Source organism: Bos indicus, chromosome 16 (assembly GCF_029378745.1).
Source record: "Bos indicus isolate NIAB-ARS_2022 breed Sahiwal x Tharparkar chromosome 16, NIAB-ARS_B.indTharparkar_mat_pri_1.0, whole genome shotgun sequence".
In the NCBI taxonomy this organism is placed as follows: domain Eukaryota; kingdom Metazoa; phylum Chordata; class Mammalia; order Artiodactyla; family Bovidae; genus Bos; species Bos indicus.
The window spans coordinates 38,217,227-38,337,533 of NC_091775.1; the positions used below are offsets into that span (position 1 = coordinate 38,217,227).

General features: G+C 40.9%; 3 protein-coding genes across 3 annotated transcripts; all 3 read right to left on the reverse strand.

Moving 5' to 3' along the window:
- Positions 1-24,812: 24,812 nt before the first annotated feature.
- On the reverse strand, positions 24,813-50,456 carry SELL (selectin L). The gene is made up of 9 exons (XM_019976884.2): positions 50,299-50,456; positions 49,219-49,300; positions 47,583-47,969; positions 46,056-46,163; positions 39,949-40,134; positions 37,897-38,082; positions 35,945-36,076; positions 31,515-31,533; positions 24,813-26,239 (listed from the first exon to the last, which is right to left on the reverse strand). The coding sequence occupies exons 1-9, from the start codon at positions 50,299-50,301 to the stop codon at positions 26,221-26,223; spliced, it is 1,122 nt and encodes a 373-aa protein (XP_019832443.2). The 5' UTR covers positions 50,302-50,456; the 3' UTR covers positions 24,813-26,220.
- A 6,488-nt stretch (positions 50,457-56,944) lies between these two features.
- On the reverse strand, positions 56,945-70,269 carry SELE (selectin E). The gene is made up of 12 exons (XM_019976032.2): positions 69,531-70,269; positions 69,098-69,182; positions 67,884-68,270; positions 66,768-66,875; positions 65,940-66,122; positions 64,642-64,827; positions 64,355-64,543; positions 62,556-62,732; positions 61,902-62,012; positions 61,017-61,038; positions 59,142-59,214; positions 56,945-58,206 (listed from the first exon to the last, which is right to left on the reverse strand). Exons 2-11 carry the CDS (start codon positions 69,132-69,134, stop codon positions 59,157-59,159), a joined length of 1,458 nt encoding a protein of 485 aa, XP_019831591.1. The 5' UTR covers positions 69,135-69,182; positions 69,531-70,269; the 3' UTR covers positions 56,945-58,206; positions 59,142-59,156.
- A 15,609-nt stretch (positions 70,270-85,878) lies between these two features.
- LOC139176365 (uncharacterized) lies at positions 85,879-118,949 on the reverse strand. The gene is made up of 2 exons (XM_070768123.1): positions 118,746-118,949; positions 85,879-88,395 (listed from the first exon to the last, which is right to left on the reverse strand). Exon 2 carries the CDS (start codon positions 88,214-88,216, stop codon positions 87,185-87,187), a length of 1,032 nt encoding a protein of 343 aa, XP_070624224.1. The 5' UTR covers positions 88,217-88,395; positions 118,746-118,949; the 3' UTR covers positions 85,879-87,184.
- Between the last annotated feature and the right edge of the window lie 1,358 nt (positions 118,950-120,307).

Here is a 120,307-nt window from a genome sequence, read left to right on the forward strand (position 1 = left end):
TGTTGAGCATCTGCTTTGTACAAGGCAAGTTTATCAAATAACTAACTAAAAAAGAGGAAGAAACACCAGTATTTTGAAGACCTGTACCAGGCAGCCTGGGACTCCCACCAGGTGAGCTGCAGGGTTTCATTAGCCTGGAGTAGGGGTACCAGGGTAAGGTGTGTTTCCCTGATGTGACCATGGTAACATCAGGTCAAGGGAGATACAGGAAGAACACCAGTTTTCTGGCTCTTCCCATGACCATGCACGTGACTGACCTCACCATTGTGGAAGAATGCTGATGGTATTAGCAGACCACACTATTTCGTGTGGAATTACAAATTTTTTTCCCATCGCCTATAGAAGATTCATAGTCTCACTAGGGTTTCCCTTATATTACTAGGTTTGCCAACTCATATTCCCCTCCTTGGTGCTGGTGGTTTAGTCACTTAGTCGTGTCTGACTCTTGTGACTCCATGGACTGTAGCCTGCCGGGCTCCTCTGTCCATGAGATTCTCCAGGCAAGAATACTGGAGTGGGTTGCCATTTCCTTCTCCAATCCTTCTCCTTAGGAGGTACTTAACCTCCAAGTATCTCTGACAGAAAGACACAATTTCCCAGGAAAGGTCATAGCATGGTCTGGGAAAATTGCCTTATTCATACTAGCTCTAAGATCCCAACTGGGTTGATAAGTGATGGAGAAATAGTGGGAAATGACTGAGTTAAGTCATTTTTAGGTGGTGTGTATCTACTGATAAAGAAGAGGGTCATGATCCCAGGCATCTCAGTGAGCAATAGGAGACTGCAGATGATGATAAGGAGACTGGGGCAGGACTAGAAGCCAATTTAAACCACGTCACACCTGGGCCTGGTTCCAACTTTCTTTGGAGCAGCGAGATGGCAGCATCTTTTCCTGTCTTCAAGTACCTAGGGACTTAAACAGGAAGTTAGTTACACTGGCCTGGCAATCTTGGATGACAAAGAGTGGATTTGCTGTGTTTCCCACACAATGTTGTATTTCCCCTGCTAACATCTCCCATTGTGGAAAACTCCAAACAAATGAAAATTAACGGGAATCCAACATTTTCCTTCCTATAGTGAAAAGTTTCCTTAATAAACTCCTTTAGGAAACTCTATGTCAAGGGGTTAGGGAATTGGAGAAAGACAGCCTGAACACCACTGCAAAATTATTTTTAGCTCTATGTGTTGAAAATGAATATATAATGAAAAACTGTTGTGCATACAACAGGTTGCCTATAAAGCAATGATGATAAGCAATCTGTACACCACAATATGGATGAGTCTCATAGATGAAATGCTGAATGAAAGAAACCAACTGAAAAAGAGAACATAGTGAAAGATCCTATAGATAGAAATAAAAATCATGTTGGACCAATATGTGCTGTTAGAAGTTGGGAGAGGGCTTACCTTGAGGAGGTTACCTTTGACTCTTAAGAGGTAATGAAGGGAAGATGCTCGGGTCTGGTAATGATGTTTCTTGATCTGGGTGCTAACTATACGGATGTGTTCAGTTGGTGAAAATTCACCAAGCGGTATATTCTTGGGTGTGCGTGTGTGCTAAGTTGCTTCAGTGGTGTCCTGAAGCAACCCTATGGGCTGGGGCCTGCCAGGCTCCTCTGTCCATGGGATTCTCCAGGAGGGTTGCTGTGCCCTCCTTGGTACATTCTTGACATGTATCCATTGTCATGTGTATTTTATACTTTGAAAAAGTTCAAACAGTAATTAGCAGTCAAAACTACCTACGTTAGCCTCAGCATTCTGGCTTGATCATGGTTTCATCTTTCTAAAAGAGAAGCCATCAATCACTTTAAGAATGGGCAAATTTAGGGGGATATCAGAAGAGGAAATTTTCAGAATTTAGGTTTATTGGATCATTTATTGAGTCATTAGGTTTATAGGTTTATTTTCCACAGATTATAGCAACATAGGCGTATTCCTCTATGCCAGCCCTTAAGGAATCAGAGCACTTTGTCTTTTTCTTCTGAAAAACAACCTCTGTTTCTATTACCTGAAAAAGCATTTAACCACAATTGGTAGACAGGTAAGGGCTTCCCTGGTAGCTCAGCTAGTAAAGAATCCTGGTAACTCAGCTGGTAAAGAATCCACCTGCAATGTGGGAGACCTGGGTTCAATCCCTGGGTTGGGAAGAAACCCTGGAGAAGGGAAAGGCTACCCACTTCAGTGTTCTGGCCTGAAGAATTCCATGTATAGTTCATGGGTTCACAGATTCAGACATGACTGAGCAATTTTCACTTCTGAATGGTTACAAGGCTTTGGCTTTTCCTTGTAACAAACCTCCCATGAAGATAGGTGTTTACTGCTGTTTATCTTATTCAATCTAAATCAAACTTTTTGAATTAAAAAATTTGAGTGTAATGTGAGATCTTCTGAAGCCAGAGGACTCATTCAATATTTAGTTGAAAAATTTAGTGGTTTTTATGTATTTTCACACAGAGGTGAATCATGGAAAAGTTTTTTCATTGTGAATTTTTTTCCCCCTTGGACATCAGGTTCTCCCCACTACTGCCCCCCAAAGCCCCACTGAAGGATAATTTCTTAATCAAAACCCAGTTTTTATAGTATTTTCCCAAGATTAAAAGGGTACTAGCATTTTTTATAATGATAAAATTAATAGATGATTCTTTTTTTTTAATTATATATTACAAAAAATCACAAAAATAAAAATTTTAAAGTTGCTTGAACTCCTAGAAAATAGTGGTTAAGAATTTGATATAAAATAAATATGCATACATATTCCTAAAATTCTTTCCCTTAAAAATGCATGTATGGATTTTAATAAAAAGTGAGGGTCTAATGCCATTTGAATAAAAATAAATACATTACGTGCTTTCACACCATGCCTTTCTTTTATACCCTTTATTATAGCAGTCATAAAATAGTGATTTACATCATCATTAGTGTTGCTGGTAGTTAAGTGCCCCTTAGAGCTAGACTCCCTGGTTGTTACTCCCACATCTGTCATTGACCAGAAATGTCATCGTGGACAAATTATTCTTGCGCCTCAGCTTCTTCATCTGTAAAACAGAAAAATAATATATACCTCACAGAATTAGTGTGAGTGTACCAAGGGAATATTTCATGCAAAGATGGGCTTAATAAAGGACAGAAATGGTATGGGCCTAAAAGAAGCAGAAGATATTAAAAAGAGATGGCAAGAATACACAGAAGAACTGTACAAAAAAGATCTTCATGACCCAGGGAATCGCAGTGGTGTGATCACTCTCCTAGAGTCAGACATCCTGGAATGTGAAGTCAAGTGGGCCTTAGAAAGCATCACTACAAACAAAGCTAGTGGAGGTGATGCAATTCCTGTTGAGCTATTTCAAATCCTGAAAGATGATGCTGTGAAAGTGCTGCACTCAATATGCCAGCAAATTTGGAAAACTCAGCAGTGGCCACAGGACTGGAAAAGGTCAGTTTTCATTCCAATCCCAAAGAAAGGCAATGTCAAAGAATGCTCAAACTACTGCACAGTTGCACTCATCTCACACGCTAGTAAAGTGATGCTCAAAATTCTCCAAGCCAGGCTTCAACAGTATGTGAACCATGAACTTCCAGATGTTCAAGCTGGTTTTAGAGAAGGCAGAGGAACCAGAGATCACATTGTCAACATCCAGTTGATCATCAAAAAAAAAAAAAAACAAAAACAAGAGAGTTCCAGAAAAACATCTATTTCTGCTTTATTGACTCTGCCAAAGCCTTTGACTGTGTGGATCACAATAAACTGTGGAAAATTCTGAAAGAGATGGGAATACCAGACCACCTGACCTGCCTCTTGAGAAATCTGTATGCAGGTCAGGAAGCAACAGTTAGAACTGGATATGGAACAATAAATTGGTTCCAAATAGGAAAAGGAGTGCATCAAGGCTGTATACTGTCACCCTGTTTATTTAACTTATATGCAGAGTACATCATGAGAAACGCTGGGCTGGAAGAAGCACAAGCTGGAATCAAGACTGCCAGGAGAAATATCAATAACCTCAGATATGCAGATGCCACCACCCTTATGGCAGAAAGTGAAGAGGAACTAAAAAGCCTCTTGATGAAAGTGAAAGAGGAGAGTGAAAAAGTTGGCTTAAAGCTCAACATTCAGAAAACGAAGATCATGGCATCCGGTCCCATCACTTCATGGCAAATAGATGGGGAAACAGTGGAAACAGTGTCAGACTTTATTTTCTTGGGCTCCAAAATCACTGCAGATGGTGAATGCAGCCATGAAATTAAAAGACGCTTACTCCTTGGAAGGAAAGTTACGACGAACCTAGACAGCATATTCAAAATCAGAGACATTACTTTGCCAACAAAAGTCCATCTAGTCCAGGCTATGGTTTTCCCAGTGGTCATGTATGGATGTGAGAGTTGGTCTATAAAGAAAGCTGAGCGCTGAAGAATTGATGCTTTTGGACTGTGGTGTTGGAGAAGACTCTTGAGAGTCCCTTGGACTGCAAGGAGATCCAACCAGCCCATCCTAAAGGAAATCAGTCCTGAATGTTCATTGGAAGGACTGATGTTGAAGCTGAAACTCCAATACTTTGGCCACCTGATGCGAAGAGCTGACTCATTTGAAAAGACCCTGATGCTCAGAAAGATTGAAGGCGGGAGGAGAAGGGGATGACAGAGGATGAGATGGCTGGATGGCATCACCGACTCAGTGGGCATGAGTTTGAGTAAACTCTGGGAGTTGGTGATGGACAGGGAGGCCTGGCGTCCTGTGGTCAATGGGGTCGCAAAGAGTGGGACATGACTGAGCAACTGAACTTAACTGAACTGAAAACACATAGAACAAGGTATGTCACATATGAAACCCAAATGTATTAGCTGTTGACTTCTTTGCCTAATGTTTCCTTTTCAAAAAGCTCCATGCATGCATGGACAACGTTGGTCTTGTTTCCCATTTTATCCTTAGCCTGGTACACCTAATGTGTGTCAATAATTCTTTACTGATATTTTTAATAGCATTCAATAAGCATCTGCTGAATGGATGAAGGATTACCCATTTACTGCCAAGATATTCAATATTCATAGAGTAGTGGGGAAAGCCCACATTTTAGAATCAAACAGATTTCAAAACCTTATTTCTGCATCCTTAACTATTGACTTTCTTACAGGGAGAGAGGGGTCGACATAATAAGCTTTACTAAAATCACTGCAGATGATGATTGCAGCTATGAAATTAAAAGACGCTTACTCTTTGGAAGGAAAGTTATGACCAACCTAGACAGCATATTAAAAATCAGAGACATTACTTTGCCAACAAAGGTCCATCTAGTTGAGGCTATGGTTTTTCCAGTGGTCATATATGGATGTGAGAATTGGACTGTGAAGAAAGCTGAGTGCCAAAGAATTGATGCTTTTGAAATCTTGAGAGTCCCTTGGACTGCAAGGAGATCCAACCAGTCCATTCTAAAGGAGATCAGTCCTGGGTGTTCATTTGAAGGACTGATGCTGAAGCTGAAACTCCAATACTTTGGGCACCTGATGCAAAGAGCTGACTCATTTGAAAAGACCCTGATGCGAGGAAAGATTGAGGGCAGGAGGAGAAGGGGAAGACAGAGTATGAGATGGTTGGATGGCATCACCGACTCGATGGACATGGGTTTGGGTGGACTCTGGGAGTTGGTGATGGACAGGGAAGCCTGATATGCTGCAGTTCATGGGGTCTCAAAGAGTCAGACACAACGGAGTGACTGAACTGAACAGAACTGAACCCTGACTTCCCACTTGTAAAATGGAGATGGTAATTTCTTCTTGCAACATTGCTACGTGGATTTGAGACAATTGTGTTAACTTATCAACAAAGAATAACTATTTCTTGTACAAATATCACATTTTAGTGTCCAAAGTATTACACTGCCTATAACCCAAAGGGGCACAATTCATGTTGAATATGTCGGAAATGGTGTTCTCTGGAATATGCACTGCAGGAGGTATCATAATATACTTTACAGTTGATAAGAATAACAAAATGGCCCTGTATTAGAGTTTCTCAGGGTAAGATATTTTGGGTGTCCAACAGCAATCCCACTGCTGGGCATATACCCCCAGGAAACCAGAACTGAAAAAGACCTATGTAGCCCAATGTTCATTGTAGCACTATTTACATTAGCTAGGACATGGAAACAACCTTGATGTCAAATCTGCAGATAAATGGATAAGGAAGTTGTGGTACATATACATGTGAAATATTACTGAGCTACAAAAAGGAACCCATTTAAGTCAGTTCTAATGAGGTAGATGAAACTGGAGACTATTATACAGAGTGAAGTAAGTCAGAAAGAGAAAGACAAATACTGCATATTAATGTGTATACATGGAATTTAGAAAGATGGTACCAACGATCCTACTTGTAGGGCAGCAAAGGAGACGTAGATATAAAGAACAGACTTTTGGACTCAGTGGGAGAAGGCAAGCGTGGGATGATTTGAGAGAATAGCATTGAAACATATACATTACCATATGTAAAACAGACGACTAGTGAAAGTTTGACGCATGAAGCAAGGCACTCAAAGCTGGTGCTCTGGGACAACCCAAGGGGTGAGGTGGAAAGAGAGGTGTGGGGGGTAGGGGTTCAGACTAGGAGAGACACATGTATACCTGTGGCCGATTCATGTTGATGTAAGGCAAAAGCTATTACAGTATTATAAAATAATTATCTTCCAATTAAATTTAAAAAATTTAAAAACCCACAATTTACGGTTAACATTAGCTTCAGAGACCTTCTCTGACTATATATGCCCGCAATGCGGGAGACCCGGGTTCAATTCCTGGATCAGGAAGATCCCCTGGAGAAGGAAATGGCAATCCATTCTAGCACTCTTGCCTGGAAAATCCCATGGACGGAGGAGCCTGATAGGCTACAGTCCATGGGGTCGCAAAGAGTCGGACATGACTGAGCCACTTCACTTCACTTCAGAGACCATCTGAAGGTGATATTTTCATTTCCATGGAAAATAAAGACATAGCTATAAATTCAGGTATACATGCATGCTCATTCGTGTCCAACTCTTTGCAACCCATGAACCAAAGCCCACCAGACTCCTCTGTCCTTGGTATTTTCCCAGCAAGAATATTGGGGCAGGTTGCCATTTCCTCCTCCTCAAGGGGATCTTCCTGACCCAGGGATAGAACCTGCCTCTCCTGCTCTGGCAGGTGCGTTCTTTACCACTGAGCCACAAGGGAAGCCCAGGACCTGGGGTTAAGTTCAAACCCTTTAAATTCCAAGTTCACTATTTTCTAAAACCCAATAAATACAGAGACATTTAACACTCTGTAACAGAGAACAAAGGGGGAAAAAAAAAAAAAAAAAAACTGAATAGGGGTTTCCCTGATGGCTCAGTGGTAAAGAATCCACCTAATAATGCAGGATTCAGGAGTTCGATCCCTGATCTGGAAAGATCCCCCATGCAGTGGAGCAACTAAGCTGGCAAGCAGCAACTACTCAAGCCTGCATGCCCAGAGCCCATGCTCTACAAGAGAAGCCACCACAGTGAGAAGCAACTGGAGTTCAGTTCAGTTCAGTCGCTCAGTCGTGTCCGACTCTTTGCGACCCCATGAATCACAGCACACCAGGCCTCCCTGTCCATCACCAACCCCCAGAGTTCACTCAAACTCATGTCCATTGAGTCGGTAATGCCATCCAGCCATCTCATTCTTTGTCGTCCCCTTCTCCTCCTGCCCCCAATCCCTCCCAGCATTAGACTCTTTTCCAATGAGTCAACTCTTCGCATGAGGTGGCCAAAGTATTGGAGTTTCAGCTTTAGCATCAGTCCTTCCAAAGAACACCCAGGACTGATCTCCTTTAGAATGGACTGGTTGGATCTTCTGGCAGTCCAAGGGACTCTCATGAGTCTTCTCCAAAACCACAGTTCAAAAGCAGTTCAAAATTTTTCGGTGCTCAGCTTTCTCCATAGTCCAACTCTCACATCCATACATGACCACTGGGAAAACCATAGCATTGACTAGACGGATCTTTGTTGACAAAGTAATGTCTCTGATTTTTAATATGCTATCTAGGTTGGTCATAACTTTCCTTCCAAGGAGTAAGCGTCTTTTAATTTCATGGCTGCAGTCACCATCTGCAGTGATTTTGGAGCCCAGAAAAATAAAGTCTGACACTGTTTCCACTATTTCCCCATCTATTTCCAATGAAGTGATGGGACCGGATGCCATGATCTTAGTTTTCTGAATGTTGAGCTTTAGGCCAACTTTTTCACTCTCCCCTTTCACTTTCATCAAGAGGCTTTTTAGTTCCTCTTCACTTTCTGCCATAAGGGTGGTGGCATCTGCATATCTGAGGTTATTGATAATTCTCCAGGCAATCTTGATTCCAGCTTGTGCTTCTTCCAGCCCAGCGTTTCTCATGATGTACTCTGCATATAAGTTAAATAAGCAGGGTGACAATATACAGCCTTGATGTACTCCTTTTCCTATTTGGAACCAGTCTGTCGTTCCATGTCCAGTTCTAACTGTTGCTTCCTGACCTGCATACAGGTTTCTCAAAAGGCAGGTCAGGTGGTCTGGTATTCCCATCTCTTTCAGAATTTTCCACAGTTTATTGTGATCCACACAGGCAAAGGCTTTGGCATGTCAATAAAGCAGAAATAGATGTTTTTCTGGAACTCTCTTGCTTTTTCCATGATCCAGCAGATGTTGGCAATTTAATCTCTGGTTCCTCTGCCTTTTCTAAAACCAGCTTGAACATCTGGAAGTTCACAGTTCACGTATTGTTGAAGCCTGGCTTGGAGAATTTTGAGCATTATTTTAGTAGCGTGTGAGATGAGTGCAATCGTGTTGTAGTTTGAGCATTCTTTGGCATTGCCTTTCTTTGGGATTGGAATGAAAACTGACCTTTTCCAGTCCTGTGGCCACTGCTGAGTTTTCCAAATTTGCTGGCATATTGAGTGCAGCACTTTCACAGCATCATCTTTCAGGATTTGGAACAGCTCAACTGGAATTCCATCACCTCCACTAGCTTTGTTCATAGTGATGCTTTCTAAGGCCCACTTGGCTTCACATTCCAGAATATCTGGCTCTAGATGAGTGATCACACCATCGTGATTATCTGGGTCCTGAAGATCTTTTTTGTACAGTTCTTCTGTGTATTCTTGCCATCTCTTCTTAATATCTTCTGCTTCTTTTAGGTCCATACCATTTCTGTCCTTTATCGAGCCCATCTTTGCATGAAATGTTCACTTGATATCTCTAATTTTCTCGAAGAGATCTCTAATCTTCCCCATTCTGTTGTTTTCCTCTATTTCTTTGCATTGGTCGCTGAGGAAGGCTTTCTTATCTCTTCTCGGTATTCTTTGGAACTCTGCATTCACATGCTTATATCTTTCCTTTTCTCCTTTGCTTTTCACTTCTCTTCCTTCCACAGCTATTTGTAAGGCCTCCCCAGACAGCCATTTTGCTTTTTTGCATTTCTTTTCCATGGGGATGGTCTTGATCCCTGTCTCCTGAAAATGTCATGAACCTCCGTCCATAGTTCATCATGCACTCTATCTATCAGATCTAGTCCCTTAAATCTCTTTCTCACTTCCACTGTGTAATCATAAGGGATTTGACTAGGTCCTACCTGAATGGTCTAGTGGTTTTCCCTACTTTCTTCAATTTCAGTCTGAATTTGGCAATAAGGAGTTCATGATCTAAGCCACAGTCAGCTCCTGGTCTTGTTTTTGCTGATTGTATAGAGCTTCTCCATCTTTGGCTGCAAAGAATATAATCAGTCTGATTTTGGTGTTGACCATCTGGTGATGTCCATGTGTAGAGTCTTCTCTTGTGTTGTTGGAAGAAGGTGTTTGCTATGACCAGTGCGTTCTCTTGGCAAAACTCTATTAGCCTTTGCCTTGTTTCATTCGGTACTCCAAGGCCAAATTTGCCTGTTACCCCAGGTGTTTCTTGACTTCCTACTTTTGCATTCCAGTCCCCTATAATGAAAAGGACATCTTTTTTGGGTGTTAGTTCTAAAAGGTCTTGTAGGTCTTCAGAGAACCGTTCAACTCCAGCTTCTTCAGTGTTACTGGTTGGGGTATAGACTTGGATTACTGTAATATTGAATGGTTTGCCTTGGAAATGAACAGAGATCATCCTGTCGTTTTTGAGATTGCATCCAAGTACTGCATTTTGGACTCTTATTGATCATGATGGCTACTCCATTTCGTCTAAGGGATTCCTGCCCACAGTAGTAGATATAATGGTCATCTGAGTTAAATGCACCCACTCCAGTCCATTTTAGTTCGCTGATTCACAGAATGTCAACATTCACTCTTGACATCTCCTGTTTGACCACTTCCAATTTCCCTTGATTCATGGAGCTAAAATTCCAGGTTCCTATGCAATATTGCTCTTTACAGCATTGGACCTTGCTTCTATCACCAGTCACATCCACAACTGGATACTGTTTTTGCTTTGGCTCCATCCCTTCATTCTTTCTGGAGTATTTCTCCACTGATCTCCAGTAGCATATTGGGCACCTACCGACCTGGGGTACCAACCTCTTTCAGTATCCTATCATTTTGCCTTTTCATACTGTTCATGGGGTTCTCAAGGCAAGAATACTGAAGTGGTTTGCCATTCCCTTCTCCAGTGGACCACATTCTTTCAGACCTCTCCACCATGACCCACCTGTCTTGGGTGGCCCCACATGGCATGGCTTAGTTGCATTGAGTTAGACAAGGCTGTGGTACATGTGAGTAGATTGACTAGTTTTCTGTAATTATGGTTTAAGTGTGTCTGCCCTCTGATGCCCTCTCACAACACCTACCATCTTACTTGGGTTTCTCTTACCTTGGACGAGGGGTATGTCTTCACTGCCACCCCTCCTGACCTTGAACGTGGAGCAGCTCCCCTCGGCCCTCCTGCGCCAGAGAGTAGCCCCCATTTGCCACAAGTAGAGAAAAGCCTGTGCAGCAATGAATAGGTTGTCCAGCACAGCCAAAAATAAATTAATTTTTAAAATTATTTTAAATCCCACATTTGTCTTTTTAAAAATCAAAATGAATAAAGTAGTGTCAATGTTTGTGCTAACTGCTGGTTTATCATTTAACATCGATCAGATGCTCCAGAGCAAAAGAACATCAACTCAATTCTACACCCCCATCTCTGTCCTGCATCCTGGGGTAGATTCTGTTCAACTGATATCCGCAGTCAGGACAGAGTCTCAGAATACAAAGAGAATCTCCTCTTTAATCAGATGAATAGGATATTTGGCAATAACAAGCTGCTTCTGAGGAAAAGTGAGTTTCTTGGCATGTTCCTTGTCAGTATTACAAAGCTGAAAGTTAAATTTCTCTTCACTTATAGCAGCACACCCTGTTGCCTCAACATCTTGGTCATTTGCCTCTGCTATTGTTGCTGGGGGGGGTGGGGGGCATGAATCAGGACTTCAGCCCCCAGGTTTTCCCAGGACTTTCTTACAGGCAAAATCTAAAACTGAGGAGTAGTCACAGGCTGACACACAAAAGGGCCAGCCTGGGGGCTGGAGAGCACTTGCTCAGGGAGTCCTCAGCAGAGCCCCAGGAATTCCATTTCAATAGAGCAGGAAGGGGAAGTGGTGGCCTATAACCTCAGGGAATATTTCCAGATGACCCACCCATAGTTTCTCCTGCTTTGAGGAAGTGGCTTAGCCCAGAACAGCACCACCCATGAGAGAAATGCAAATCCTAACTAGGAGAAGCAGACCCTTACTAGGGTGGGAATAATTCAGGGTCATCACCAGATGCTGTTACAATTTTTAAAAGCATTCAAGTGTTGGCAAGAATAAATGATCTTGGGTTAACTGTAACTACAATATTGGCTTCCTCTGTGTCGAAGTTTCAGTTCCCCCAAAGAACAGAAATATACTGAGGTTACAACAAGAGGAATTTAAGCAAGATATAAAGGAGAGCTTCCTGAATACTAGTTTAATTACATTTGGAACTTTTTTTTTCCAGAGAAGAACTGTTCAGAGTCCTTCCTGAAGAAGGAATGTTAGAATGATCTTGTAGTTAACCAGACCTCTGCAAGGATTGGATCTGTTAGATAGTTAGAATAGGAAACAAGAGTCCAAAATGGCGTAGGCTAAAAGACAAGGAAGAGAAAAGCCTGCAAAAATAGAACAAACGAAGATCAAAGAAAGGTCCGAGGACCAGAGTGAGGACTTCAGGTAGAACAAACAGCACTCCTGGCTGGCCCAATTTGCATAGGGCAGGCCCAGGGGGAGGAAAAAAACATATAAAAGGAGGAGCCAAAGCGCTCTCTCTTTCTCTCTTCCCCGCATGTGTGCGCTCTTTCTCTCCACCCACCCCCCACGTGCCTGCGCTGTTTCTCTTTCTCTCTCTCTCTCTCTCCCCCACGTGCTGGGGCACTCTTCCTGTCTTTGGGTCAACATGCCCTCACACCTGGAGGATGGATTCTCTTGCCATTTTCTAAATAAAATAGAGCTGTAACACTGACTTGTCTAAGAGCTATAATACGGTTTGTCCAAGACCCGAGAGCTGTGATGTGCTGATAGCTTTAATGTCCGTCGCTCCAAATCTTTGTTGTGATGAGACAGAACCAAGGAGCATACACTCGCCTGACAGATCCATGCTGATATGTACTCTGTTATTCCTGTAATCAGGACTTTTCTTACGGCTCAGTGGTAAAAAATTTGAATGTGATGCAGGAGACCACCTGCAGTTCAGGAGCTGTGGGTTCCTTCTCCAGGGATCTTCCCCACACAGGGACTTTCAATGAATATCCAGGACTGATTTTCTTTAGGATTGACTGCTTTGATCTCCTTGCTGTCCGAGGAGAATCTCCAAGGGATTCTCAAGAGTCTTCTCCAGCATCACAGTTCAAAAGCATCAATTCTTCAGCACTCAGCCTTCTTTATAGTCCAACTCTCATATCCATACATGACTACTGGAAAAACCATAGCTTTGACTGGCCAGACCTTTGTCAGCAAAGTGATGTCTCTACTTTTTAATACACTGTCTAGGTTTGTCATGGAGAAGGCAATGGCACCCCACTCCAGTACTCTTACTTGGAAAATCCCATGGACAGAGGAGCCTGTTAGGTTGCAGTCCATGGGGTCACTAAGAGTCGGACACGACTGAGCGACTTCACTTGCACTTTTCACTTTCCTGCATTGGAGAAGGAAATGGCAACCCACTCCAGTGTTCTTGCCTGGAGAATCCCAGGGACGGAGGAGCCTAGTGGGCTGCCGTCTATGGGGTCGCACAGAGTCGGACACGACTGAAGTGACTTAGCATAGGTTTGTCATAGCTTTTCTTCCGAGGAAGAAAAGCTTTTCTTCCATCTTTTAATTTCATGGCTGCAGTCACCATCTGCAGTGATTTTGGAACCCAAGAAAATGAAATCTGACAATGTTTCCACTTTTTCCCCATCTATTTGCCATGAAGTGATGGGACCAGCTGCCATCATCTTAGTTTTCTGAATGTTGAGCTTTAAGCCAACTTTTTCACTCTCCTCTTTCACTTTTATCAAGAGGCTGTTTAGTTCCTCTTCACTTTCTGTCTTAAGGGTGGTGTCATCACATATCTGAAGTTATCAATATTTTTCCCAGCAGTCTTGATTCCAGCCTGTGCTTCATCTAGTCCAGCATTTATCATGATATACTCTACATATAGGCTAAATAAGCAGGGTGACAATATACAGCCTTGATGTACTCCTTTCCCAATTTTGAACTAGTCAGTTGTTCCTTATCCAGTTCTATTCATCTGGTTTTTAAATCAAGGATATTTGGGGGATAGCTCTTCTTGTCATCTCCCTAGAAAAGGTTGAATATATTTGGAAAAAAGTCTGATTTTTTTTTTAATTGATAGAACACACCTGTAAAACTATCTGAGCCTGATATTTACTTTGTGGGAAAAGTTTTAACTCCAGATTCAAATTCTTTATTGATTATAGGAGACCATTCAGGTTTTTTAATTCTTTAGGAGTAAATAGAAACTCTGGCAAGTATATTTTTTCCAGCAAATTTGTTAGACTCTTACAAAATATATTTTTATTATTGAGTGGTTTAGTGTCACAAAGAAAATCATCCTTGATGCCACTATATATATATATCTTTTTGCTACTCCTAATTTTATGTATTTGTACCATTTTTCTTTTTTCTTTCTTTCTTTTTTTTTTTTTTTTGCTTGATCAGTTTGTCTACTTTTGGATCCTCTTTGTTTCTCTACTTCAGTGCTGTGAAAGTGCCGCACTCAACATGCCAGCAAATTTGGGAAACTCAGCAGTGGCCACGGGACTCGAAAAGGTCAGTTTTCATTCCAGTCCCAAAGAAAAGCAATGTCAAAGAATGTTCAAACTATGGCACAGTTTCACTCATCTCCCACACTAGCAAAGTAATGCTCAAAATTCTTCAAGCTAGGCTTCAAAGGTACGTGAACTGAGAGCTTCAGATGTTCAAGCTGGATTTAGAAAAGCCAGAGGAACCAGAGATCAAGTTGCCAACATCCATTGGATCATAGAAAAAGCAAGAGAGTTCCAGAAAAATATCTACATCTGCTTTATTGACTATGCTAAAGCCTTTAACTATGTGGATCACAACAAACTGTGGAAAATTCTTAAAGAGATGGGAATGCCAGTCCACCTTACCTGCCTCCTGAGAAATCTAAATGCAGGTCAAGAAGCTACAGTTAGAACCAGACATGGAACAACATTGTTCACATGTTGCATTCAGGAATGAAAAGCTGCCACCACCAAAACAACCCCTAACCCATGACAAGGGACAGGAAAATTTTTAAGATAAGTAATGAGATTTTCACTTTCCTTTGGCCCTAGTCTTGTCTATCTAATGACATTTGACATTTCATGAGATACAGCCTTCCCTGTGTGACCCTGAAAGGTTTCAATGGAACTATGGTTTATTCCTAGACAGTATATTAAAAGGCCGAGACATTACTTTGCTTACAAAGGTCTGCATAGTCAAAGCTGTGATTTTTCCAGTAGTCATGTATAGATGTGAGAGTTGGACCATAAAGAAGGCTGAGGGCTAAAGAATTGATACTTTTTGAACTGTTGGAGAACTCTTGAGAGTCCCTTGGACTGTAAGGAGATCCAACCAGTCAATCCCAAAGGAAATCAGTCCTCCTGAATGTTCACTGGAAGGACTGATGCTGAAGCTGAAGCTCCAATACTTTGGCCACCTGATGTGAAGAGCCGACTGATTAGAAAAGACCCTGATGCTGGGAAAGATTGACCTCAGGGGAGAAGAGGATGACAGAGGATGAGATGGTTAGATGGCATCACTGACTCAATGGACATGAGTTTGAGCCAGCTCTGGGAGATGGTGAGGGACAGGGAAGCCTGGTGTGCTGCAATCCACGGGGTCGAAAAGAGTTGGACACAACTGAGTGACTGAATAGCAATAACAAAGGTTTACTCAACATCTTGGTATGAAGCTTGTTCCAAGTATCAGATCAAGTTGTAGTGTGTCCAATACAAACAGTTCCAACAGCAAAAGTAGTCCTGATGGTGATATTAGCAGAATAACAGATTCTTTTCTTTAAGTTTATCATTTTAAACTTATTTTACTTGCATCCAATTATCTTATGTGGCATCCAAATCAAAATTGGGGAAAAAAAAACTTTCTTTTCTTAGGAATCCTCTAAGGCTGAAGGTGAGACCCTTCAGATTCAGACTCAGTGTTGGCAGAAACTTGAGCAGTAGTAATATGTAATGAGGCTGCCATGCATAAAAAACAATGCAGGGAAGTTAGTTTTCTTTGCTCCTGCGAGGGTGTGACAAGGAAAAAGAGAAAGGTAATGAAGACAGAGAAGAATGAAAACAGAAAAGTTGTGAGAAGCAAGAACTCTGTAGGAGCATCCCAGCCTGTTAAGATCAATATGAATATTAAATGGTATGATTCCCCCAGCATTACACAAACCTGTAATCATGCTGGGGCTTCCCTGGTAGCTCATATGGTGAAGAATCCACTTGCAATGAGGGAGACCCAGTTTCAATCCCTATGTTGGGAAGATCCCCTGAAGAAGGAAATGGCAACCCACTCCAGTATTCTTGCCTGGAGAATCCCATGGATTCTGGAGCCTGGTGGGCTATAGTCAATAGAGCCTGGTGGGCTATAGTCAATGGAGTAGCAGAATCACACACGACTGAGTGACTCTCACTGTCACTGTCACTGCAAACATTCTACTGCTAGAACCATATTCAGGTTGCTTTGAAGGAGGGGTTTAAGGTGAAGGGGCTACTTCCTTAGTTTGGGAAAATAGCAGTTATGAAAAAATAGCCACAAAAAGCAAAGCTGGATCAAATATTTTGGCAGGGACTTCACTGGCAGTCTAGTTGTTGAGACTTCATCTTCCAATGCAGGGGATTCATGTTTGACTCCTGGTTGGTGAGCTAAGATCTCACATGCCTCGTGGCCAAAAATCCAAAACATAAAATGGGAGCAATTTGTAACAAATTAAATAAAGACTTTTTAATTTGATGGCCCACATTTAAAAAATCTTTTAAAAAATTACTTTGGCAGAAGCAAAATATTTAGAAGAAAATTAGTACCACGGTAAACATGAAAATTAAGGGAATTTTGAGAAGTTTCAGAGAGGGTTTTGGGCTTCCACAGTAAGTATTTTAATGCATTGTATAATCTATTAATGATAATCCATAAAATCCATTAATAATTGGGATTTTCAGGGGCAGAGAGACCCTACTTGACAACTGGGTTACACTCCTCATAGAATTTAGTCCTCGGCCACAGCTTTTATTATGACTATTTCAAATTTTAGGAAACTGAGACTCAAATATGTTAAATAACTTTAGTCCACACGACTAGTGTCTGTTTAACAGGTAAGGAAAGGTGATATTAAAAAGAGCTGTGTGGGACTTTGCTGCTGGTCCAGTGGTTAAGAATCCACCTGCCAATGCAGGGAACATGAGTTCAGTCTCTGGTCCTGGAAGATCCCACATGCCATGGTGCAACTAAGCCCATGCACCACAACTACTGAAGCCCACGAGCCCTAGAGCCTGTGCTCCACAATAAGAGAAGCCACTTCAATGAGAAGCCTGCACATCGCAACAAGAGTAGCCCCCACTCACCCCAACTAAAGAAAGCCCATGCTCAGCAGTGAAGACCCAGCACAACCAAAAATAAATACATATATATTTTTAAAAAAATAGCTGTGTGTGACAAGGACTTAATTTCCAAAATATACAAATAGCTCAAACAACTCAATACCAAAAACAAACAACACAATTTTAAAAATGGACAGAAGACCTAAATAGACATTTCTCCAAAGACATACCGATGTCTAATAGCCACCTGAAAAGATGCTCAACACTACTAATTATCAGAGAAATACAAATCAAAACTACAATGAGGTATCTCCCCATACCAGTCAGAAGGGCCATCACTAAAAAGTCCACAAACAATAAATGCTGGAGATGGTGTGAAGAACCGGAACACCCCTCCACTGTTGGTGGGAATGTAAATCGGTGCAGTCACTATGGAAAACAGAATGGAGGTTCCTTAAAAACACTAAAAATAGAAGTACCATATGATCCTGAGCATACATCTAGAAAAAACTCTAATTTGAAAAGATACGTGCACCCCAGAGTTCATAGAAGTACTATTTACAATAGCCAAGGCATCAACCTGAATGTACATTGACAGAATGGACAACGAAGATGTGATATATATATATATATATATATATATATACACACACATATATACTCAGTAGAATATTACTCAGCCACGAAAAGAATGAAATAATGCCATTTGCAGCAACATGGATAGAACTAGAGATTATATTAAGTAAAGTAAATCAGGCAGAGAAAGACAAATATCATATATCACTTACACATGAAATTTAAAGTATGATACAAATGGATTTATTTACAAAACAGAAACAGACTCACAGACACAGAAAACAAAGGGGGAAGGATAAATTAGGTTTTTGGGATTAGCAGATACAAACTACTCTATAAAAAATAAACAACAAGGTCCTACTGTATAGCACAGGGAGCTATATTCAATATCTTATAATGAAAAAGAATATATATATATACATATATATGTATAACTGAATCACTTGGCTGTACAGCAGAAACTAACACATTTAAAATAAATAATATAAAAAATAACACATTAAACTAACATTTAAAATAAATAAAAGGAGCTATGTGTCCAATGTTGAAGAAAAAAGGTAATAAAAATTACTTAAAATAGATTTAATTTGAAGTACTAATGCTGAGCTGCTTGGGTAGGCTGAAAGAATGTGGCCATTCCCCAGTTCATGCCAAAATCACCCAAGAAAGTGACCTTGAGAGGCCAGGCTGTGTCTCTTTATCTCAGCATCCTTAGAACACACCCCTATATATGGAGGATGACAGATGCTCAAAGTGGTTGCTTTTTTAATTTTAGTTACACGGGCATGTTTAGGGTAAAGAGCAGCCAGCAGTATAAGACTGTGGTCTTTAGTTAACTGATAAATGTCTACTGAAAAGTCACTATTGTAAAAAATGTTACCAGGGGCCAAGTCCTGCCCTGAGGAACCCAGCATCTGGAGGGGAGGGAGAAGAACATCTCTAACTGCTTGTGGAGGCAGTGTGAACTCTGGCATGCCAAGTGTGCAAGCCCAGAGGTACTGCAGTCCAGAAGAGAGAGGGGCCACTTGACAAAGGGCAGCAGAATTTACAGATAAAATAAATCTTGAGTGAGGTCTAGTTAGGAACCAGAAGGTGAGTTAACTATCTAAGACATAGATATGGAAGTCAGGGATATCAGACAGGCATACGGGCTTAGCAGAGAATCAGCAATGAATAGGCACAGAATATCTTTAAACTCCAGACTAACACATGTGAAGTTTACTTGGTAGTTTCTGGGAAAGCTTGAGCAAGAGAGGATAGAATTACAGTGATATTCTGGGAAGATTAGCGCTCCTAGGGGTTAAGGAGTGGAAAGAAACGGAAGCAGGGAGACAGGTCAATAGATATAATCACTCAAGCATGATAATGAGGGTGGAGCCAGGAAGATTCCAAAGTGAAACAGAATTAGATTTTGGTCTCCGACTAGCTGGGGTCCAGGGACAGAAAGGGAAATGCAAGGGAGTATAACAAAGCATTCAGAAAAGAAAGACACAAAGACGCTGGTTAAAAATGGTTTATGCAAATATTCTTTTTTTTTTCAAAGATCTTGTAGGAAAGTCCCTCCTTTGTTATATTTCCTCTACATGAACATTTCTCCTTTATTCTTAATTTAGGACTAAGTCAAGGATATGACAAAATGACTTTGGATTCACTACGACAAGTGGTGGAGTCTGAGAATGGAAAAAGTCCCCAGACTAAAGAGCTCTTAGAGAGAGAGAGACGTGGGTTTGAATCAATTCTGAACCCTTAAGGGAAGTGAAGTCACTCCGTCGTGTCCAACTCTTTGCGACCCCATGTACTGTAGCCTGCCAAGCTCCTCCATCCATGGGATTTTTCCAGGCAAGAATACTAGAGTGGGTTGCCATTTCCTTCTCCAAGGGATCTTCCTAACCCAGGGATCAAAACCAGGTCTCCTTCATTCCAGGCAGACTCTACCCTCTAAGCCACCAGGGAATCCTTAATTGAAATCAATCTGTGTTTAGTTTCCACAAAGCAGTTTTGACAGAAACCCTCTTGCAGACTGGCCTCCTGTCTTGGTGTGCTGGGACCTGTCCATTGGGTTCACCTTTGATTACACGGTCAGTTTCATATGGATTTAGAGTTAACAGGCAGGAGGCAAGTTTGATGATACACATGAGACATGCACAGTTGTGCTAATTACTTCTGAAGCACTGTGTGAATGTTCTCGAGAAATCAGTATATCTTTAGAAAGCGTATACCTGAGGAGTAGTTTCCAAACTTTTTTGTTATGAGGAACATTCATTAATGTTTAAAAACTGCAGGATGGTAGTTATTTTCACTATCCACTAATTGAAAAAAATACAGATGTATATATGGATGTAAAAAATAAAGGTTCCTTACTCAGAAGGAATTTAAGGCCCAGAAGTTAAAAACTACTGTTTGTTCCTACACAGCAATGTGTTTAAAGAGCCCAGCTTTATAGATATCAGGCCTCTCATCTTCATCAAAGAGAATACTCAACCACAGTCCTCATGCAAAAACACCTATGTATGATTTCATGGACCTGTATAGAACACAACAATTAATCAGTTCTATTACACATGGAACATGTATAGAAATAGATCATAGAATACAAAGCAAGTGTTAATAAGTTTTGAAAAATCAGAATTATACAGAAAAAAAGCCTTTTCAAAGTTAAGAAGACAAACTTTTAAAATCCCAGTATGCTTAATAATGTGAAAGTATTTAAACAACTCTTAAGTCAAAAAAATCTCAAAGAGAATTTTGAATTATTATTAATTGAATAATATTTAAGATACTACATATTGATATTTCTGGGTATAGCAAAAGAAATGTCAAGGAAATTTTATCATTTTATTGTTTATTTATTTGTTTTTTTTAAATCTTGAATGCATTTTATTTTTATATATATTTTTTTTTTTTACTTTACAATATTGTATTGGTTCTGCCACACATCAACATGAATCTGCCATGGGCGTACACGTGTTCCCCATCCTGAACCCCCCTCCCACTTTCCTCTCTGTACTCTCCCTCCAGGTCATCCCAGTGCACCAGCCCCAAGGATCCTGTATCGAACCTGGACTGGCAATTCATTTCTTATATGATATTATACATGTTTCCATGCCATTCCCCCAAATCATCCTACCCTCTCCCTCTCTCACAGAGTCCAAAAGACTGTTCTATACATCTGTGTCTCTTTTGCTGTCTCACATACAGGGTTATTGTTACCATCTTTCTAAATTCCATATATATGTGTTAGTATACTGTATTGGTGTTTTTCTTTCTGGCTTACTTCACTCTGCATAATAGGCTCCAGTTTCATCCACCTCATTAGAACTGATTCAAATGTATTCTTTTTAATGGCTGAGTAATACTCCATTGTGTATATGTACCACAGCTTTCTTATCCACTCATCTGCTGATGGACATATAGGTTGCTTCCATGTCCTGGCTATTATAAACAGTGCTGCAATGAACACTGGGGTACATGGGTCTCTTTCAATTCTGGTTTCCTCAGTGTGTATGCCCAGCAGTGGGATTGCTGGGTCATAAGACAGTTCTATTTCCAGTTTTTTAAGGAATCTCCACACTGTTCTCCATAGTGGCTGTACTAGTTTGCATTCCCACCAACAGTGTAAGAGGGTTCCCTTTTCTCCACACCCTCTCCAGCATTTATTGCTTATAGACTTTTGGATAGCAGTCATTGTGACTGGTGTGAACTAATCTCAAAAAAATACAAGCAACTGCAGCTCAATTCCAGAAAAATAAATGACCCAATCAAAAAATGAGCCAAAGAACTAAACAGACATTTCTCCAAAGAAGACATACAGATGGCTAACAAACACATGAAAAGATGCTCAACATCACTCATTATCAGAGAAATGCAAATCAAAACCACAATGAGGTACCATTTCACACCAGTCAGAATGACTGCTATCCAAAAGTCTATTGTTTATTTTAGAAAAGTAAAATGACAAAAATTAAACACTTAAGAGTTAGAGGGAAAAAATTATATTCAATAGAATAAACCATAAGAAAGTAAAAAAGGAAAATAATAAATTTGAGAAAAAATTAACATATAGAAAAAAGAACAATAGAGAATCAGTTCAGTTCAGCTGCTCAGTCATGTCCAAGTCTTTGCAACCCCATGGACTGCAGCACACCAGCCTTCCCTGTCCCTTACCAACTCCCGGAGCTCACTCAAACTCATGTCTTTCGAGTCAGTGATGCCATCCAACCATCTCGTCCTCTGTCATCCCATTCTCCTCCCGCCTTCAGTCTTTCCCAGCATCAAGGTCTTTTCCAATGAGTCAGTTCTTCATATCAGGTTGCCAAAGTATTGGAGCTTCAGCATCAGTCCTTCCAGTGAACATTCAGGACTGATTTCCTTTGGGATTGACTGGTTGGATCTCCTTGCAGTCCAAGGAACTCTCAAGAGTCTTCTCCAACACCACAATTCAAAAAGCATCAATTCTTCAGCCCTCAGTCTTCTTTATGGTCCAACTCTCACATCTATACATAAGAATAACTAAAGAGCCTCTTGATGAAAGTGAAAGAGGAGAGTGAAAAAGTTGGCTTAAAGCTCAACATTCAGAAAACTAAGATCATGGCTTCCTTCCCATCACTTCATGGCAAATAGATGGGGAAACAGTGGATGACTTTATTTTGGGGGGCTTGGAAATCACTGCAGATGGTGATTGCAGCCATGAAATTAAAAGACGCTTACTCCTTGGAAGGAAAGTTATGACCAACCTAGACAGCATATTAAAAAGCAGACACATTAAAGTCCGTCTAGTCAAGGCTATGGTTTTTCCTGTGATCGTGTATGGATGTGAGAGTTGGACTATAAGGAAAGCTGAGTGCCGAAGAATTGATGCTTTTGAACTGTGGTATTGGAGAAGACTCTTGAGAGTCCCTTGGACTGCAAGGAGATCCAACCAGTCCTTCCTAAAGGAGATCAGTCCTGGATGTTCATTGGAAGGACTGATGTTGAAGCTGAAACTCCAATACTTTGGCCACCTAATGCAAAGAGCTGACTCATTTGAAAAGACCCTGATGCTGGGAAAGATTGAGGGCAGAAGGAAAAGGGGACGACAGAGGATGAGATGGCTGGATGGCATCACCGACTCAATGGACATGAGTTTGGGTAAACTCCGGGAGCTGGTGATGGACAGGAAGGCCTGGCATGCTGCGGTTCATGGGGTTGCAAAGAGTCAGACACGATTGAGAGACTGAACTGGAACTGGAATTGGAAAAACCACAGCTTTGACTATATGAACATTTGTCGGCAAAGTAATGTCTTCGCTTTTTAATACACTGTCTAGGAATAAACCTTAGTTCCATTGAAACCTTTCAGAGTCACACAGGGAAGGCTCTTTATCATGAAATACCAAATGTCACTAGATAGACAAGACTATGGGCAAAGGAAAGTGAAAATCTCATTACTTACCCTAAAAATTTTCGTATCCCTTGTCGTGGGTTAGGGGTTGTTTTGGTGGTGATTCTTTCCTGAATGCAACATGTGAACAGAAGGAAGAACCAAATTGCTAGAGTCAAGAGAAGGGTAATTGCAGAACTTTGCACAAAAGGGGAAGTAAAGAGTTGAGTCAGCTGGCAGAGAATAGGAACCTTGATGGGGAAGAACATAGATGTCTAGAGGATAACTTTATTAATTTTCCACAGTATGACTTCAATATAAAACCTTTTCCTTGCTTCATCTCTTTCTCATTAACTTATTATGGAGTTAGGTCTGTTTCAGATGTGTGACAAAGAACACAGCATAGTCTTAGGGAGGCCAAGGGGTGGTGGGTAACATTCAGGGGACAGATTTATCAGAGCTAAAGTCATAAGATTAAACCTTAGTTTAATAAAATATTTCTTGAGGAAACTGAAATAGTATAGCACAGGTCCTCCAAGCTGTGGCAAACAAATCCAGAGGAATGGATCATTCTATGTACCTTGGATTCTATCAGTTTCATGAAGGCTGGTATTCTGGGTTATGGGAGAAATGGGTTATTTCATTTAATCTGGAGCATAACTGTGTGAGGAAGATGACGATATCCCTATTTCAAACTAAATCTGAAATTCAGAGAGGTTAATGACTTACAGGGTCACCCAATAGAGGTAGAGACCGGATCCCAACCAAGAGGGTCTGATTCTCCAACCCATCCCCTCCCATCTGACCCCAGCAAAGGCATAGGAAGTAGAGCTGACCTGTGGGGAAAATCTGAGCACTGGGTTGTGAGTGGGGCACAAGTGAAGGATCCCCTCTGGTTTCTAATCTCAGGAGAAGACCTCAGATCTGCTTGTGTTCAAGCCCTTGCCTAAGGCCAGAATCCTACACTACTGAATGCATGTAAGACAAGATTTGGGTGGAAAAAAAAGTCTACATTTAAGGTTCAGTTCACAGAGCAATTTCATACCCAATCAGTGCAATAACCCTGTGAGGTAAGCAAGGCATACTTCATTCTTATGACTAAGTCTTAGGGAGGTTAAACCCAAGGTCTTTGAGGAATTTATTTTGTGAATCTTTATTTATGAATCTTCATGAAATATCATGTGACATAATTCCTAAGATCATATAGTAGCCTCAGGGCTTAAACATAGGACTGTGTTTTTAAGTCTATATATCTTACCCCTAAGTAGCCACCTCTACTTGTGTTCTTTGATCTTGATATCTTAGTTGAATAAGCTCTTGCAATCAGGACTGCCCTGTGAGTCTGTGCAGGCTGTACTCTGCACAACTTTGAAGGATTTATTCTAAGCTACATGAATGTGAATGGCACATCCTCAATCTATGGTGCACATCATGGAGAATTGTTTGCAACAGCCCTGACATAATGCAGAATCTGAGGTGGGTTTGACAAAGGAAAATGTAATCATTATGAAAAAACGATTCTCATAACGTGTACAAGTTTGTATGAAAGTTGTATAGGCCATGGTGCAAGGAGTATTTCCAATGAGTTTTTACACAGGAGCCCATTCTCTTATAAGAATTAAGCCCTTGACATTAGATGAGTATCTGTATGGGTCATAACATGCCATGGAGAAAGAGTTTGCTGCAACTGATTTTCACAGTACACTGTATTCTCTTTCTGATTTATTTGAATGCACATTTACTAAGCATCAAGTTATGAATTAGACATTCCAGGGACGTGGCACAGTGTCTGCCTAAAAGGGGGTTAGAAATTCCCTGGGGAGAAAACACACTTAGGATTTAATTTAAAAAATAACAAACCAGGTAAGATTTTATTTTAAAAAATTATATTTAAGTACAAAAAATGCATGTTACTAATCTTGCAGTAGGAGGCCAGGAAGGGGAGATTTCCAGTTTGGACTAGTTAAGGATTAGTTATGAAAACAGTGGCAAGGGTGGGGGATGCCTGAGATGAATCAGAAAGAGTAGATAGAATCAAGGCGGATACGTTAAGAGGATTGAGGGTGAGGAAGAAGGGACATTTCAACCATGAGTCAAGACATCTCTTTCCACTTGCTTTAGCTCTTCTGTATGACATCAAAGAGATGCCTGCAGCTGCCATTCTAGTGATGAGTGGTCATAAGAGAAACATCTGGATGGGGCTAATAAAAAAGAAACACTAAAACCCCAATCCAAAAATAATTAAAAAAATAAAACCAACAGTGCAGGCTTTTTCTTCTCTTCTTTTGTTTGGTGCTCATGAGCTGCTATATGTGGAAATGAGCCAACTGAGGAGAGATGGCTGAAGAAGGCAGGCGACTGGAGGCAGTTAAATGGGATGGCATCTAATTATAGAGGCTAATTATACTTGCTACTGCTGCTAAGTCGCTTCAGTCGTGTCTGACTCTGTGCGACCCCAGAGACCACAGCCCACCAGGCTCCCCTGTCCCTGGGATTCTCCAGGCAAGAACACTGGAGTGGGTTGCCATTTCCTTCTCCAATGCATGAAAGTGAAAACTGAAAGTGAAGTCGCTCAGTCATGTCCGACTCTTAGCGACCCCAAGGACTGCAGCCCACCAGGCTCCTCCATCCATGGGATTTTCCAGACAAGAGTACTGGAGTGAGGTGCCATTGCCTTCTCCGATAGAAGCTGGGGCTACACTGCAAATAGGACTTTTCCTAGTTGGAGCAGATCCCCAGTACCACTCGAGCTGGAAAGCAAGGATAACATCATTTTATGAATTGCCCCCACAGTACACTGGAAGGACTAGGGAGATAAAGTGTGTTCTGTAACAAAAGTGAGCCTATAGTTGCATATGTATCAAATTTTCACTATATTTAAAAGTATATGTCATCAGGTAGAGCATGGAATTGAAGCTGGAAGCCAGAATCAAGAGAGAGAATGAAATCAGTGCATTTACATTCCATAGTAATCCTTTTTTCCCGTGGTCTTGGTAGTCCATGGAAAAAAAGAATGAAAGGCTGAGTTATTAAACTCCCTGCTGCAGGCTGAAAGTTGAGGGATGGGAGATGGAGCAAAGCGGGAACAGAAGGAGCAGCTGGTCATGTTGAAAACTCTTCAGATATGCTGGGAGAGACACACTTCCTCTTCAGTGTAGAAGATGTCACCAGCAAAACTTCATGAGGGGATCTGAAGGATCCACTGACACTTTCATATCCGAAGAATTTTCTTTCAGAGCAGGTTGTTTAATATGCATCAACCATGCTGAATGAAAAACCAGAGAAAATAAACTCAGAAACTGGAAAAACTGCAAAACTTAAAGTGTTGGTGGTAAAGATAAATTGTCACTAAAGGTCAGAAGTAAAGGAACCCCATATTTCAGATGAGTTACAAGATGCAAGACATTCAATGAGGCACAGGAACGAGAAGTCAACCCCAAAGCCACGCTTCTCACCATTTCAGGTGCTTACCACCCAGACATGGTGCTAAAACACAGACCCTGTTCAGGTCTGGGGGGACCGAGATTCTGCATTTCTAACAAGTTCTTGGGTAATGCTCAAAGCAGCCAGACCTCAGAACCCACACGGAGAGAAATTTCGACAATACAGACTTTGTCTTCAGATCTAATGAATATGAAGGGCATTTTGATAGAATTTGAACAGTGGGAAGTCAGAAACGTAGAATAAGACATATTTCAATGGAAAGAAAAATCAGAGAGAATCAAAACTCATGAAAGGTAGTACAATAGTGATTCTGAGGTCCTGATGCTGGTGGGATATGATTTGAGGAGGTGATCAGTTTTGTGAGAAAAAAAGTTGACACTTGTGTACGTGTGAAACAATTGTCTTATTCTTGGAAAGAACAAGGGAGAACCAAATAGGGTATATCTTAATAACACCCTTCAAAAGAAGAACCAGATTCCGAGACTCTGCTCTCATGATGAACTGCCAGGGTAAACCACAGTTCAGCAGCTGCAAGCACGCTTGCCAATTACAGAGATAAAAATGTTTCTGAAAACAAAATTTCACGTATTCCCCCCCCCACCCCAACCCCCCACCTCTGAGGTTGGCATCGTATCTTCCTGTGTATCTTGGGTGTAGCTTTTACCAGGCAGAATTTAGACACTAGAAACCAAATGAGGTGATAAACAGAGCCAGTTTGCAGAAGAGTCAAAATAACCCAGCAAGAATTGAAACCACAAATGCCCTAAGAGTCAGTCATTCACCAACCAAATGCTAATAGGGATTGGCGCAAAGGACTATGCAGGTCAGTTCAAGGACTTAAAACTGATATGCGGTGTTGTGTGTGATAGTGTTCACTTCACCTTTGGCTTGTTTTAGAAACACATCCTACCTCTGCCACCCCACCCTTCCTCAGTGTCATCACAAAATGGTTTCAGTGCAAAAAACTTACAACACTGGGGGAGGAAGGTATCTGGGACTTATTGTGTTGGTCATAAAGTTCGCTTAGGTTTTTCCGTAAGACCTTATGGAAAAACCCAAACGAACTTTTTGGCCAACCCAATACAACTCCAACCTGGGTGTCAAGAGACCTGAGTTCTAGAAGCACAGATGTTAAGATCTTCGGATCATGATGGGTGACCTAGATCATGGTCTTTAGATCTAGATGGGTGCAAATCTCAGCTCTGCCATTTATTCAGTGACCTCAGGTAGTTAAGTTCATTGGCCCACCACTTTAAAGTGGAAATATTAATAGTACCTACATTCACAGGCTTGTAGGCAATCTTTAATGATGTAAGACATGTAAGACACTCAGAACAATGCACAGCATGGAATTAATGGTTGATAAATGTCTGTTATTATTGTAACTAACTCTGTCACTAATTCAGGCACTGTAAGAAAGATATTTAATAAAAAGGGAAATAAAAAATTCTAGAAACAAATGACAATGAAAACATGATGACCCAAAGCCTCTGGAATGCAGCAAAAGCAGTTCTAAGGGGGAAGTTTATAGCAATACAACCCTACCTCAAGAAACAAACAACAACAACAACAAAAAAAATGTCAAACAGACAACCTAACTTAACACCTAAAACAACTGGATAAAGAACAAAGAAACCCCAAAGTTAGTAGAAGGACAGAAATCATAAAGATCAGAGCAGAAATAAATGAAAAAGAAAGTTAATTAGCTCAATTATCAAGAGAGTATGAACATCAAAATCCTTTCCATAACTAAAATTCTATGATTGTATGGTCACTCCGGGAGTTGGTGATGGACAGGGAGGCCTGGCATGCTGCGATTCATGGGGTTGCAAAGAGTCGGACACGACTGAGCGACTGAACTGAACTGAACTGATGGTCACTTTGGCCAATAAATTTGAAACATCCCAAGGCATCTGGGCAAATAATTCTTCTCTGCTAGGTCCTTCTGGAATGTCTGGTAAAGCATTCAAGACCTGTGTTGATGGAGCAAACCTTTCCTTCCAACTTCTGTTCACTGCTCCTGTTCACAGCCCATACTGCGGGCTCCAGGTAGCTCTACTCACTGGCCCTTGAAGGTGCTTTCAGAGTCCCAGGACCATGCCATCTACATCAGTTCCTCTCCAGACTGCCTTCCCTGCTTTCTGTCCATACCCCTAAATCCTATCTATCGTTCAAAAACTAACCCAGGTTCCAGCTTCTCTATAAGGTTTTCTGCAATCACCATACTTCTGTATTGAAGAAGTCTTGTCTTCAATATACAGTTAATTGACTATTACCATATTCTGCATTCATTCTTCTGATTTTTTTTCCCCTATATTTGTTAACTTTCTCAATCCACTCCAGTATTTTTGCCTGGAGAGTTCGATGAACAGAGGAACCTGGCAAGCTACAGTACATGGGGTGGCAAAGTCAGACACGACTGAGCTGTCACTCCTTTGCGTTTCAACTGGATAATAAACTCCGTGAGGTCATGCATAAGGATTTACTCCTCTTGGTACCTCAGTCAAACCTAGTATTTCCCCAACACACAGGTGTTTTAATAAACAGCTATTGATTGGTTTGTTGTAAAAACCTGTGAAGCACTTAATAAGGCAATTAGCTTAATATGGAACTTCACTTAATGCTAATACTCTTTCTGCCAGCATCTCTTTCTGCCCCTCAAAGATATCTGAAAAATTGATCTGCTTCCATCTAGTGGCAATTAAAACACAGGTAGTTCCTGTGGCCAGAAAAGACTTTCACTCAGTGGGTGTGAGCATGAAAAAAATCTTTCTATCTTGTGGATTTCCTGCCCACAGAGAGGTCAGCCTAGAGAAGGGTCAAGGGCTCCCATCTACATTATCTAATGGGAGACAGGGAGGGCAATAAAAGAAACTTCATGGACCCTATGTCCCCATCCAGTTACCCCTCCTGACTCTCTCATCTCCTTCCAGCCAAGTTTTATAAAAGAGATGATGTATATATTCTGCCTCTACATTTTCATCCCCACTGATTCCTCAACCCCTGGCTATAGGACTTGCGTCATGAGCTCAACATTGAAAACAATTTCCCCACTGATACCCTTATATTATATCTAGTAGAAACTTACTGGTTCTCCTTGCAGTATTTGAAATCATTTTCATTTCCTGCTTTCCTTAGGATCATGACCCCATACTCTCCTCATTTTTCTTCTACCTTTCTGGCAACCTCTCCCTGTTCTCCTTTACCTTAGCTGACATGTTGATATTGACCTTCCTCTGGCTCCTATCCTCTCTCCCACATCCTCTTCCATCTCACACTGTACATATTCCCTTCCATTCTCACACTGTACATACTCCTTTGGTGACTACGTGTTCCTAAGATATGGTTACCTCCTATAATGTGAGGACCTCCAGATCCATTTCTTCTGCCCCAAGGTAGCCCCTTTGGGGCAGATAGAACCAACGGACTGTGGTTGAACCACAGACACCTAAACCTTAACAGGTACAAAACTGAACTCGTGATCATCACCTCCAAAACTTCTCATTCTTTTGTGTACCCATCTCAGTAAATAATAAAACAGAGATGGTAACCATCCACCAGATCCCAGGTCAGAACCATGGCAACTTATTTGAGTCTTCTCTCTCTCTCTTAGTCAGTTAATAATCATAGTCAGTTGTTTCTACCACCAGTTATCTCACAAACTCATCCTCATTGCTCTTGCCCTAGACAGGCATCATTGGCTTTAACCTAATAACTTCAAATGCCTCCAAAACAGTTCTTTGCCCTCAGACTCACTCAACTCCCATGTTTACAAACTTTTATGGATAGTGATCCTCCCAAGATGCAAATTTCAGCATGACATTCACCTGCTTCAACCCCTGTTAGTAACAAGTCAATGACCTCAGGATTAAGTCCATACTCCTTTGTATGGCTTATAAATTACTTTATAATAGCCTCTGTTGCCTTCTGTCTCCCCAGGTTTTCTTTTGTACCCTAAGCTACAGCTCAGTAAACTACTAAGAACTTCTCAATAACAATCTGTGGTTCGTAGGGTGGTTGCCTGAACAAGAAACCAGCCTCCTCAGGGACCATCTTGCTTCATTTCCTCCAGCATTTGAAAAGGAGCCCAGTTGTCTGGGTGGGCACCTAGTCTGTCACCAAAGTCTCATCTCTGTTGTTCGTTTGACTTATACTTTCCTTCCTAAAATTTCAAAGCAAGTCACCAAACCCTGAAACTGAGAAATGTTTTGTTGTCTTCATTTCTGCCAGGTGGGGCCTTGTATTTTCATGTGTGTGTTTTTGCAATTGAAGAAATCTGAGATTCAAGGCCAAATCAAACAACTTCCCTTCTTTGGGGGAAGCTGTAGGTAGAATTAATGCTCCCCACCTTTCCCACATTTCTGAGGTCAGTGCTTATCAGAGGTCTTTTACCCTCTTGTGCTAGGTGCTGTAGGCTCAGGGTCTGGAATTATACCATTTTCTTAGAACCTGGGATTCATTAGTTTTTCAATAAATAAATCCTTGTTGACGTGATTGTTCACTGAATACTATATTTACCATTGCCCTCATGTTCAGTTGGGATAAGAAGAAAAAAACCATAATGCTTCCAATCCGCAAAGAAAATTCTGAAGCAATCAGAAAAGGCTGTCTTTACATAAACTGTCACTTCTTAATAGGTTATTACTTGTTCATTCATTCAGCTCCACTAGCACTGAAAAACCTGACAGCTATTAAGGAAGGTTAGCAGATTTATTACTTTGTCTGGAAACTTCATTTGGATGAGATCCCATGTAAATAACTGTGTGCTTGCGTGCTCAGTTGCTCAGTCATATCCAACTCTTTGCAAAGCCACAGACTGCAGTCCATCCGGCTCCTCTATGTTAGTCTTCAGACAAGAATACTAGAATGGGTTGCCATTTCCTCCTCCAGCGGCTCTTCCTTACCCAGGGACCAAACCCACGTCTCTTGCGTCCACGTCTCTCACATTGGCAAGAGCATTCATTATCACTGAGCCACCTGTGAAACCCATGTGAATAACTACTAAGGAGTTAATGTTTCTAGCTATAACAGGAAGTATCTTACAGAGGTAGAGAACAGATCAACAGATGTAGAAACTTCTTTCTGATCAAACTTACCTTCTCCGAGACTTTTTGCCTAAAAATAGAAGAGAAAAATGGTATCAGCAGAAATAGGCAATTTCACTATTTTTCACTTAGAAGAGAAGGGAGATTCCCTGTCTCAAAACAGTTTTTTGAAGAGTCTTATGTTAGGTGGACCTCATCGGTATCTAAGGGGATTTGAGGTCCTGGCTTAATGTTCTCATTTGAGCTTTGGTAGTTACTCATTTGGAACAGACCCATTAATGCAGATGCTTCTTAGAGCACCATTTCATCCTTGGTGCTGCTCATAAAGACAGAAGGCTAGTCTGAACTGTCTGATGATCAAGGCCCCATGTACCCATTCTTGTGTTTACCCATTCTGATCTGCCATCTCATCCTACCTACACAGTTTTCCCTAAGAAAGACAGCTGCAAATACTGTAAGAATATGTATCGTTACACCTCATGTCATCTTCTCTGTGAGAATATGCAAGAGAAATTTCACTCAGGTCTCAGTAGTACGAACTACATACCTCATCTGTGTAACCATTGTGTTCTTATCTTACAAACATACTGAATAGCATTACTGCTTATGTGTCCTTCTTTGGCTGGCTGCAGGAAAACAGGTGTATCTGAAACCTCTTTGTCCCTGGCTCTGACTTATTTGTGGTATTCTAAACCTTGACCTCCTTTTTCTTATTTTTAAACTAATTTTAATTTGCTGTGTTGAATGCATTTGAGAAATTATCTTACATTCTTTTTGAAAAAAGTAGAGTATAAATAAGTGAATGAAACTGCAGGGTTAGGCTCCAGAGGAGACAAAAGCAAAAAATGCTTTTTGAGGAGGAAAAATATCACTAGGAGGCAATGTATTTCTGTGGCTGTTAAGCTGGAGCATGATGAAATCTGGGTCCAGGTCCCTTTTTGCCAACTTAAGTGTGTCTTTGAATAACTACTTATTCTCTCTAAGTTACCATTTATCTGTGAAAGAGGCCGATAATTGTTTTCCTCACTGAGTTGATAAAATGTACTCAAAATATTTAAGCCAGGGCCTACAGCATAGACAGTGCTCAATTCTTGTTTTAAACTTTTAATTAATTCTTCCAAAATTTAGCCTGCCAGTGACATGAGCCAAAAGCATTTGAGCAGGGAGAAATAAATGAGTGAATTTCAGATTCTGTTCATTTTCATACAAATATATTTTTCTCTCAGGAACAATGAAACACATAACAATACATGAGCAAGAAGCTGTTCCTATTGAGAGAGTTTCTTTTTCAAGAAAAAGGGAACTAAGGGGCATCTGTTCAGTTTTGTGCCCAGTTCTCAGCCTGTGTGTTGGTTCAGGTGGAAATTTCTTCTGGTGGCGGGGGGCGGGGGGTGGGCGGAGGAGGAGAAAAATAGAGCCTCATTAATCTGAAGACCAGTGGTTTTAAGGGGCATATTTTGATGGAAGTCTGATCTCTGACCCTGGCCCCTGCTGATATGAAATTTTAGAGATATGGCCTAAAACAGCATTGCCTCAGTTTCCTCATTTACTGAATAGGGCCAGTGATGCTGACTAATCAGAATTTGATGATGCTAGGAGAAAAATATATATATTTCTAGACAAGCCCATACACAGGGAAGCATGTTTCTGGAGCCCACCCTTACTCCTTTCTTAGGAAAAAAAATAAAGGAGCTGAAGTCTGGATATTAAGATAACTCAGGCAGGGGCCAAAGTACAGGTTCAGAAGATCTATCTGACGACAGTATAGGGGTCAAGACTCTGGTCATTTTATTGGCTACTCTGCTCAAAATATTCACTTGTCCCTTTTTTGCAGCTTTCAGAACCCCGAAAGCCTATATACAATTCTCAGATTGATGAATACTGGATGCAGGCAGATTTATTGGCTTTGATGTTTCTTCTTAAACAGGCATCAGCTCTATTGTATTAGAAAAGCTCTAGGGGCTTAACCTGGAAATCTATCCATCATTTCTAATCATTGTCTCTAGAGGAAAAACATTTCTTTTTCCAAGAACTAACAGCTAAAAATTTTTAGAAGATAAAGTCCCTTGAGAGTTAGCGATATCAGAAGGCATTTCACCAATGAGGACGACTGAGTGTGAGACTAAAGATGCCCTGACTTCCCTACAAAGTCAGTGATCTCACAGGGCTTCTGTTCGCTTATGCTTTTCGTTGGCATAACTGTAACTAGCCTAACTGCCCGTTATCTATTTCCTGTTTGCCCCACACTGATTCCCACAGTGGGGGCACGAAGTTTTCAAGGTATCAGTTTGAGATCTTGTACAGAAATGACTCCAAGGTTAAAAAAAAAAAAAAAAATTAAAAACAACCCCACTGCTTTTCTCACCACTGGTTAGAACACAGCCTTAGGTAGAACCTGCCTCCTGCACCCCACTACTAAATACACACTTCAATTCTGTTTTTTTTTTTATTCCACTAGCACTTATTGAAATATGTAGTCATTTGGGAATATCTCCTTCCTAAGGAACCTTCCAGCCCCACTGTCCTTAGTGGTTATTTAAATAATAGCCCTCTTATCCCAGAGGGCAGAGCTTAACTACCCCATCTCTTCTCTACCACCTCATTTCTGCCAATGTCACCCAAGGAAGGAGGAAAGAAAGGATGTTTGTGAGACTGGCTTTCAGTCTTAAGGGAAAGGATAATCAACAGTAGGAGAAAAATCTCATTCTTCTCTTGCCTTAGGTAATATTTAAGTAAATATCATAGTACTATAAGATGATGGGATACAGTCTCAGCTGAAGTTGCAAAAGCAGGAGCAGAGACCCTTTAACTGCTCAGGACTCTTCACTTTACAGTTAATGAAGTTCTTGCACATCAGGAGCACCCCCTTCCATTATGTTTCTGGGTTGGTTATAAAACTGATCTAGTACCCTTGGTCTGGGCTTCCCAGGTGGTGCTAGTGGTAAAGAACCCACCTGCCAATGCAGGGGATGCAGGAAATGCAGGTTTGATCCCTGAGTTGGGAAGGTCCCCCAGATAAGGGCATGGCAACCCACTCCAGTATTCTTGCCTGGAGAATCCAATGGACAGAGGAGCCTGGCGGGCTACAGTCCATGGGGTCACAAGGAGTCAGACACGACTGAAGCAACTTAGCACGCAGGAACCCTTAGTCTTCAATTTTGAATGAAAGATCAGATCATACCAGAGGACCACTAGGGATTGGCAGATAATATTCCTGCAATTTCCAGTGAGAATGGGTGGTGTAGCAGTCTTTACATACTATATTCATGGAATATAATATATACTAATTAATTTGATGGAAGTGAAATTAAAATGTCACTCAATTGACCCCATAGAGGTAACACAGAGAAGTTGGTTAGCCATTGTTCTGAGGTCCTTGATGGCCCCTGAAGTTGAAGCAAGGTTATCTTTAAATCTGCCTAATGTCTATACTCGTCATAATCTTGAATGTTTCTGCCTGATGACTTTGGCCAAATGTGTGAGCACATACCCAAGGCTTGCCTGACTATGGCCCTATAACCAGCAGGTTGGTTCCACTTGAGATTTGGACACACTCAGAAGGGCAGTGAGGGGAATGATGCTTCTGTTCTTCAGTGATGGTGTTTTGCCTACTATGCTAAGCAACAGACTCTAACTTCTTGAGGCAGTCCTCCTTATTATCTTTTCTTTTCCAGTCCAGAGTGGAGGGGAAGCGTAAGTATGGGGTGCATTTGGTTAAACCTGTGACCTTGGTGAATAGACACAGGGAAGAAAACGTGGGGATTTCCCTAAGGGACAATGCAACAACTCCCACACATTAGGAGCCAGACAGGTGTCTGACTCTTGACAAAGTTAGGTATTTGGGAGCAGTGCTTTGAAAACATTGCGTGCATGCTCAGTCGTGTCCGACTCTTTGCAACCGCATGCACTGTATCCCACCGGGCTCCTCTGTCCATGAGATTTTCCAGGCAAGAATACTGGAGTGCATTGCCATTGCCTACTTCAGGGGATCTTCCCTATCTAGAGATCAAACCTGCATCTGCTCCATCTTTGGTGGATTCTTTACCACTGCGCCACCTGGGAAACCCTATGGGACATTAAATTCACTTCCTAGTAGAATTGCACTGAAATCAAAAGCATGTGGGCTCTTATAGGACCAGATCACACATTCCTTTTTTTTAAGAATTAAATAATAGCAAAGAACCATTACAATTTCTCATTTGTCTGTTAATACCCTAGCAAGACGTTCAGGTAGTAACAGGTGCTTGAAGATAGTAGGCATTTTAAAAAGACTTGTCAGATGAAAAGAAAAAATTAGCCAACTTATCGTAATGAAAGTGTATACTGGGCTGCTTCATGCATATCTAGGGACTGATGTTTATAGAACCCAGAACTTGGTATTCTGTTTTAGTCAAAGCTCTCATACTTAATTTTCTGTGATTTTGCACGTTTTCTTCCACTTGAAAGTTGCATTATTTTTACATGAAGGTAAACTCACGTACTTTTTCTTTTTAATCTCCTTGCCAGCCAAATGATAAATGCCAACCCAGAGAATGCAGTAACCATAACTGCCACCGGGATGAAGAGGGGGTTATAATCACTCTCTTCATTTATTGAGATAGTCCTGTTTATTTCTGAAAGAGAAATCAGTAAAACATTTAGATGAGGCCACAAGCATTATTTCCTTAGTGCCTTTTCAAAACATTAAACTTTCTTCCTCCTTACATCTTCTAATAATTGTCCATTTGACACTATTAGACAGATGAGGAAACTGGCCTAGGAAAACCCATGATGAGTGTATCGCAGAAGCAAAGACTAAACTAGCTTTTCTGGCTCAATGCCTACAGAATCTCAATCCTCAGATTTGTTAGTCATAGAATTCCTGGGAGATGTACCTAAATATTTTGGTAAAAAGTGGTCATCATTGTATTTAGCTCCATGATCTTGTTCACTGCCTAGGACTCAAACATAGAGAAGAACTAAAAAGTCTAGTATGACTACAGAAAAAATAAAAGCCAGTGATCTGAACCAGGTAACTTTTCAATCAAAGCAAAGTGTTAAGGCTTTGAAGCAGCTGTGCAAACACAGGCACATAAAATTACATGCCAAGGACTTGCACTAATTTGTCTTTCAAATGCTGTAGTCCTACCATTTCCCTCTACTTTCTTCACAAATAAATAAAAGGATACATCTATATATCCTCTCATAAGGGTGAACTAAGTTTATGTGGGGAACTTTATTGAAAAAATACTGATATAAAAAAATTTATCTTCTGATACCACCAGTTGAAGAAACTTACTTTTGCATATTGGCACAGGGTCTGACTGTCCCTTATTCTTCACACCACTTTGATGAATCCTTTCAAGGTGTTTTCATCCCCGCACCCAAATGTATAATGGAAAGGAGGTGCAATTCCCAGAGGGTTGTACCTATGGACTGTAGGAGGTTAAGGAGGCAGACACTAGCCCAGCCCTTAAAGGTAATGCCCCATAAGCCTGATGTACAGTCCTCCTCTAAAGACCCCATGCCACCTCCCCAGCTCCCTACCCCACTTCCTGGCCCCAGACCACAGAGAGATCAGCTTCTCTGTGAGCTTCTACAGATCCTGCCACTTAAGGACTGCTGCCATGGGATGAATTGGGAGAGTAGCACTGACATATTTACACTACCACGTGTGAATAGATAGCTAGTGGGAAGCTGCTGTATAGCATAGGGAGCTTAGCTCAGTGCTCCGTGATGACCTAGAGGGTGGGATGGGGGTGGTTCAAGGGAGGCTGAGAGGGAGGGCATATGTGTATACTTAGAGCTGATTCATGTTGTTGTACAGCAGAAGCTAACACAACATTGTAAAACATTTACACTCCAATAAAAATAGAGCCTTTAAAAAAGACAAAAATAAAGAGTTCTTTCATTGGTGTAGTCTTGGGGCAGACATGGGTAACTATTCTGTCAAATGCTAATTGAACATGGATTAATATAGCACCTATTGCCAGGCGCTGTGTCAGGTGGAGGGTATACAGAGATGAGGAAGACACAGTTCTTCTTATGCACAGACAGATTTGGGAGGAATCAATCTTGTGATCATGGAGAAGTATCCATTACTTTGGGAATTAGGTGATCATCGGTGACTTTTGTGGAGACATTTTAGTAGACTAACAGAGAAGTGAGATTGTACTGGAATAGAAAAATGGATAAGAAATAAGTCAGTAGAGACAGTGAGTTTAGATGTTAAGGGAGGAGGAGTTGAGAACTGGCTGGAAAAAAAAAGCAATCACTGTCATTGAAGGAAGAGGAAAGAGCAGCCAAGGATTTATGGTAAATCAATGTGTATGAATTTATTTTTAAGCTACATATGTCTTAGCAACAAAACTTAAAAGTTTAATTTTTTCCCACCATCTGCTTATTCATCAAATACCTCTTTAAGTCTTGAACATATTGGACTAGACTTACTCACTTTGACATCTTGGACTAGGGCTGGACCAATTTCCAGACAATCCACAGATAGTTTTTTTCTCCCCAGTTAACTCAGCTTCTTCTGAACAACTGAAGGTGCATGTGGAGGAAAAGCCAAAGTCGACAAGGGGGTGATTACAGTCCATGGTTCCCAAATCGGGTTCTGTTAGAGGCTCACATTGAATCACTTCAATGAAAAAGAAAAAAAAAAAATCAGTATTTCTGAGCAGAGACCCTCTGTGAGGAACAGCTTTTAGCCAAACTGCCTAACTTAACTGGGGAACCATTGACATGAATCTGCTGCTGCTGCTGCTGCTGTTAAGTTGCCTCAGTCGTGTCCAACTCTGTGCGACCCCATAGACAGCAGCCCAACAGGTTCCTCTCCCTGTCTCTGGGATTCTCCAGGCAAGAACACTGGAGTGGGTTGCCATTTCTTTCTCCAATGCATGAAAGTGAAAAGTGAAAGTGAAGTCGCTCAGTCGTGTCCCACTCTTAGTGACCCCATGGACTGCATCCTACCAGTCTCCTCCGTCCATGGGGTTTTCCAGGCGAGAGTACTGGAGTGGGGTGCCATTGCCTTCTCCGGACATGAATCTAGACATTTCTAATTTCTAGAAATTACTTCTGATGATGCTTCCAGGCTTTCTTGTCTTGAGAATGATGGAGAGTGGTGAGTCAGAGGTAGAATGAGGAGAACCCAGAACGCCCATGGTGGGAGGGGAGCAGTGGGATTGGGGAGAGGAGGGGAGAGCTGGCTGTTCCATGTTGCTTCCCCAGCCCTGGTAACTCTCTAGCTCTTCTAGAAGCACCATGCTACGTGGCCTTGGCCTCAAGAGCTCTTACGGTGCGTTATCAACGAAGACAGAGAATTTCCTGCCTTTTACCTGTTCTAACATCAACCCAAGAAGTTTTGAAAAACACCCCCATTCTCTGAAGCAAGTCCCTCAGATTTTGTGAAATTTAGCAGGTTGGTCAGTTAGTTCTGATTTCAAAAATGATTGAATAGTGCTTTTGGGAATTAAACCACTTAAACTAGTGAGTCAAAAGCATAAAGGTTGAATATGTAACCAAAACTTCACAAGTTTAGATACCACCAGTTTTTTTCCCCTAAAGAGATGATCTTGACAGTAAATAAGGGAAAAAAAAAAAAAAAAAACCCACCATGTTTCAAATGAAAAAAAAAAAAAATCAAGAGATTGTATGTTTGTTTTTCACAGAATTTGGTATTGTCCTGAGAGTTCATGGAGGAGGAAAGGTAAAACATGATTCTAAGAATAAACCAAATAAAACAATCAATAAAGACCTCTGACCCCACCACCCTGCAATAAGGAAATTGTTTGGTGTCAAGTGGGACACCACACAGAGAAGGCAATGGCACCCCACTCCAGTACTCTTGCCTGGCAAATCCCATGGACAGAGGAGCCTGGTCGCTGCAGTCCATGGGGTCACACAGAGTCAGACACGACTGAACGACTTCACTTTCACTTTTCACTTTCCTGCATTGGAGAAGGAAATGACAACCCACTCTAGTGTTCTTGCCTGGAGAATCCCAGGGACAGGGGAGCCTGGTGGGCTGCGGTCTCTGGGGTCGCACAGAGTTGGACACGACTGAAGCGACTTAGCAGCAGCAGCAGCAGGACACCACATAAAATCAGTGTTATTGAAAGGGGAGAACAACCAAAATTCAACAGCAGTTCAGCAAGACTGATTATTCCATAGCAATGAGAAAAAATAAAAATAAAATAAAAAATACAGTATAACCACACTGTTCTGCTGAAAATTATATGTGCATATATATATATATATATATATATATATATACATATTTATAGTGACGTAGTCACTGAGATAGTTGGTTGTTATTTTTTGTTTGTGGTTTTTCTTTTAAATTAGAAAAAATAACACCTTTGAAAAGTATCATGGTAAAATCTAAGTTAGGTTAAATTATGTTTCAAAAGAGGATATAGAATTCTTAGTAAGGCTCCACCACATTTTCTTGGTTTATAAATCCAGGATTCCCACGATAAAGCCTCTGGTACGAACATAGGCTCACCTCGACAGGTTGGTTCTGGAGATGACCAATTTCCAAATGGTGCACAAGTGGTTTCTTCAACCCCAATCATGTCTGTTCCCTTGGAGCAGTTGAAGGCACACTGCGACATGAAGCTGAAGTTCCCCAAAGGGTGAGTGCAGGTCATGGTACCCAGCTTTGGGGCCTCCAAAGGCACACATTGAGTCACTTCAATGAGAAAAGAAACAACACTCAACAGAGTTAAGAGGACCTGATGACCGGGTTTGAATTTTAGCTCTGATACTTGATAACCAAGTATCTTTAAGCAAGGTGATTTAATCCTTCCAGCTTTAGGTTCTTTATCTATAAAAGAGGAATAATGATAAATGTATTGACTTCTCAGAGTTTGGTACTTAAATAATTTAATGCAAGTCAAGGATTTAAAGTCTGGTTCAGGGGAAGCTTTTAATGAAATATTAGCTAATCTGCATGCAAGCAATCTTATTATCTTTGGCATTACCTGGACAAAGAACTTTGTAGACAGGTTTAAGTGGGAATGACCAGCTCAGTTTGGAAACAGTTGCCACATTAGAGACCCTAAGTATGCTAGAGTGTTCGAAGTAGGAGGTTCAGAGAAAGACTGGGTATCCATAACTGTCTTCTTTACAATGGGAGAAGATAAAAGCTTTCAGTTCAGTTCAATTCAGTTCAGTCGCTCAGTTGTGTCCGACTCTTTGCGGACACATGAATCGCAGCACGCCAGGCCTCCCTGTCCATCATCAACTCCCAGAGTTCACTCAGACTCACGTCCATAGAGTCAGTGATGCCATCCAGCCATCTCATTCTTTGTCATCCCCTTCTCCTCCTGCCCCCAATCCCTCCCAGCATCAGGGTCTTTTCCAATGAGTCAACTCTTTGCATGAGGTGGCCAAAGTATTAGAGTTTCAGCTTCAGCATCAGTCCTTCCAATGAACACCCAGAACTGATCTCCTTTAGGATGGACTGGTTGGATCTCCTTGCAGTCCAAGGGACTCTCAAGAGTCTTCTCCAACACCACAGTTCAAAAGCATCAATTCTTCGGTGCTCAGCTTTCTTCACAGTCCAACTCTCACATCCATACATGACCACTGGAAAAACCATAGCCTTGACTAGATGGACCTTTGTTGGCAAAGTAATGTCTCTGCTTTTGAATATGCTATCTAGGTTGGTCATAACTTTCCTTCCAAGGAGTAAGCATCTTTTAATTTCATGGCTACATCACCATCTGCAGTGATTTTGGAGCCCCCCAAAATAAAGTCTGACACTGTTTCCACTGTTTCCCCATCTATTTCCCATGAAGTGATGGGACCGGATGCCATGATCTCAGTTTTCTGAATGTTGAGCTTTAGGCCAACTTTTTCACTCTCCTCTTTCATTTTCATCAAGAGGCTTTTGAGTTCCTCTTCACTTTCTGCCATAAGGGTGGTGGAATCTGCATATCTGAGGTTATTGATATTTCTTCTGGCAATCTTGATTCCAGATTGTGCTTCTTCCAGCCCAGCGTTTCTCGTGATGTACTCTGCATATAAGTTAAATAAGCAGGGTGACAATATACAGCCTTGACATTCTCCTTTTCCTACTTGGAACCAGTCTGTCATTCCATGTCCAGTTCTAACTGTTGCTTCCTGACCTGCATATAGGTTTCTCAAGAGGCAGGTCAGGTGGTCTGGTATTCCCATCTCTTTCAGAATTTTCCAGTTTATTGTGATCCACACAGTCGAAGGCTTTGGCATAGTCAATAAAGCAGAAATAGATGTTTTTCTGGAACTCTCTTGCTTTTTCCACGATCCAGCAGATGTTGGGAATTTGATCTCTGGTTCCTCTGCCTTTTCTAAAACCAGCTTGAACATCAAGAAGTTCACAGTTCACATATTGCTGAAGCCTGGCTTGGAGAATTTTGAGCATCACTTTACTAGTATGTGAGATGAGTGCAATTGTGCAGTAGTTTGAGCATTCTTTGGCATTGCCTTTCTTTGGGATTGGAATGAAAACTGACCTTTTCCAGTCCCATGGCCACTGCTGAGTTTTCCAAATTTGCCGGCATATTGAGTGCAGCACTTTCACAGCATCATCTTTCAGGATTTGAAATAGCTTAACTGGAATTCCATCACCTCCACTAGCTTTGTTCGTAGTGATGCTTTCTAAGGCCCACTTGACTTCACATTCCAGGATGTCTGGCTCTAGGTGAGTGATCACACCATCGTGATTATCTGGGTCATGAAGATCTTTTTTGTATAGTTCTTCTGTGTATTCTTGCCACCTCTTCTTAATATCTTCTGCTTCTGTTAGGTCCATACCATTTCTGTCCTTTATCAAGCCCATCTTTGCATGAAATGTTCCCTTGGTATCTCTATTTTCTTGAAGAAATCTCTAGTCTTTCCCATTCTGTCATTTTCCTCTATTTCTTTGCACTGATAGCTGAGGAAGGCTTTCTTATCTCTCCTTGCTATTCTTTGGAACTCTGCATTCAGATGCTTATATCTTTCCTTTTCTCCTTTGCTTTTTGCTTCTCTTCTTTTCACAGCTATTTGTAAGGCATCTCCAGACAGTCATTTTGCTTTTTTGCATTTCTTTTCCATGGGGATGGTCTTGATCCCTGTCTCCCGTACAATGTCATGAACCTCCATCCATAGTTCATCAAGTACTCTATCAGATCTAGTCCCTTAAATCTATTTCTCACTTCCACTGTATAAGGGATTTGATTTAGGTCATACCTGAATGGTCTAGTGGTTTTCCTTATTTTCTTCATTTTCAGTCTGAATTTGGCAATAAGGAGTTCATGATCTGAGCCACAGTCAGCTCCCAGTCTTGTTTTTGCTGACTGTATAGAGCTTCTCCATCTTTGGCTGCAAAGAATATAATCAATCTGATTTCGATGTTGACCATCTGGTGATGTCCATGTGTAGAGTCTTCTCCTGTGTTGTTGGAAGAGGGTGTTTGCTATGACCAGTGCCTTCTCTTGGCAAAACTCTACTAGTCTTTGCCCTGCTTCATTCCATACTCCAAGGCCAAATTTGCCTGTTACTCCAGGTGTTTCTTGACATTCTAATTTTGCATTCCAGTCCTCTATAATGAAAAGGACATCTTTTTTAGGTCTTAGTTCTAAAAGGTCTTGTAGATCTTCATAGAACTGTTCAATTTTGGCTTCTTCAGCATTACTGGTGGGGCATAGGCTTTAGGAAGCATCTAAGCCTGGATTCTGTCTTCACTATCTCTAGCTCAGTTCCAGAACTTTAGTTCTTCTGATTTTGACAGTCCTCTGCAGAAAGTATGTCTACTTCCTTTCTCTGACCAGTGGCATAATAGATTAAATTAAGATTTGGAATTCAGTCCTCATGTTTTAAGTCCTGCCACATCATTTAGGCAAATATTGAAACTCTGTGTCTTATTCCTTATCAAATGTGAGCCATCATTTTAACCTTGTTCTTAAGAGATCAATGAAGAATTGAAGGATGAATTCAAGAAATTAGAAGAATTTTAATATTTTCCATCTACAGTACAAGTCCAAATGAAAGTCACTTATGTTGTCCAATTCAGTTCATGCCCACAAGCAGGTGCCTAAGTCTCAATCTTACAGATACAGTGATAAATAAAATACTGACTGATCTCAAGTTGCTGTCAGTTTGCTGAGGCATACAGACAACTAAACGGATGATTTCAACAAATGTCAGATAAATAAGAAACAAATATGTGGAGCTACTGGAACACAGAATAGGGATGCTTAGCCTGTCTTGGCATCCAAATAAAACTTCCAGAAAGAAATGGTCCCTGAACGGTTATCTTCCAGTTGAATAGGTATTTTATCCATGTGCAAAATGTGGAAGCCATGAGCATGTCAATGTGCTATAAAGAAATATGGTAAGTGTGGAAGACTACAAGCATTTTGATGTTAAAACTAGAAGGAAAGAGGAGGCAGGGGATGATGTGAGATGAGATTAGATAGAAAGACAGGTGCTAAGGCAAAAGGCCCCTATCTTTTCATCAATTTAATGAGTATCTACTATATATCAAGCATTATTCTATGCCTTGAGGATTTCAAAGTTCAAATTTCATCCTATAGGACAAATGATAGGTAGAAATTAAACGGTGGGTGGCCACATATGTGTGATGTTTACTTGATTTTTTAAATTTATCAGACTGCCTATAGTATGAATAATATATTTGAGGGGAGCTAATTTAAAGATGTGGAACTCAGCTCAGAAATTATTGCAAGAATCTAGGAGGAAGATAATGAAGGCAATAGTGTAGAGTTAACAAGAAGACAAGTTGGAGAAACATTAAGTTATAAAAATGAGTAGTGTGTTACTTTGCATAAATGTAGGAGGAGGTGAGAGAGTTTTATACCAGGGTACCCATATAAATGGTGGTACCACACACTGAGATAAGGAATACAAAAAGGAAAGCTGGCTGGGGAAAATTGATTTTTCAATATTTGGGGCATCGCAAAGATTATGCTTAGCATATTTGGAGTTCAGGGCTGGAAACAGATTTGTCTGTCCAAAGCTCACATAGCTGTGTGCTTCCGCAGAAGTTTCTAGGTTTGACCAAAGGGGACATGTAAAGTGAGAAGAGCAATGGATGAAAGATGGAAGATAAGAAATAACAATAAATATATGGGCTTGAGTAAGTGCCCATGAAGAAACCCAAGGAGAAACAATCATAGGTAGAAAAAAAACCAGGAAGAGTTGTATGATGGAAACCAAGACAGAAAAAAAAAAAAGAATAAAATGTTCAAAAAGGAGTGAAATAGGCATGCTGATGATAAAATAATTTTAAAAAATTTAGAAATGGAGTGAGTATAAAGTATTGGATAGAAGTCAGGGCTTAGGAATTGAGTGAAATGAGCCAGAGCTGTTCCAGTCGGTTGATCATTTAAATTTGTTTGGCTTTAATTCCTTATTCATTGCAAACACTGCTCTTTTCTTATTATAATTTTCTATTTTATTCACCAGATACTTCAAATGTAGTTTTGAAACTCCACCAATATCAATCAAAGGACTTGAAGTTTTCTTTCAGTAGTGAGTTGACTAGGTCAAAGACTCCATGTCTTTCAATCTATGTATTCTTTCCTTTCTGTTTCTACCACCACAACTCAGAATGATTTCAGTGGACTCCTCATGATGCTCTCCATCGTCTCATCTTCTCTCTTTGTTGTTCTCTGGTCCATCTTATGCACTGCTTCTAAGATAATTGCCCTAAATGCTGGTGTTCAGATACTAAGTGGTTTCTCACTATCAAATAAAGGCTAGAGACTTTTATTAGGCAGTTTTCAGTCTTCACAGGCTTCCTCCAGCATATCTGGCTTTCCATCAGATTAAATTATAAGCATGTGTAATTTCCACTGTGTGCATGCTCAGCTACTAAGTCATATTTGACTCTCTACGACCCCAGGGACTCTAGCCTGCCAGGCTCCCCTGTCCATGGGATTTCCCAGAGAAGAATACAGGAGTGCGTTGCCATTTTCTCTTCCAGGGTATCAAACCCTCGTCTCATTTCCTGCATTGGCAGGCAGATTCTCTACTGCTGAGCCATCAGGGAAACCCATAATTTCCACTAGTTAACTGTAAATCCTTTAAGGTAAGAATCTGTAATACATTTATCCTCGTCCCCTAAAATGCCAGCCAATGTATTGAATTTATTATTATATTTTCTGACAGATACCATATATCATTATGTGAATTTTTCTTTTTGGTCTTGCCTTTGTCATGATCTTGAGGATAATGTAAAACATAAGATGGGTGACTCAGCCTCCTAATGATAAATGGTATTGTTTCTTTCAGATTCAGAGTTCTAATGAATCCAACAAGCTCACTAGCTTATCCATTCCTTAACAGCCGGAATCTATCAGGTCTGATTCATTATTGTAATCCTTACAGCTTTTATTCCAATGCCAATGCTCTTGTGGCATTCAAAAGGACTTGTTGAGAAGTGAATTGAAACTTCATGCTGACTTATGAAATCTTTACGGAAAAGTAACAATATTGTGCAAGCATGGCCTACTGATCAAAACTTCTCATTTCTCAGAATGGCTAGTATCATTTTCCCCCAACCAACTTCCATAAACTATAATACTTTACATAGGAAGAAACAAAGAAACAGAAGCAGCTTACCGAACTGACACTCGGGCCCGTAGTACCCCAAATCACAGTTGCAGGTGTAATTATTGATGACTTCCACACATTGTCCATGGCCGCTGCATGACCAGGGTTTACAAGAAGCTTTAAAGGGGTCAGAAAGTATTTTTAGATGGATACTTTTTTAGTACTCCTAGTCATTTCTTTAGATATAAACAACTTTTTGGCTGTGACTATTTTAACAAACAGGGAAAAGTATATTTGTACATTCATACCATTTTTGCATAAAAACCATATCCTAAAATTTTTATTTATACAATATAGTTGTCATACAGCCATAGACATTTGTTTTTAGAATGAACTTATTGAAGCTGATACTCTATAACATTTAGGGGAAACAGTGATATACATTGAAACTCTTAAAATTTCTTTACGTTTTGTTTTTGATGCAGTAAGTGGATTAAATGATAACCTGACCCCAATCACTTCTCTAGTATGCTTGACAATCCCTTTCATTATAGAAAGTACTGAACAAAAATTAGAGAGTCTGAACTTACTGAATTAGTACGCACATGCGTGCTCAGTAGTATTCAACTCTGTCACCCTACGGACTCTAGCCCATGAGGCTCTTCTGTCCATGGAATTTTCCAGGCAAGAATACTGGAGTGGGTTGTCATTACCCACTCCAGGGGATCTTCTCAACCCAAGGATTGAACCCAAGTCTCCTGTGTATTCTCCATTGGCAGGCAGATTCTTTACCACTGAACCTCCTGGGAAGAAGCCCTGCTAAATTGGTAGAGAGTCCAAGTGAACAAGAGATTGAATGAATGTTTCACTGTTAAAAATAACTTGGAAAAATACTGATTACTTTTGAACTGTCACCATTGTCTCTACAGAAATTTTCACATACCACAGATAATGAAATACTGCAAAGTTTCATTACATAGAATTCTATAAGACTAGGACTCCCCAGATGACTCAGTGGTAAAGAATCTACCTGCCAATGCAAGAGATGCCAGAGACGAGGGTTCGATCCTTGGGTCAGGAAGATCCCTTGGAGGAGGAAATGGTAACCACTCCAATATTCTTGCTTGGATAAGCCCATGGACAGAGGAACCTAATGGGCTATATAGTCCATAGGGTCACAAAGAATGGGACATGACTGAACACTATAAGATTAGGCCAAAAATGAAACATGTAGCATCAAGTCGTCTACTTCATGAGGGAGGAAACAAGTGATGTGAGCATCAGCTCTTGGCCCTCTGCTTCCGCTTCCCTGCCTTATTATCAGGGACACTCACTGTCTAGCTCTTCCTCTTTACTTTCCACATGGATTTGTCATCTTAATGTAAACTGATTCAGGCATAAGGATTTTGGGCATAGGGCCTAGTCTCACCCACCAAAAATGCTTAGAAGTGACATGATTCAAGCTTGTTTAGAGGACTGGCCTATTTCAGAATGCCCTAGCAGCTGCTCTGTGGTCCCAGGTTCCCATGGGGTTAGCACGTTCGTTCCCAGCACTCTGCCCTCCCTGAGCAGTGCAGCAGTCTGGTCGGTCCCTACCTGTGTAGCAGAGGGCTGTCTTTGCTTTGTGGCAGGCATCATCATTCCATTTCCCCGAGTCTTTGTTCCTCTTGATATAGATTTCCACACAGTCCTCCTTACTCTTCCTGTTGTTGGGCTCCCCTGCACCCCAGTTCTTTGCTTCTTCAGTGAGAGATTTGTTGGTTCCCACCCAAGTCCACACCCCTTCTACTTTCCGGATTCCAATCCAGTAGTAAGTACGGCTGAAGGGAAGTGTCTTATTCAGGTATTCGATCTCTCCTTTGTTTTGTATGGCAACTAAATCTGTGTAATTTTCCCTGCAGAACGCTCTAGCCTTTTCCCAGGGCATGGGTCTTTTAGAATAATGGTAAGTCCAGCAATCGGTGCCACGATGAGCAAAGAAATCTGAAAGACATCAGTGTGAATTGTGTAGCTGCATAGTTATAGCTGAAAAGACCCTAGAACTAATCCAAGCTGAGCCTGACATTTAGAGACGAGGAAGCTGACACCTCAGAAGGGTAAGTTACCTGCTTGAGGCCTTGGAGTTAGTCATCTGCATATCTGAAGTAGAACCTAGAACTTCTAGTCCTAATCACTTTTCAACATAATATGGAATACTTTTGCTCATAGTTCTATTTTAGATGAATTTGGTGGCTTTCTAGATTTATTTTCATAAACTAGTTTTTTCTCAAAAATTATTTCCAGTAAAATTTAACCAACATATTTTAGAAATTCATATTTCTTAGTGGCTCTCGGTCATTTAATTTAATTATAATATATATGACTCTAAAATTTACTGCCCACTCTTTTATTCTGGGATAATTTCCTAAAGACCAGTATTTATGTTCCTAAAGGAGAAATAAAATAAGAACAGAAATAATGGCACACTTTGAAGTAATCTCTTTTATATAAAAAAGATAATGTTTTACCATAAAAGAGCTGCTTCTGACAGTCCAAGCCTTATATACAAAATAGAAAAAGGACAATTTACAAAACCAGATGAGGTAGGATTATGAAACTGATTTTAGATTTTGTTACACACACAAAGATACTCAACTGATGGTGTTTAATAATCACATGGGTGCTTCAAATATGAGGGCTTTGAAGAAATCAAAACAAACACATAATTACACAGTGACACTGTAATAATACATGCCATTCTAAGCATGGTATGATCTAAGTGAAATGCTATTATAGCATAAGGTTAAAGTTTTCACAGCCATCACCATTTGCTGAGTTTTCACTGTGTAGGGCAAATACTATGGAGAAATACCAAAGAAAACACAGATTCAATTTTTACAGTTTTCTAAGGACTCTGAGCAAGGAATAACAGATGCAAAGAATACATAATTAATCTTGATCAAATTAAACATATATAAAATGTACAGAGAACTGGGAAACAGTTATGATTAAGGAATAATGTCATAAAATAAACCCTGCAGCAAAGGTTGGGTCAAGGCTAGGAGTTCTCTGGGGAAGGAAATATTAAACATGAAAGGAAGAAAAGAGATGTTTGCAGAAAGGGTAAAATTAGCAGCTATCTACCTAATACTTTTACCTGCCACTTTTACCTATGTACACTCAGTAGATATGTACCCAAAACTGACCATATGTTTTTAAAAAAGCGTAGCAATTTATAAAAATCATAACATACCACAACAGAGCATAATCCAGACCCACAGTTTAAAGACATTCCATAAGCCCCTCTGAGCATTTTGACATTTCCATGGACATAGCTGCAAATAGAATACAAAATTTTACTCAGATTTATACTCTAAATCACCATTTTACAGGTACCTTGAAGAAGTACTTATAACTTTCTCAAAGTTCAAAGTATAACACATATGCCTACTAACCTTGTCTGAGGTAAGAGATTTCTCAGACATGGGTGAACAGATAGAATTAAATTTGCCTCAAAACTGGTGTATAGTTGATTTTTTTTTTCCTCCTATTTTAGCCTCAAGTTGCTATTGCTGCTGTTCTGGTATTTTTTTTCTATATTTCAGTAACTTTTTGCATCTACTTATCTGCTGAGCTGTCAGATAAAGCTATGTGATAGTACATATATTTTTTAAGTGTTCTTTGGTCCTTAATTGGAGAAGAAAATGGCAACCCACTCCAGTATTCTTGCCTGGAGAATCCCATGGACAGAGGAGCCTGGCAGGCTGCAGTCCATGGGGTTGCAAAGAGTTGCACACGATTGAGCAGCTAACACTTACTTACTTAGTCCTTAATGAACTATTAGTGTCTAGATTTAATATTAAAATCTCACACTTAACTATGATGGGTCAGTACTCCAAATTCCTAAAAGAATTAGGTAACCAAACAGACACTACTGAAAGAAAGGAGTTCATTTTTTCTCAACTAAACAGAAATACATTTTGAGCAACTCAAGTGACAAGACCATAAAGTTTCTTCACACCTTTACATCATATTTTATGAAATGTTTCAATTCTCAGATAGTGCCAGTGTTCAGTCACAAGAGTGCTAATTTCCGCAAGATAGTGGTACTTCTTCAGGAAACCTCAGTAGAGACAAGTCAAGGAGAAGAAATCAGCACACGTGAGAAGAGAGATTCTAAGAACACTTTTTAATTTAGACTCAGCAATTTTAGTTTTGGCTTTTTTAAACCAAAAAGTAAATGGGCTGCTTCTTGTCCTTTGCCACCTGCCTCTGCATCCCAAGACGAGGTTCTGTCTGAGCATCTGGACATATTTTAGGCTGAAAAGCTTACCATGGCTTTGCTCCGTCCTTTCGTAGCCCTTCAGCCTCTCAGCTCAGCACCACAGGTCTCTGGATCCTTGCCCAAGGCTGGGTGTGCAGGGAGACTGCACTCACTGTCCCCAGAAAGGCTTACTTTCTTTCATATCTCTAACCAAGGCTCACACCCTCCCCTTCCCCTTCTTCCTCCCCTTACCCCACCTCTCTGCAGCTCTTTCTCCACCCCTTTCCTAGTCTGCACTCTAACACCAGCCCTAAGAGAAAAAGAACTGCTGACCCAAGACATGAGTGCTGGATTTTCCCTTCTTCCCTCCTTTGCTCCTTCCCTCTTTCCTTTCTCCCTTCCTTCCAACCTTCTTCTCCGCCTTCTTCTTCCTCTCCTCCTCCTTTCTCTGTCTCTCTCTCCTTTCTTTTTATAAGCATTAGACTAGCTCCTGGCTATCCATGGTAGAGAGCCCTGATAGTTTCAAGCACCACACACTCAAAACATTATTATTATTTTGGCCAGATTTATAGTCTCAAACCTCAGCGTTTGTGTGCTCAATTGTATCCGACTCTTTTCGACCCCATGGACTGTAGCCCGCTAGGCTCCTCTGTCCATGGAATTTTACCAGCAAGCATGTCCTTGCATTGGCAGATGGATTCTTTACCCCTGAGCTACTACATGCGGTGAAGTGAGTGAAGTTGCTCAGTCGTGTCCGACTCTGCGACCCCATGGACTGTAGCCTATCACGCTCCTTCGTTCATGAGATTTTCCAGGCAAGGGGAGTACTGGAGTGGGTTGCCATTTCCTTCTCCAGAGGATCTTCCCAATCGCGGAGGCCCTGTTAAACTCCAGTAGAGCTAACCCAACAGACTGGATTAATGGTAACTCTTTCTCCTCCCTCTTTCCTTGCTCACCCCCTAGTGGACGTTCTTATTAATGGCACCTCCTGAAGATAGGCGACTCTAGCTTTTTGCCCCGGAGAAGGCAATGGCACCCCACTCCAGTACTCTTGCTTGGAAAATCCCATGGACGGAGGAGCCTGGTGGGTTGCAGTCCATGGGATCGCGAAGAGTCGGACACGACTGAGCGACTTCACTTTCACTTTTCACTCTCATGCATTGGAGAAGGAAATGGCAACCCACTCCAGTGTTCTTGCCTGGAGAATCCCAGGGACGAGGGAGCCTGGTGGGCTTCCGTCTATGGGGTCGCACAGAGTCGGACACGACTGAAGCGACTTAGCAGCAGCAGCAGCAGCTTTTTGCCCTAGCAGGTATCAGGGCCTACAGGTACCTTTGTATTTCTAGACCTAAGATGTAAAGGAGATAGACTGAATATAAAATTAGGACCCATATGGTGGAAAGCAATGTAAAGGAAGAGTTACTGACATAGTCAGATTAACATTTTTAAAAAGACAGTACAAAAATTGTGTAGCACTCAACACTCCATATTTATCACCTTATTTAACCTTTATAAAGCTTAATATCACTGCTCTCCAATAATTATATTAATATATTACTTCTTTAATATTGTAATTATATTAAATAGTACTGCTTAAAAATTATTATATTTAAGCAGTAATATTAAAACAATAATCCAGTAATTATATTAAATATTACTGCTCTCCAGTGAATGTAATTATTATCCCCAATTTTAAAAGTCTCAGAGAGGTTAAAAAAGTTGCTTTAGTCACAACGGTAGTAAGAGACAGGGCTGGGGTTTTGAACCAGGGTCAGTCAGTTCTGGAAACCATGCTGTTGATAGTTAAGCTGCAATTCTGGAAGGAACCCAGAAGACATGTTGAAGTGGGAACCAACCTGGGAGTTAAAGAAGACCAAGAAGTGCCAGTGCTCCTGCTATATATACCCCAAAGACATGTCTAGACCTGCGTTTCTAAGTCCTTCCTTTTAATTCTCTCAACCCTTGTCCATCCAACCAGGCTTCCAACCACACACATCCCCAGACACTGCTCTTGCCAAGGTCCTTCACTTCACTGAAGCCAAAAGCCAGTTATCTGTCCTCATCTTATTTGATCAATCAGCTCTGGGATTTCACTTCCCTAGTGACTCAGCAGTAAAGAATCCACCTGCCAATGGAGGAAACTCAGGTTTGATCCCAGATTTGGGAAGATCCGCTGGAGGAGGAAATGGCAAGCCATTCCAATATTCTTACCTGGGAAGTCCCATGGACAGAGGACCCTGGTGTGCTACAGTTCATGGGGTCGCAGAGTCAGACGTGACTGACCAATGGTGCACACGTGCACGCCTGAGTTTCCTCCTGCTTCCCTGACTAGTCCTTCTCTACTTCATTTGTTGATTCTCCCTCATCTCTCCAACCACCAGACCTTTGGAGTGCTCCACTGCTCACTGCTTTCTCTCTTCTTATTTACCTTCATGGACTTGACAACACAATCCAATCTCTACACTTTGATGACCAGCTAGATGCTGATGACTTTCAAATTTATATTTCCAGCCAGGCCATCCTTGTGCCCTAGGAATGTTCTCCATTCCTAACCAAATGCCTCCTTGATATTGCCATTTAGTTCCTCAATAAGCCTCTCAAATTGTGCATGTACTGAATTGAACTTCTGAACTTCCTCCATACCTGGTGGGTTCTTCCCACAGCCTTTCCCATTTCAGTAAATTATAACCCCATCCTTCCAATTACTTAAGCCAAAGCTTTGGAGTTAACTGGGACACCTCTCTTTTTCTCACGACTCATATCCAATATGTCACCATCTTTTGTCTTTCTCATGAAAATATTTTCAGCATTCAATCACTTCTATTTTATTATGAATCCAAACCATCATCATCTCTCACCTATATTATTGTTGCAAAAGCCTCCCATCTGGACTCCATTTTTCTGCTCTTTTCCTCTTATGGCCTGTTTTCAACAAAATAGTTTAAGTGATTCAGTTAAAATGAGTTTCATTCAGGGGCCCATCTGGAAACAAAGCTGGCCCCAGATGAATGAATTCTTCCCCCACTGAAGAGCCTTTAATGGAGGGGCCACTTGCAACAGGTAAACAACAAGGTTAAGGAAACAAACAAGAGAAAATGAGTATCCGGAGCCTGGCAATACAGGAAGTTATTGCATCCTTGGGACTGAAAACTCAAGGAGAAGACATAGTGTATCAGTGAGGACTGGGACCCTGGGGAGAAGTCCCCCATCAGAAGATGTAGTAGAGGAAGGAGGCAGCTGCTTCCAGAAATAGCACCAAAAAGGGAAAAGAGTGAGTACGAAATAACCTGACCACTCTCTCTTCTCATTTTCTGGTCTCCTTTTGTTGTTGTTTAGTCATTCAGTTATGTCCAACTCTTTGCAAACCCATGGACTGTAGCCCGCCAGGCTCTTCTGTCCATGGAAAATTCTCCAGGCAAGAAAAGTAGAGTGGGTTGCCAGTTCTTTCTCCAAGGGATCTTCCCCAACCCAGGGATTGAACCTTCATCTCCTCCATTGACAGGTGGGTTCTTTACCACTGAGCCACCAGGGAAGCCACTGCATTGCCTCTTAATCCTACCTTATGGAATCTCTAGGATATTACCTAGTTCCTTTATTTCTAGCCATCAGCTTTCTCTTTATTTCCATTTTATGCTGTACTGTTGCCAAATATATTTTGCTGCATAACTGGATTTAAAATTTTTGCCTTCTGAGACAACTCATTCCATTTGTGAAAAGCAGTCCTGCTTCTTAGGATGAGCCCAAATCTGCTTTCGTTCATCCATTTATTTATTCATTCATTCAATAAGTATTTGTTGAGTATCTACCATGTTTCAGGAATAGGCCAGGTTCTAAGATTATAGCAATGAATAAGGTAATAAGTTCCTACTCCTAAGAAACATAGAATCTAGTGGGGAAGACAGATGTTAAACAAATAATTATTTAATACCAATCAAAGAAAAGAAGAATATGGGCTATGAGAACATTAAAGAGGGGACCTGGTCTAAGGCGTCAATTGTCATGAAGGGAAATTTAAGCAGAGAACCTGAAAGATGAGGAGGAATCAGGGACACAAAGAGTAGGGGCTTTCTAGATGGGGAAGGGGAGTAACTGCAGACAGAAGAAGCTAATGTCTCCAAGGCAGGCAGAAAAACTTCTCCATTGTGGATGGAGTACAATTCCTGAAGTGCTGGTGTGAAATGTGGTTGGGAAGTGAGCAAAGACTAGATTTGTGTGCTGGTTGTGTCAATGACTTGAAACCATAGTGCATCTTAACAGCCAACTGAGAACCTAGAAACTAATGAGTTTGTGGGGATTTTATCAAGTAGTCCAGGGGTGGTAATAAAGACCCATTCTGAGGGCTCTCAGCGGGAATCAGTTGATGAAAGTTATTAAAATAGCTATTGATAGTATTTTGCACTATTGGGAGATCAAGGAAAAGAAAACATCTCCTTGATTTTAGACTTTAATCTTATAAACCAGCAGCCTGACTACATATGTGCATAACTGAAGAGAGCAATATTTTAATTTCTTTTGGCTTAGAATCTTTTGGGAGAAGGCAGTTAAAGTTTTAAGGTACAAACTATATTTTTTCGAACTGAAAGAGGACCATGAGCTCTTCCTGTTTAGGTAGATTTTTGTGTTCTTTCGTTAAAAACTTCTTTTCTAATCTTTTAATCTGCTGACACCAAGAATTGTTCCACTTTGCACTACTGTATGCGCTCTACTTGTCTATGTCCATTTGACTTGGGTATCTTCTGAATACATTTAATTTGTTCAGTTTTCTCTTTGGGGGAACCTGGGAAAGCTAATATTCCTGCTTCCTCTGCATTTCTAGCTGATGTCTCAAGTGTGTATCCATTTCAGTCCTACATGAAAACATCCCTAATTAGCAGGATCTATACTGGTTTTCGCCTTTTCTTTAACTTTAGTACTTTGAGCTAAGAAGAAGTATAGAATCAAAGTGAAAAAAACTTTAGCCTGTACCAATGTTATAGCCATTTTTTTTTTTTTTTTTTTTTAGTCTGGCTAACCAAGCCAAACATTAAACCCTGTTTTCTTAGGAATTTCAGATATTCCAATTCTTTGATAACAATGAGATTCACAAGGTGGTTTTTAGCTGGGTACACACAAGGCATTTTGCGTTGACACTATTTTAGCAAAGAGAAGGCACACGTTCTCTGTAGGAAAAACTACTGTCTCTAACCCTGGAGAATAACTGAGTCTGGAGGATAAAACAAGGTGAATTGGTTGACTTGAGTAACCTAGAATTGAAGCTAGCATGATGCACAGACTCCAGAAGTCTTTGTTTCATCGTGCTTAATGATTGTTTTTAGATTATTAATATTTTTCCAACAACTGTACAGTCTTGAAGCCAAAACCCATATATATACTATTTCATACACACTAGGGTGGTGATAATCAAAATGACAGGCAATAACAAGTATTGAAAAGAACGTAGAGAAATAGGAACCTTCACACATTGCAGATGGGATTGTGAAAGGGTACTGCCCTTTTGGGAAACAATTTGGCAATTCCACAAAACGTGAAGCATGAAGTTACCATATGACCCAACAATTCCTCTTCTGGGTATATGACCAAGACAACTGAAAATATAAGTCTACTCTAAAACTTGAACATGAATGTTCATAGCAGTGTTAGTCACAATAGTCAAGAAGCAGAAACAATCCAAATGTCCATCATTTGATGAATGGAAAAAGAACATGAAGCATATTCAAACAGTAGAGTATTATTCAGTAATGAAAAGGAATGGAGTACTGATACATGATAGAAAAAAATGGCTGAATCTTGAAAGTTCAGTTCAGTTCAGTTGCTCAGTCATGTCCGACTCTTTGCGACCCCATGAATTGCAGCACGCCAGGTCTCCCTGTCCATCACCAACTCCCGGAGTTCACCCAAACTCATATCCATCAAGTCAGTGATGCCATCCAGCCATCTCATCCTCTGTCGTCCCCTTCTCCTCCTGCCCCCAATCCCTCCCAGCATCAGGGTCTTTTCCAATGAGTCAACTCTTCGCATAAGGTGGCCAAAGTATTGGAGTTTCAGCTTTAGCATCAGTCCTTCCAAAGAACACCCAGGACTGATCTCCTTTAGAAGGACTGGTTGGATCTCCTTGCAGTCCAAGGGACTCTCAAGAGTCTTCTCCAACACCACAGTTCAAAAGCATCAATTCTTCAGTGCTCAGCTTTCTTCACAGTCTAACTTTCACATCCATAAACGACCGCTGGAAAAACCATAGCCTTGACTAGATGGACCTTTGTTGGCAAAGTAATGTCTCTGCTTTTGAATATGCTATCTAGGTTGGTCATAACTTTCCTTCCAAGGAGAGAGCGTCTTTTAATTTCATGGCTGCAATTACCATCTGCAGTGATTTTGGAGCCCAAAAAATATTATGCTAAACACAAGATGCTGGACATAACAGGCCACATATTGTAGGATGATTCTATTTTTATGAAATGTCCAGAAAGGTAAATTTATAGAAGGAAAAAGTAGGTAAGTAGTTATCAAGGACTGGGAAAGATGGAGAGTGACTACTGTTGGGTCCTGTGTTTCTTTTGAGGGGTGATAGAAATGTTCCAGAATTAGATAGCAGTGATGGTCACAGGATCTTGTGAATATACCGAAATCCATTGGATTTTATATTTATAAACAGTGAATTTTATGGTATGTGATTTTTACCTAAGTAAAATAGATTTTTAAGAGCCATTACACAGGATAAATATAAACATGTTTATTATCAAACTTTACAGAGCCATGTTACGTACAGTAGCTGTGATTGTAGACATTTGTTGTTTAGTCACTAAGTTATGTCCGACTGTTTTACAACCCCATGGACTATATATAGCCCAGCAGGCTTATCTGTCCATGGGATTCTCCATGCAAGAATTCTAGAGTGGGTTGCCATTTGCTTTTCCAGGGGATCTTCCTATCTCAGGGATCGAACCCACATCTCCTGCTTGGGAGATGGATTCTTTACCATTGAGCCACCTGGTAAAGCCCAGGTATGACATTAGCTTAATAAATACATACATAAAACATTTAAAATAATAACTTAAAATACTTGTACTGAATTAAGACTTAAGGCATTTATACTATATTCAATGCAAGCAAAAAAGAACACAACCTCTAAAAGCACTTTAGTGCTTAGTCGCTCAGTCGTGTCTGACTCTGACCCCATGGACTGTAGCCCGCCAGGCTCCTCTGTCTATGGGATTTCCCAGGCAAGAATACTGGAGTGGGTTGCCATTTCCTTCTCCAAGGAATCTTCCCTACAAAGGTATTGAACCCACGTCTCTTGCATCTCCTGCAGTGGAGGCAGATTCTTTACCACTGTGCCACCTGGGAAGGTAAAAATACTTTAAAAAACACTGAATCCCACAAGGATCAAAGTGACTGAGACTGTACTTGCTGCGCTAAATAGAATTTTCACTATTAACAACTTTTCACATGTCATCACCCTGTGGCATGAAACTTTTGTCATTTTCCCCAAGTCTATTAATAGAATATCTACAACCAATTAGTTTCCTCTAAATTCTTGACAATTGTTCATCCCCATAACAGCAACTACAGAGTCAGCAGCTGAAACACCATGAGGGACAAAAGAAGGAAACAGTGCCACTAAATATTGCATTACCCCCACAAGATTTCAAAGTGAGTGAAGGGTGAGTTAGGAAAGGAATCCTGAGATTCTAGAGCCTTAGTCTCTTTGCTTTTGCATGGACAAGAATATCCTTTCCTTCCAGTAGCCATTCTTCCCTTCCAGAGCCAGCGCTGGAAAGGAGAGAATTGAGTCTTTTTTGGTGGCAGACTGGACTTGCTCGTTGGATTTTGTCCACTGAAGTCCTCATGGGTACCATGGCCCCACCTGTAAATGTAGCCGGTGGATGCAGTAGGAGAGAAGAGCTGGAGACCCAAGCAGACCTCTCTGTCTCTGCCATCTTCAGGGTATTGCTCTAGTTCCCTAATTTGCTTGTGCTCCTGCAATGAGAGTGCATGACATCAGGATCCTTAATATTTTGCATACTAACAGCAACAACAAAATTCCCCTTCTAGCACAGACAGCTGTGTGTACTCTCACGAGGCTAGTCCAAATATGAACAGCAAATAGGAACGCTATCCTATTCAGTTGGGATAGTGAAACGATTCTGTACGATACTGTAATGATGGATACATGTCATTATATATTTGTCAAAACCCACAGAATGTACAGAACCAGGACTGAACCCTAATGTAAACTTTGGGATTTAGTTAATAATGATGTATCAAAACTGGCCCATCAATTTTAACAAAATACCATACTAATGTAAGATGTCAATGATAGAGGAAATCAGAGGGTATGAGGGAGGTATGTTGGAACTCTATTCTTTCTACTCATTTTTTTCTGTAAACCTAAAACTGCATACATAAAAATGTCTATTAATTAAAAAAAAATCTATTCAGAGGCAACTTGAACCTTCCAAATTCTCACAAAGCAAAGCAGAGTGTTTTTAAGAATACAGATTTTAGAGCCAGACCGCCTGAGTATGATTCCTGACTATATAACTTAATAGTTTTGAGATTTTAGGCATTACTCAACTTCCCTGTGCCTCATTTTCTTCATATATATAATAATAAATACAATAGCCCTTATCTCATAGAATTCCTAGCTTAGAGTGGTTCCTAGACTATAGTAAGTGCCATAGAATGGTTAACTATCATTATTATCATTAATGTTCATAAATGAAATGATTCATTGAAGGCAAGATTCTTGTTCCTTTCTTCTCCTACAAAAAAAAAGAAACAACTTTCCATAAAATAACACCAAGGTGGTGATATCCCCCCTAGAAACTAGCAGGTTTGGAGGGTTCAAGAAACAGTAGAATATGTGGAGAAGATGTCTTTTTTCAAAACCATATGTGATTTTCAAATCTTACCTGATTCCTTTGGACTTAAATTAACTTGGAAGGTGTTGAGTAGCATCCATTGGATTTCAGGCTTGAGCAGCTGCTGTGGAACACATGAGAACACCAAGGTAAAGCACTGGTTTCCAACATGAAGAGAAAAATGTGTAAAATGTTCAAGGGCATGCTTTGCAATTAGGTTGGTACAAAAGTATTTGTAGTTTCAGACTGTGAATTTTAAATCATAACTAGGTTTCAAACACATCATTAGCAATCAAAATAGGAACGTTACAATCAACACGTTTTTACCAATGAGAAATAAGTTGCTCTATCCCTGTAGCATAAAAATGTGTGCTTTGGTATTCAGTGAACTCTTGGCAAGGATTTTCTGCCTCAGGCTGGTTGTAGAAGCATTTTCCCTGCAAAAAGTTGTAAAGCTGCTTAACGAAGTGCTAGTTGGTTGGCAAGAGGTCAGCTGAATATGGTGAATGAGGCAAAACTTCATAGCCCAATGTGTTCAACTTTTGTAAGCGTTGGTTGTGTGCTATGTGGCCCAGCATCGTGGAGAAGAACTGGGCCCGTTCTGTTGACTAATGCTGGCTGCAGACGTTGCAGTTTTGGATGCATCTCATCAATTTGCTGAGTATACTTCTCAGATGTAATGGTTTCACTGGGATTCAGAAAGTTGTAGTGGATCAGACAGGCAGCAGACCACCAAACAGTGACCATGACCTTTTTTTGTGCAAGTTTGGCTTTTGGAAGTGCTTTGGAGCTTCTTCCTTGGTCCAGCCACTGAGCTGGTTGTCATATAAAATCCACTTTTCATTGCATGTCACAATCTGATTGAGAAATGGTTTGTTGTTGTTGTGTAGAATAAGAGAAGACAACAGTTCAAATTGATGTGTTTTTTTGATTTGTGGTCAGCTCACTTATTGAGCCTTTTCACCTTTCCAATTTGCTTCAAATGCCAAATGACCATAGAATGGTCGACATTGAGTTCTTTGGCAGCTTCTCATGTAGTTAGTTGTTAGAGGATCAGCTTTGGTGACGCTGTCAATTGGTCATTGTCAACTTCCGATGGCAGGCCACTATGCTCCTCATCTTCAAGGCTGCCTTCTTTGCAAAACGTCTTGAACCACCACCGCACTGTGCGTTCATTAGCAGTTTCTGGGCCAAATGTGTTGATGTTGCAAGTTGTCTCCGTTGCTTTACAACCCATTTTGAACTTGAATTAAAAAATCGCTTTAATTTGAGTTTTGCCTAACATCATTTCTGTAGTCCAAAATAGCAAGTTTGATGCATGAAGCAGGGCACTCAAAGCTGGTGCTCTGAATAGGGGGATTCAGGATGGGGGGACACATGTGCACCTGTGGGTGATTCATGTTGATATATGGCAAAAACCACCACAATATTGTAGAGAAATTATCCTCTAATTAAAATAAATTAATTAATTTTTAAAAAAAGAGCAAATAGCAACAGAGTAGGAAACTATTGCTCTTCATTATAAATAAACAAATAGCAAGTAATGCCATTAGCAGGGCTTTCCTAGGGGGCACTAGTGGTAAAGAACCTGTCTGTCAATGCAGGAGACATAAGAGACTCAGTTTCGATCCCTGGGTTGGAAATATCCCCTCCAGTATTTTTGCCTGGAGAATCCCATGGATAGAGGAGCCTGGTGGACTATTGTCCATAGGGTTCCAAAGAGTCAGACACAATTGTGGTGACTTAGCACACACAACGTCATTAGCAAAAACACATAAATGAGAGAAATGTGAGAAATGTGCATTAAAATAATGTATAACATAACCACATTTATTTAAGAATGTATTCCAATATCAAACAGCAAATTTCAACAGTGCGAAACCGCAATTACTTTTGCACCAACCTAAATTCAAGAATGCAGCTTACCTGGCAGGAGAAAATTTTTTTGCTGCAAGAGAAAGAGAACTATTAATTTGGGCTAAGTGACTTTCAAGGACATTTTAAATCCTGAAGCAATATGACTCTATTTATCAGGGATTGCAAACTCAAGGCCTTCAAGGCCCCTATAATTATCAGAACACAAACATATCTTGGTGACAACAGGGCAGGGTGAATGCAAAGTGTACATTCATGCAAAGAGGACAGCAGCTTCCTAAGGCAGGCAGATAGTCTATAGACTCCACCTGCCAAGTCTGTGTGTCTTCCAGTTGGTCATGAGAAATCTCAAATCAGATTTGATATGAAATTTCCTATTTCATAAATGTCAAAGTTTAGTTCAAAAAAATTTAAAGACTCTGTAGGTCAAACAGATCAAGAGTGTGGTGAGATGTGTTTGCATATTCTCTGTGTGTGCTTAGTTGCTCCATCATATCCAACTGTTTGTGACCCTGTGGACTGTGGCCCACCAGGCTCCTCTATCTATGATTTTTTCCTGGCAAGAATACTGCATATTTCCTGAGATGCTCCCAAATTTAAGCCTGTATCCCAAATACAATTTTTGGAAACATTTTCTTCATTTTCCCAGGAACACTAATTATGGCAGCCTCAGTGCAGCAACTCCTCGGACCACAGAGTTCAAAGTGAATAGCACCCCCTGGAGCTGTACAATGTTAGCACACTAACGTTTGTATTAAAACTCTTTTCCTAAGATTTCTGCTTATTTATCCTGCAGTTTATTCATGTTTATCATTAAATGACTAGTGATTTGATTCTGATTACATTTTAATCTATGAGAGACAATATGACTCATCAATGAGAAAAAAAATTTTTTTTCAAAAAACCTTTTTGGAGTACATTCATAAATGCCCTCACCTTTCTTCTGAAGGCGTTTCAGAAGCCAGAAGAGAAATGATGGTATTGTCACAAGGGAGACTCCAGCAGTAGAAAGTCCAACTGCCAAGGGAGTTTGGGACACAGTGGGAGCTAAGGAAACAGGGGGTAGACAGTCATGAGAAGAAATTAAATTTAAAGTCTTCCTGTTCTGTCCATTTGCCCTTTTCTTTGTACACTGGTTATAGTGTGCAAAGAAGAAGAGTCATCTAGTCCAATACATGAGGCAGAGACATGGTACTAAAGGCCTTTGAGATCAGCCCAAACCTCTTTGTGAGCTTATCTCCCAGCACGGTCAGACAGAGCTCTAACTTGCCAAGCTTTTACAGCACACCTTGATTAACCTCTCTCTCTCTTTCTCTCTTTTTCACTCATTTTCCTTTCCCCTCCGATTTCTTCCACTAGCTCTCCTTTCTCCAATAATCAAAATTCCATCAGCATGTCACTCCTGTTTTCTCTCTTCCCCATAGAATGAAATATCCATCCCTTAAATGTTAACCTGGGTAACCTTTCTGACCTTCCTGGTTTGGATATACTGGATAGTTCATTTTTGTAGCCAGATAGCTTCCTTTCTTTGCTCGCTTTCTTCTCTCTGATTCCCCCGCCCCAGACAACCACCATCACTCAGTGCTTCACCTTCACAGGTTGGCAGCATCCCAGACCAGTGTCCTGTAGCACCACAGGTCAGCACTACAGAGCCATTGAGCGTCCATCTTTCAGGACATGCAAACGTACACTCAGTGCCAAGCACGGGCTCCCCACTGCAGTTCATGTTGAGCTTTCCAGAAACGTCCAAACGTGAACATCGTACCACTGAAAATGAGAGCATATGGGTAGCAGTTAAGAAAAATCGCCTGGAAGACTTCTGAAACTGACAGAAAGTCACCAATAAGCTTAAGTACTACATAGTTTTCAGCATGTAGGAAATTAGAATCAAGTCCTTTGGGGCAATCTGCAAAGCAGATAAATTGTATGTGGCTGCCTCTTCATTGGGCTTCCCTAGTGACTTGGTTGGTAAAGAAACTGCCCTCAGTGCAGGAGATCCAGGTTCAATCCCCGGGTCAGGAAGATCCCCTGGAGAAGGAAAAGGCAACCCACTCCAGTACTCTTGCCTGGAGAATTCCATGGACAGAGGAGCAAGGCAGGCTTCAGTCCATGGGATTGCAAAGAGTGAGACACAATTGTGCCTCTTCAGTCCCTGGACAAATGGGAAAACGGCTGTTGTTTTTTTTTTTTAATTCCAGTGCCTCTGTTGATAATGGTACTAGACAGCCTTTTACAGGACCAATGGCTCCTGAGCTCTGTTCTGACATGTGATGAAGTTAGGGTCAGGAGAAATATTTTAGGTAGCCAGAGAGCAACTTATGAGTCTTGAGTACTTACAGATGAGGCCAAAAAGAAAGGAAGATAAGAAGGCAGCACATCAAATTTATCTGCTTTACAGTTTGGTTTTTGTCTTGTGGTTTTTTGCAACTAGAAATAACTCTGTGCTGTATTTGGCTACAAAAATGTTAGTACATGATAGTGAACCTTGCTTGTTTTCAGTATCCTCGCTCTTGCTTTATTAAACTAAATTTTAGTGCTTATGTATGTTTTAAGGCTGTCCCTTTAGCTGAGACCATACTTGAAACGTTTTCCTCACTGCTAGTTATAAGCAGTTTCAGAAGAAGGGCATGACAAGAGTTTTAGAGTCAAATCATAAGGAGAAGGGGGTGGCAGAGGATGAGTTGGTTAGATAGCATCACCAACTCAATGGACATGAATTTGAGCAAACTCTGGGAGATAGTGAAGGACAGGGAAGCCTGGAGTACTGCAGTCCATGGGGTCTCAAAGAGTCAGACACAACTTAGCAGCTGAACAACAAAAGCAACAACATGTTCTCATAATTCTATTTTGCAAATTTTCTAATGTGATTTCCCTTTAGATTAAGCTTTCTGCTTACTGATGCCAGTTTATAAAGTTATACATATTTATATATTTGCGTATGTGCTCAGTTGTGTCAGACTCTTTGCAATCCTATGGACTGTAGCCCCTTGGTGACTCAACAATAAAGAATCCACCTGCCAGTGCCAGAGCCCAGGAGATGTGGGTTCAGTCCCTGGGTTTGGAAGATCCCCAGGAGGAGGGCATGGCAACCCACCTCAGTATTCTTGCCTGGGAAATCCCATGGACAGAAGAGCCTGGTGGGCTACAGTCCGTGGAGTTGCAAAGTTATATTAGCCCAGGACAATTAAAAAACCAGCAAAGCATCCACTCTTATTCCACACAGTCCTTTCCCTGGACAAGCATGAGTTCTTTTATATGCATCTCAAAAACATAAGATGATTGTTGCCCATCAGATCTGGTTATTATAGTTAATGTAGGCAGCTGGTTTCATTTTAAGTGCCCACATGTGCAGACTGCTGTTCTTTGAGAAAGGAGACTCTCAGGCTTACCTTCACAAACTGGGACCCGCTGTGTCCATTGTCCCTGGGCAGTGCATTCAACCTGGGTTGGCCCCTGCAACGTGAAGCCCTCTGCACAGGTGAAGTGGCAGGATGACTTGAAGGCAAAGTCTCCAACCACGGAGTGGCTACAGTTCACAGTGCCGTTCTGAGGATGGCTGATGGCTGCACAGCTTACAGCTGCAACACATGTCCCAGTTTATATTAGCAGATCAGACTTGCCCATTTGGAGAATAGGTTGAGATGTTACAGTAAATCTTGATGCGGAGCCACCTTACCTTTACATGTTGGCTGCTTGTTGTCCCAAATCCCAGAGGAGGTACACTGTAGGTGCTGGGGTCCAGTGAGTTTATATCCTTCCTGACACTCAAACGTACAGGTGGTGTTCCATGGGAGGCTTCCATGGTTTGGGGAACAGTTTACCACTCCATTGTCCAGATTTGACAAAGCATCACACTTAACCACTAGGGATTTGAAAGAACACCATGAAATTTTAAAGAAGAGTGAGATATTCACTTCTTCTTGAACTGGAGTTTATAACACAGTAAGGAAACTACCTTCAGAGGGTAGAACTCAAAGCCCGAGGTTAACTTCTGAGGACATGCGCACCCACAATAAAGTTGTTATGTTTTTTTCTTGATATTTTCATCCTCTCTGATTGACTTTGACTATGCTAAGTAGTTCCTGACCGTTTTACCTGGCTTATTTTACAACAGGCAAAAACAAAGGAAAATAGCAGATTCTAGATCAGGATTTATGACTAGTTGTGATTAAAAAAAACAAATCCCAGCATACACAGAACATTCATTTATTTTAGCCCAGCAAGACCTGGAGAATGGAGAAGGAAATGGCAACCCACTCCAGTATTCTTGCCTGGGAAATCCCACAGACAGAGGAGCTACAGTCCATGGGGTCACAAAAGAGTCGGACATGACTTGGCGACTAAACAATAAGACCTGGAGGAAAGAATTTTTCTGTCTTTGACCTAGGAAGATAAAACAGAGAGAAAAGGATATACTGAGGGTACTTGGTTATCATGATCTTCAATGGTCCAATTGCATGGATGAAATTAAACAGAGAAAGGAGAGAGAAAGTCATTCAGATTTTGAGGGGGCAGTTCCACAGTTCTGTGTTCCCTTACATATCATGAGAGCCTCAGAAACACTCATGTCAAATACAGGATCAAAATTTTTCTCAAAGCCAGCTGGTACCATATTGGCCTTATATACACTGGCTGAGAGAACAAGTTGAATTAGAACTTGTTTAATTAGGATAAGTTTAGAAGGAACTTTCCCTGAAGTGCTGAAAATGGCACAGTGAAGTGAAGTGGTTCAGTCGTGTCTGACTCTTTGCGATCCTATGGACTATAGCCTACAAAGCTCCTCTGTCCATGGAATTTTCCAAGCAAGAGTACTGGAGTGGGTTGCCATTTCCTTCTCCAGGGATCTTCCCCACCTAGGGATCAAACCTGGGTCTCCTGCATTGCAGGCGGACGCTTTACCGTCTGAGCCACCAGGGAACCAAGGGGGTGAGAGATGAATTGGAGAATGCTCTATGCTTTCTGAGAGAGACTTACCATTGCATTTTGGGAGAGGAGTGCTCCATTCTCCAGAGGACATGCACCGAGTGGCCTCTGTGCTGCTTGGGAGGTAGCCCTCTGCACAGCTGATGGAGCAGGAAGAGTTGTAGGTGAATTTCCCCAAAGGGTTGCAAACCAGATGTCCATGCTCAGGATGTTTCTGTGCTGGACAGGTCACAACTGAAAAAGGAAAACAAATCAGTTCTGCTCCTCTCTCACCCTGTAGCATGTGGGAAGAACCCTGGAAACCAGAACTACTATTTATCAAACGTCAGGCACCAGGCTTCCCAGGAGGCACTAGTGGTAAAGAACCTGTCTGCCAATGCAGGAGACAAAAGAGACCTGGGTTCCATCCCTGGGTTGGGAAGTTCCCCCGGAGGAAGACACAGCAACCCATTCCAGTATTCTTGCCTGGAGAACCCCATGGACAGAGGAACCTGGCAGGCTACAGTCCATGGAGTCGCAGAGAGTCGTACATGGCTAAAGGGATTCGGCAAAGAACAGGCACCATGAAAATGTGTCTGCATTTGTTCACATCATCCAAACCATAAGTCTATGAAGTTGGTACTCTACTGTCCTTGTTTTACAATGAGAAACCTGGGACTTGAGAGTTTTCCTCCCTGTTGTCAAGGTGCCATAACTACTAAGTGGTGGATCTGGGATTCAAACGCAGGAGAATCTGATTTCACAGCTTCAGCTCTTAACCTCCTTCTGACTCCATATGCTCCAGGGAAGGCAAAGCATGCAGACCTGACACCAAAACCAGCTGGGACATAAAGTGCTCCTACAATCTCAAGTGAAGGAAAAGCTGAGACCACGCCTTACCTTGCTCACATTTGAGGCCCTTGAAGCCAGGGTGGCACTGACAAGTGTAGTTGTTGATGGTCTCTACACATTCACCATGGCTGCCGCAGGGTGTGGGGTTACAGGCAGCTGTGGAAAAGACAATCCGCGATAACTATTGTTGTTATGCTTCAATGGAGTTTCTTTGAATTTAGGATCAATGATGTGTAACAGGGATGTCACCAATGATACAGAGTGTCAGAGATTTTAATGGAGGTGCTTGATGAAATGCCCAAGCTGAGTTTTAAGCTCAAAAATTTCAAACCCTGATGTTAATATCAGAGGTAGAGCTGTAACTGGCACCCGAAATAGAAAATTCACTTTATCACAAATTCTAAAGAGAATTATCCTACTGCAAATAAATAACAAGTAACTAAAAAGTGTGTTATACGTGTGCATACACACTATATATAAGTATGTGGCGGTTTAGTCGCTAAGTCATGTCTGACTCTTTGAGACTCCATGGACTGTAGCCTGCCAGGCTCCTCTGTCCATGGGATTCTCTAGGCAAGAATACTTGAGTGGGTTGCCATTTCCTTCTCCAGGGGATCTTTCGCACCCAGAGATTGAACCTGAGTCTCCTGCATTGCAGGTGGTTTCTTTACCAACTGAGTCACTGGGGAAGCCTATATTTATATATACATATATGCATATATTTAGGTCTATACTTATATATGGCTTCCCTGGTGGCTCAGTAGGTAAAGAATCTGCCTGCAATGCAAGAGACTCAGGTTCAATCCCTGGATGGGGAAGACCCCTGGAGGAGGAAATGGCAACCCACTCCAGTATTCTTGCCTGGGAAATCCCATGAACAGAGAAGTCTTGTGGGCTACAGTCCATGGGGCACAAGAGTCAGACACAACTTAGCAACTAAATCACCACCATACATAAATAAATACATTCTTAACTACATTCACACAAAGAAACAAAAAGAGGCAGATTTCAGGTGTTTAAACATTTCAAATAGAATGTTTAAAAACTGTATCTTTTTAGAACATAAAATCCACACAATAGAGATTAGTTTTTGTATACAGTCAACAATCTGTCAAGATGCTCACACACAACATCTCCCTCCCACTGCTGCCACAGACTCCCTACCTTTGTAACACAAGGCGAGTTTCTGTTTGGTACATTTCTCATCATTCCACTTGCCTGAGTCTTTTTCTCTCTTAATATAGATCTCTACACAGTCCTCATCACTTTGCTTATTGTTTGGTTCACCTGGAGCCCAGTTTGTGGCTTCTTTGGTCAAGGACTTATTCGTCCCTATCCAGGTCCATGTACCGTTGATCTTTCTGATTCCAATCCAGTAGTAACTTGGTGAATAGCTGAATGTGGAGTTCAGGTATTCAATCTCTTCCTGGTTTTGAATTGCAACTAGAGCTGTGTAAGTTTTCTGGCAATAATCTCTGGCCTCCTCAAAAGTCATCATTTCCGTGGATGCATGGTAAGACCAGGTTCTACTTTCTTTAAACAGGAGAAGCACTAAGGGGGGAAACATGAAAGGAATGGGAAAGTTTAGCCCTGCTGTGGTTTGAGTCTGTTATCTGAATCTTTTGTTGTCATATTTTTGGCATCTAGTGGCCTTTGTGTGCATGCTGCTCAGAGGCTTCAGTCGTGTCTGACTCTTTGCGGCCCCATGGACGTAGCCCGCCAGTCTCCTGTCCATGAGATTCTCCAGGCAAGAATACCGGAGTGGGTTGCCATGCGCTTCTCCAGGGGATCTTCCTGACCCAGGGATCGAATCCACGTCTCCTGCATTGCAGGTGGATTCTTTATTGCTGAGCCACCAGGGAAGTCCCCTAGTGGCCTTTGGGATGATTCAATTGTTTTTCCAAAGTAAGAATTTCTTGGAAAAACTTTTTCCAAAGTAAAAATGGGTACGAATGGAGACACTACCATCTACTGCGTTTCTCTTTTGTAATTGACCTTCCACTTGGTGCTTACCCACTATAACCTATCAATACACCTACCTAATAGTAGAATAATAGAATAACTAAGCTTTTTTGAGCACTAAATATGCACCATCAAGCACTGTCTGAGGCACTTTACATGAGCCATGATATTGAATCCTCAAAAGGCCTCTGGGAAATAGATTACTTTTGATCACTCTTTATACCTAAGGGATCTGAGACACAAAGAGGTAAATGGCTCCTAGCCCAGGGCACAACACATTATGAGGAGGAGCCCAGGATGCTGCTAAACAACCTACATTACACTTGGAAGCCCACCCCAAGGAAGACTTATCTGGTCCAAAATGCCAGTAGTGCTAAGGATAAGAAATTTTAGTCTATCAACTGACATTGACTTACCAAAAGTGAGAGCAGAGAGATACTGTGACACAATCATGACTTCAAGAGTTCTTTTGATCCAAAGATTAGACTTGAAAATGCTTTTCTGGGGGGGAGGGAGGGAGGTACAAAATTAATTATAGAATGAACTCCCAGGCTACCAGATACCCAGATCATTCTACAATGATGTGTAAAGTGGCATCATAAGATGTTTAGATTAAAGGATTATAATCTTTTGCCACAAGGTTTATTTCAAAGAAGTTTGCCCAAAGGAATAAATACAGAAGTTAAGATTTTCATCATTTCAGTCAAAAAGAAAAGCCAGGTTTTAAGCAGTCTGAATACAATAAGAGCTTGCACAGATCTTCTATGGAAGGAGTTTTGCATATCTGTTCATATTCATGATCTGTGCTTCATGGTCAAGACTGCTCTTGTAAAGATTTCTTGCACTTACTGTTCAGTATTAGATTCCTCCCGTGTTGCTGCTGCTTCTGTGTTGTGCCACTCCTGCAGGTTTGACGTGAAGTCAGCCAAGAACAGTGGAGCCCTGCTCCTGCTGGAACCATTCTTTATAAGATGCTCGCTTCCTGTGAGTAATACAAAGATATGTCCAATCCCAGTAAAGAGGAATTCCCAGCAATTCCACAGTGCTAAAAATTACAAGGATTCATTACAAAATGAATTCTCCTTTTTAATGTGCCTTTTTATTTTAGATGAATTCTATTAATATGACACAAATGCACGGTTTTAATTCTATTAACATAATATCCATGTCTTTAGAAAGTTTTAAAACGTGGCTTATTAGCAGTCCCTTTCCTGAAATTGTGGTAGTAATCAGAATTTTATCAACTGAAGTGAACTAAGAATAGTTTTGTCATCTATGGGCTATTACTCTTGATTTTCTTACTACATACCAGTCAATAATGGGTTTTCTCTTTCTCACCTTCCAACTCAACTCATTTTAAGGTACACTGTCTCACAGAGGTAATGTTAATCACGAAAAAATGTTAATCCTCAGATTCTATGCATAGTTTTGACTAAATTACTAGAAATAGTATCTCCCGCTTACATGTCTGAAATAATTCCTTGTTTCTTAAATATAAGAAAAATGAGAAACAGATATTCCATCTGGAAAGTGTTCATGATTTATTCAGTGAGAAAATAAAGATGAAAACTATACATATTTGTATTTAATTGAACCAAATTTGGTTTGAAAAAATTTAAATGTGAATTGCAAAAAAAAAAAAAAAAAAAATTTTTTTTAAATGTATCAAAATATCAACAGTAATTTCTAGAGGACAGAATTTAGGGGTTATTTTTATAAGCTTCATGATTATTTTCAGCATTTTGCAGTTTTTGCAATGACCCTCTATTACTTTTATAGTAAAATGAACACAGTTTAAAGATTTCTGTATCAAATATAACTATATATATAGTTATCACCTTCATATATGTATATATAATATCACTGATTCCTGCTCTTTATATTGGCATTTCTTTGGGGGGATTATATACAATATAATCACCATTCCCCATCTCTGCATCCCATCTAATTCAAATGGTAGCGACAGTAAATGGGAATCTTTTAATTTCCATATTCTGTAGAGATCAAGTGAAGCTAATATTCTATAGTTACAGCTTTTAAAAATAAGACAGCTAACAATGTACTCTCAGCAGACATGAAGTAGTCGTGAGGGGATTGAGGGGGATATAACAGGTTTATTTCTCGCACTACTTGTTAGTGCCCTGGTTCTGTGTACATAAAGACCCAAACCAAACAGAAAAAGAGAAGAAAAATTCCAATAAATACAACTGACTTAAAAAGTAAATGTATAATCCAGTTAGCTAATTTAATTCTTAAATATGCCCAAATTTAACAGAGAATATATACCATCCACCCTCACACTATCCTATATTTTCCAGATGTTAGCATTATTTTAACTTTTTATCAAACTTTACTTTTGTAAATGTGGTTGCTGTTGCTCAGTAAATGTGGAAAGTAATCAGCCACAAGTGTTTGTTTAGATTTTAGAGAAAGATGTGAAGCTGGGTTAATATTAATATTGTTAATCTATATGTATATTAATTTTCAATAAGTTGTGAACACATGATTTGTCACTTAAAAATGTGTACTGTAGGCAGATCTTTATCTGACACAATAATAAAGTACCTAATAATTATTTTGAAAATAGTAGTTAGTCATAACAGCCCAAGATAACTACATTTACTATTATGATTTTTTCATAACTAAATTAAGTTTGTCTTTTTCCTTTCTCATTAGTTCACAAATATCTAAAAATACCTCCAATGGTGGTACAGTCCCTATTTCATTGACTATATATGTCCTGGATGCCCCAGTTATGATCTGTAACATATATTGAACCTTCATCTTGTGCCAGGCCCTGTTCTAAGTTTTTTACATATTCATCTACATATGTATTTAATTCTTACAATAGCCTATGAAATAGGTGCTCTTATGATCCCTACAACACAGATGAAGAACTGAGGAACCAAGGATTTTACGGGTCTCAACTAAAAGCACAGAGCTGAGGAGTTGAAACCTGGGCAGTCAGTCTCTGGAGCCAGCTTCCTTAACTGCTATATTCCAGTCTGTGGTTTCTCTTGTTATTTTGCCCCACAATGAGCCTCCCTCTTCTTCCCAAGTCTCCAGTCTTCCCTTGCCCTCTTCTTCCCAAGCCTCCAATCTCTTTCTTCTTCCCAAGAGCAGTGTGATAGTCCCAGCTCTCCCTCAGAGTGGCTGTGTCCTGCGTTCTGAGACATGAAGGCAGGAAGGGAACTAGGGGGCAGTAAGCAGTCGACAGAAGATATAGTGAAAGTAGACTCGAGGTTCTCCGCTGTGGTGGGAAAGTGGATGAAGAGACAAGCAAGGCAGGCTGAGCTACACCAGGGAAAGTTTTGATCCCTGCATCACACTTTCCAGGAGATCCTGATTTTAAAGCAGATTCTCTCTATGGCTAAAGGGTGCAGGGACATACCCCAATACCAAAAAAGAGGCATATGAAAAATAAGGAATAGAAGCGACTGTGAGTAAAGGTAACTTATTGTTATTACCACCAGAAGTATAATATTCCAAACTCACTCACCCTTACAGTTATCCTGCATTCTCCCAGAATATTTTCCACACGCCTGTCATCTGAGGTTGGGACCACAAATCAAGTACCTGGCCACTAAGAGTGGAGGGGCTTTCTTTTGACTGTAGAGTTGCTGAAAGAGGCCATAGACAGACCTCATTTGCCTCTCATAGAGAGATGCCAGCATAGTGAGGGCCAGGAGTGGGTTGACAGCTGGACTGTAGCTTCTTCACCTGCTTTTTTTGTATCAGAATCTGATGAGGGGGGCACCCTCACTTGGAGGATAGAAGAATGAGTTGAAGAGGAAATCAGGTGAGCACTGAACAGCTGGGGGTGTTGAACATTATCTCCCCTTCCCCAAATGAACCTAATGCCCCCACATAGCAGGCTGATTAGAGGTGCCTCGAGGCCACATGGAATCTCCCAAGCTCAGAAGATGCAGCTGGCTATCCCTGGATAGCTCCATTTTCAACGCTGGCCTCATATGGACACCCCCTCACAATCTCCAGCTTGAGGAGGCCAGGAGAAAAGGAAAGAAGATAATCCAAACACGGGCACCCCTCGGGCTCCGTCCACCACCAGGGCTATTTTGTCTGAGGTGCCGCCCTTCCTGGTGTCATCATCAGTTTCCTGAAAGTGCCCTGCCTGGCGTCTCCACATCCTGTCATGGGGCGCCAAGGACTTTAAATATTTTTGCTGCTGCCCCCAGGCAAACTCATTCTTATCTTTATGGTGAAGGGACATCCCTGAGGAAGTGAGGGAGAGCTGGAAAGAGGATGTCAAAGTTCCCAAGGCAAATGTTACAGTTTTACTCAAGGCCATCCAGTTCATCTTCCATAGCGAGGGACAATAAAAGCTATGGACAGGAGATTGTTGGGTTGAATGGGAAGTAGCATGGGCCGTAAGTACACATGGCAAGACCACCTGTTAAAGTGTGAATTTAGCTTTGGTTCCTCAGTTCCCTCAGCTGAAAGGAACTATGACCCATGGGCAGTAGCCTTCCTGAGGTTCTGGGTTCCCTCACCTCTGGGCAGTGTTGCAAGATGCTTCTTTTTGAAAGCCTTGGTAACTTGCCCCCAGATTTGATTCTGCTAAGATCTAAAGTACTTCTGTAGAGTCTAAAGTAGGGAGTGCATGTGTGCAAAGTTGTTTCAGTCGTGTCCAGTTCTTTGCGACCCTTTGGACTATAGCTCACCAGGCTTCCCTGCCCTTGGGATTCTCCAGGCAAGAATACTGGAGTGGGTTTCCATGCCCTCCTCCAAGGGATCTTCCCGACCCAGGGATCGAACCTGGGTTCGATGTCACCTGCTTTGGCAGGCAGGTTCTTTACCACTAGTGCCACCTGGGAAGCCCAAGGTAGGGAGGGGAAATCCTAATAAAGATTCAATCCTACTTGGAGTATACAAATATGATATTTCTTGCACACTCAAAATTGTGAAGTTAAATTAATCAACAATGCTCCATCATGGTGTAGAATGGCATTTCTTGCATGACTGAAACATGAGTATATTTGATAGAAAATGAGTCTGGTTCCCTCTAAATTCATTCTGCAGAAAGGCATGTTCACTTTTTTGGGATGTGTAGCCACCTCAAAACACCTGGGTCAGGTGGGAGCCTTGGGCTCTCAATCTGCACTCCCAATCCTAGGGAGAAGTGGAGTTTTCAGACCTCTCATATGAAGAAGACTCACCTGAGCAGCTCATTTAAAATGTGTATGTGGGGTTTCCCTGGTGGGTCAGTGGTAAAGACCTCTCCTGCCAATGCAAGAGACAGGGGTTTGGTCCCTGCTGTGGGAAGATCCCATGTGCCACTGAGCAGCTGAGCCTGTGTACCGCAACTACCGGGGCTGTGCTCTAGGACCTGGGAGCTGCTACTGTTGAGCCCACATGCTGCAACTACTGAAGCCTGCACACCTACAGCCTGTGCTCTGCAACAAGAGAAATCACCTCAATGAGAAGCCAATGCACCATAACCAGAGAGAAGCTCCACTCATCACAGCTAGAGAAAGCCTGAATGCAGCAATGAAGACCCAGTGCAACAACAACAACAACAAAAAACTAATGTCTTTTAAAAAATAAAATGTGTGTCTTGGGCCTCCCTGGTGGTCCAGTGGTTAAAAGTCTGCCTTACAATACTGGACACGTGGGTTCAATCCCTAGACTGGGAAGATCCCACATGCCATGGAGCAGCTAAGCTTGTGTACCGCAACTATTGAAGCCTGCAACCCTAGCAACCAGAGCTGGTGCTCTGCAACAAGAGAAACCATGGCAGAGAGAAGCCCGTACACTGAAACTAGAGAGTAGCCTCCACTCACCGCAACTAGAGAAAGCCCAGGAGCAGCAATGAACACCCAGGGCAACCAAAAAATAAATAAGCAAAATAAAATAAAGTGCTTTATCTTCAAGCCCAACACTTAGAGACTCTGACTCAGTAGGTCTAGGGTTGGGACCAGGAATCTGTAGTTTAAATGAATATTCAGGTGATTCTGATACAAATCCCCCAGTTCTACCACACTTTGAGATATGTTGGTCCAGGGTCACCTGATTTGGGAAAGAATACCAAGAAGACCCTGTGGCTGGTGCTCAGCTCTCAGTAGAATTTTGACCCAAATGTCAGTACAGTTACTGACACCCTCTCTACTGGAAGACTAGAGGCACCATTGGTAACAGTGCTGGTCAAATACAGAAAATAAGTAGGATGAGTTGTTGTTTTGATTTCTCATACATGTAAAGTAATTTTTTTTAATTTTTAATTGGAAGATAATTGCATGATAATGTTGTGTTGGTTTTTGCCATACAATAGCATTAATCAGCCATAAGTATATATGTATCCCCTCTCTCTTAAACCTCCCTCCTACCCCTCACCCCATCCCACCCCTCTAGATTGTCACAGAGCACGGGGTTGAGCTCTCTGTGTTATACAGCAACTTTCCACTAGCTATCTATTTTACATATGGTAATGTATATGTTTCAACGCTACTCTCTCCATTTCCCCTGCTGTGTCTACAAGTCTGTTCTCTATGTCTGCTTCTCTATTCCTGCCCTACAAATAAACTACTTAGGAGTAAACCTACCTAAGGAGACAAAAAAACCCTGTATACAGAAAACTATAAGACACTCATGAAACAAATCAAAGATGACATAAACAGATGGAGAGATATATCATGTTCTTGGGTTGGAAGAATCAATATTGTAAAAATGACTATACTACTTAAAGGTATATACAGATTCAGTGCAATCCCTATCAAATTACCAATGGCATTTTTCACAGAACTTGAACAAAACATTTCACAATTTGCATGGAAACACAAAAGACCCCAAATAGCCAAAGCAATATTGAGAAAGAAAAAGGGAGCTGGAGGAATCAACCTTGCTGACTTCAAACTATACTACAAAGCTATAGTCATCAAGACAGTATGTTACTGGCACAAAAACAGAAATATTGACCAATGGAACAAGATACAAAACTGAGAGATAAACCCATGCACCTATGGGCACCTTATCTTTGACAAAGGAGGCAAGCGTATACAATGGAGAATAGACAGTCTCTTCAGTAAGTGGTGCTGGACAGCTATGTGTAAAAGAATGAAATTAGAACACTTCTTAACACCATACACAAAAGTAAAATCAAAATGGAATAAAGACCTACATGTAAGGCCAGAAACTATAAAACTCTTAGAGGAAAACATAGGCAGAACACTCTGACATAAACCACAGCAAGATCTTCTATGACCCATCTCCTAGAGTAATAGAAATAAAAATAAACAAATGGGACCTTATTAAAGTTAAAAGCTTTTGCACAGCAAAGGAAACCATAAACAAGATGAAAAAACAACCCGCAGAATGGAAGAAAATAATTGCAAGTGAAGAAACTGACAAAGGATTAAGCTCCAGAATATATAAGCAGCTCATGCAGTTCAATATTAGGAAAACAAACTGCCCCATCAAAAAATGGGCAGAAGACCTAAACAGACATTTCTCCAAAGAAGTAAATGGTTTTTAACCAAAGAAAGCAAGTTGCTTTAAAGAAGTACCATAAGTATGTATATATTTATTCTCCTTTCTCCTCTGATTCAAGAGGACTCGGTAATTCCACTAATTTCCCTTTTTAAACTTCTAACATGATTCTGAGATTTCAATTCTAATGTGTTTCCTTGCGTCCTGCTTGGCAGCACCTTATCTTTTTATTGTTCAGTCGCTAAGTCATGTCCAAATCTTTGCAGCCTCATGAACTGCAGCACACCACGTCCTTCACTATCTCCTGGAGTTTGCTCAAACTCATGTCTGTTAAGTCGGTGATGCCATCCAACCATCTCATCCTCTGTCATCCCCTTCTCCTCCTGCCCTCAATCTTTCCCAGCAATAGGGTCTTTTCCAGTGACCCTTCAGTTCTTCGCATCAGGTGGCCAAAGTATTAGAGTTTCAACTTCAGCATTAGTCCTTCCAATTTAGGGTTGATCTCCTTTAAGATTGACTGGTTTGATCTCCTTGCAGTCCAAGGGACTCTCAAGAGTCTTCTCCAGCACCACAGTTTGAAAGCATCAGTTCTTGGCTCTCAGCCTTCGTTGTGGTCCAACTGTCACATACATGACACTGAAAAAACCATAGCTTTAAATATGTGAACCTTTGTCTCCAAAGTGATGTCTCATACACTATCTAGGTTTGTCATAGTTTTCCTTCCAAGGAACAAGTGTCTTTTAATTTCATGGCTGCAGTCACCATTGACAGGGATTTGGGAGCCCAAATAAATAAAATTGGTCACTGTTTCCCTTTCTGTTTTCCATGGAGTTATGGGACCAGATGCCATGAACTTAGTTTTAAGTTTAATGTTGAGTTTTAAGCCAGCTTTTTCACTCTCCTCTTTCACCCTCATCAAGAGGCTCTTAAGTTCCTCTTCTTGTTCTTGATGATACCATTAGAGTGGTATCATCTGCATATCTGAGGTTGCTTATAGTTCTCCCAGCAGTCTTGAAGCTCCATTTTCTGTTTCAGAATCTAAGAAATAACTAACGGGAATATCTTCAAAATGAGCCAAGCCCAGTGAGTTCCCAAAGCAGAAGAAATACGGGCAGATGGGCTGATAGATTGGCAGAATCCTTCCTGAATGTAGCCAGGCTGTTTGCCATCTGTCATTAAGAAAGAAGGGAAAATCCTCCTGGATTTTAGAAAACTTTCTTTGCTTGTTTTCCTTGGCCATTGTGCTGCTGGTTTTGTAATCAGAAATTTCCTAAATGATTATTATTAGCTTTGCTCTCAGAGCCCTACATCAGGAGAAAAACCTGGCTTTGTCACTTTTGGAATAAAAAGATCGACTCTGTTTCCCTTGTATATTGTTATAATTTTTGAGCATGTGAACATACTATCAAAAAAAAAAAAAAAAAGAAAAGAAAAAACCATCTGCTGTTTTACACCATCACTGTGACTTGGAGCAAGCTTCTTGTCCTATTTAAGTCTCAGATCTCTCATCTAGAATAAAAGGTGTTTGACCCCAGTCCCTGCCAGCTGTAATATATTATGATATAACATAAATACAGGAAGAAACTCTAAATCCGAGTGTTCCTCATTTTTCCTTGCTGTGATGTTTATAGCTAATGATTAATAATGATATCATGTACTATTGGCATACATGTGTGCCTAGTGTGTGCCAAGCACTTTACCTGCATTACTTCATGCAAATTTCACAAAATGAAAAGTAGATATTATTAATTCCATTTACAGAGGATGAAACACAGACCTCAAAAAGTTAAGTAACCAGTCTGTTTTTTCAGCTAATATGTGGTCAAGCAGGGAATCTAATCCATGTCTTTATTATTCCAAAGCCCATCTTTGTGTTGATTCCATGCCTGCTCAGATTGAAACCTTAGAAGGAAAATATACTTTAGTTTTTGCATTAAAAAAATGTTATAGCAACTTCCTTGGCTTCCTGTACCTCCAACCAGCCCTGTAAGTTCAGTGTCTTAGATTGAGTTCCTTCTGAAGCAGACCTGGCCACAAGCGTGTAGGTGTAAGTCAATTATTTTCGAGGTGATCCCAGGAAGTACTAGTAGGGGAGTGAGAAAGTGAGACAAGCAAAGGAAGGAATCTAGTAAAGGGTGCGCTAATCAGCAGGTAACCACTGTGGAAACCAGGATTCAGCCCCACTAGAGTACTGGGAGATATCTCAGAGTATTCTCAAGGAAGGGCAAGGGAGCGTAGGGATGTACCTATTAATTCCAGTCATCATTGGCTAGAGGCTGATCCTAGTGGGAGGGAGGGCATGGTTAATTCTCCTGCTCTTCCAAGTGGATTCCTGAGGCCAGAGAGAGACCTCCACAAAGAGATGCAGGTGCTTGTGGTTGGAAATGACATGATTTGACCTGGGTTTTTAAAGGATGGTCTATAAACTGTGAAAGTTAAGTGAAGTTACTCAGTCGTGCCTGACTCTTTGCAACCCCATGGACTGTAGCCTACCAGGATTCTCCCTCCATGGGATTCTCCAAGCAAGAGTACTGGAGTGGGTTGCCATTTCCTTCTCCAGGGGATCTTCCCGACCCAGGGATTGAACACGGGTCTCCCACATTCCAGGCAGACGCTTTAACCTCTGAGCCACTAGGGAAGTGAACATAATAGGCATGTTAGTTTTCTATCACTGCTTTAACAGAATACTACAAATCTAGTGGGTGAAAACAACCCCAATTGATTATTTCATTGTTTCTGTAGGGCAAAAGTATGGGATGCTCTGCTCTGGGTTTCACATTGCCAAAGTCATGAAGTCAGCCAGTTGGGCTTTTCTTGGGGGAGTCTGGGGAAAATATACTTCCAAGATCATCCAACTTGTTGGTAGAATCTAGTTTCTTGTGGTTGTCAGACTGGGATCCCCATTTTCTTCTGGCTGTCAGGAGTCATTTTCAGCTGCTGCTACTAAGTCGCTCCAGTCATGTCTGACTCTATGCAACCCCAGAGACTAGTGGCAATTTGCATTCCTTGGTTTATGGCTCTCTTCACTGTCCAAAATGGCAATTTGTCCTCCTCTCTTCAAATCTCTCCGACTTCCCCTTCTGCTTCATCACTTGTTGGCCTACAACTTCTGCCACATTTCTCTGCCTTACTCTTCTGCCACCACTTTACTACTAAGGGTTCATGTGATTACACTGGGCTCACTCAAATTATCCAGGATAATCTCCCTATTTTAAGGTCAATACATTAATAACTGAATTCCATCTGCAAAATCCCTTCCTGACAGTACCTAGATTTGATTGGATAATCAAAATATTTGATTAGATAATCAAAGAGGAGAAGGGAATTTTTTGGGATGGAAGAGGACATCTTTATCATTTTGCCTATCAGAATAGGGACTTGGTCACAGGGATGCAGTACAGGAACCAGGTAAATGGCTAGCCTAAATTAGTGCTGCTGTGCTAAGGCAAATTCTGTTGTGATGTTTTCTCCTCTATAGTAAGTTCCCTATATACGAATAAGTTCCATTCTGAGAGCATGTTCATTAAGTCCAATTTGTTTGAAAGTCAACAAAGTTAGCCAAAGTACCCAACTAACACAGTTGCCTATCTAGTACTGTATTGTAACATGTTTATAATACTTTTCATACAACTAATACAAAAAAAAAAAAAAACACTAAAAATAAAGAAAACATTTTAAATTTTATTTTAACTTTGAAAAGTACAGTAGTACCAGCTACATTGAGTGAGTGAGTGAGTGAAGTCGCTCAGTCGGGTCTGACTTTTTGTGACCCCGTGGACTGTAGCTCCCCAGGCTCCTCCATCCATGGGATTCTCCAGGCAAGAATACTGGAGTGGGTTGCCATTTCCTTCTCCAGGGAACATTACCAGATACATTACCACCGCTTTGACACTTGCTTCTGGAATTGCTGAGCTTGAAATAATAAAGATACTGTACTACTGTACTCGATACATTACTGTACAGTACAAGACACAAACGTGCAACCACTTATAGAGGATGCACACACTTGACAGTGTACACCATACACATGAACTAACTTACATGATTGGTCATGAGAATACACTCTGAATCTTTGAAAGTTCTCATGTAGGAGACTTACTGTACTTAGAACTGGGACTAATTCCCTGAATCCAAGAATGTTACAGACCTTGAAGTGGGGATTAAATACACATAGAGATTTATAGCCTGTAGAATCCCGGACTGGCTCACCTCAGACCAAACAACTAAGAGGAAGGGAGCACAGCCCCATCCATCAGCAGACAAATGGATTAAAGATTTACTGAGCATAGTCCTTCCCACCAGACCAAGACCCAGTTTTCCCCACAGCCAATCTCTCCCATCAGGAAGCTTGCACAAGCCTCTTATCCTCATCCATCAGAGGGCAGACAGAAGAAACAAGAACTACAGCCTCCAGAACAAAAGCCACAATCACAGAAAGCCAACCAATATGATCTTAGGGTTCACAGCCCTGTCATAGCGAAGGTGCTTACATAACTCACTGCAGCTATGAGACGTGTGGTGCAGAGCCAGTGAAGACAGATGGGTCATGGTGGAGAGTTCTGATAATAAGTGGTCCACTGGAGAAGGGAATGACAAACCACTCCAGTATTCTTGCCTCAAGAACCCCATAAACAGTACGAAAAGGCAAAAAGATATGACAAGGGAAGATTAGTCCCCCAGGTCTGTAGATATCCAATATGCCACTCAGAAAGAGCAGAGAAATAGCTCCAGAAAGAATAAAGAGGCTGGGCCCAAACGGAAATGATGCTCATTTGTGGATGTGTCTGGTGGTGAAAGTAAAGTCCAATGCTATAAAGAACAATATTGCGTAGGAACCTGGAATGTTAGGTCCATGAATCAAGGTAAATTGGACATGGTCAAGCAGGAGATGGCAAGAGTGAATATCTACATTTTAGGTATCAGGAGCTAAAACGGATGGGAATGGATCAGATTACCATTATATCTACTACTTGTAGATTCTTGTGGGCAAGAATTCCTTAAGAGAAATGGAGTAGCTCTCATAGTCAACAAGAGTCCGAAATGCAGTAATTGGGTGCAATCTCAAAAATGACAGAATGATCTGTTTGATTCCAAGGCAAACCATTCAATGTCACAGTAATCGAAGTCTATGCCCCCAACCACTAATGCCAAAGAAGCTGAGGTTGAATAGTTGTATGAAGACATATAAGACCTTCTAGAACTAACACCAAAAAATTATGTTCTTTTCATCATAAGGAATTAGAATGCAAATATAGGAAGTCAGGAGATACCTGTAGTAGCAGGCAAGTTTGGCCTTGGAGTACAAAATGAAGCAAGGCAAAGTCTAACAGAGTTTTTCCAAGAGAATGCACTGGTCATAGCAAACACCCTCTTCCAACAACATAAGAGACCACTCTACACATGGACATCACCAGATGGACATCTGATGGAAATCAGATTGTGGAGGTGAAACAATCAACAGTTACTTATTAAATGAATAAATGAAGTCACTTGAAACATGTAAAACATTTGTTAATGTGTCCTACTCATGAGTTTTAGAAAAGTTGGCATCCTAATAAAAATGCATGTACTATTCTGTCCACTTTAATTTTTTGTGATTGTAAAAACAGAAAAGCATCTGGGAAAAGCTGTCAGCCTCAGTGTCTCCTAAAAACAAAATGAGTGCTTCAGTGAGAGGGTTGCTGAGCCTCACCCACATGCCTCACCATCCTGAGAGCCCTGTGGGTAGTCAGATTACAGGAGATCAGAGGGCACCCTTCCAGGGGCATAGTTCCACACTGAAAATAATTAGGCTCAAATATTAGATGCATGGGGCTTCCCTGGTAGCTCAGCTCTTAAAGAATCTGCCTGCAATGCAGGAGACCCTGGTTCAATTCCTGGGTCGGGAAGTTCCCCTGGAGAAGGGATAGGCTACCCACTCCAATATTCTTGGGCTTCTCTGGTGGCTCAGATGGTAAAGAATCTGCCTGCAATGTGGGAGACCTGGGTTCGATCCCTGGGTTGGGAAGATCCCCTAGAGGAGGGCATGGAAACCCTTTCCAGTATTCTTGCCTGGAGAATCCTCATGGACAGAGGAGCCTGGCAGGCTACAGTTCAAGGGATCACAAAGAGACTTGAATGTATGGACTAAGCGCAGCACAGCACAGCATTAGATGCACAGCTAAAATGTTTTTTTATATTTAAAGGCATAAAGAAGATTGTTCAATAAAGAATGACTCTGATTTATAGCATCTGCAAACCCTCTTTAATACTTTATTTTTTGCCACACATTTGGACTTATGGGGATCTTAGTTCATTGACCAGGAATTGAACATGGGTCCTTGGCAGTAAGAGTGGGCAGTCTTAACCACTGGACCACTAGGTAATTCCCTGAAACCATCTTTGAAATATCTTAATCCAACTAATTATTAATCCAATTTATCCAACTAATTATAGGAGGGCTAGCACAAAAGTTGGAAACCATTTTTTTTTTTTTTTTTTTAAGGAAACCAATCTTTGGACATCTAGAAAAAAGAGTCTTGATCTGGAAACCCCACCTGAGTCAACCATCCTGACATTGCCTCTGTGTGTCTTGTCTACACACAATAGTCATCTATGTAAAACACAGGAGTCAGGGTAATCAACCACATTCCTTTCATCTAAATGGCCAGTGTTATAGGTTGAAAAGTTAGTGCTTGTGTGGGGCAGAGCATCTGTAGTTATGAAATGATAAACCTGACAATGAGGAGTTTGCATGCATTATTCAGGAAAGAAACTGAAAGAAGATTTAGGGTTGACTTTCAAAATGGAATTTCCTTGCTCTCTGGGTGTTGGCTTCCTTGGCCTTTGATGGTTAGAAGTTCATTTTGTTGTTCAACAATGTTGATTTTGGAGAGAAAATAGCGTTTGAAAACCCAGAGGTCATTTTCTAGAGACTGTTACATGAATACAGAGGGCAGTTTCATGAAGCCGGCAAGGCTTCATCTCGGCTTCTAATAGATAGGAAGAGAGGAAGAGATGAACAATACATTTTTAAGAAGTTCAGCTTTATTTCCTAAAAAGATGCCTCCAGTCAGTCTGGCTAAAGGTAATTGGCATGGGAACATCTTTATGATTCTAAAAAGTAGAATGTTTTCCTTAATTAAGAAAGTCTTGTGTGACTCGGGGAAAATGAAACAGTTTCTCAGATATGAGTGGACCATAATCCCCACTAAAAAGACCCAAATAAGGGCAGTTGTCTGGAGTATCAGAAATGAGTCATATTCAGAAAACTGAAGCAAAACCATATATTTTTTGCATTTTCTTTGTCTAACAGATAATTTTTTGTTTATAAAATATAATTTTATCTTTGCTACTCTGCTGTCATATAAGGCATAACATCTTCACAAAACTCTTTTGGATCTACCGTCAATGATTAGCAACACACAATAGTGGTCCAACTCTCTAAACAATAATCACTAGACACACAGGATGCCCTCTCACATGCACAAATCTGCATGGAAAAGTACTACATTTTTGACTCAGACTTGTGTACTGTGGCTTATTTCCCCTTTCTAGTGTATTAAGAAATGACATGCAGTCCAATTTGCCAAAAGCAGTGCTTGTATTTTGACATCAACAGGTTACTTCTATTACATGGTGAAGTGAATACCAGTACTTCAAAAGCAGCAGGTGTAAGTGAAGTGAATTTTTATTGGGAAGAGAAGTTGTCAACTTAAATAGCAGCAAATGAAGAGCGTATAAGGAAACTCTCTGTTGTCATAGATACACCAGACCTCCATCATATGTGACACAGGAGGCATTTCAGTTTGTGATCCCCAGCCCAGAAATGTTGAATGATTTTCCATTCAATCTGATGCTTTTGGATTCCTACCAGTAAGGAATACATTAAGAATATGGAAAGCTGCTTACTGAAAGGAAACCCTTGAAGAAAAGTAAGAGATGACATATAGAAATTAAGAAGCTATGGGGACTTACCTGGTGGTCCAGTGGCTAAGACTTCATGTTCCCAGTGCAGGGAATCTGGGATCAATCCCTGGTCAGGTAACTAGATACTGCTGCTGCTGAGTCACTTCAGTCGTGTCTGACTCTGTGTGACCCCATAGACGGCAGCCCACCAGGCTCCCCCGTCCCTGGGATTCTCCAGGTAAAAACACTGGAGTGGGTTGCCATTTCCTTCTCCAATGCATGAAAGTGAAAAGCGAAAGTGAAGTCGCTCAGTCGTGTCGGACTCTTCATGACCCCATGGACTGCAGCCTACCAGGCTCCTCCGTCCATGGGATTTTCCAGGCAAGAGTATTGGAGTGGGGTGCCATTGCCTTCTCCACATTAAAAAGCTAAAATTTGGTAAATCCAACCTTAGCAAGTTTGGTGCAGATATGGAACGTTGGAAACTCCTGTCTCACTGGTAGGAGTACAAATTGGCTCAAGCAGTTTGAATTTGACAGTACTTAAATTATAGGGGAAAAAATCACCTTCGTTCAGGCAAGTGTTATGAATGGACGTATTACTACTGGCTAAAGATACTATTCAGTAAAGAGAAGGAGGTATTTATACAGTTTTAAGGTAACAGCCTAAAGATAACTTATTCATTACAGATGGGGAGAGGTGCCTTTACATAGAGGAAATCTGACAGATACCGCCTTAAGTCTACTGATCAAACTTAATGTCACCAATAAGGCATCAAATTGAATCATGTGTCTCTTTATATGATATCATGCTTAGGAAAGATACAAATTATCAATGTGATACTCTTCTGTGTTGGGCAGTGCTCAAGGTAAAGAAGACCTTTATTACTTACTTTATTACTGTTGGTTTTAATCCATTTTGAGGATCTCAGATTCTGTATTTTCTTGTCAGTTTAGTAATTCATTTAAGAAAAAGGCTTTTACATTCCATTCAGTATCTTGGTTGTTTTAACGTGGAGAGTCTTTCAAAGTTTCTAACTCATCAAATTACCAGGACTGGGAAACAGGATGGTTTCTTTTGAAAATATCTAACTCTGCACTTACTTTTGTGTGTCACTTAGATTCATAGAGCCCTTTTGCCTAATAATGCAGCACCATGTGGGAAGGGCTATAAAAAAAAAAACCAAAAAAACCCTTTTATTCAATAATATGGCTCTTGAGAACTTATTCTAAGGAAATAATTTAGTAGCAACAAAACACTTGGCACAAATCGTAATTTGATTTGGACAACCAAATACTGGAAACAACCTAAATGCCCATTGGGGAAATCATTTACTCTGCAACCAATAAAACACTCATTATGAAGACTGTGATAACACAGATGATGGTTCTGATGATAAATTTTAAAAGTGAACATAAAATTTGCTTATAGGCCAATCACAACTTCTAGAAAAACATGTGCACATAAGATTAAGATGGTACTGTGAAATGGAATTTTTCCTGCGATAGCAGTAAACAAGGATGTCACAGTCTTCATTGGGATTCCAGCCTCCTAAAGGTACATTTCTGAGCCCAGGAAGAACAATGCCGCTATCCAGCAGCTATCCAGCAGCCACCAGTTATCCCCCACGGTAAGTAGTAAGCGCTGAGGAGCTGGGTGTGGGAGCGAGCAGGATGTGAGAAAGCGCAAAGGCAGCCATCAGGCCACATCCGAATTTCTCATTTACAGTAAGGGGTGGTGGATGTGGCGGATGACTACCTCTTGTGTTTTTCACGTCCCTCCAGCTCCTCAAGCTGCCGTTAGCGTGAGGTGGTTGTTAATATAATCATACATAATGGCCTGCCTCGGGGAATCCTGCCCCCTTCCCTGACATTTTTAAAAATTTTATTTTTTAATTGAAGGATTATTGCTTTACAGAATTTTGTTGTTTTCTGTCAAACCTCAACATGAATCTATATAACTTCCTTTGTTCAGCTCAGTTCAGTTCAGTTCAGTTCAGTCGCTCAGTCGTGTCCGACTCTTTGAAACCCCATGAATCGCAGCATGCCAGGCCTCCCTGTCCATCACCAACTCCCGGAATTCACTCAGACTCAAGTCCATTAAGTCAGTGATGCCATCCAGCCATCTCATCCTCTGTCGTCCCCTTCTCCTACTGCCCCCAATCCCTCCCAGCATCAGAGTCAGCTCTTCGCATGAGGTGGCCAAAGTACTGGAGTTTCAGCTTCAGCATCATTCCCTCCAAAGAAATCCCAGGGCTGATCTCCTTCAGAATGGACTGGTTGGATCTCCTTGCAGTCCAAGGGACTCTCGAGAGTCTTCTCCAACACCACAGTTCAAAAGCATCAATTCTTTGGTGCTCAGCCTTCTTCACAGTTCAACTCTCACATCCATACATGACCACAGGAAAAACCATAGCCTTGACTAGACGGACCTTTGTTGGCAAAGTAATGTCTCTGCTTTTGAATATGCTATCTAGGTTGGTCATAACTTTCCTTCCAAGGAGTAAGCATCTTTTAATTTCATGGCTGCAGTCACCATCTGCAGTGATTTTGGAGCCCAAGAAAATAAAGTCTGACACTGTTTCCACTGTTTTCCCATCTATTTCCCATGAAGTGATGGGACCGGATGCCGTGATCTTCATTTTCTGAATGTTGAGCTTTAGGCCAACTTTTTCACTCTCCTCTTTCACTTTCATCAAGAGGCTTTTTAGTTCTTCTTCACTTTCTGCCATAAGGGTGGTGTCATCTGCATATCTGAGGTTATTGATATTTCTCCCGGCAATCTTGATTCCAGCTTGTGTTTCTTCCAGTCCAGCGTTTCTCATGATGTACTCTGCATAGAAGTTAAATAAGCAGGGTGACAATATACAGCCTTGACGTACTCCTTTTCCTATTTGGAACCAGTCTGTTGTTTCATGCCCAGTTCTAACTGTTGCTTCCTGACCTGCATACAGATTTCTCAAGAGGCAGGTCAGGTGGTCTGGTATTCCCATCTGTTTCAGAATTTTCCACAGTTGATTATGATCCACACAGTCAAAGGTTTTGGCATAGTCAATAAAGCATAAATAGATGTTTTTCTGGAACTCTCTTGCTTTTTCCATGATCCAGCGGATGTTGGCAATTTGACCTCTGGTTCCTCTGCCTTTTCTAAAACCAGCTTAAACATCAGGAAGTTCACAGTTCACGTATTGCTGAAGCCTGGCTTGGAGAATTTTGAGCATTACTAGCGTGTGAGATGAGTGCAATTGTGCGGTAGTTTGAGCATTCTTTGGCATTGCCTTTCTTTGGGATTGGAATGAAAACTGCCCTTTTCCAGTCCTGTGGCCACTGCTGAGTTTTCCAAATGTACTGGCATATTGAGTGCAGCACTTTCACAGCATCATCTTTCAGGATTTGAAATAGCTCAACTGGAATTGCATCACCTCCACTACCTTTGTTCGTAGTGATGCTTTCTAAGGCCCACTTGACTTCACATTCCAGGATGTCTGGCTCTAGGTTAGTGATCACACCATCGTGATTATCTGGGTCGTGAAGATCTCTTTTGTACAGTTCTTCTGTATATTCTTGCCACCTCTTCTTAATATCTTCTGCTTCTGTTAGGTCCATACCATTTCTATCCTTTATCAAGCCCATCTTTGCATGAAATGTTCCCTTGGTATCTCTAATTTTCTTGAAGAGATCTCTAATCTTTCCCATTTTGTTGTTTTCCTCTATTTCTTTGCATTGATTGCTGAAGAAGGCTTTCTTATCTCTTCTTGCTATTCTTTGGAACTCTGCATTCAGATGCTTATATTTTTCCTTTTCTCCTTTGCTTTTTGCTTCTCTTCTTTTCACAGCTATTTGTAAGGCCTCCCCAAACAGCCATTTTGCTTTTCTGCATTTCTTTTCCATGATGATGGTCTTGATCACTGTCTCCTGTACAATGTCACGAACCTCATTCCATATTTCATCAGGCACTCTATCTATCAGATCTAAACCCTTAAATCTATTTCTCACTTCCACTGTATAATCATAAGGGATTTGATTTAGGTCATACCTGAATGGTCTAGTGGTTTTCCCTACTTTCTTCAATTTCAGTCTGAATTTGGTAATAAGGAGTTCATGATCTGAGCCAGTCAGCTCCCGGTCTTGTTTTTGTTGACTGTATAGAGCTTCTCCATCTTTGGCTGCAAAGAACATAATCAATCTGATTTCGGTGTTGACCATCTGGTGATGTCCATGTGTAGAGTCTTCTCTTGTGTTGTTTGGAAGAGGGTGTTTGCTTTGACCAGTGCATTTTCTTGGCAAAACTATTAGTCTTTGCCCTGCTTCATTCTGTATTCCAAGGCCAAATTTGCCTGTTACTCCAGGTGTTTCTTCACTTCCTACTTTTGCATTCCAGTCCCCTATAATGAAAAGAACATCTTTTTTGGTTTTAGATCTAAAAGGGAACCCTGCCCCCATCACCTGACATTTTTAAAAATTTTATTTATTTTTTAATTGAAGGATTATTGCTTTACAGAATTTTGTTGTTTTCTGTCAAACCTCAACATGAATCTATATAACTTCCTTTGTTCAGCTCACAGGGAGATAATCTGACCCTGCCCATCTGTGAATGGCTGCCAGAATGAAAAGATTAACACATTCCTTCCCTGAGGTTGGCCATTCCAGGAGATATTTGCAAGATAATGGCCTTCACTTCCTAAGATCCTCCCTCTCTTTGTTCTACAAAGGAACCTGGCATTCAGGCCCCAACACAATGGTTATTTTGAGACATTAGTCTGCCATCTTCTCAGTCAGCTGGCTTTCCAAATGAGGTTATCTCAACGCCTTGCCTCAACACCTTGTCTCTTGGATTCACTGGCCTGTCATGTGGCAAGCAAAGGGAACTTGGACTAGTAACAGAATGAAAGTAGAGGAAACGAAAACACGTTTACTCTTAGCTATTCACTGTGCTGTTTAATCGGCCTTTAGTCTTTCTCGTCAGCTCAAGCTAGGATGTGGGTCTGAGTTTAAGTCCTTGTTTGGCCACTTAGAAAGTGACCCTGGGCAAGATACTTGTATTCTTTAAGCCTCCATTTCTTCATTTGTAAAACAGGGATATTAATGTACACCCCACTTGTCTTGCAAGTGTTTTGCAAGGCCTCTAACCTAAACATAGTTAAGTCACTATTATCTTTATGTTGGTAAACTATTCTGAGATATGATAACAAAAATGTTTGGTATAATTCCACTGGGATATTCCAAGTTCAAAAGATGGAATTAAAAGGCCTTATCCTTAAAAAGTGACTTCCTTCCTACTTTTGCATCCCCATTCATCACCACCAAGCCCTCATGAAATGGCAAGTTTTGCATGGTTAAAAATAAATCTTTTTGAGTATTTGACATCCACATATTCAAACCATATTTTGAAAAACTTGCTATATTTGTCCTGTCCCTATAGAAATCAGGGAGATATTATAGAAGAGAGAGAGGACTGCACATTTTTTTCAGCAAGTATTGCATCTTTTACAGAATGTCCCAACATCAATTCCTGTGAGAGAGATTAGTAGCCAAGGATTAATGGCTATAAAGAGTACTAAGATGTGGATGAATGGGGCAGTCAAAATGGAGCTCCTTGTGTGAGAACAAATGGATGCTCTAAATAAAAAGATAGGAGGTTGTGAAAAATTGGTGGGTGTAAAAATTGTTGCAATGGATTCTGGGGGAAACTTTGTCAATAGTTATCAGACTTTTACCAATTGACCCAGCAATTCCATTTCTTTCTTCAGAAATATTCATGTAGATAAACATATAATAAGTTGTTCATTGCAGTAATAACAACAAAAAGAAAAAAAAATCAGAAACAACCTAAATGGTAGTACATATAGGTCATCAAAATACTATACCACCATTAAAAATGTTAATGTAGGCATACATTTTTGGTGAATTTGGCTTAGGTCTTCAGCAACTGACTTTTTAACATTGCTCACAGAATTGGACTTCGCTGCTTAAGTCTCTGACCTCACATGGCCAACACAAGGTTTGTCCAGCAGGGGCAATGCCTTGTACCATATATCACTGAGTAGGACACAAATTCTCTACGGACAAGCAAATCCCAAAGAGAAGAGAGGGAGGGACTGAAACACTGTGGGGTCAACTCCTTCTCATGATCTCTCCAATAAGAGAAGATGGACAGTTGCTGGAAAAATTTCTCTAGTGAACATCTCATCACAATAGCCCTTTGCCTGAGTCTCTAGTGTTGCACTCATTTCATGCCCTCTCAAGTATAATATCTATTTCATCTACTTTCTGCAACAGTTAGCACAGTGGCTGATACAAGAAAAATAAAAGGCTCAGTAACAGCTGGGTGAGTTAACTAATAGCACCACTGAAAATGAGAATAGCAGACCTCATAGAGTGAGCCAAGTATTGACATCATCCTGAAAGCTGATTTAGTATATGAAGATAGCAGTTATTTAGAATGTGAGGAATGCGGGTTATGGTCAGTAAGAAAATATCTTTGTATTGTCTTTGTTGTTGTTGTTTAGTTGCTAAGCATGTCCTACTCTTGTGCAACCCCTTTGACTGTAGCCCTCCAGGCTCCTCTGTTCATGAGATTTCCCAGGCAAGAATACTGGAGTGGGTTTCCATTTGGTCTAGGGTATCTTCCCAACCCAGAGACCAAGCCTGAGTCTTCTGCATTGGCAGGTGGATTCTTTACCACTGAACCACCAGGGAAGCCCTTTGTATTATCTTACCCAACCATATTACAGGTTCCACATGTCACTGAGGCTTTTTTCTTTTTCTTTCTTCTGTTTTTCTCTGTTGTATGCAATCTTTCTGTTCTTCAGACTGTGTAATTCTTATTCAGCTAACTTCATGTTCATTCATTCTCTTTGGTCATCTCCAATCTACTGTTAAGTCCAGTCAGTGAATTTAAAAATTTTAGACATGTTGTTTTCTAGTTCTAGAACACCCATACTTTCTTGTAGTTTCCATTTCTCTGTGGAGATTTCCTATTTGTTTGTTAATTATGATCATGTTTTCCTCTACAGTATTGAAAATAATTATAATAGCTAACCTAAAATTTTTGTCTCAGTTTCCAACACCTGAGTTATTTTGGAAACAGTCTCTATTACACTGCCTTTTTTTAAAAAAGTGTAGATCATATATTCTGGTTTATTCATATGTACAATAATTTTTTGGTGCTATCTGAACATTTTGAACTGTTCATTGTGAAAAAATAAGTTCAACTGGATTCCCTGAGGTGTATGGAATATTTTTTTCTATCAGGCAGGCAACTCAATCAAACTCACACTCCAAACTCACTGCTTCATAATGGGCAGCAGCATAAATCTTTGTTCAATTGTTTGAACCTTAGTTATATGCTTGACATCTGCCATTCACACAGTAGTTCATGAGTAGCTAGAGATGTGGGGACATTATATACAGAATTTGGGACTCCATTTCTCTGGACTTCTCCTTTTCTAGAATTTTTCCTTCTAGTTGTTATGGTTGCCCTAAACGTTGCCTTCTGATTCTTCAGGTCAGTAAGATTTTAGATTTCCTATCTAAGTTTTAGCCTTGTTTGAAGCAAAAAGTTGACAAAAATGGGAACATTTTTTATCTCGGTGCTATTCCCTTCCTCCAAGTATAGATGACACCCCTCCCCACCCGGATGTCTACTTGCTTTGGGTTGCTCTCCAGAGTCCATAATTTATGGTTGTAAATAAATTCTTCAACTCTTGAAGAACTGAGTTGAAAGGACTACTTCTCCATAATTGGAAGTTTGAATCCTCTAGATATAACTGGACTTTAAATAGTGTTCTTCTTTGGAAAGGACTTATAGCTACTTCATGTGTACCTTCTTAGTTTCTGTTTTTCTCAGCCATAAACTTATTTCCTAGTTTCTTAGTCAGGTATCTTTCTGCTTGAAGGTTCAGTGATTGTTATCAAGTGTCCTCTGTATCATTAAATATAATTCCCTTCATTTGTATTTATAAAAAGGAATATGTATTTTTGTTTATTAGAGAAGACAGTATGCATGCATGTATGCATGCTAAGTTGCTTCAGTCATGTCTGACTCTTTGCAACCCTATGGACTGCAGCCCGCCAGGCTCCTCTGTCCATGGGATTCTCCAGGCAAGAATACTAGAATGGGTTGCCCAACCAGGAATTGAACTGGAAGATGTCTCTTATATAAGTCTCCTGCACTGGCAAGCAGGTTCCTAAAGACAGTATGCTGCTGCTAAGTCGCTTCAGTCGTGTCCGACTCTGTGCGACCCCATAGACGGCAGCCCACCAGGCTCCCCTGTCCCTGGGATTCTCTAGGCAAGAGTACTGGAGTGGGGTGCCATTGCCTTCTCCAAAGACAGTATAGTATAATTTAAAAAAGTACTTGGTCTTCTCAGCCAGGGAATAAAGGTTAGTATCTCAGGTTCTCACTTATTAACTTAAGGACCTTGACAAACTCATTTATTCTGGACAAGTAACAGTTTTCTAATTTGTAGGACAAAGTTCAGTTCAGTTCATTCGCTCAGTTGTGTCCGACTCTTTGTGACCCCATGAACCACAGCACGCCAGGCCTCCCTGTCCATCACCAACTCCCGGAGCCTACCCAAACTCATGTTCTTTGAGTCGGTGATGCCATCCAACCATCTCATCCTCTGTCGTCCCTTCTCCTCCTGCCCTCAATCTTTCTGAGCATCAGGGTCTTTTCAAATGAGTCAGCTCTTCTCATCAGGTGGCCAAGTATTGGAGCTTCAGCTTCAACATCAGTCCTTCCAATGAACATTCAGGACTGATCTCCTTTAGGGTGGACTGGGTGGATCTCCTTGCAGTCCAAAGGACTCTCAAGAGTCTTCTCCAACACCACAGTTCAAAAGCATCAATTCTTTGGTGCTCAGCTTTCTTTATAGTCTAAATCTCACATCCATACATGACTACTGGAAAAACCATAGCCTTGACTAGATGGACCTTTGTTGGCAAAGTAATGTCTCTGCTTTTCAATATGCTGTCTAGGTTGGTCATAACTTTCCTTCCAAGAAATAAGTATCTTTTAATTTTATGGCTGCAGTCACCATCTGCAGTGATTTTGGAGCCCCCACAAAAAGTTAATAGCATCTATTTTAGGATAAGAGATAGCTTACATAGATTGGCCTGGTGTCTGACACAAAACAGGTGCTCAGAAAATAGTAGCAATGGCATTTTTAAAGATAGGCTTCATTTTTAGAGTACTTTTAGGCTCATAGGAAAACTGAGCTCAATGTACAGAGCTTCCATATAACTCCTTACCGCTTCCCATGCACAACCTACCCCATCATCCATAGGCCCCATCACTCTAGGGTACATTTTTTACAATTGATGAACCTACGTTGACAAATCATTGTATCACTGTCACCCAAAGTTCGAAATATACCTTAGGGTTCACTGTTGGTGCCATACATTCTATGGGTTTGGACGAATTTCTAATGATATGTATCCACCATTGTGATGTTATACAGAATAGTTTCACTGCCCTAAAGAGCCTCTGTGTCTCCAAACCTGTGGCAATCAATAATCTTTTTTTTGTCTCCATAGTTTAATCTTTTCTAGAATTTCATATAGTTGGAATCATATAATATGTAATCTTGAAAGATGGTTTCTTTCACTTAGTAATATATATTCAAGTTTTTTTTCATATCTTTTCATGGTTTGATAGTGCATTTCTTTTTAGTACTTTCTACTTTCTGAGTGTACCATAGTTTGTTTATCCATTCACCTACTGAAGGAAACGTTGATCATTTTCAGGTTTTGACAAATGTGAATAAAGCTGCTATAAACATCTGTGTGCAGGTTTTTATGTGGACATAAGTTTTCAATTCATTTGAATAAATACCAACAAACAAGATTGTTGGATCATATGATAAGGGTATATTTAGTTCTGTAAGGAACTGCCAAACTGCCGTTCAAAATAGCTGTATAGTTTTGTACTTCCATTAGCAATGAGAAAGTTCGTGTAACTCCACGTCCTCACCAGCATTTGGTTTTGTCACTTTGAGTATTATATTTTATGTAATCTTCCCTAGTTTTTCCTTGTTCAAGGAAGATAACAGATAACAGAGAAAGAATATATAATGGCAATGCTATCTTTTATTTGTAGTCCATCAATTAACGAGATGTTCTTGTCACAGTTGATATTACTAACTCTGATCCTCTTCTCCCACTACCAGCACCACCCCTGCTGCTGATGTATACAAGAAAGAAAGGAAGTTTTCCTATGTCTCAGGCTTGCATTGGTTATGTCATTCTTAGGTTCCCTGTAAGTGAAGCATGACTTTTGCTTCGATTAAATGAAATATTGCTCTGCATTATTACCAAACTATTTGAAGTGTCATATCTCCTGAATTAAATCATAAGCTCTTGTAGAGCAAAACTTGTATTTATGGATGCTAGTGTCACACCATAGCACATATCATATGTCCTTACGTATTGTTACATGAATTGATTCTTTCTAAATTAAAGGTAACTCTCACAGTAGTCCATATACATCATTAATTCCTCATCTGACACCCAGACCCTCATCTGTGGAAAGTGAATTGAATCAGCATAGGAGTTAGAGATGGATGACCATGTACCACAGTTATGGTTGTTGGAGAGTCTCCTATGTCATCAGTTGCCTCCCAGGCCTTCTCTTCTTGTGGACAATATGCGGAACAAGAGAAAATTCAGCAGATAAATTTGCTCAATGCACAAATTCTTTGTCACCTCTTACAGTTCACAAATGAAAAAGGCCAGAACATCCAATGCCTTGTAAATTGTCTGATATATAAAAGGCACTAAATAAATGTTTGTTGAAAAAATACATAAATGAATGAATGAGTTCTTACCTTTAGATAATTTAACAGGCACAGTAGTGGACCTCCGCAAATGCTCAAACTCAAATTCTTGGAATTTGTCTGTTGCATGAAATGGCAAGAGAGAATTTCCTGATGTAATGAAGGGTATGGACCTCGAGATTGTGAGGTTATTCTGGATTACCTATGTGGGCCCAGTCTAATCACATGAGATCTTAAAGGCAGAAAACATGTCCTGGCTAAGTTATAAAAGGATGAGATAGAGAGGAAAAGAGAAAAGAGTCAAAGTGAGAGAAGGAGTTTACCCACTATTGCTGGCTTTGAAGATGGAGGAAGGGAGCCACAAACCTAGGAAAGTGAATAGCCTTGAGAAACTGGAAAAAGCCCTGAGTTGACGGCAAGTAAGAAATCAGGAACCTTAGCTAAAGCACAAGGAGCTGAATTCTATCAACAGCTCGAATGAGCAGGGAAGTGGCTCTTCCCCTAGAACCTTCAGAAAGGAATGCAGCCCTGTGACACCTTGATTTTAGCCAGGAGAGACCTGTCAGACTTCTGACCTACAAGACTATAAGATAATACATTTATGGTCATTTATTACTGCATCAATGGAAAGTTAACAAAGAAAGACTTAAGTGAGAGTGAGTGAGCTCTTCCCTGAAAATTTTGCAGGTGTCTGGGCCTACGCCAGACAAACTTCTCAGAAGATTAGCTGATTGTGCAGCAAACTATTATGTCTAGTTCTCCAGCTTCACTTTCTTAGGCTCACTGTATGTCCAGTATATCCACAGGAAAGTCAAACCTGGATGCTGAGTAGCTGGGAAGAAAAGATGGATTGGAAATGAGTTGTGCTCCAAACAAGAAGACAAGAGGTAGGATCCCGGCCTCTTTCTCATGTCTAAGGCTGCAATCTTATGAATGTTTTCCCTTTGCAGCTGTCAGTGACAGTCCAGTAACGTGATGGGACCTGGTTATTACAGTAATAATGGCTCTGGCGTCCAAGGACTCCAATGTCCCATAGGACTCATTGAACAAAACTGGCTGGAAATGAGCTTAAATGGGGAATTTCCTGAACATATTCCCCACTGTTACAAAGTTGCGTTGGCTTCCTCACCTACAATTATGCCAAGCAGTCACACTACACGGTCTCTAGGGACACGATATTACTAATTGCTTTCAATATAAGCAGTTTCTTAATAGACATTTATACTAAATGCAAAAGAGATGATGGCTTTTTCACCAGAAGTGGAATTGGCTACCCAACTGGAAAAGAAGACAGGAAGAGGGTAACATAGGAGACTCTCCACCAATCATAACTGTGGTGTGTGTGTTCTGGCCACAGTTGGTATTGCTGACTCTGATCCTCGTCTCCCACCTCAAGAAGACAAGGAAAGGATCATCTCCAAGAAATGGACAGTAATCCCCACTAAGTGTATCAGCACCTGACTCTTCATTGTACATTTCTTTATTTTACTTCTCAGCACTGACAGGGCCTTTATTTCAGAATGTAAATTTGATGAGTGTTAAGTCATGTCTCTGAGAATTTGATCTAAGGATAATTTGTTCTTTGGACAAAGAAGACATAGTTTGGAGCTTGGGGTCATGTGGTTGACCTAACTAGGTAAGAATAGTTAGTAACAGCAGTGAGGTATGACTCAAATTCTGTCAAATGGCCAGAGTATTGACCAGAAACAAGTGTTCTCTGGCTCATCTCACAACTTGAAAATTTCTTCAAAAATTTTAAATGTAGATATTTAGTTCCTGAGCCATCAAGGCACAATTATTATTAATATTAGCTAAATTCCTTGGTGACTTTTACACATTATTATGGGCTCCCTTGTAGCTCAGTCGGTAAAGAGTCTGCCTGCAATGCAGGAGACCAAGGTTCGATTCCTGGGTCAGAAAGATCCCCTGGAGAAAGAAATGACAATCCACTCCAATATTCTTGCCTGGAGAATCCCATGGACAGAGGAGCCTGGCAGGCTACAGTCCATGGGGTCACAAGAGTCAGACACAACTTAGCAACTAAACCACCACCACATATTATCATAACTGACAGTGGATCTAAGCCAGCAAACTGGGCCACATATGATTGTTTGACAGTCTCCACACTGCTAAAATACTTGTTTCATAAATATAGTAGAATTTATTTGCAGTTTTGACCCAGATAGAAGTCTAGAGCTCTTCCCAGAATAAATCTGTGTTTTCCAGTTTGCTACTATACAGAGGGTTCTAAATTCACTTGGCAATTTAGACCTATTTATATGTGACCAGTGAGTCTATTTCACTTCTCCATACCATAAGCATTAATATACCTACCAACTCTAAAATACCTGTGCTTAATTTGACAAGGAAGTACCCCAAGGTAGGATATCATTATGTTAATGCTTAGATAGTTATAATTATTGGTAGATAATAATGATCTGTCTTCTCTGTTTGAAAGACAAGAGTTAAAACGGGCCTATCCAAGTTTTGGATTTAATGTGGAAATAGATGAGAAAGAGGACTCCAAGGTGGCTTTCAGTGTCTACATTGGGTAGTAAATGGTTATGTTAGTGAAGACAGAAAATAAAAGAGGATTACTGGTATGTAAGGGAAGATAATGAACTCACATTTTAACATGCTGAGCTTGAGGATGGGAGATATCCAAGGCAATTTGCCCAATAAGCAGTTGGAATCAAAGGTCTGGAGCTTAAGAGAGAAGCATAGCCTAGAGGTGGGAGGATTGTAAAATGGTATAGATGCTCTGGAAAATAGTTTGGCAGTTTCTTAAACTAAACATGTACTTACCATACAACTCAGGAATTAAAGCATTTATCCCAGGGTTGGGGGGAAACATGTTTACACAACAACTTGTAATTGAATATTTTTAGAAGCTTTATTCATTAAAAACTGGAAGCAATCCAATGTCCTTTAATGAGTATGGTTAAGCACATTTGGTATATCCATTCAATATATACCATGGACTATTTACTCAGCCATTAAAAAAAAAAGAATGAAATTTTGCCATTTGTAACAATATGGATGGACTTGGAGGGTATTACACTTAGTGAAACAAGTCAGATAAAGACAAATGTTATATCTTATTATATCTTATTATTATATATATTATATAAGATATATTATATCTTATTATTTATATGTGAAATCTAAAAACAAGTGAATGGATACAATAAAACAGAAACAGAAGCAGCTTCATTTGTAATAGCCCCTTAACAGGAAGCAAACCAAATGTCCATCAATAAGTGAATGCATAAACAAATTGTTGTTATGCATAAAATGAAAGGTGGCTCAGAGGTTAAAGCATCTGCCTGCAATGCAGGAGACCTGGGTTCAATCCCTGGGTCAGGAAGATCCCCTGGAGAAGGAAATGGCAACCCACTCCAGTATTCTTGCCTGGACAATCCCATGGACGGAGGAGCCTGGTAGGCTACAGTCCATGGGATCACAAAGAGTCGAACACGACTGAGTGACTTCACTTCACTTCATAAAATGAAATGCTACTCAGCAATAAAAATAATTAAATTATTGATAGACACAGCAAGGATGGATCTGAAAACAATAATGTGAAATGAATAAAGTTAGATGAGAAAGAATATATACTGTATGGTTGCATTAACATGAAACTCTAGAAAATGAAAACTAATCTATAGTGAGAAAAAGCAAAACAATTGTTGTCTAGGTGGGGATGGGGGTGAGAGTTACAGAATTTTTGAGGTGGAAGGATGGATTAAAAAGGTAGCCTAAGAAACTTTGGGATGATGGGTTTGCTTATGATCTTATTTGTGATGGGGTTTCATGGCTGTATACATATGTGAAAATTCACCAAATTGCAGACTTTAAAACATTCTGTTTGCCATATATCTATTCTTCACCAAAGCTGTTGGAAGGAAGGGAGGAGTGGAGGAAATTCCCAATCTTAAAGATCTTAGAGTCTTGATTTAGAATTGTTGAAGGACATTGAGACTTGGTGCATACAAAGAATATAGGGAGAGGAGTCCACAAAGAGCACTAGAAGCTCAGCAACTTTAATCTTTTAAGGAAAAGACTTATGGCACCTTCCTAACGTGTGGCATCACCACCACTGGTGGCTATCCTTCGCCTCTGAATACTCTTTTCCAAGCCACTTGCCTAATCTAAGCCTTCCCTTTATGCCTTATGAGAGATTCCAAACTAGTTTCTTTACCTCCAGTTTCTCCTCCTTCTAATAGATCCTGTATTCCATGACAAGATAAGTTTTTTTTCTTAAATTGAATTTGCAGTATATTACTTGTACAGTGACAGATTTTTAACATTTTCCTACTATCTACAGGCAAAAGACTTTGACCCCTTAGGTGGGGCAACAGAGCTCTCCCCAAGCAGACCTCAAGCTGACTTTGTGGCAATAATTCCTCTGCAGTACTTGTCTACTCACTGGGCCTGTGCTTCTTGCTTACATCTGCTCTGTCACAGTTTCTAGGGAAATGTCCTTTCTTCATCTTGGTTACTCAACTGCATTCAACCTCCAAAGCCATATTCTTATCCTGTCTCCTACAAAGCTTTCCCTGACTACTTCAGCCCACTGTGATTTTTACCTATTCTGAACTGCAGGATATTCTTTTGACTATTTTTTAAAATTTATTTTTAATTGGAGGATAATTGCTTTGCAATATTGTGTTGGTTTCTGCCATATATCAACATGGATCAGCCATAGGTATGTCCCCTCCTTTTGACTCTTTAATTCATATTTACTCACAGATGATCTTATGATGGGCTTCCCAGGTGGAGCCACTGGTAAAGAACCCACGTGGCAGTGCAGGTAGATGTAACAGATGTGGGTTTGATCCTTGGGTTGGAAAGATCCCCTGGAGAAGAAAATGGCAACCCACTCCAGTATTTTTGCCTGGAGAATCCCATGGACTGACAACCTGGTGGGCTACAGTTCATGGAGTCTCAAGAGTCGGTCACGACGTATGAACTAAACCACCACTAAGTTTTGTAATAGGAGAAGCTTTAGTGAACAAAACAGGGGTAACAATCCAAATCCTTTCTGGGATTTGTAGAAAGACACTTATGAGATTCGAGTGAACTTATATATATGATGATATTTGCTTGTTTTTTCCTCCTCAGCTGTCTGCCCTGAAAAAATGTTTTCTTACAAATGGAAAATTCCCATTAAGTTCAAAGGATGTTTCCAAGTTTAAATTAATCACAAGTCTAATTTTGACTTAGAAATGTACTCATGAAACTTGATAATTAGAGCCCAATTCCCGAAAACGCCCATTCCTTAGAAAACAAGCAGTGAAAAGCAAAGGGGCCCAAGGGCAGAGGGGTAAAGAATTAAAAGTCATCAGTTTTCATAGGAAACACCTTGCTTAACCTAACCTTCAAAACTTTTATTACTATATTAGTCACTACAACTGCTTTCTGATTGCTATGGTAATAGGTTATTTGAAACAAGCCTTCCTTAAGAATTGTCACACCATTGTCTCAGTGAGAACCCCCAACATTTTTCTTGTTATTGGCATTTGTGGAAACATCCACAGTTCCAAGAAGACAAGGAGACCTCTAAACTTTCTAAATGAGGACTTCAAACTTTCTGGTCTGAAGAGGAAGCTGTTTGGGAAGATTATCTATCAACCACCAACACAGAGGAACTGAACCCCAAGCTAAGAGTTAAAAGTTTAAGTAGAAGTGAGTCAGGCAAAGATGAATACAGAGCGGGGAGAGAATCCAAAGAAAGAACAGCACAGGTGAAACTCCGGAAGTGGTGAGTAGTGACAGCACCTACCAAAGCTGAGGAGAGTTCGGAGCATCTGAGCAGTGACTGCTAAGGCTGGATAAGGAAGCAGGGTCTCCCACATTGTAGGCAGACGCTTTACCGGCTAAGCCATTGCTGAACCTTATCCTAAATGCACTAGGGAGCAGCTAGAGTCTTTCAGCCAGTTGTTCAACAAATATTGACTGAGAGCCTTTTACGTACAGGCATCCTCCTAAACACTGAGGATATAACAATGAATAGGATGCATGAAGTTCCAGATTCCTGACATTCCAGAGAGGGAGAGGAAGACAATAAATAAGGAAACATATAATTGAACAAGGTGATTTCAGACAATGGTTTCTATTGTCCAAGGCTATGGCCAGAGAGAAAGTAAAGGAAGGAAAGGTACTTCACTTTGGATAGTCTCTCTGAGAAGGGAACCACATTTGAACTGAGACCCAAAGGATACCAAGAATGTGCAAAGATGTGGGAAACACGTTTAGAGCAAATAATAAGGGTAAATACCCTGAGGTGGGAGCTAGCTTGGTCTCTGCTCAATGAACAAAAAAGTCAGTGTGCCTTTGGTGTAGTCAGTTAGGAAGGAAAAAGTGGTATATGCTGAGGCTAGAATTATAAAGAGTCCTTTATAGGTCATGATAAGAAAATTAGATTTTATTCCAAGGGCATCTGAAACCATTAGAGGTTTTAAGCTACGATGGATGGGATATTTGATTTATATTTTTTAAAGATAATTATGGAGAATTAATAATGAAGAGGCAGGTGTAAAATAAATTAGGGTCTATTTTTAGAATTATAGTAGTGGAAATAAATGAAAGTGGAACAAATTTAAGACTTATTTTAGAGGTAAAGTTAATACAACTGATTTATAAATCATTAATAGGAGTAGGGAAAAGGAAGAAATTGATAACGATTCCTAGGTTTATGCCTGAGAAACTGAATAAATGGGAGCTATGAATTGAGATATGGAAGTTGGGAAAGAGAATAGGGATCACAAGCTTTGTTTTGCTACATTAATATTGAAAGCCTATAAATATTCAAGTGGAGATTTTAAGCAAGCAGGTGCTTGCCCATGAGCTGAGTTTAGATAAAAGGTAAGGGACAAAGGCAATAACTTGAGGCTCATTGGTGTCTGCAAGGCATTTAAAGGCATAAGAGTAGATGACATACTTACTCTGAATAGATGAAGATAAAGAAGTGATGAAAGCCTGGAACTCTGGGATGCATTTAGATGGTTATCAGAGGAATAGAAACTGGCAAAGGAGATTGAGACTGTGCAGGCAATGGAGTGGAGCATAAAATTGGGAAAGTGTAGCAACATAGATATAATGGTCATCTAAATTCACCCATTCCAGTCCATTTTAGTTCCCTGATCTTCCAGATGTTCAAGCTGGTTTTAGAAAAGGCAGAGGAACCAGAGATCAAATTGCCAACATCCGCTGGATCATGGAAAAAGCAAGAGAGTTCTGGAAAAACATCTATTTCTGCTTTATTGACTATGCCAAAGCCTTTGACTGTGTGGATCACAATAAACTGTGGAAAATTCTGAAAGAGATGGGAATACCAGACCACCTGACCTGTCTCTTGAGAAACCTATATGCAGGTCAGGAGGCAACAGTTAGAACCGGACATGGAACAACAGACTGGTTCCAAATAGGAAAAGGAGTATGTCAAGGGTGTATATTGTCACCCTGCTTATTTAACTTCTATGCAGAGTACATCATGAGAAACGCTGGACTGGAAGAAACACAAGCTGGAATCAAGATTGCCAGAAGAAATGTCAATAACCTCAGATATGCAGATGACACCACCCTTATGGCAGAAAGTGAAGAGGAACTAAAGAGCCTCTTGATGAAAGTGAAAGAGGAGAGTGAAAAAGTTGGCTTAAAGCTCAACATTCAGAAAATGAAGATCATGGCATCCGGTCCCATCCCTTCAGGGCAAATAGATGGGGAAACAGTGGAAACAGTGTCAGACTTTATTTTTGGGGGCTCCAAAATCACTACAGATGGTGATTGCAGCCGTGAAATTAAAAGACACTTACTCCTTGGAAGGAAAGTTATGACCAACCTAGATAGCATATTCAAAAGCATAGACATTACTTTGCCAACAAACGTCCGTCTAATCAAGGCTATGGTTTTTCCAGTAGTCATGTATGGATGTGAGAGTTGGACTGTGAAGAAAGCTGAGCATCGAAGAATTGATACTTTTGAACTGTGATGTTGGAGAAGACTCTTGAGAGTCCCTTGGACTGTGAGGAGATCCAACCAGTCCATTCTAAAGGAGATCAGTCCTAGGTGTTCTTTGGAAGGAATGATGCTAAAGCTGAAACTCCAGTACTTTGGCCACCTCATGTGAAGAGTTGACTCATTGGAAAAGACCCTGATGCTGGGAGGGATTGGGGGCAGGAGGAGAAGGGGACAACAGAGGATGAGATGGCTGGATGGCATCACCAACTTGATGGACGTGAGTTTGAGTGAACTCTGGGAGTTGGTGATGAACAGGGAGGCCTGATGTGCTGCAATTCATGGAGTCGCAAAGAGTCGGACACAACTGAGAAACTGAACTGAACTGAGCATCAGTTCAGGCTGTGGTCAACCCCTGAGCTGATGAGTAACGTAAGGACAGAAAAGTGACCACCACTGGATTTGGAAATATGGAGTAATGAGCTATTTGTGTAGAGTGATGAGTGCATGCAAGCTAAGTCACTTCAGTCATGTCCAATTCGTGTTGAGACCCTATGGACCATGGCCCACCAGGCTCCATTGTCCATGCAATTCTCCAGGCAAAAATACTGGAGCAGGTTGCCATATTCTCTTACATGGTATCATTCCCAACCCAGGGATCAAACCCACATCTCTTATGTATCCTGCATTGGCAGTCGGGCTCTTTACCTCTAATGGCACCTGGGAGGCCTGTAGAGTGGTGAGACAGAAGCTCAACTAGAAGAGCTTGAGGAAATAGGAAAAATGAGGCAATATAACATGTGAGTGTAAATATTTTGGAGACATTTTTCTGTAAAAAGGAAGAGTAAGATGGAGTCTTAGCATGGCTTGTCTTTCCCTGGGAAATGTAAACAGTTTGAGACCGGGAATAGTATTTTATTATTCTTTTTATACTTCTATCCTGGGTTTCCTTGGTGGCTCAGATGGTGAGGAATTCACTTGCAATGCAGGAGACCCAGGTTTGATCCCTGGGTTGGGAAGATCCCCTGGAGAAGGGAATGGCTACCCTCTCCAGTATTTTTACCTGGAGAATCCCATGGATAGAGGAGCTGGTGGGCTACAGTCCATGGGGTTGCTGAGTCAGACACAAATGAACCAACACATCCTACTTAGCATACAACTATACTCCTAAGTCGGAGAAGGCAGTGGCACCCCACTCCAGTACTCTTGCCTGGAAAATCCCATGGATGGAGGAGCCTGGTGGGCTGCAGTCCATGGGGTCGCAAAGAGTCAGACACGACTGAGCAACTTCACTTTCACTTTTCACTTTCATGCATTGGAGAAGGAAATGGCAACCCACTCCAGTGTTCTTGCCTGGAGAATCCCAGGGACGGGGGAGCCTAGTGGGCTGCCATCTATGGGGTTGCACAGTCGGATACGACTGAAGTGACTTGCAGCAGCAGCAGCAGCAGACTATATCCTGCCGGGCTCCTCTGTCCATAGGACTTCCCAGGCAAGAATACTGGACTGGGTTGCCATTCCCTTCTTCAAGTGATCTTCCCAACCCAGGTATTAAACCTGTGTCTTCTGCATTGGCAGGCAGATTCTTTACCACTGAGCCACCAGGAAAGCCCTCCATAGAAAATTAGATGCAATTACTTGCTTAGAATTTCAAAAAGTGATCATTGATACTAGCATGTTTCTCGTGGAAAAGTTTTGGTGTTTCATTGGTTGTGGTTAGTATCTTGCAAAATTGCTTCCTGTTCAAGATAAAAAGCTGAAAGCCTCATTTGGATAGCCCCAAGGTTCCCAGGGGTCCTTAGGACAAACTGTTTCCAAAACTCTGACAGTAATAAGAAAATCGTTGATATACTTGACCGGTCTAAACAATGGAAAGACAATTCTCAAAGAAAATTTGTTTTAAGACACTTTCCATAGCAATCAGACAGTAGTCCTCAGTGACTAACATGGTCAGACAAAGGCTGTTAGCTGTTTGCCCCAACCTCTTGGCTTGCTGTATCTTACTTTTCCTAAAATTGTTTCTGAAACTGTCAAATCCATGAACTTACTAGGGGTTAACTAGGCTCTGGGGAATTACATACATGCAGGAAACTTACAGTGGACATATTTATATGCCATGGGGATAACTAATAGGAAAAAGTTTGAACTGAAAATAAGAGTTTTTTATTTGCAAATTGGTTCCCTTTCTCAGAGCAACTACTGGGGAAATTGTCACGCAATAAAAATGAATCTTTGGAGTTCCCCTTTCCCTTTTTTTATATGTGCTTTTTCCGTTCATAGGCACCAGATGTATTGTGTTCTCTGAATCTTACCTTCACAGAAAAAGAATAAAGTGATTTGACAAAATAATTTACAAGGAAGTACTGTTGTTCCAATGTAATTGTATTTTCAGAGATCCCAAGGAGAAGTGATAACCTAAGTGTCCATCAACAATGAATGAATAAAGAAAATGTGGTACACACACACACACACACAGGAATACTACACAGCCATGGAAAAGAATTGAAATCCTGCTATTTGAGACAACATAGATAAACTATGAAGGCATTATGCTGAATAAAATAAGTGAGGCAGAGACAAATGCTGTATGATCTCACTTATATGTGGAATCTTAAAAAAAAAAAAAATCTCATAGAAAAAAGTTTGTGATTACCAGAGGCAAGAGTTTGGGGAGGGGGGAGGTTGGAGAATTGGATGAAGGTGGTCAAAAGTTACAAACATCCATTTTATACACGGAAAACAAATAAGTATGGGGGATGGAATGTACAACACGATGGCATAGTTAACACTGCTCTACAGGATATTTAAAAGTTGCCAAGAAAGCAAATCCTGAAGGTTCTCACCACAAGGGGAAAAAATATATATATATACTTTTTCTTTTCTTTCCTTTTTCTCCATATTTATATGAGATGATGGGTGTTAACTAAACTTGTGGTAATCATTCACAATGTATGTGAGTCAAGTCATTATGCTTGACTTGAGATCTGTATACCCTAAACTTACACTGTGCTGTATGTTAATTATATCTCAATAAAACTGGCAGAAGAGGGTGACTTTTCCTGCAGTCCAGTGATTAAGATCCTGTGTGTCCATTGTGGGAGGCATGGGTTCAATCCCTGGTCAGGGAATTAAGATACCACATGCTGCACGGCACAGCCAAAATATAAAAATTATCCAGCTAAAAAACTGATAGAAGAAATAAAATTTAAAAAGAGAGAAAGAGAAGGGAACCTAGGTGGTCATAATGAGGTGAGTGTTAAGTCACTTCAGTTGTGTCCAACTCTGTGCGACCCCATGGACTGTATGTAGCCCGTCAGGTTCCTCTGTCCATGAGGTTGTCCAAGAGAAGGAGGAGATTCTCGAGGCAAGAATACTGGAGTGGGTTGCCATTCCCTTCTCTAGGGGATCTTCCCAATCCAGGATCAAACCTGTGTCTCTTGTGTCTCCTGCACTGGCAGGCAGGTCTACCACTAGCACCACCTTGTACATCCATGATGGGGTAAGTAACCTTTAATAATGAAAGATCGCTTTAGGAGGAATAGTTATAGCAGTGTTCTAGAGACAGCATGGAAATGGTAGTTTTGGCTAAATTAAGGAGAGTCTTGAATGCAGACTAAGAGATTTAAACTTCACTCTTGAGATAATAAAGAGTTACTGAAAATTTTTGAGTAAAGAAGTGATCAAATAAAACACTGACCCATTTCTCAAGCACCCAGGCCTTTCTCCAGAAGTAGGGGGAGGCTACTCTTGGAATAATCAAAGATACCAAAGTAAGTTCTCAAAATTTCCCCTGGAAAGTCTCCCGTGGTAACCCCAAGATATCCTGGTCCTCTTTTCTATACATGAGGCTCTTATGGTTCTGCTGCTGCTGCTGCTAAGTCACTTCAGTCGTGTCCAATTCCGTGCGACCCCATAGACGGCAGCCCACCAGGCTCCCTGTCCCTGGGATTCTCCAGGCAAGAACACTGGAGTGGGTTGCCATTTCCTTCTCCAATGCATGAAAGTGAAAAGTCAAAGTGAAGTCGCTCAGTCATGTCCAACCCTCAGAGACCCCATGGATTGCAGCCCACCAGGCTCCTCCGTCCATGGGATTTTCCAGGCAAGAGTACTGGAGTGGGGTGCCATCACCTTCTCCACGTGTCCAACTCTTTACGACCCCATAGACTGTAGCCTATCAGGCTTCTCCATCTATGGGATTTTCCAGGCAAGAGTACTGGAGTGGGTTGCCATTTCCTTCTGCAGGGGATCTTCCCAACACAGGAATCGAACCCGGGTCTCCCACATTGTGGGCAGCCGCTTTACCGTTGAGGCAGAGAAAATTATGATAGCAGAATATTAGGAGATTATGCTGAACTCCTGGTGTGTCTTATGCTATGGGAAATCAATCAATAATTAATTTCTTTGTTATGTTGTAGATTTTAGAAAATCGAATGCAAATGTATGGTCTAATATTTTCTTCCTTTCTCATTACAATGAGGATATTTTATGCCCACTTTGGAGACCACAGTATTTGAAAATGGTACCATTAAAGATGGTAATGAGGAAGAAATGAAACTGGTGTGCTATGAAAACTATCATTATAATCTGGTGTTATGATTTGAATGGATTCAGTTCAGTTCAGTTCAGTACAGTCGCTCAGTCGTGTCCGACTCTTTGCAACCCCATGAATCGCAGCATGCCAGGCCTCCCTGTCCATCACCAACTCCCAGAGTTCACTCAGACTCACATCCATCGAGTCAGTGATGCCATCCAGCCATCTCATCCTCTGTCGTCCCCTTCTCCTCCTGCCCCTAATCCCTCCCAGCATCAGAGTCTTTTCCAATGAGTCAGCTCTTCGTGTGAGATGGCCAAAGTACTGGAGTTTCAGCTTTAGCATCATTCCTTCCAAAGAAATCCCAGGACTGATCTCCTTCAGAATGGACTGGCTGGATCTCCTCACAGTCCAAGGGACTCTCAAGAGTCTTCTCCAACACCACAGTTCAAAAGCATCAGTTCTTCGATGCTCAGCTTTCTTCACAGTCCAACTCTCATATCCATACATGACCACTGGAAAAACCATAGCCTTGACTAGACGGACCTTTGCTGGCAAAGTAATGTCTCTGCTTTTGAATATGCTGTCTAGGTTGGTCATAACTTTCCTTCCAAGGAGTAAGCATCTTTTAATTTCATGGCTGCAGTCACCATTTGCAGTGATTTTGGAGCCCAAAAAAATAAAGTCTGACACTGTTTCCCCATCTATTTCCCATGAAGTAGTGGGACCGGATGCCATGATCTTCATTTTCTGAATGTTGAGCTTTAAGCCAACTTTTTCACTCTCCTCTTTCACTTTCATCAAGAGGCTTTTGAGTTCCTCTTCACTTTCTGCCATAAGGGTGGTGTCATCTGCATATCTGAGGTTATTGATATTTCTCCCAGCAATCTTGATTCCAGCTTGTGTTTCTTCCAGTCCAGCGTTTCTCATGATGTACTCTGCATATAAATAAGCAGGGTGACCTACAAGACTGTCTCAATTTTGAAATTAGAAGTAAAAAAAAGAAAGGCAGGATTTCCTAACTCTGTGACCCATCTTCCAACCTCTATTTCTGTGTGAAAAATTACCAAGTCACCATCAGATGATTAACATTTTGAAATACGCATCTTTTCTCATTTCTGTCCACTTTCTCCCTAATATACGCCATTACAGGCAGACGGTCTTACTCTAGAACTCAAGAAGAAACTCTGTCAGACATCTTCACAGTGGCCTATATGCAAAGGAATCTAAGAAGAACTCAATGAATGTATATGTATAACTGATTCACTTTGATGTACAGCAGAAACTAACACCACATAGTAAATCAACTATACTCCAATACAATTTTTTAAAAGAAAAAAGGAAAAGAAACCTGCACAGTGTGTGTGATGAAAGAGGTTCACTAGTTGTGTTATTATTTCTACCCCACACTGGAAGCTCCCTAAAACACAGAACATATTATATTTATATAATATGTTTATATTATATATTATAACATATTTATATTCCGTTGTCAAGCTCAGTGTCTGACATATGATAAGAAGAGGTGCATTTTGCTTGATTCCTGGGTGTAGGTTTTTAAAAAGACTGAACTCAGAAGTTAATATTGATTTATTGAGTGGTTTTTTCCATTGTGACTTACTCCACAAAAGTATAAGGTTAAGGATAGTGCTACAGGGTTGGTATAAACGATCATATCTTTATCATTCAAATCAGGAGAGTTTGAGAATGCTAGAATGTTAAACCAGATGAGACACTGGGGCAGTGGGTGTGGACCCAGGACTGTGTCAGGGCCACTGGGATGTGTGGTCATTCTAGGTTTGAAGCTCAGCAGTATTGTCCCATAAAACCAAATCTCCAATGGGGATGAAATGCTAGGGGTATAGCCAGGTCACTTGGGGCTGCCATAAAATGCTTTTCCTTGGCCTCTTATCATAATCACGTGACTTTGTTCCTTCATTGTCTTTTCTGCTGTGAGTCACCAGGAATCCCACCTCTACTCACTTGTTTAAAAGTTCAGCTATTGTGCAAATTCCAAGAAATCTCTTGACTTCCTAATTGGTCTTTTTCCTTGGGTTCCACCATTTTAACTTTCCCCAAACCCTTTCTGGTTTCCTACATTTTAGTTGATATAACTCCATATTTGTCTCTCTATGGGCTTCCCTGGTGGCTCAGATGGTAAAGAATCCGCATGCAATGCAGGAGACTGGGATTCGATCCATGGGTCAGGAAGATACCCTGGAGAAGGGAATGGCTACCCACTCCAGTTCTGGTATAGAGAATCCCATGAACAGAGGAGCCTGGCAGGCTACAGTCCCACCAAAGAGTCAGATACAACTGAGCTACTAAGCACACAAGTCCTCATTTCTCTCTGCCATTCCTCATTTCTGTCCTTTCCCTCCTACCCTCCCAGTTTTGGGTGTTTGTTTTGCTTTCATACATCTCTCTTCTTCTGAGGCTCGAATCCTGTCAGTTATCTATTGTCCTGTTTCCTGTTAGTTAATCTCTGACCTTTCACAAATTAACTTTGACAAAGTCTCTTGATTAACAAAGGAAATACACAAGTCATTGTAAAGGGGGCACACTGAAGTCAAATATACTTGGGGACGTCTTTATTCTTCACACCACTTCTGGAAAGATCCAGAAGAAATGGAGTATACCTGGAAGTGTTTGGTTACCAGAGAAGCGAAGAGTAAACTTTTATTACAAATATTAAATATCTTTAACAGAAATTATTAACGATAGAAATAACATATCTTTTCTTTTCTACATAACAGTGAGTGCTTGATGAATTCTTGTTGGCATGAGAATGCATTTAGGCTTTAGAATAGAACAGAATTCTATTGTATTTCCAAATATTGGACAAAACTAACCACGAAGGGACTGGCACCAAGGAGGGGCTCAATTCTTCCTATTACTGAAACAGAGCAGGACCCTATAGTCCTTCCCCCCATGTCCTCTGCCTGTCCTTTGTCTGTGGAAAACTTTAGTCAAAGAATAAGTTTAGTCAGAGAAATGAGCACATTCACAAACAAAGGAAAACAGTCACAGGAGATCAAATAATAAGTACTCATTAAGTGTAATCAAAGATGTTTTGTTCCTTCTCAAGGGCTATACATAATATTCTGAGCCATATCCTTTCAGCAGTCTTATAGACACTGAAAGGCTCATCAGATGGAGAAATTGAATACATGAAGATCAGGCTGTAGCCGTGTTGTAGGCTGCCGCAGTTATGAGTGAAAGCGTGAAAGTAAAAGTCGTTCAGTTGTGTCCGACTCTTTGCGACCCCATGGACTATACAGTCCATGGAATTCTCCAGGCCAGAATACTGGAGTGGGTAGCCTTTCCCTTCTCCAGGGGATCTTCCCAACCCAGAGATCAAACCAGGTCTCCGACATTGCAGGTGGATTCTTCATCAGCTGAGCCACAAGGGAAGCCCAAAAATACCGGAGTGGGTAGCCTATTTCTTCTCCAGTGGATCTTCCCAACCCAGGAATTGAACCGGGTCTCCTGCATTGCAGGTGGATTCTTTACCAACTGAATTATGGGGAATTGGCTTCAAAGACATGGAGACAAACCAGCCCTGGAACTGAAGATTGCTGCTGCTGCTGCTAAGTCGATTCAGTCGTGTCCGACTCTGTGCGACCCCATAGACAGTAGCCCACCATGCTCCCCCGTCCCTGGGATTCTCCAGGCAAGAACACTGGAGTGGGTTGCCAGTGCCCTCTCCAATGCATGAAAGTGAAAAGTGAAAGTGAAGTCGCTCAGTTGTGTCCGACTCTATCGACCCCATGGACTGCAGCCTAGCAGGCTCCTCAGTCCATGGGATTTTCTAGGCAAAACTACTGGAGTGGGGTGCCATTGCCTTCTCCGGGAACTGAAGATTAACTGTACCTAAAACAACTAGATGACCCTGGTCAGACCACTGATGACCAATCTGAAGATGACTGTCAGAGCTGACTGTACTGTTTCTGCTGTGGACCCCTTCCTCAGCCTATAAAAGCGCTCACCCTGTTTGTCAGGATGGTAGTTGACCTTTGGACAGATACCCACCCTCCCAAGTTCACTGGTGGGCACCGGGCAACCTTCCCATTTCTGAGGGCTACTGCTATTTGGGCTTTCTCTCCAGTTGGTTCAGATGTGTATATGATGTTGAGACTGTTTAGGGGCACGAGGTGCTATTAGGGCATTTTGCCAGTTGATTCTGATGTGTGTTTGATGTTGAGGACCATTTGTGGGCACTGACTGCTATTTGGGCATTTTTGCCAATTGGTTCTGACATCCATCTACCATTGAGGACTGTTTGTGAGCATTGAGTGTCATTTGGGAATTTTGCCAATTGGTTCTGATATCCGACTACCGTTGAGGATCATATGTGTTGGAGAAGTGTTTGTTTGGGACTCCGTACCAGTCACCACTGGAGAGGGTTTATGACAGCTCTGTTGTTTGATGTGTGACTGGATATTCCATTTGTGTGATTGACAGTATTATTGCCTATGTAAAATGAGAAAATCAGGTTCAATTCATTAAGAAAAAGTCAAGCTATAAAACTATGACTATAGAAAAAGAAAGATGATTTTTTTCTGAACAATGTATGGCAACAGTATTCCTTAGACTCCAGAGAAAACTGGTTCAGATGAAACTCTTTTGAAATTCCAAAACTTGTTCTTTTTGCATATGCAGTTAGAGAAACCTGGCTTGATAAAACGATTTTTTTCAGACACTAAGGAAATGAATATGCCTAGGAGAAAATTTGAAGTTAGTTTTTATCATGTCCTTGAAATACAAACACTGACCACTTTGCCTGGGACTCTAACCTTGGGTTAAATAGTAAAAGTTTAAGCCAAGGGAAACAAAAGGGAAGCTTTTTAACATTGAGAGTATAAATTCAACTATTCTGACTATTATTAATAAACTGATAAAGTTTATTCACAATGCCTAATTTATGAAATGTAGAAAGATGAAACAATGATATCTCTGTTTGTCTGAATGTCTGTATGTCTGAATATGTGTTTTTGTCTTTGGATAATATTGCTGAGGTTAATTTGTAAACGAGATCCATTTAATTGGCTTAAAAAATAAGTGCTTACAAATCCAACAAATCTAAATGTATCTACTTTTGTCTTGCAAGACCAAGAAGGAAACTAAAAATGTTTGGGTTTATAAACACATACCCTGTACCACATTTAAGAGAAATTTTGATATGAAAAATGTATGTTTTTAGAGGTTATAGAATATGTTCTTGAATTTTCCAATCAGAAAATGCTGGTATAACATTTAAATCACTTGTTTCTTGGTTTTGTTAAGGTTTTCCAGGGTTAAAACTTGTGATGTGTATAAATGATAAGGGAAGCGTTTCAGTGTGTAAAGCAAGTAGGATATGTGTGTTTTCAGTGAAGAGAAGGTATAAAGAATGGAAATATTTTTGTTGAGGAAAAATGATAATAATTTTATCCTACAGTTGTTTGTTTCTGGATGGGGAAATACAGGACAAATTTGTTTGGATCCATAAAATGGTAAAAGATTTGTGAAAAAGGAACTTTGAGAAAAGAATTTTGTACATTGTCAGGATACACACTGAGGAAACCAGAAGGGAAAGAGACACGTGTACCCCAATGTTCATCGCAGCACTGTTTATAATAGCCAGGACATGGAAGCAACCTAGATGTCCATCAGCAGATGAATGGATAAGAAAGCTGTGGTACATATACACAATGGAGTATTACTCAGCCATTAAAAAGAATACATTTGAATCAGTTCTAATGAGGTGGATGAAACTGGAGCCTATTATACAGAGTGAAGTAAGCCAGAAAGAAAAACACCAATACAGTATACTAATGCGTATATATGGAATTTAGAAAGATGGTAACAATAACCCTGTGTACGAGACAGCAAAAGAGACACTGATGTATAGAACAGTCTTATGGACTCTGTGGGAGAGGAGGAGGGTGGGAAGATATGGGAGAATGGCATTGAAACATGTATAATATCATGTATGAAACGAGTCGCCAGTCCAGGTTCGATGCACAATACTGGATGCTTGGGGCTGGTGCACTGGGACAACCCAGAGGGAGGGTATGGGGAGGGAGGAGGGAGGAGGGTTCAGGATGGGGAACACATGTATACCTGTGGTGGATTCATTTAGATATTTAGCAAAACTAATACAATATTGTAAAGTTTAAAAATAAAATAAAATAAAAAAATTTAAAAAAAGATTTTGGAAAAATTGTCGAGTAAAGTTGTCACAGAGTATAACTTCTCACAATGTGTAGCACTGATGGCTTTAAGTTCACTGCTTAAAGCACATGTCCAATGTTTGTATGACAACTGGGTATAAATGATAAAATGCATGGCTTATAAAGTGTTTCCCTATGAATATACCTCAGAGCCTGTCCATGATACCTGATTAGTTTTCCCCTAATGTGGACAACTAGGCAGATACATAAACATAAAGGAGGTCTAGAACCGAGGGACATGGATAGACCCAGAGCGGACTACTGAGCCACCCTGGCAACGCTGGAAAAATATACTGCTACTGCCAAGTCACTTCAGTTGTGTCTGACTCTGTGTGACCCCGTAGACAGCAGCTCACGAGGCTCCCCTGTCCCTGGGATTCTCCAGGCAAGAACACTGGAGTGAGTTGCCATTTCCTTCTCCAATGCATGAAAGTGAAAAGTGAAAGTGAGGTTGCTCAGTCATGTCCGACTCTTAGCGACCCCATGGACTGCAGCCTACTAGGCTCCTCCATCCATGGGATTTTCCAGGCAAGAGTACTGGAGTGGGGTGCCATTGCCTTCTCCAAAAAATATACTGATTATCAACAATTTCTATGGAAAATTTACAGTTGAAAAGTGTAAATGATGAGATTTTCACATGTTGAGGTATGGGGAAATCATTCTGGCTTATACATGATTTACTTTGAACTTTAGGCTAACCAAAACAGCCTGTTTGTGGCCTATTAAACGTATATTGTGTAACTTCCATGGTGGCTCAGACGGTTAAGTGTCTGTCTACAATGTGGGAGAACCAGGTTTGATCCCTGGGTCAGGAAGATCCCCTGGAGAAGGAAGTGGCAATCCACTCCAGTACTATTGCCTGGAAAATTCCATGGACAGAAGAGCCTGGTAGGCTACAGTCCATGGGGTCGCAAAGAGTTGGACATGGCTGAGCAACTTCACTTTTACTTTCAAACGTATATTGTACATTTGCTTTAACCATTTAGAAAAATAGATTCAGAGAACAATACAAAGATGCATTTTGATTATTATCCTCATTGTAATATGTCTAGTAATTTTCAAATGTTTGTCCAGGTACTATGACAAAGTAATGTTCCCTTTCTTGCTCTGTGTCTCCACAAGATTGAGGAGTATCAAAGAAAAGGGGGGACTGAACCAGAGCAGCGCCCCCCCCCCCCCGCCCCCGATACTTCCCCCCATGTCCTCTGCCTGCCTTTTGTCTATGGAAAACTTCAGTCAAAAAATAACTTTAATCAGATAAATGAGCACCTTCACAGACAGAGGAAAACAGCCAAAGGAGACCTAAAAATAATAATGTACTCATTAAGCATCTCAGGACCTTTAGTTCCTTCTCAAGGGGTACAGATAATATTCTGAACCATATCCTGTGAGCTGTCTGATAGATACCGAAAGGCCCACTAGCAGGAGAAGTTGATTACATGATAACCAGGCTGTAGCCATGAGGTAAGCTGCCCACTTATGAGAACTGACCTCAAAGAAATGGAAAAAACCCAACCCTGGAACTGAAGATTAATTGTACCTAAGATAACCAGGGGTTTCCCCAATGGCTCAGTGGGTAAAGAATTTGCCTGCCATGCAGGATATCCAGGAGACATGGGGCTTGATCCCTGGGTTGGGAAGATCCCCTGGAGAAGGAAATGGTAACCTTCTCCAGTATTCTTGCCTGGAAAACCCCATGGACAGAGGAGCCTGGCTGACTACAGTCAATAGGGTCACAAAGAGTTGGATACAACTAAGCACGCAGGAACGACATTGCAAAATAACCAAGATGGTGCTGGTCAGATCACCAGTGACCAATTTGAAGACAACTGTCAGAGCTGACTGTACTGTTTCTGCATGTAGCCCCCTCCCTCAGCCTATAAAAGCTCTCACCTTCTCCTTGTCAGGGGGGTGGGAAGCGAGTCAGCCTTTGGACAGATGTCCGCCCTCCCCTCCCAGTTGCTGGCATCTGAAATGAAGCAAGTTTTCCTTTCCACCAACCTGGCCTGTTTATTGACTCTTGGGCAGTGAGCAGCTGCACCCCACACCTTTTGGTAACATTACTATAATACTCCTGAGAGGCCAAAACACCACGTGCATATTTATGTGTGATCAAACAATGGGCCCATCCAAGATGTCTTTTTTTTTTAATTGAAGTATAATTGATACACAACATTATCTTAGTTTCAGATGCACAACATAATGACTTGATATTTGTATATATTATCACAATCAGTCTAGTTACCATCTGTAACATACAAGGTTACAAATTTTTTCTTCTGAAGACACCTTAAAAGATTTATTTTTTAGCAACTTTCAAATTTGAAGCGCAATATTATTGACTACAGTCATCATTGCTGTACGTTACATTCCCATGATTTATTTATAACTGGAAGTTTGTACCTCTTGATCCCCTTCACCCACTTCTCCCACCCCCTCAACCCCCTTCCCCTCTGACAAACTTTTCTCTGTATCTATGAGTTTTGTTTGTCTCCTTTTTCAGATTAACAATGAACTATCAGAAGCAGAAGTTAAGAAAATAATCCCATTCACAATTCCATCCACAAGAATGAAATATCTGGGAATAAATTTAACCAAAATGCCTCATTAGACCAATTATGGTAGAGCAATTCACATTAGGGTCTGACATTTGGCTTTGTCCTTTATTTTTAAGGAATCAGGTAAAATGTTTATATGGTGATAATAGAAGTTAGGAAACCAAAATTACCAAGACATAAAGGTATCTAGTGATTTTGACTCTAAGGTTATATCTCTTTCTGCTGAATTACAACATTATGGGATACAGGGCAGAAGAGTTTCTGAAGTATTTGGGGGGAAGTTTATAGAATAAGATATTTTTCTTACTCTGAGAAAATGAAAAATGTTTAAAATAAATTTAACATTAAAACATTTAATGTTTAAAATAAAAGCCTGAACCAAGTCCCTGTTAAAGGTACTAAAATGTCAGCACATTAGAAACGTGTGCCATTCTTCTGAGAAAATGTTTCTCTGAGCTATTTTCCTTAGTAGAGAGACTTTTTATGGTTCTTATTGTAAAAATCTTGGAGAAGCTTGAAAACAACAAAGCAGACAGGAAGCAGAGTTCAATTTCTGGAAAGCTCAGGGAAGAAAAGCATATCACTGAAAATGTAGCTCCTTCTGAAGATTCTTTAAACACAGAGGTGGGGAAGCAATGATTAAAAAACAAAACTGGCATAGGGATAGGCTAACGAGAATGTGGTGTGCCAGTGACTAACTGGTCTGTTTTGAGTTTCTAGGGCTTTATTCTACCTTTTTTTTTTTTTTTTTTCTGGCCGTGCCAGGTCTTCATTGTGGCACACAGGTTTTAGAGATGAAAATGCAAGGGCATTCTAGTGTTGCAGCATTCCTGTCGTATTTGCCCCAGGGCATGTGGGATATCCATTCCCGAAAAGGGATCCAACCACGTCCCCTGCATTGGAAGGCAGATTCTTGACCACTGGGCCATTAGGGAAGTCCCCTATTCTACTTTTTTATACAAAATCTTTCCTAAAAAATGCTCCCCAGCCCAAACACTTTTTCAGGCTATTAAAAACAAGTTCAGAGTCAAGTTTATAGCAAGAAATGATTAGCCTAGAACAGCAAAGACCTACAAGAATTTTGAGTTCTAGAAAATTTTAGACACACCTAAAGAATGCTGTCAAGTCTTGGCCTTGTCTACCTCAGATTTCCATTAACTGAATGAGGACGATACATTTTTCTGTTTATCTCTTTGACTAATTTTCTCACAGTGTGTGGCTTTGTTCTTGGCAGGTTCTGAGGCATTGATTTCTCTGTAGATGTGAAATATGATCAGGCTGGTTGAATGATTGCTGTTCATTGTATTGGGACCAGGAGTTGAATCTCGCTGGTGGGGACCTGCTGAATTTTAGAGAAGGCTGAGAAAATTGCTAGAGCTACACTCACGCTATATGGCTAACTGGATATGCTGTGTTAGGAGGCTTTCAGAATCGTGCAGCTGCTATGCAGCTGAGCCCTCCAGAGAACCTTAAGACTCCTGGATGGGGTGATATGGACAGGTTTCAGTCACTGTCTGCCTTCATTGCTCATGTTGGCAACCTCTGCCGCAGTGTCCAGTGTGCAGGGGGAGATCACATGCGAATACTTGTCTCCGCAGCTCATCCTCTAGTTCAAATGTTTCTTGTGAGTTCACCTGCTGCACAGTTAGATCCCTAAGACCTTAATGCCATCAAACTGTGCTGGTTGCCCCTGACAGAAAGGCTGTAAATCACCTTGAGAAAAGAAAAGAAAAGCACTGTCTCTGATAGTTCCTCACTTCCTGTATTTAGTGGATGTTATCTGATTCTCTTGGTGTTCATCAGTTTATTGCCCATTTTCCAATCCTTTATGAGTCAGAAAGTTGTGGAAGTTTGTAAGGCTAAAGCGCAGGGCCACTAAGAAGTGTAAAAGAGCACATGGAGCTGAAAACAGCCCTATTCCACTTGCCAGTTCTGTTCTTAACCTGAGGCTGAATCTGCCTGGAGGGCATGCGAAGTCGCTTCAGTTTTATCCAACTGCTTGTGACCCTATGGACTGTAGCCTGCCAGGCTCCTCTGTCCACGGGATTTTCCAACCAAGAATACTGGAGTGAGTCGCCATGCCCTCCTCTAGGGGGTCTTTCCGACCCAGGGGTCAAACCTGTGTCTGTTATGTCTCCTGCATTGGCACCCAGCTTCTTTACCATTCGCACTATCTGGGAAGCCTGCCTGGAGGGTAGAGTGTCTTTTTGTTTACACAAAGGCACCACAGTCGAGCAGCAGCATGGCCCAAAGCACTTTGGGTTCCATGACACCCAGTACATCCGATTCTACTGCAAAGGCTTATGCTGCTGCTGCTAAGTCGCTTCAGTCGTGTCTGACTCTTTGCAACCCCATAGATGGCAGCCCACCAGGCTTCGCCATCCCTGGGATTCTCCAGGCAAGAACACTGGAGTGGGTTGCCATTTCCTTCTCCAATACATGAAAGTGAAAAGTTAAAGCAAAGTCGCTCAGTCGTGTACGACTCTTTGTGACCCCATGGACTGCAGCCCACCAGGCTCCTCCATCCATGGGATTTTCCAGGCAAGAGTACTGGAGTTGGGTGCCATTGACACACTGCCAAAGGCAAGCCTTCACATTGACTTTTTCCATCCCATGAATATATACCATGGAAAAAGAGGCAGCATCCCCTTTGTTGCATTTTTAAAGATCATAATAACCCTCTTGGCCACTTACCCTGTTCTATAAGGGATAAGAGTTGTCCTTTTTGGATGCTTTGGCATTGTGGAGCATGAAGGATGAAGAATGCATCTTGGAAATCTGTTGCTAAAAACTCAGTCACATGCCGGCTGTGTTCTGCCTTCAAACTTCCCGTTTTTCAGATTGCCTGTGCCCTTAGCTCCCTTTCCACTGTTCCACAGAGGCTCCCTGCCAGTAGCTCAGAAACTGAGGAGGGTGGGGATGTGGGTGTCTCCATGCAGACCCGGAACTGACACACTGCCTTTAAAAACATTTAGGTTACTAAGCTGTTTGTTATTATTGTAACTTTTACTGTTTCTTTCAAATCAAGTTATTACTCCTCCTGGAAAAGCACTTTGACAACTTCCTGTATAGAGGATGAAGTTACTTTCAAAGGTTATCTGAGTTCACTTTTAATCCCTTCAGAAAACAGCAATCGGCATTGTGAGAGACTAACTATGATAAACGTACTGTGGCTTCCCCCACTAGAAGTTACATCCCAGAGCTGCAAAAATGGAGTCTTTTATAGCACAGAGAACTTTCTCTGCTGGGCTGCACTCAAGTTATGATGGTAATTTTGAATTGCACTTTTACCCAAAGAAAAAATTTAATATCAGCAAATTCAGTGCAACCATAACACAGAATGAGAAGTTCAGGAAATTCTGGCTGAAGTGTAAGCAAAGAATCAAGGTTATGTTGTCACATAGGTTTCTTTTTATTTCTTTTTATTCAAATAGCTATTCATTAAGCTCTTATTTAACTTATATGCAGAGTACATCATGAGAAATGCTGGGCTGGAAGAAGCACAAGCTGGAATTAAGATTGCTGGGAGAAATATCAATAACCTCAGATATGCAGATGACACCACCCTTATGGCAGAAAGTGAAGAGGAACTCAAAAGCCTCTTGATGAAAGCGAAAGAGGAGAGTGAAACGTTGGCTTAAAGCTCAACATTCAGAAAACTAAGATCATGGCATCTGGTCCCATCACTTCATGGGAAATAGATGGGGAAACAGTGGAAACAGTGTCAGACTTTATTTTTCTGGGCTCCAAAATCACTGCAGATGGTGATTGCAGCCATGAAATTAAAAGATGCTTACTCCTTGGAAGGAAAGTTATGACCAACCTAGATAGCATATTCAAAAGCAGAGACATTACTTTGCCAACAAAGATCTGTCTAGTCAAGGCTATGGTTTTTCCAGTGGTCATGTATGGATGTGAGAGATGGACTGTGAAGAAAGCTGAGCACAAAAGAGTTGATGCTTTTGAACTGTTGTGTTGGAGAAGACTCTTGAGAGTCCCTTGGACTGCAAGGAGATCCAACCAGTCCATTCTGAAGGAGATCAGTCCTGGGTGTTCTTTGGAAGGACTGATGCTAACGCTGAAACCTCAATACTTTGGCCACCTCATGTGAAGAGTTGACTCATTGGAAAAGACTCTGATGCTGGGAGGGATTGGGGGCAGGAGGAGAAGGGGACGACAGAGGATGAGATGGCTGGATGGCATCACTGACTCAATGGACATGAGTCTGAGTGAACTCAGGGAGTTGGTGATGGGCA

Coding starts and splice junctions, on each gene's coding strand:
- SELL (XM_019976884.2), bottom strand. Junction 40,135..46,055: donor CGGGCCCGAGTGTCAGTTCG/GTAAGCTGCTTC, acceptor TTCTCATTGAAG/TGACTCAATGTGTGCCTTTG. Junction 36,077..37,896: donor CCCTAGTCCAAGATGTCAAA/GTGAGTAAGTCT, acceptor TTTCTCTTTCAG/AAATAAACAGGACTATCTCA.
- SELE (XM_019976032.2), bottom strand. CDS start 69,134: ATGATTGTGTCACAGTATCTCTCTGCTCTCACTTTTG. Junction 66,876..67,883: donor ACTCGCCTTGTGTTACAAAG/GTAGGGAGTCTG, acceptor TCTTTTCCACAG/CTGCCTGTAACCCCACACCC. Junction 62,013..62,555: donor GATGCTGCCAACCTGTGAAG/GTGAAGCACTGA, acceptor CTGTTTCCTTAG/CTCCCACTGTGTCCCAAACT.
- LOC139176365 (XM_070768123.1), bottom strand. CDS start 88,216: ATGGTCAACACCGAAATCAGATTGATTATGTTCTTTGCAGCCAAAGAT.